Source organism: Ciconia boyciana, chromosome 1 (assembly GCF_034638445.1).
Source record: "Ciconia boyciana chromosome 1, ASM3463844v1, whole genome shotgun sequence".
Lineage (NCBI taxonomy): Eukaryota > Metazoa > Chordata > Aves > Ciconiiformes > Ciconiidae > Ciconia > Ciconia boyciana.
The window spans coordinates 85,072,740-85,197,144 of NC_132934.1; the positions used below are offsets into that span (position 1 = coordinate 85,072,740).

Consider the following 124,405-nt stretch of genomic DNA (forward strand, 5'->3'; position numbering starts at 1 on the left):
GATGTGCCATTCAGATTCATAGGGTGTTAGAGCTGCTACAAAGCCACATTCCATACTGTAATTTATTTTAACAATGCGACCTGCTCTGGGAGATCTGCTTGAGGATTCCCAGCTTGAGGTCAGGCACGACAGTGAGGAACACAGATAAAAGGAAGTCAGAAAGGCCAGAGAGAGGAAGATAAAGATTATGCCTGTTTACAATACACTTGGCTTTTATTTGCCTTGACATGATTTTACCTTCATAAAAAGAGCATGAATTTCAAGAAAGGGAAGCAGAATCATAACCTAGAAACTCTATGAAAGTTGTTAAGCTCAAGGCAGCAGAAAAATGTTTAGAGTGAAGCTGGACAGGTAGAGTACATAAAACTGAGGGATGGTGGCAAATTAAGGCTGAATACCAGGAAATCCTATTTAACAGTAAGACTTCTCAGCAATTCTGGTAAGTGCAATAAGAGAATAGGACATTAAGAAACTGCCACTTCAGTCTTTGAGAAGCAGACCCTAGCCTGAAGTTTTTTAAAGACATTTGACTCAATTTAATCCCTCACACACTTACAGCGGTGAAAACAAAGTGTGTTCCGCTCAAAAGAAATTCACATGTATTATGACAGACAGAGGTCCCCAAGCCCACATACACAGAGCAATTAAATGGGATGTTTTGCTTACAGTGTAAGCCATACACTCTGCTCTTTGCACATCTTTTTCCAATTCATCCCTCATCCTCATTTTCTCATTCTCTAATGTATTTTACCCTTAGCCTTCTCTGTATTTCCTACCTTCTCCTCTGCCTCCACTTCTTAGCAGAAGTGGAGCACTTCTGCACTCCTTAGCAGAATGCAAGCAGAACAGTGCAAGATCAATTTCAAACCCCTCACAGTCCACACATGCTCCTGGTTTGCCACACTTTTGCCAAAGGTCCATGCAAAAATATGTACAGACTAGAGCTATGCCACCGAAAAGCAATACTGAGGTTTCAAGCAGGTCATGATCACTATTGCCTTCACCACATGGCACATATTCTTGCCTCTCCTTAGAGCTGCACTGAGATGGACAAAGTTATCAACACAGGTGATGGTATGTCTAATTAGGTGAATGGATATTCCTAAAGGGTAAGTCTGGCTTTCAATAGAGCATCACTCTGATTAAGCAGAATTTACTATCTCCAGAGGATGCCTGAGTTAGAGCCTGAGCTGTTCTTAATCTTCCAGAGCAGCCAGAGGGAAGCATTTTCCCATACATAGCCTAGAGGAATATTGCAATTAACTCTAGAGATAAGCAAGAAAAGGTCCATAAATGCCCTAAGGTCCTCTTCCTGCCACATCCCTGCCATGTCCTCACAGTGTTGTACATTTCCAGACTAACATCACATGTTGTCCCTGCAACCTGCTTCCCATGTTAACAGGTCAGCTGGGGAAGTCTCAGCTTCAGTTACAGACTTCAAAAGCCAAGTCCTCCCAAACCAAAGGTGATGACTTGAAGATTATTATTATCTTCCCAACTTCCAGCTTATAGGAAGCTGTAAGGAAATACAAGACACAGCACGCTATTTGACATCGTTTTAATTTTTAGTATCAACACTCTCAAGGCAGCAGACAAATCTGACAGGCAAAAGGTGGAATGAAGTTTCTGACAAATTGGGAACCTAAGAACCTCCCCTAGAGGACTTCACGTTTAAAAGCAAGAGTTCCAGAACTACTGCAAATAAACTCTGGGAACTTGGTGATAATTTCCCAGGGTTTTCCCAGTATGTGCAGGGGTATGTGGCCCAGTGACAGACCTCTTGTCTTGCATGTTCAGTCCCCAGCATCTCCAGGTGGTCTTTGCTCTGAAACTCTGCTCACACGTACTGTAATGGCCATAGGAGAGAGTGGAAAGTGTTTGACATTTAAAAATTGGCTACTTGTGTTTAACACCTAGTCTTCACAAACTAAGACACCCAAAAAGGGGAGGAAAAATGACACACAGACCCTTCTCAAGAGAGCATTCATATACACATACCTGCCATCAGCTATAGGTAGAAGACATAGTGTATTATTACTGTCATTATATTTGTAACTGGCATCACTGTCATCCCTTGTGAGGTCTAAAAGCTGAATATTCCTAAGGACAGGTAATTTTTTTGAGTAGTTTTTCTTAATTCAGAGAATCTAAGTTCATTGCTTTTCATTCAAGACTTTGCCTGAAACTAACTATTGATAATTTTACAGTTTCATTTTTGTTAGGACTTAGTAATTACAAAGGCATACTGGGATATTGCAGACAACAGATTTGGAAGACAGACAAATCTGAAGGCAAAGCACTTCTCTGCCTCAAAGCAAAATGAGATCAGCTGCAGACAAATAATGGGTTGAGATGCTGAATCAATTAACAAGAACAAATGATGTTTTTGAAGTCAGGGAACCACATCAGATAATAAAAAGGGAGCATTTTACTACAGAAGTCTTTACTGGTCTTTTATAATCCCCTTTCTCCTTGTCTACAACCTAAGCAAAATAGCTGGCACTCCGAACTTCTGCCCAGAGCTGGCTCCACTCAAATTCTCAAATGTGGATAACCAGGAACCACTGGACTGTTTGCTCCCTGAGAAACATCTGCTTTCTGGAGTGAAGGAATGTGACTAATATAGTTGTCCCCTACAGGCAAACATGCCCTCTTTACACAAGGGCTGAGCAGTTATTGTTTCAGAAGGGATTACCTAGCAAGATCCAATAATCATGGCTGCAGTTTCTGCTTGTGAGCAAACCTGGGGTTCAGTCTGCATGTGTAGTAATCATAGGGTGTGTTTGCACACATGTAGACCATGCAAAACCTGTTCCTTAGATAGGACACTGCAGGCCAGAACTGACTTGCGAATTCAGGTAACTCTAAGCAAAACTGTAGTATGTCTTCTGAAGCTAGTTCTCCTCACTGTAACAAGCTGTTTTCAGCTGCAGTTAGCAGTTCTGGGTGACATTTTCCAGGGCATGCACTTCCTCACACCAAATTTTTTGAAAGCTGCTGCCAAAAGGTGCACGCTTTCTCAAGGATGAAGATAGGGAACTGTAATGTTGAATTTTAACATCAAAATTTTCTGGTGATCCTTCCTTACAACTCACTCACATTGGAACTGCAGCTTGGAAACAAGCACAGCCTCAATCAGCACGTGCTAGAGCTTAATAGCTTGCTGAAACCTCTCTGCTAGTGCTGACTAACCCACTATGTGTACCACCCCCATGCAGCAACTTAGTAAATTCCTTTTTAGTGCTCCAAAACTGAGGACAGATGTAGCTTCAACAGCAAGAAGCAAATGCTTGTGCTGAGCAAGGTGCTGGCCTTGTCTGCTCTGAATGCTCACCTACTTCTCTACATTACCATACAGATAGTATGTGAAAGGCAAATGTCAGACTCGCTGCAGAAGTGTCAAAAGCACCACCCTGAGGCACACGAAGGGAATTACTGGAGGACAGCCTGCAAACAGGGATTGAGAATGGCCAGACTAGGCCATAGAACTGGGTAAGAACCAGAACCAGTGGGACTGAAACTAAAGGGAAGGCAGGGAAAGAAATTATTGGCAAGTTTAGGTAGGTCCAGAAGCCAAGAAAGGGAAAACCATTCAAAGGTGGGGAACAAGGCAGGGTATGGGAGAGCTCTCTGCCTGGAAACCAGTGGGAACAGGAAAATTATCACTCTAAGAGGAATTGCCTGAATGTTCAGCTACTACTTTTTGAGCATCTGCAGATGCACAAGAGTCCCACACACGCTAGCTTGGAAAGATTTCTGCAGCTGTGTGCATCAAGGGCAACATATGTACCCAACACACTCTTGTGTTCCACTCCCAAGTAATAAGGAATAGAATAACCCCTTCTGTCTTCACTTAATTTCTTCTTTCTCTAGAATCCTAATGCTAAAATAACAGGCTGAGGAGAAGGAGAATGGGTCACGGGATTTTCACTTGCTGAAAAATAGAAAGAGATCAATGAGTCCTGGAAGTCAACAACCACCTTTTTTTCTGTAGATCCCACGTACAGTGATGAGCTAACAGCCTGATCTTGCCAGTAGACTGAGTTGGGAGTCCATCTGAATACTACCCTCCCTACAACTAGTTGGTAAAAGTTTGCAGCAGCTCTTTAAACTGCTTTGGGGGCCATGCTGTGGAAGATTCAGCTTGTTTATAGCATGGGCCACTCCAATTGGATGTGCAATCCATTTTGTTAGCCTCTGATCCAAATTTTCTGTGCTGTCAAAAGAAGGTATAATCAAGGAACCTGCTACGAGATCTTCTGTTTGAGTCTTTAGGCTTAGAATATCTATTTACATTGATGGGACAGTTTTGCTTCATTTCAGGATGATTAGGCTCATTGGGGGGGGGAACACACCACCTTAAAAGCAAAGGTATTCCTAAGTCTTGATCATCATGAAAGTCCAGCAGCATTTTTTTAGATAAATGTGGGATGATGTTTCATGGCTCTGAATTGAAGACTTTGACTGGAAAGATTGACATATATCTTGCCTTTGTAAGCTGAAATAATAGCCACTAAAAAGTCACGTTCATTGATAGATAATAGACTGAAGAAGAAAATAGTGGTTCAAACAATGGTTTTGTCAAGTGTTGAAAGACCTGAAGTCCTACAGTGATGAAATCTTCCTGACTAGACAATAAAGGTTTGGTCTGAGAAACTGGATTCATATTGTACTAGTAAGTGGCAGGTAGATACTGGTGTCGAATGTACCTCTCACCTACTGTAAAACAGGTTCTAATAATGACAAACACTCCAGAGTAACTCAAAGTGAAGACTCTCTAAGACACTTTCTTTTCCGCTTTGAAAAATATTTCCATTTAACAGCATAAGTTCTCGCACAGAAAAGCTTTGCAGTAGCATTCTCTAGGTAATCTGTAAAGCAATCTGTCGCCATAGATGTTGTTCAGATATGCTCCACACTATGAGCTGAGAATATCCATCTTGATGGAACAGTAATTCTAAATTCTGAAACACACCATCATTTGGGGTAGCAGTACTGACTTCTGGTGATTGTGTGCACAGAGAGTATAAAAACCAGAGTGACCAGGGTTAAGCTGAAAAATACCATTATCTAAGCACTGTCTTGTCTACTCTTTCCCTGAACTCCATGACTTCTGAGAGATGGTGTGTATCAGATAAGGAAACCTCTGAAGTATTTGCTATCAATATTGAGCTGTTCTGTTCCTGAGAACAAATGAAGACAATTTGCATTGTCTTTGGTCACAAGGAGGTCCACCTCAGGGATAAATACCTATGGAACATTTGGGGTACTATAGGTAGCTTTAGGATGCACTTTGAAAACCATCTGAAATTAATCTCAGGCTGTACTATTGCTGAAATTAGTAGAATCAACCTTTTCAACAGGGGGATGGGTCTTAGATAACCTTAAGATTATGATCAAAATATACCCGCAGAGATCATTTGTAGGAAACACAGGCTGGCTCTGTTGCTCAGATGGTCTGCTAATTGCTTGCCCTCCCTGCAGAGATGCATAGCCAGTGAATTTACTTGATTTACGATGTTCTGTTCTCAATACACGTTAGCTTCCCAACATAAATGGTTTCATTCCCCTTGCTTGCTTAAGGCTGTTAGATAGTCCAGGCTCCGACACAGAATGTTTCTTTTCCAAATCCAATGAAAGATTCACACAACAGCCATAACAGCTTTCGGTCCCCAAACACCTATGTGAAGTCTGAAATTTGTTTTTGGTCATACTCCATGTATCAGAAAATGATGTGACTGGGGGATCAGTAGGCTCTAGTGCTTTTTGTAGGTAAAGATTTTTCTGGTCTTTCCACTACAGAAAGGGTAAGAAAGAATTCCAGATCCTTACCAGCAGAGTGTTACTGTTAATATTCTGACTTCACTGACATCTAAAACCATCTGAAGTATGACCAAGCAAACTGTCACAAATATGCAAGCTGCTAGATATCCCAAAGGACTGTTGTTTTCATTTCTGACAAATCTGGATCAGTTTGCAAGTCCTATTATCTGAAATCTTCTGGATGGCTGAGAGAGAAGGAAGAGTCCTTATGATTCTGAAATCCAAGACCCCAATGTCTTAAAGGGACTGCCTCTACAGTCTCTTCTCCCTAGAGTGCAAGTGACAAGAAAAGTCGTATAGAGATTGCTCATTCAAGGACCTGGTTCATCTGAGGAGTAGGTACTCTTTCTGATACCACTTCCTTGTTCTTAATTCAGAACACCTATGGCTGTTTTTGCTGTTATCTCAACTAGCAATAGATGGCTTGGAGAACACCCTCTGATGGAAAAGGCAAAAGGAATCTCCCATGAGCAGTCAACCCAAAGAGCGGATCTCCATGGAGATAATTAGCAAGCATGCAGCAACAAATGGAAGATTTGTTACACCAAAGAGAGCTTAACTCTCTAACCTATTAAGGAGGACATTCTAAGAGGACTTCAGAAAAATTCAGGCCTTCACCACTCACACCAAGAAAGTATCCTCATCCTAGCATATGGAGTCAGAACTCCTCTTATTTCCTCCTTCTTTGGCTCCAAGTCTTACATTTCTTCTCTCTATGCAGTTGTAGATTCAGTAGAAAGACTTTCACAAGTTTTCCCCACCCCACTTGCCTATACCTTCATGGTGTAGACACTGTAAGAGTAAGAAATAGAGATAAAGGTTCGCAGCACCTTGAAAGGGAGTAACACCATTTCTTCTTCCTCCACCATCAGGCAATTTTGGAATGAGAGGCCATGGCTACCACACTTGGTGCTGAGTTTAGTGTTGCTGGGCCACACAAGGAACTGTCTGCAGATCTTATGCTCTAGTCCCATTGAGACAGATACCAAAGTGCTCAACACAGTGTGTTCTGTTCATAACAGAAGTTCAGGTGACAAGCATCGGCTTTCATCCCTTTCACTTCACCCCCCTGAACATCTCAGACATTAGGTATGACTCTTGCAGAGCCTACACTAAATCTAGACTCTACAATTTCATCTAAGTCATACACACACATTGAATACATCTAGCATGAAAGCTGTAAAGGCTTAAACCTGAACTGTACTTAAAACTGCTATGGTATTCCAAAAAGCTTTGAAAGAGCTTTGTACAGATTTTTGCAGTTACAAATTTCCTCTTCATGTGGAAATTACAAATTTCCTCCTCCTCAGTACAATCATGTGAAGAAAAGCAACAGGTTTTAAATTTGCATATGCAAAGCTGCTCTAAGAAATATTGCTACTATAGGCATGAAAATCTAAATAATAAGAACAAGGTATGGAAAAATATATTTTAAAACTCCTTATGAGCAACTTGAAAAAAGATTTTATGTGGCCTATCCAGACTATATAATCTAACAATTTTATATGGGGACATCATGGTTATTAACTATTGCTACTTGTAAGGAAGATCTGAAGTACGGTTTTAGCTTATACTCATGTAAACATATACACATGTGCACAAACTGCATTTGAGTTCCAGGAAATCAGTACTATTACTCACTTGCAAATCTATACCCCTCAGTTTCTAAATGACCCAAGGCCCTAATTTCAATCTTTTTTTTTTTTTAAATCTATAGCAGTTTTACAAATGGAAACTAGTAAAATGGTTAAAACAGTGCTACTTGCAATTTCATAGGTTTTTTTAATCTTAACATGCAATGCAACAAATGTTCAAATGAATTTCATACATTTCCATGTAACACAGATTAGCTAATCATATCAGACAGCAGTATGAATTTTCAAAAATATTATTAGTTTGAGGGTTACCAAAGTATTAATAATTACCCTAGATGAATAAAAATAGGAGACTTTGAAAATTGTCGTTTCACCTCTTCAGTCTAACTCCTCCCTTCCCTCCCTGTCCCCCTTCCAAAAACAACAAAAAAAAAGGTAGCATGCATGTCACACTCAGAAAACTTGGCAAGTCATTCTAGTCAAATGTCCTGCTCAAAGTAGAGCCAACTTTACACCCAGACTGGGTCACTCTGGGCCCTGTTCAGCCAAATTCGGACAGTGTCCAGGAAAGCAGATTCCACAGTCTCTTCAGACACCTGTTGCAGTGTGGTACCATTCTCATGGTGAACAATTTCTTCCCATGTCCAGTTCAAATTTTCCTAGTTGTAGCTTTAGGCTATAACCGCTTGTACCCTAAAACACTGTCTTTACATAATCTAGAAGAAAAACTCCAGATACTACTTCCTGACACTTGAAGAACACAATTAACTCTACTTCTGTTGACAGTTCCATTCTAATGGCTTTTTTAATATTTCAAGCAAATATTTTTATTCTACACTTAAAGTATTTCCAGTGCCTCTGTGTGTTTTCCCTTAGTGCTTCAAGTTTGTATTTATGTACTGTATTTAAAGATATTGCTTACAATAGACGTTTATTTCACTCAGTAGCACTGTTGCTGTTTCTTTCTTAATTTTATTTTGATTAATATGCTCTATTTGGTCACTGAAGACAAATGTTTCTTGGGATTACAAGGAAGCAGTAACTTCAGAAGCTTGGTTTTGAGAAAAAAAGTCGGCAGTATTAACTACATGCCAGCAGAGGGAAACACAGCCTCAAGAAAACTAACCCTCTTGGAGATTTTGTTGTTGTTGTTGGGGAGGGGAGGGTTAGGGGGGGTTTGGGGAGGTGGGTTGGTGTAGGTTTTTTGTTTGGTTTTTTGGTGGTTTTTTATTTTTTCACATCACATTCATTGAAACTGACTGATCTACCCAGGGATAAATTAGACCCACTGAGATGTGGTAGGATATGTTGTCTTGTTACTACATATGCTGACAGAAAAAAATAAAAAGTGATCTCTGCTTTGAGTTGCATCTGTTAATATATGACTCAGACATCTTGGGCTTGATTTTTTCCAAGGTTATAAGTGTTTCCTACTCTCGATGAAGTTAATGGGTCCAAAGTGCACTTGACAAAATATAATCCAAATCCAGCACAGTTAGAAGCGACTTCTGGATGTTGGAATTCACATCTTTCAGTTTGGAAGATGTCAGTCAAACACTAGCCACTGTGGCAGTAGGTGCTTGTGACAAAAACACTTCTGGAAAAAAGAAACAGAATGATCAGGCACTATCGGCAAGTTCTAAGAGCACCTCTCACACATCAGTTCAATGCGCCTCTGTCCTGAACACTGATGACCCACACTCTTTCTATGCAAAAGAGAAGTGCAGTATTAGGCCAGGTTTTATCAGAAGTTCAATGACGGGAGCATTGCTGCCTTAAGGAGGTGTGTTCAGACAGCATGTACCCAAAACACTGGGAGGGCTTCCAAAACTCATGGGGAAGGTAGGAACTGTAGAAAAAGCTTCCAAGAGTGGGACTGCCTAGGAGCATGAATTTCACCTCTCTGAAAGCCCTTCACCACTCTGGGCTCACAACATCTGCTTCCAAATCCCTCCAAACCAGCCTGCTTCTCATACTCACTATTCTAGGTCCTAAGGGTTACATTTGTTAAAGGACACTTATGAAAACATGTAATTAAAAGATGCTGAACTCCTCCAGGCAACCAAAGCAAACACACACACTATGACCTGCTTGCCAACTCTATACAAACACAACAATACACCACAGTGTGCTCTGCTCCAAGGGACACTGAATGCAGTGATACTAAACACCAGACATTTGGGCTAAGGGAAAGAGATGGAATTTAATTAAAAGTTGATGGCTATGACGAGTAATTTTGCAAGATTTGGCTGCCTTAAGAACGCATTCTTTTCTTTCCCTCCCCCATGTTCAAAGTTAGCTATAGCCTCATCCTAAAAGTTTTGAGCACCTTCTTTTTCCTCCAATGTCAGGAGGCACTGACAAAATTAAGCACTTTGAATCATCTCCCACAGAGCATCACAAATGCATTCCCCTGACTCTTACTGTACTCCTGCCCCCACCATGCAGAAAAGCTTGGTGCCACTGCACGCAGCGAGGTGACTGATGTGACCTTGTGAGTTTTGGTCATCAAAAGTGGGTCTGCACAGTGTCCTTAATGTTAAATTCCTGTGACTGCATCCTCACTTTTGTCACCGGCACCTTCAGCTGCATAGAGGTCACTGGGAGCTCCCTATGTGACAAAGAACACTGTGGCAACTCAGCCTGGGAAGGTGGGTCATCACTACCCTTCCTGTCAGTATGCAGGCTAGGAAATACATCAGCTGCTCAAGACCAGACATCCATAGTTTCTACCTGCAAAAGCGGTATGGCTCTGGCAGTAACGCCGTATATGAGAGTGAAAAACAGGATGCATGTGAAGTAGAGAAGTCAGCCAACATACAGAATCTGGTAGTTTTTAATCTCTCAATCCAATGGATCCTAAAGCAGAATGGGTAGCTGTCACTGCATTGCAGATGTGTGTCCTGGTTTCAGCTGAGATAGAGTTAATTTTCTTTATAGTGGCTGGTATGGGGCTATGTTTTGGATTTGTGCTGAAAACAGTGTTGATAATACAGAGATGTTTTAGTTGTTGCTGCACTAGTCAAGGACTTTTCAGCTTCCCATGCTCTGCCAGGTGCAGAAGCAGCTGGGAGGGGACACAGCCAGGATAGTTGATCCAAACTGACCAAAGGGCTATTCCATACCACATGACGTCATGCTCAGTATATAAAGCTGGGGAAGAAGGAAGGGGGGGACATTTGGAGTGATGGCGTTTGTCTTCCCAAGTAACCGTTACGCATGATGGAGCCCTGCTTTCCTGGACATGGCTGAACACCTGCCTGCCCATGGGAAGTAGTGAATGAATTCCTTGCTTTGCTTGCGTGCGCGGCTTTTGCTTTACCTATTAAACTGTCTTTATCTCAACCCACGAGTTTTCTTACTTTTGCTCTTCCGATTCTCTCCCCCATCCCACCAGGGGGGAGTGAGCAAGCGGCTGCGTGGTGCTTAGTTCCTGGCTGGGGCTAAACCATGACAATGTGTTACAACTACTAATTATTGACATGCTGTTTCCCTGTGTCCTTCCACCTTGTCATACACTTTGACTGTATGCCTTCCAGAGTAGGCTCATCTTTTTGTACAGTCTAGAATAACACACATTCAATGCCACTTTCATCTCCGTAAGTAACTAAACTTCCAAGGAAACACAGCTAACTCAGCTGGTGTAAAAACCAGCAGGAGCTCCGTACCAGTGATGACGCAAAACAGTCTTGCACAAAGGGACATTAACCATAACCCATTAAAACTGAGAATAATATAATTCAGTGTTCCCCCTACAACCTTTTAGGCAAGCTGACAATACACAAATTTTTTAAATTAATGGCCAGTCTTCTAAGAAGTGCCACAAGACCTCAGCTAAGTTGCAAAAAAAGGAACCTGCAACAGTTAAGAACTGTTGACCTTTGAAATTAAAGCAAAAAAGACACCTACCAAATCACTCTGCAAAACAGTATCTCAGTAGAGCAATTTGAGGAAGACAGTTTAGAGAAGAAAGCATCCTCTTTCCTCTTCTAAGACCCCTCTTATTCTTCTGCTACTCTGTCATCACTATGCCAAGCAGAGTCAGCTGCATCTAACCAAACACATACTCCTTTAACATCTCCCACTCCAAGCAACCCGACTTAATGTGACAGCTGATGAAATCAGAACCAGGGGTGTTGTAACAGAAAGTTACACACACCCACCTAACAAAATCTGGAAACTTACATACTGAAAATACTTTTTCTTTCCTTCCCTCTACTGGGCCTCTTCTCCCATTGCAGGGTTTGCTTGTTCCAGATTGAAGTCTCATAACTGGGCTGCAATTTTTCATTTCCATTCCCTGTTCACAAATTCAGCTGTTTTCAAAATATGTGAGCTATTACTAAGATTGGGCTAAGATGAAAGATCACCAATCCAAGCCATGAAAGGATTCAGGCTGCAGAGAACACTTCGAACGATTTTGTGGAGGAGTTCCTCCCTCTGAGTCTTACCTTGCACATAGGACAACAGAAAGCTGTGTGGTGTGATGTTATGGGGAAGACTAAGGAGATATTCTTCCCCATAACACAGCACTGGCCACAAGGCTGGAAAGAAGGGACTAAACTGTGGAGGTTGCTCCTTTATTTCTCCAAAAGCCCAAGCTCTACACCCTGCCTCTCGCCCACCACAGATGTGACCCCTGGTCCATTAGTGACCTATCACAGCTGGAAGCAATTCTGCCCTTCCTTCCCTGCATCCTCCTCTCTCAATTTCATATTCTTACAAACAAAAGCACTGTCACCACCAAGCAGCTGAACATGGATGGGTATCAGGCATGCTAGAAAGCAACATCCCATTTTTTTCTCTTGGTAGCTCACCACTATATTCTTCTGTATCTCTTCATCCTGGATCTTAAGGGCTGTAGGGAAGCAGCAGTAACACTACAGACAGCTCTGACACCTGCTGTATGCTCTCTCTAGGAAGGAAAAGATAGGCGGAACTAGAAGGAGGACTTTTTCCTTCATTAGAAATATTCAGAAGCACTGTCACAAAAAATATAAACAAATTTTAATTAAAAAGCTGAAGAAAAATATGGAGCAGTTGTAACTCCATCTCTGACATAAACTCTTCCTAGTGTGTTTCACATGATTTTGGAGCCTAGTATTATACATCTTCCTTCCATAAACTGGGATAGTAGATCCACAGCAGATCAGGGCAAACATGCAGGAGACCAAGGGACTTGCCTGAATCTCAGAACCAGGCATTTGCAAAGCAAGAAAGAGCACAGCAGTACTGACATGGTAATCACTGATCTCACCAACTGGCAGGGAGAAGTGCTGTTTATCCCAACCACTGAAGCATGCCAATGTCAAAGATAAAGTGCATAAGCCAATAAGCAGTGTAGGGCTTAGCTTATTAGCTTGTGTTTTGCTTACTAGCCTGTGCACCAACAGCTAAATTGGGGGGGGGGGAGGAATACAGAGCTACAGCCTCTCTCCCGTGGATTCCACCCTGGGGCTTTTGAGGCAACTTCGTCACTGCATTGCATGCTCTCCCTTCTTAACAATGTTACCAACTCAGCAGAGGAAGCCCTCCAAAGTAGCACCTCTCCAAAATTGTTGAAGTGATGACAGCATGGGATGAGAGAGTCACAGAGAAGATGCTGCGATGTCTAGTTCCAACATGACACCTAGATTTTGCAGACCACCTACAGGTAAACGTACAGTGATAAACCAAGTTGTTCAGACAGGGAAAGAGCAGGCTGGAGAAGCAACGAAGGTGATAAGGCAAAAAATAAGGAAAGTGATCCAGAAAAACAAAAAAGACAGTGGTCAAAACACAGCTGTCTGCTTCTATCATGCACAACTGGGAATGCAAGCCAGCCAAGTTACAGAGGTTTTCCAGATCTTACACTAAACAAAATTACAAGCTCTCTCCCAGTTTGGCCTAAATACAAATATACTCCACCCCAAGATCTCATTAGACTAAGCAAACCAGAGTTTTACAAGTACTTCATTTCTCTAGCTAGCACAAAACCACAATTCCAATTAAGAGGAAATGAAGAAGTGCAAAAGGAACTGTTCATACCAGGCTTCCCTAACCATCACAGCACAGGTCAGTATTATCACTACAGACCTATTATTACTCTGTTTTCACTGTACTGTACAAACAATAATATCAAAATATTGTATTATGAATATCCAATTACTATCTAATTATTGATACCCAGTATTCATATTTAAAGGATAAATTCAAAGGAACAAAAGAAAGATAACGAAAAGTAAAACTTAACATGTTACTAACACGTTCTTGACCACAGCTCTTGAATTGGAGCTTTTAAGTGAGGTACATGGAGATGGATTGCAAGGAGACCAATCCCTCTCATCAAAGATAGCTAAATGAGTGCAAGAGCCATGGACCTATCAATCTTTTCAGTATTGCAATTTGCTGATTCTCACTCACTTGAGACATTACAGTGAAACTAGACATTTCTATTTTCATTAACTTCTCTTAATTTCTATTTAACTTCTGATGCATTTTGGGCTGTGAAATACCAAAAGAAAACGCGTAGTTTTCTAGAAATACAGTCTAAAACCTGTATTTCTTCCCCCAGAAAAGGAAAACGCACTTTTAGGGTAATTCACACAAACATCAAGGAACGGTTATCTATAACAGACACCATGTAAGAAATACTCTTAAGCTACTCCGTGTGTGCCTGTGACAAGAAGAACAAGTAGGGCCCAGTGGTTAAGAGCAGAAACAACAGCAGGTCTTTTCCTATGACAAGCAAGCAGGAGCATTTGTTGGGGGGGGGGGGGGGGGGGCACCAAACACAAAAAAAGAAAGTCATTCTGGACTATGAACGCAGGAGGAGCAAATCTGTGAACTTTAAGCAGTAGAACAAGGAGAACATTGCTGAACATCCACAAAGAAAATTAAAGAGAACTGAAATACAGATAGGGGCTTGGAACTAACTTAGCAAGATGGGCTATATGAAACTAAGAAGGAATTTAGAAGGTTCTCAGCTGCTCTACTTTTATAACATTAAATATTAAGGACAATTACAGAAAAGCACTTATAGAAGCATTAGCATATGCATCAGCATACTCCTAAGTACTGAACCACAAGAGATAAAATGGCTACAAGTCTGCAGAGGCAACCATTTTACCTGCTTACAGAAGTATCAAGAGTGCTACCAGAGGTATGGTTTGACATACAGATTTGCAAAATGACTAACCACAAACTGCAGCTATTTGAGGAAAGGCATAGCTGCAGACAGAGTACCAGTCACACTCCTATTTTCCACTGACACGTAAATAACTGTAACAAGCATACAGAAAACAGGAATGAAAATATCCATACCACCACATGGAAACTTCTTCAGTAGCAGCCCTCACTTTGACAGATTTCAGAAAACAAGTTCCTGTACCATGTTATAATATTAGCGAATGGAGAACCTATTATCCTAGAAGATACGCCTCACTGCGAGGAATTCCATATTAAGTCTGAGCCATTAGAATTGTTTACAGCATTAGAGGTGATGTCTCAGCTCAACCTTGCACAATAGCATTGAATATCTCTCTCCCTCTTTGACCGGACTACCTCCTTAGAAACATCCGAACATTAAATAGTTTGCCTTTCTCAGTGCTACAATATATTGGTGGTTCAGTCGTCATGTAGATGACAGTCATGTAAGTGCTTATAAAAATAGAACAATTGCTAAACTCTTGGCCTAAAGAGCACCTTGAAACCAACTCCTTCATTCACCTAAGGGTACTTTCTGCACAAAGTGTATTATACTGTTTTTACCCAACCTGTGTTTGCATCACACTAGGCTGAAAGCTATCTAACTTACAAATACGTTCAAGATTTAAAGTCCAAGGGGATACTACCCTTTTATTTCCTTATACTCCCTCTTGTAATTACCAATTAGCTAAAGGTTTTACATTTGGCTCCATTTTCCACTTCAATTTCACCAATTCTTTGTTTTAAAATTTAATTTGGTCAAGCTTTATAATGCATTATCATCTCTGAAAGATTTAGCCAGGATTTCAAGGACAGAAGGAAACGATTACAAGGAAACGGAACATTCTACTCTGTCAAGAATAAGAGGTGTTTACTGATAATCTACCAACTCAGTTTCTTGCTTCACTTTTATAATACAAATCTCAAGTAGGCACATTATAGAAATAGCATCAGTATATGTCTAACTCTTTACAGTGTTTCACTAACAACAAACCAAACGAGATATGTGAAAAATCTATTCAGATCTTCAGAAACAATATATAGTAAGAATTTACATGACCATGTCTACAACAAGCCCTGCCACTGTGGCCTCAAAATCCAAAGGCACGTTATCTAATAGTTTAAAGAATCTCTGATACGTTAAAAGAGTTGCAGTTCTGTGTCTCTAGCAGTCACCAAAGCTATCAGTACAGCATGATCAGTATAGTATGATTTTTCATTTTAACACTCAAGACACTTGTATTCTCAGTGACTTAGGTGAACTCATAACATGACTGAAAACCAAAGGCCTGATACTGATGTTTCCAAGGCATTTGGGAAAATTATCCATGTCAATATAAAGCATTTTAGAACTCTTAGGAATGAAATTACTGGAGGAAAAAAAAGGCTAATATGATGAAGAATATCCAACAGGTTTTACTCTTCTGGCTTAGCTGTATCAAAGCTGCAAGATCAATGGATTTCTGAAGTTAACTAGCACTTCAAGAAAGGGGAGTAGGTGCAGAAGATACCAAAAAGAACCTCACACTCTCATGAATTAGAATTCACAACTCTTTTATTCAGTTCTCCATGTTAGTAGGACAGCGTTCATTATGACTGTTAACGCCAAGTGTGAACATCACCCCATTCCATATTGCTGCTGGTCCATCCTTTCTTCCCTTCATTGCGAAGGGGGCATTATCAAGAGATAAGTGTCCCCGTAAGAGGGAAGAGAAGACCTCCTGCTGGTGTAGAAAAACCTAGAGAAACAAACCATTGAAGAAGTTAGTCTTTTTCCCCAAAATATTAATATCAGAAATTCAAGCAGACATCATAAAAAAGATCTCTGTAACTGACATCTATCTGGCTTCCTTGATAGCTGCATTAGAGATGCACCAAGGACTGAGCCATGGGTACCAAACTCCTCTTCTGACCTTGGAAAAGGCCTTTCCAGGTCAAAGAGTGAGATGCAGTGAAGCCTGTGTTCTAAAGGTAAAATCTAGTTCCTGTTACCTTTCCTGTGGGTAGAGGAGTTCAATCTCTGCAACTGTTGATCCAGCGTCTTTCACAAGCACTACATTCCTGTGGAAATATTTCATGTGGAGGAAAAATTGTATAAAAGTTCAGCAAAGTCAAACTGCAGCCTCTTTCTGCCTAGTTCTCTCACTGATAAAGCTTCAGTATTTTCCATCCGGTAAACAAACATTTCCATTTGGGCATGGACAAACATTCCTACATCACATTACATTTGTGCTACTCCTCCCATACGCTGCTGTAAAGACAGGTGGGGAGAGTAACCGTAACATTTGTGTTATTTCTGTTGGCCTTGTGTTTGTTATAGGGATGGGAAAATACACACACAAGCATACCAAGTTTCCTCCTGAAACTTACAAAATACTCTACAAGTTTCAGGCTTAATACACAATACCACTCAACAGAGAGAATCCAGAGAATAATAAATACTAGCAGACAGTGCTTTGCACAGTAGTAGTGAGGAAGAGAAACTGCACAGGCACCCTTGGGCAAACCACACTTCCTGTAAATACCAGATATGAAATATTTACAGTTGCACAAACAGTCATTGTGACATTCCCATTCCTTACCATGGTGTAACTGAAACAGTCATCTTGACTCATGGCCTCCCACTACATTGATAAGACAGAACTGAAAGGATACCTGTGTATACAGCTACTGCTTAGTCTTCTCTCTCTGCTTCATGGCACCTTCCTGTTTAGTCCACGTAACACTGTGTACAGTTGTCACCTCTCCAGCTCCTTTCCTCCCCAAAATGTAAGTATTTTACAACACAGATAAACTAAGCATCAAGGAAGCTCAGTAGTATCACTGCTTCCACCATAAACAGGAAATCTGCGTAGAAAAAATGTGCGACTAGCCAAAGAGGTAGTAACAACTGGGTTACTGCCTAATATGATACAGGTTTTGCCTCCCTCTCTAACAACAAATGCTATTTTGTACAAGAGGGATCGTCCCAATAAATTCTGGAAATTATATAAAAATATATATATATTCTGGAAATTATATATCCCTGAAAATTTATGAATGTGATAAATTAGTTTTTTCTGATTACTTTATTGAAAAAAAATTCCAATGACCTCTAATAAAACTCCATTTCTTTTCCAATCCTGTATTAAAATACCTGAATTATATTGCAATTTGTCTAAGACAAAAATTCAGTCCTGATTTGGAAAACTGTATATATCACATTACATTAAACCACAGATTAACATAATACAGTACCTAGACTTGGGAAAATGCAAAACATATGATAAGGGAAATTTAAAAATTCTCTGTTGATCAAAAGCAACTGCACTTTCTAGTGACAGCTACACAAGATACTATTTGACAAAGACTTCTGCTACTACTGCATATGTTGCAATGAAAATATACAGACCAGCAAAATCTATGCTAAACTTTAACTTTCTGTCCTCATCTGGTCAAGGCCCAGGTTCGCACAGCTGACTGTTTTTGGTTAGAGAGCATTCCAAGCCTATTCTCCCTGTTCAACTGACCTCAGCCCTACGCACCAGAGACATTTCAGCAGCCGATACTTTTTTAATAAGATACGTGTACAGAAACACATCAGAGAGTTCTGAAAGCAAAAAGAAATGGCAACAGAAGATGTAATTCAATGTACGCAACACTTGTCTCCTCTTACTAAAAAATAGAACAAAAAGCCTTCTCCCTAGCAACATCAATGAGTACTCAACTGACACCAGACTTTGGATATAACTAGTCGTGTAGTTCCTATCCATTTTGACTGCCTTCCCTCAACCACTCTGCTTCCTATAGAAATGGACAACAGAATTACATATTTAACTCCCCAAACACATTTCTTTGATTCCAAACGAACCAAAAATACCTATTACACTAAAACAGAGTACTATATGCAGTTACATATAGCAAATTGCCTCCAAATAAAAAAGTAGACTTAGCAGACACACAGAAATTCACATAAATATTTTATGAGCCCTTCCTCCACACACACTTGGTAGAGCTTAATACGCTGACATATTACTATGCAACTCTGTATATTCTAGTAACACTTGTACTCTTTCTAAATGGAATAAGAGAGGGATGCAGAAATACCTTGAAAATGCCTTGCCTAAGTACAATGTAAATGTTAACTTTTCTATCAGCCTAATCCATAATCTGCTTTTCAGCCAGTCTAAGTATCCTTTCTTCCTTTCACATACATACCACCCCTTGCATGCCTGTGGAAGTCTATGATAAGAATGGAAAATATTCTGCCTTCTTCAAATCTCTACCACATCAAAGTTGCAGAGAACAGGATGCTTTGCTATGTCACATCTAGTAGAAAAAAAAAATACCCTTTTGTACTGACAGCCACATGTGAAAAGGTGGAGGATCTGGGAGAGTACTCTAAATCCCTGCTTGTTTTACACCCAAAAAATCTCTCCTGAACAGTTGACTCTTAAGTCACCTAGAATGGTCCCCTTGCTCATTAAAGAGGCTTACACACATTTCTATGCCTCTATCCCTTACTATGCTGAAAAGCAAAAGCTTACAGGTATATCTGGCCAAATAAGCTCATGTTCAGGACCAGATGACCACCATTATTCCCAAGTATTACTGTCATCTAAACTCAGTGCAGTAACATTTTTAATCCACATGACCATCCACTCTAGTAGGCAAGTGCTAAAGCTAGTTTCCATATCAACAGCTCTATATCGACTTTCAGCTCTCCTCCTTGACATCCAGTCCCCAAAGGCTAGCATGCCTAGCATATATTATGTACAGAAAGTCTGGTGAGATTCCTCCTTACAACAAAAGCTGGGAATGCTCAAGATCAGCAAAAGCTGTTTTACTGCCTCATCTCCCTCTCTGCTGACAGACTGACATATGCTTCAGACTCCTTTGCCTCTACTACCAGAATTCATTTTCTCTTTCACATCTCCAGTCTGACTGGATTTCAACAGCTTTCTCCATGAGCTTCATCTCACACACAGACTTTGCTCATCATTATATTTTAAAAAACTCTTTTCAAATCTCTGTCCAAAATATTTTTCACTTTGCACATTTGATGTCCTTTCACTTTGCAGTAAACTCAGTTCTGGGATTTCCAGCCTCTGGTCCACATAATACTTTTAAAGGCTGTATGAGAAGTGAGAAGCTACTCAGAAAAGCACACCAGTTGTCCACAGTCTTAAGTGGTACCTGATGTGTACTGGAGACTATTTAGTTGCCTGAATATCAAACTCTCAGATCCAGCTTAGTTCCCATATGTAAGTGTTGTTCCCGATTTTAGTGTGACTACCCCAGATAAATTCCAAATTCTGTTTCCTGTTGTTATCAACGAATACTTAGCTGAAAGTGAACTAGAAACATTTATGAAAGTACAAAAGCTACTACTGTGTTGTGCATATTGGTATATATTCTGACCACAATTATTCTTCCCAATCCACTTGGGACACATTTCTCCGCATTTTCAACTGATCCGGATTCAAACTTCCCCTATGCCAGACAGTTCATCAGTGCTTCCATATCCTGCTGTTCTCTCCTCTTTTACTTTCTTTTCAGAAAGAGAAGCCATCCTACTAGAGATCAGCATTTCAGTCTCTAGTAGGAGACTTACTTAAAATTGAGGTATAGTTATGATGGAACATACTAATGACACGTGCAACTGTAATTCTTTGATGATGTCTAGATCAGTGTTCTCCAAAGTGGAGTGCACGTTCCCCAGGGGGGTACGCAAGACAATCCATAAGGCTGCAGGAAGAAAATACTTTTTGCACCTTTAACAAATACAATAAAATATTTTTTTAAAACAGTGTTCATTTCATCTTTATCTCATCCTTTTTTAATTTCTGGTTTTGTGTATGTTTTATAATGTACCTAGTAGTACATGTATATAACATACATAAACATATATTGGGGTGCGTGCTCAAAATGGTTTTTACTGATAGGGATGTGCAATCAAAAAGTTTGAGACACCACTGGTCTAGATAACTGAAGAGGTGGCTGAAACTACTAGCTATTAGCCATTAAGTCAAAAACATTATATACTTTGCATTTCCCACTTTCAAAAAGAATTTTAACTGCTGGTGCTTTGAACATTTTTTCTATCTTGAGATATATGAAGTCTCCATAAAGAACACTGTCCTTTACTATCATGGTGTTTCTAAGGCATCCATCATTTAATCTATATGGTGCTCTACAAATACCATTACACAGTAATTAATATCTACGTAAGAGTCACAGAAGAGAATAATGGATCTAGGTTTTGGCTTTTCCTGGTTTAGAGCTTTTTTTACTTAGCATTTCCAAGTTTGGGACTGATAGCATTTAGGTGCCTGAGAACATTTTGCACTTTTGCTTTGTTCCTGTATCAACATCTTACCTCCTCCTTACATAAAAAACTTTTAACATTACGTAGAAACAAATTTTTCTTAAATGTTATGTAAAGACATTTGAGCATCTCAATAAGAAGTCCTTAAATCCTTTTCATTATATTGTAATGGACTAACGACTGGCATGAACCTAAGAAGCAATCTGTCTTCTGTACTTACCAGTTTGGATTTACTGATATGACTAGTTAAACTAATCAAAAAAAGGCCAGGATTCAGAAACAGAGGGGAAAGTCTCAAAGAGGCTTTTTATATATACAGAACTTCATACCAGATTTTTGAAAAATTCATCTAGATTCATTTGAGTAAGTGTGCACCATTGCGCCCTACCAGACAAAATCAGAGTGAATTAAGGATATGATTTAGACTTAATGCCAAACCTATTTATTTGTTACAGGTGAATCCCTGCTGTTGTCCCTAAATCTCAAGTAACCATCACATACCATGTGAAAATTCTGAGTTCTTAAAGTGTCATTACAGCATGAAGCTGGTTGCTTATTATCTGCATTTGTAAACTACACTCCTTGCACAAAAAGAATGCATGTCAACAATACTAGGATAGAAGTTCTTCACACTCAAAGGGGTACCAGGCTTTAGATTCAAAGGAACCAACATTTGATGTGAAATGTTAAATATATGTATACACACATGTAATTTCGGTTATCACCAAGCAACATTGTGATAAAATACTCAAGAACATTTCAAGAAGAGACCTATACGTACAAGAAGTAAGAGAATCACCCCAAAAGTAGCATTAGATAGCAGATGGGCAAAAAAAGAAGTAGCAAAAAGAGCAGATGGGTTCTCAGCCCACGAAGCTGACCACTGGCTGACAGTAAGGATGCTTTTTACCTTCATAAAGTAAAATTCCATAGGTAAAGACTGCAGAATCTTACTCATTTATTCCTTGGGTTTTAAACCAGGTTAAAACAAACGTGACCAATGGCATAACTATGACTGATCTTCCTGTGGGGCAGAGAAATGGACAGACTAGACAAATTCCTTCCAGCCTTATTTTCCAGTACTCTTAAGATCTGGCAATTCTGGTGAAGTTTAATTTTTTAAGGCATATACTGTGCCTTATAGAGGCAGTGGGGAAACTGGAATGTTGAATCAAAGATCAGAATTAGGCCATCAGGTAACCAAACACCAAATCAGACAGCTCAATGTGTCTACTGTACTACAGCTAGTCTTTTGATGGTTAGAATTCTGTAAATTGGACTCACCATTCAGAGGGACAGTTCAGGGACTCTGCCTCTCTCCTCCGTCCCCCTTACTTCAGTTAGTATTTTGCAATCCATTTCTCCCAGTACTGGAGGTTTTCTCAGGTCACAGTCACATGAGTTTCTTCTGCTGCTGCTGCCACCTACCAGTTTTATTACTCTGTTGCAGCAGAAGGGCATATAGAAGAAGTTCTTGTTCAGCACGCACATAATCATCATCCTTTGTCTAAGATGTCATGGCTTATTCAAGTTCTACAACATTTCCCCATACACTAGGCAAAGCACTGGGCACAACCAAGATCAATACAAGGCTTTGAAAGTCATTCCATAAAGAGGAAGGAGCATGATCTGTAAAACCACCTTTCAAGCAACATTAAATATTAAGACATTAACTTCTGCAGAATGCAGTAAATTTTTATCAACTCTCCCCACCAAAGATCATTTGCAGACACTGCAAAGAACTAGTACTGTCTGTCTTTCAAGAAAATCTTCACGCAATATATATAAAATCAGGTTAGAGATGCAAAACTGTGAGCCAACATGAATTTGTTCAACAAATTTGAGGAAAATAAATTCTTTTTTTTTTTTAGACATTATTACAAACCCACAAATCTCTCCCCCAAAGACACCCAACCACATGCCTGAAAGTGTTACACCCGTGTCCTATAGCAGATGATGCACAAAAATATACACAAATAAAGGAATAGGCCCGCCCAGTGCTGAGACGCAAGAAGTGGGTGTGTCTGAAAGGAAAAAGCATTGGAAACATAAGTATAACAGGTCTGTAAAATTATCTTGCAAGTAAAATTAAAGACACAAATTATACACTCAATTATACCAGTGAAATTGGATATCACTCCACTGACTTTTACAGAGCGATTCCAGGTTTATCTCAGCGTAATTGAGAGCAAAATTTGGCTCTAAAACTATTCCCTCCCACCTTAATGTGAAGCTGCAATTTACGGTATTGCTGATAAATTTGCTGTGTTTCAGGAAAATATAAATTGAGATTATGAAAAGTAGACTATTTTAGGATGATACAGAAGAGTTATTAATGTACACGGAAAAAAGTCTGAAACAAGTGCTAATTCTTTACAGATGTCATGGGAAATAAAATACTGCATCAGCAAACTTGAAAGCCTGTCTGAAGGCTCATATTCTTTCACTCTGAATGGTATTCCAATTGTCTGATATTTACCTCTGTGAGTAAAATACAGATTCTCCTCCTTAGACAAAGTAAAAAAATATTAAGTTCCCAGCACTTCTAAGTAGTTTGAGATTAAGGGAGGGAGTTACCAGAGAAGGATGAAGTGTATAAGTACTTAGATAAAGCAGTAAGGGCAACATAAAAGGCATCACCCCATCCTCCACAAACAGAAATAATCAGCCCCACAGTCTTTTTCTTTAGCACACATATTGTCCCATCTGTCCTCTTGACAGGATCCTGCTCTACTGAATTTTAACAGATTTAATTTAACGTTCTTAGTATTAGTTTTTCATACCTATCAACTCCTAATTGATGTAGTTATATTGTATGTTCACTTGGCAAATGGAAAGCATCATATCTTTCAAAAACCTAAGGTAAAATAGTACACTTGAAGGCAAACTACCTTGAAGTGATAAAGGGGAGGGGGAATTCACGTATTACAAAAATATCCCTCATATACTTACATGAGGGGGCTCACTTCTGTCTCACCGGAGTAAAGCAAAGGACAATGAGAGTTTTCTTAAAGGTCAACATGTATAAGGAGGGGAAATAAAGAAGAAAAGTAGGATTTTCTCTAAATACCACTGTTAAAGAAATAATTCAAGAAGTTTCACCGAACTGATGGGAAGAAAGGAAGGCAGACAAGTTAGCAAACTTATGAAGGTTACAGTAAGAGCAGAAAAGAGTCAATTTACCTGACAACAGGTCGGTTTTGGATGTCACCAAACTGCTGCGTTTACCATTTTACCCGCTTGCATTACTGGGGGGAAAAGTTTAGGAAGGAACATTCTCAAGGACTTTTCATAAGTTCTCACTCTTGCCATCGGAAAGGGGAGAAGGGAAGGTTTTCTCTGGATTGTTTGACTTTTTTGGCTCCTGAAAAGTTTTGCAAAGAACAGTAACAAAGTGTGAACTGTTAGAACACATTTCTGTAAAAGAAGGGAGAATAAGTCACACAAAATAGAGCAACAACAAATCCCACCCGAAATTCACGCATCTAATTTGTGTCATCAGTTTAAACAAATAAAGAAAACAAAAACTTTTCAACTCAAATTGGAAATATGAGAGGCTTGGAGACTTCCAACAGCAGGCCAAGATCCACCATCAGAATGCTCCAAAAGTCATCCTCAAAGGTTAAGAAAGACTTAAAGAAATAAAACAAAGGAAAAGGCAGCAAACATCTGGTTATAAATCCTGCAGTGTTCAGTTTAAAACAATTCCTAGAACAGTGAAAAAATTAAAAAGGAAAAAGACAGTAGCAACAGAAGTTACCTGTCCGAGCACCTACTATTCCATAGAGAGGACAGGAGTGGGTCGTATGTCTCACACCAGCCATAAAGCCCATAAACCTTCTCAAAAAGAGTGAGCCATGAGAAAGATACTGTACATGCAATTTGTTTTCGAAGTCTCTCTAAGCCCTTAAGGTCCCTTATGTATTTAACTGACATAATTTTGCAGTAAGGGGGAGAAAAGATTTAGCAAACGTCACTGGTTTCATTTGTTGGGTTTTGAAGTCCAGTATAACATCTGAAGAAGTATCTCCTTTGCATCTGACATACCCAGTTGTTCCAGAGGTTACTTCCTGAGTAAGTATCACACATGAAAGATACCACACGAAGTGGGAGAAAATGCTCCAAGAGTGACCATCAGCCCAGAACAGAAACGTTAACAGTCCACATATGCATCAAGCATTGACGTTGTGTTCCAGAGGAGGTGTTGTAACATTCCAGGAAAAGATTTTATAACACACATTAAAACATTAAATACAAGGCTTAAGATACAATCCATACACTGACATAGCAAGACATCAATTATAAACATGGTAAGTTGAACAGAAGAAAATCTCCAGTGTTACAAAGAACAAAATTTCATCAGATATAGCTTAAGAAACTTATTCTTGCAAACAAGAATTTCTAACTGGCTCTTTCAAACATTAAAATATACAAAAATAGTTGTATCACCATCAGCTGTATTAGCACTATTGTAATCCAGCACTACGTTGACCATTTTTTCAGCACATGCTTCCAAACCCACATACGGAGGTAGTGTTAGTGCAACTGTATGAAAGTTTAGCATGTGTTTTTCAGCATATGGAACTGAAGGAAATACAGTGTACAAAGCTGTCGTCTGTAAAGTTCACCTTCAATGAGAAACATTGCCCAGTTACCACAGGCTAGATTTGTTGGTGTTTTTTTCCTTTAATTAAAAACAAGACACCCCCCCTTGCACCCCCAGCCCATTCTATGCGTTTCACTATTTCAGGAGCAACGGATAAGTAGGGAGTAAATACATGAGACACGTGTGCCCATTTGTACCAATGAACCCTCAAGCAAGGTTTTCATGCAGTATCAATACCCAATGTCCAAACAAATGTACATGATGTTTCAAATCCTGTCTCCCTCCCTGATCACTATGCATAGACTTATCTCCAAACTAGCAGTGGAAGCATCAACCACAGAGGAGCATCTTATTCCAAGGGAGCCAAACTGTAAATCTCTCAATCCACTGTTTCTCTTTCAAAAAAATCTTATGTTTACTTCACAAATTTTACTACTGTGAGGTGTAACCTAGACATTCTGAAAGGGTGATAGAAACGTACAAGTTCCTGTGAGCCACAAAATACTATGGAGACTCAAAAAACAGTCCAGAATGTTCTGTTACCAGCTTTCCTCTAAAAGATGTTTCCTGTGATAGAAATATAGAGGTCCCACTATACCAAGCAGCACGTTTACTCCCTGCTGTTATTCCACATGTGCTCAATGTGTGCCACAGCTGAAGAGGGAAGGATTGACCCTATCAGCCTCTCAAGGAGTGCAGGCACCTACCAGTAAAAAGAAAAAGGAAAAGAAAAAGAAAACAAAACAAAAAACCACCACCGCCCAAATTCCCCTTAGATAAACAAGCAAGGGGAGAAGAGCCTCTGGAAGACACAGTTCACTGCTCAGTGACTAGAGAATTAGGTTTCTTTCATGTTCTGTGGTTCTGCAACTCTTCATGGAAGTTAAAGATCCTTATATTCTTCAGGTATAAGCTGTGCACTTGAAGGCTCAGAAAGAAATATTCAAAAATACCTTTACTGCTGAAGCTCCTTTGCTGGACCAGCTGGTCCACTCTCCTGCTTAACACCAACAGTCAACCTTTCACTTGATTTTAATAATAATAATATTTAATTCTACAAAAAAAAGCCATTTTATTACATTCCTTTTAAAATAAAAAAACCAAACTGTACAAAGAAGCATGATCAAACCTCCATAAAGCAGGTTAATACTGTTCTGTTTATTGCCTCTTGAAGACTCTCTGCATAGTGTCCGTGAGTTGTGTTTAAGGTCCAAGTGAAGATAAAACAGCAGAGCAGCAGAGAGGTGAGGAAGGGCCACAGAGGTGGGCAGTGCAGAGCCTCAGAGGGTACATGGGACATGCTCCATTAAAGTATCCAGAAAACAGCAGCATTGCACACACACAACCCCCCTCCAAACAAACCCTATTTTCACAAGATTATTTTTGAATTGTAAACGTTTTACTTTTTGTTTTTAAAAAAAGAGGCTTATCTTTATATATATATATATCTATAGTTCCAGGGCTTTATGAACCCAAGAGAATGAGAAAGGAATGAAAAGGGAGGAGGAGAAGGAGGAGGAAAAGGAGGGAGAAAGATAGGGACTGAAAAATGGACTCAATATCTGTTTGGGTTATCTGTTTTCCAAAACAGCTCAAGGCTAATGAGAAAATGCACAGCCAGAAGGACTAAGTAAAATCAGGCAGCCTGGAAAAAAATTATGAGCTAAACAGCCAAAACCCAAAAAGAAATAAAGCAAAGTAAATGCGCACACACAAACACACACAAGTGTGTGCACTCACACGAAACACACGTAACGGTCCGGGATCACTTTGTTAATTGTTTGCGGACCTAGGTTATATATTTTTTTTTAATTCTGGCTGAGCTCTCTTCCCCCCCCTTCTTTTTTCCCTTTTTTTTTTTTTTTTAAATTTTTTCTTTTTTAAATCTGCTGCATGTTTCCCAAAGCTAAAAATTGAGTATTTCTCCCCAGTTATACTCTTTGGATTTCTGCCAACATCAGCTTTTATGTTGAGTGGGGAAAAAGTAAGCCTGGTAAGTATTGTATGAACTGCAGCTTTATTCTAAAGTACCTCTAGATGTTTAATCACTTTAAACCAGCTTTTCCCTCCTCCACACCTTACCATGTTTCCCCCACAAAAAAGGCAAAAAATAAAAACAACAACAAAAAAACCCCACCCCACCAATGTACAGGCTTTAACTCAGTGTTTTCTTAACAAATAGTCTGCAGTGTTTTCACTTTGGCCACTGTTAAAGATGCAGGCATAGAGAAGGGAGTGTTGGACTAGCATGTATTAAAGAAAAAGGAACATTAACATTGCAGATCTCTCTCAAAAAGACTAAAACACTAACAAATACAAGTCGATGCACGTTTGCTTTAAACTAGTGTAATTCTTTTTCACATTGGATTAAACATTATTTTGTATACCAAACATTACAGTGCTGTTTATCTCCTCCAATCATGCAAAAAATAGTTAAAACGTGCCACTTCTGCCACAAATAGAATATGACCAATTCCCCTACATACGTTCCAAAATCAGGATTTGAAATGAGAAAAAACACAAGTACTAAAATCCTTCTTCAAAAGCTTTATAAAGAAATATAGACACAAAGCTGCCAATTAATACCAAGATGGCACAAATTACAGATTCGTACAGAAAGCTCATGTTAAGTCAACTGACACTTCTCTCAGCCTCATCATTTGAAAGACCATATCCTGCAAGGTCAGAAAGTGATGACTTTAAAAGGATCCTGATCTTACAGCTCCCATCTACAACAGCAGGAGCAGTAGGTGTCCAGGAACTTTGAAATAGCTGGTATTTAACACCTTCAACTCACATTGAGAATTTGAGGCACTCAGCAATTTACAGGATCAAGCCTTACAGAGGTAGAAGAGATTTAACTGGTGCAGTAATTCACAGAAGTTTCTAGAGAGCTGCCAGACAGCTTTCTGAAAGTCTTCAGGTGTGAATCATGCTTCAATGCTTGCCTGTGAACACACATGAACTACAATACGTCTGGGGACCAAAGCAGCATCCAAATAAAATTCCCACTTAGGTTGTGAACTGAGCATCTTCATTAGAAAACTGATGCTGAAGAATGAACACAATTTCATGTTCTACAAAAAAGTAGGGGCAGCAATCACAGCACGCGTGCCTTTTACTCTTGCTCTCTTGATTGACACACACATACCCCTTTCCTCATTCCTCTGAGCTTCTCTGATAAACAGCATTGCAAGTTGGTTTAAAAAAATTTACAAGAGAGAGTTCTGTTGGTCATCTATTTACATGTGGCATCACTCTACAAGAAGTTTGATCTCATTGGCTAATAGCTGGTTCATGTTGAATAGAGCCCCCGGGAGCTTGGTGAGCAACTCTCTCTCCGTGGTCTCAGGGTCGCTGTCGACAGAGCTGGAGCTAGCACTCATATTGTCGACAGCGGCACTAGCTGGAGGGCCCAGCTCTGGCTCGCTAGTCTCGCTTGCCGTGGACACCACAGAGAGCAAGGACATGCGCCGCGTCAAGCGACCGGGGGTAAGGAGAGAAGCGGCATAGTCCGCTATGATACCAGCTACATCTAGATTACAAGCCTTGTCAAAGGCAATGAAACCTACATTTGCATTGGCCTCGCAGACGTAGAATGAACCGTCGTCCTTCATCAGCAGGTCAATGCCGCACACATCCATCCCCAGGATGTTTGACACTTGGACTGCCAACTGCTTGCCTTGTTCACTCAGTGAGCACATCATCCCTACACCACCTGGAAAAAGTGAAAAAAACTTGCTGTCTGTAGTCTGGTCACAGGTGACTGACATCGTTCTCAACTCGTTGGTGCTTTTTGGATGGGAAGCTCCAAAGCAAGCCTGCAAGCATACTGCTGATGACTCAGAAAGCAACTTCCTTTCCACAGTGACTACTAATGAACTTGAAACCACAGCAGGATTTCAAAAGATTCTGACCTGCCAAGGCAGGTCAAGATTATGACTTGTTTAAAAAATAGTTAAGTGCTGACTGTTTAGTCAAGAAAGTTATCATACATTTTTATGATCCTGGGATATTAAAAAGATGAGGTAACACAGCACCCTTATTCCTTATAAGGTAGAGGTTTTCCACACATATTTGTAAGTTATCACAAAGAATCTTTCAGCAAAATTAAACCAAGCGTTCCTGATAAGACTACAGCTCTAACAGATATAATTGAGGGGGGACATGGGTTAAGACATTATCATCTGCTCATGTCCCTCTCAGCTTGCTATCATAGGTTACTGTCTCTAAAGCAAGAATTAGGGAACATTTGTGTCTGAACCTCAGCTGGTCCAGTTCACAGTCCATCATCTAAGTATTAAACGACTCAGACTTCATCTATCACAATACTTAAGTTAAAAAAAAGAAACCAAAACAAACAAACAAAAAAAACCCACCAAAAAACATTTAGCAGAAAAATCTTTCAGGCTATATTTCCTCAGCATCAAGTAGTAACTAAAATCTCTCAGGCATTTTGGGCATTTTGACTAACCAAAACTGTGCTACACATGAACACATTTTATCCCATCCCTGCTCAGGTTCAGTACAGTTTCAGCCAGGCAATCCCAACCCTCCTTCCTACTTCTACCCTCAGAAACCCCCCATCCTACACCCAAAGCTATGCAGAAACTCAGTTCTGAGTATGCTACAATCAATGCAGTAACCTTCCTCTTCCTCCCAGACATGGTCTTTGGGGGAAAAGGTTGCAGGGAGGAGCCTGACAGACTTAAGGCAGCACAGCAGTTGCACAATGCAATCCAACTGTTTACTGCCTTCAACGGTTTCCTCCCTTAACACTCTCTTCTACCCTCTTGCCAACTGGCCATCTCCTCCACCTCCCTCAGTCTCGAATTCTGTCTTCCTTCTTTTTCTGTTCCTCTTAACAGGATGAAATGAATGATAACATGGCATTAGCATGACACTGCCGCTACCACATCAGTTGCTCCGTTTGTGTTCCCAGAACTTCCCCCTCCTTTTCATCCATCCTATCCACCTAATACTTTGGGCAGAGATTGTCTCTCCTTCTATGTTTGCTCAACACACATCGCACTTCAACCTCACTCTTGTGTTTCTGCTGTAAACCCCCAACAGTAAGCACAATTAATACAAAATAAAACCTGCAGCTTTTTTCAGTTGGGTTTGTGATTTTTCAACCGGATTGAAAAATTCTGATCAAAACTATGAACAATGCTTTTCCTACCAAGTGAGCAGTTACTCTGCATCCTCCCATCTGTTGAGCAGCGGAGCATGGTGCCCACCACACGGCCTCCTACTACGATGACACGTACATCCTTGCCATGGGACTCTTTAACGTATTTTTGAAATAAGTAAGGGGCATCGTGACGGATCAAATGGCTTAGGTCTGCCAAATGGTGCTTGTCTCGTGCCAGGAACACAGCTTTACCTGCATGAAGAAAAGAACATCGGAAGATTGGAAGAAGCTACCGATTTGAGCTGCGTCAATGACTCAGCACATAAAAGTAAAACCTCTGACCAGTATGCTACCCATTCTCAAAGGCTCCATCTGTAGCTTATACCCATTTACAAATTCTTTTGTGGACATCAGTGTTTCACTGCTTCTAAGTGTTCAAGTACTGACAGAGTTGAGGAGCCCTACGAGGAGTAAAAAAAACCAAACAACAAAAAAACTAAAAACCACGAAAGAAAGAAAAAGACAGAAAAAGAAAAGAAAACAGCTTTAGATAAAAAGGAGGTGGTCTTGTAATTTCAACTCCTTTTGGTACAAGTCCTTAATGAGAGAAAAAAGGAAGAAATACTTAAAAGAGCAGCAGACATTTAATTAATAACAGTTTTGTACACCCAAGAAGACTGGACCTGCAGCCTACAGCTTTGACACACAAGAACCAATGTCATGAAATTGTTAAACACCAGGCAGCTCTAACAACTCTGAAGTCACTAGTGCGCCGCTGCAGAACCAACTGCTTCTCTGTTGGGAGGTCGCTGAGAGCTGTTCTTCCCAATACTTACAAGAGCTCACAACTCCAGAATGAGGCTTTGCAGTGGAACAACTACGTTCAGACGAAAACGCTACACTCCACAGTATCCAAGATAATTTAGCAGAAGAGTCCACAAGACATAAAATGAATGGAATGTACTACAATTTTGCAAAAAAACTCTTTAGAAATCACTAGCTTTTCTGCAAGCAAACAACTCAAGGACTTTTGTTTAACCTAAAACATGTCCTTTCATTCCCCAACTTTTTTGTTCTCTTCCAATTTTACTAATGCTGATGAAAGTCACTCCTGAAACACTCTACCACTTTCCATCTCATTTCTAGTCTCACTACATGACATCCCTTTCCATCTTTAGCTACATTTCTCAACTCCTCTTCCCCTTTCTTAAGGACTCTTTTGTGTCATATTAGCTTTATGTTTTGCAATAAGGCTGCACAATTTTTTTTGTGGCAAAATTGTAACTCAACTATGCTACAATGTTAACAGAGTACAAAAATCAAGTGATAAACTGCCTATCTTAAACTAAGGGAACAGAAATGCAGCAGTAGCAGAACTAGGAGAAATAATGTGTGAAGAAGAATTCCACCAAGTGCTCTAAAGCCCAACTGGAGCAGCCTATGCTTCATGAGGATTTAAGGTCTCCATAACGCAGAACACTGCTTGAGGAACATGGAATTACTCATCACAAACAGAGTATCAGAATGTAGGCTTAAAAATCACGACAAGAAAGCAAAAACCTCCATGTGCTTTCTCTTATTCCCAACTTTAGCTCTGCTACAGGCACTTAATAATCCTACTGTATTCCTAAAATGGGATAGGAATAATGATGGCTTGGAGAGGAACTACTTCTTGGGAATTATGCAGCACCATGACATCTTGGCAAAAATAAGATTGGCACATTTGCTGCAGCAGCAAACTACGCAGAAAGTGGGCCTAGAAGAGTATGACTTTTATTAATCTGCCAGTACCTATGACCATGTTTGCCTGGTTTCTAAATACAATTTGCAAATGGCTGCTCTTCAATTAATTTGAAAAAGTCTCCCCAACTCTCTTAATATGAAAGCATATGTAGTCTGCATAAATTTGCATTAAAATGCCTGGAATTTAAAGTGCTCTAAAGCAAAACTTGTAAAGAGATTTACATGAATTCTGGCTAAAAAAGGGAGAAGAAAGTCAATAGCTGCAAACTCTATAATTATTTAGTAGATCTTAACAAGAGGCAGTGTCAAGTCAAATCCACTGCCTCAGATACTCCACAGTTGTCAAATTCAGCCTGCTGCAAAGTCAAAGTCCAACTTGGCTTCATAGCTCCACAAGCACTTTAAAACCATATAAACAGGCATTACTGCCAACAGAAGTAGGTCTGATCTTACTCTGCCCCAGCCTTTTGCTCTCACTCTTCCATTACATCAACACAAGCATCTGTGCGAGTAAATGGTAATTCATATAAGGAATTAATCCAAGTAAAAATAACCCATCTAGATTCATCCAACATCAGTTCCTAAATCCATTTACTACATGGCTACAGAAACACTCATGCCAGCAGAAGAGATCCACCAGAGCAGCACAGAGGGGGAACAAACTGACGGACACTAAGACGGAAGAAGTGGTGTCTTTTTCTTATGCTTTTGTTTAAGGTAACTGCTGGTTTATGTGCTTAAACTTCAGTTTCAGTCTCTTTTTACTTCTAGTATTTATTAAATTGGTTTTAAAGTAAACCAAAACCAGTGCAACCTCCTGTGCAAATAAGCTCTGAAACTGATTTTAAACCTGGTTTCCTTTAGTAGATCACTATCTAACATTAAACGAAATTGACATATTGTTTCATACTCAACACTTAAAAGACTGAGAACAATTTAATCTGAACCTGCTGTATTATCACCAGCACCATCAGAGATACTATTCTGAAAAATAGAGATCCAGTTTGACAAACAATACATGAGATTTTATTTAAATCAGAATCCTAATTATAGGCAAAGTCAAGTAGAAAAAAGTCAAATTAAGACTGAATGAACTAAGATTTCATTTCTTATGCCTATTTAGAAACATCCCTAAAATCCATGTAGGCTTCTCTTTACTTCCCTAAGGCCAGACCTTCCATTATTCCATTTCAAAGCTTTCCTCACAGAAGTCACCAATGCACCATAATTTTGAACCCCTATCCCCCCTCCTATTGCAAGACTAGGTTCTACTAAAACTGCTTCCCAGTGTTGCAGCCTACTCAAAATTCAGAAGTCGAAGGGAGGTAGAATTTAAATGCACTGCAAAGAAGTCCAACACCTAATAGAAGACCTTCTTAACTATCATCCCTTGACAAGACAAAAATCTTAAAAAGTTCTGCTCAGAATACTCCCTGCCCTCACCCCTGACCTCACACCCACCTCGGTGACCCCGCGTGTTCTTCACCACCATAGGGAACTCCAGCACTTCCGCCTCATCAATCATTTTGGCAAAATTCTCATGACCACCTGGCAAAAAGAAAACCAACAACATTATGTGCCACCAATCTGGTGTGGCCAAATCAGGGATGTAATTGCCACACACTCCTCCCACCCTTACAGCTTAGATAATGTAGAAAAAACTATCAGTTAAGAGGAACTTGGTCATGGAGCATGATCAGACTTTGAAGGTGTTTGTAATCTGTGGGATACTAATTCCTACTTCCTTTGAAATGGAAGACAAGTTGACAAAGGCCTCTTGATCACAACCTCAAAAGGCTCAATCCAGTCTTCCAAATCTGAATGCCCCGATTCTACCATCTTGTTCCAGTTTACCCCTTTTACTGTATCAACTCCCACCTTTTCAAATGTCTAGCAGAAAAATAGCACAGATGTAACACCAGTAACAGTTCCATCCAAACTACTAACCAGGAAAGCAACATGGAATACAAAGACAAGGCATAATCCAGAGAGCAGCAACAACCCAAATCTTGTCACTCCACCTCCCCCCTTTCCAAGGCTTAAGTCTCCTGCATCTCATTCTCCCTATTTCCTGAAGTAGTACTTCAACCTTTTTGTCTCACTGCATCTGCAAGGACCTTAGCGAGTAGCTTTTAATGACCATTCACATGATTGTGGTTGATACTTCAAGGTTATTTGAGTTCAGTTTAATTCACAGAAGGCTGACCACAGTACAAGAAATACAGAAGAGAAAGTCAGCAGACAAAGGGGTAAGACTCCTCTAATAGCATGTGGAGTAAAGTGCAGAAGTCAAGCCAAGACACTGGTCACAAAGCCAGCAGCAGCCATCACTAGCCTGCCATGGATTTTAATGTGTGTCGTGGAATAACATGTCATTCAGCACATCCTGTTTTTCTTGGCAAAGCCAGCTCTCACTGATAACTTGATACTTGTGTTAAAAAAAAAAAAGGCAAAAAGAAAAAAGAAAAAAAAAAAAGGGCATGCTTCTGTCAAATTCCAGAGGCAGGCATTAAAAGAAGTGGCATGGAGTTATGAACAAACAGAGATGTTCTGCAATTACCCTATCGTTTGTGGTCTCCCCTTCCTCCCAAAAAAATTAAAAGCTCATTCCTTTCTCAAAGAGCTGGAGCAACCACATCTATAAAGAAAGGGTATGTTTCTTCTCAAATGTGTTTTCACAGTAATTGATGGAAATAGTAATTCATAGTAATTTATGGAAACCCATGTTTTTGTTTTTGTCAATTTTGTTTGTGTTTTTGACAAGTTCCCATTACAAAAGCCTATTGGTGCAACCACACAAAGGGGAGGAAAGCACTGGTATTTCCCAAGAAGGAAAGGAAGGCTGAGAGGTATCTTCAATTCTTTAATATATTGTGATTAAAAGCAGAAATAGCATCAGGGTAGCTCAGATAAATGGTTCCTCTAACCTAGCACTCTGTCAGGAACCACAGACTCCAGAGGCAGGCACAAGAAACATTAATAATTAACTGTTCTGGTGGGAAACAAACCCCAAACAACTGTTAAAAGTTGAACATGACACCCTGTACTCTTTTTGTCCTTTCACAATAACTAATATATTTGCAGATATTTTTATTCATATAGAAGTTTAACCTGCTTTCAGGTTTTATCAAAGTCTAGATGTTTATAGTATCCTATGACATTTAGTTCCCCAAGCTCTTGTCTGTTATTTCAGGTAATTGAAAAAGAGTTCAAAATGTTTTAGTAGTAACAGCCATAGTTAGTTGCTTGGGAGGCTGAGTTAAAGTACTCTTCCCAAAGCATCACAGCTGATCAACAAAGCCAAAAACAAAATCTGAGTGTTGTGACTTTAATTTCTTTTTCTGGTTACTGAACACTTATCTATGGAACTAGCCTCATGCTACTTTAATTCTATGGATTTCCAAAACTTGACCCATATCTTTTACACTGCAAAAGCATAAATTATGGTAGGCAACTATACCATCCTCTTGATCCAAAAGCCTTACCATATGAAAAAGTGTCTGGAAGAGGCACACCATGACCAGCAAGTTCTTGAAACGTCCAGAACTTGTTGACACAGTTGAGGATGGCTTGGGGACGATTCATCAATCGACAGCCCATCTTCTCTAGGTGGCGAAGGACGGTGATATCGCTGTCACTCTGGACCCAAGGTGTTGGTACACGCACAACCACCACTTGTGGGTAAGCAGTAATGAGCTCCCCATTCACCCGGAGACCTAAAGAAGGAAAAGAAAAACATCCCAATCAACTACAAGGTCTTCAGGAGAAGGTAAACAGGCAAAGAAATACTCCATTGTATGTGATCACAACAGAGATACCAGACTTCAACAGTGAGCATTAAAACAGCGCAACTCTCCCTAAAATGCATCTTGTCAGTTGTGCTGTTTCATACATGTCACTCTTAATCTTAAAACTAGGACCAGGCAAAGAACAGACTGTATTAAGGCACACAATCTTGGGCCTCCTCCCAGGGTGAAGGACTTTTTTTATCATTTGACACATCATCCTTTCTATGGGTGTTATCTGCACACTACATTCACATCAACAGTATCAATAGCTCAAGGAGGTTCCTGCCTCCCACTGCCTACAGGTTCTTGCCTACATGATACAGTTCAGACCCTTCCCAGTCCCAGCTGTATTGATCCCTCTGTGGTATCACACTACACAACATATTGCCAAAGTAACAGAGATTAGATATGACCAAAAAAAAAAAAAAAGGCAGTATTTTTAACACAGAGAATTTCAACTATCTGATTTATACTAAATAAATATTCAGAAATAACTTTAGCAGCTAACAGGGCAGCACGCCGTGACATTAAGGCAGGAACTAGAAGGAAAGCCAGCTTTGCCACCAAGACCAATAGTTTTACAGACTATGTCTCTGAAAAAGAAACACTGAAAAACAGGCTGCAGGAATGGCAACATGATAGGACTGGACAGGAAGGCATCAAGCGCGATGAAGACAGTCTGGCATCAAGGATGGGAAAAGACAAATAGGATTTGATAGTCACTTTATTTGCCTTATGTTCAAAGTAAAACTTTCTGACTTCAGCATAAAATACAGAGCTCACACTGCTGTCAGCACCTTAAGAGTTAAAAAAAATAGAAAGAAGGTGAACTGAGAAATCACAGAGCATCTGCATTTCTGTGCCTATGAAAGGCCAGCTGTAACTATTCAGATCTAGCCCAAATTAATTACCTGATCAGCTCTATTCCAAATATGTTACTTTTCAAATACTGACTTGCATGTACTCAACCTGAAGACACATATTGCCAGGCAATATATTTCATTTCAAGGTGCATTTGAATTTGGGGGAGGGGGGGGGGAAGAGGTGTCCCCCTCTCTGTACTTCCTGTTTTCTTTTCTTCTCCCAACCAGGATGTATTTTAGAGTTTGCCTTAAATACAGTGAAGCAACCACCTAACTCCCAAAATGGAAGTAGAAATATACTGCCCAATCCTCAGGAGGACACAGAACCACACTCTGGAAAGGCCAAAACAGAGCCATATCCAATACAAATCCCTTTTTCCAATCCCCATTGCCATAACTGCACAGAGATGAGAAAACATAAGCAGACGGGTGCTCTGGCGGCTCACCTCATTAGCACCAAGCACTGCCGCATTGCAGCTGACATGACTTGCGTGTTTAAGCAAGCAGGCTTCAGACACACACACACCATTTTATAGAGGCATCTCAAGCAAGATTGAAAACAAGACATTGCTAAAAACCTAAGCAGAATGTGAACATCAGGAAATGGACTACCATCTACCTTTAGCCAGAAAAGGAGTACAGATTCAGCAAGCAAAACATTTTTAACTTATTTGTCAGATTCCACCTTACACATGTATTTTCTCATTTAGGTGCATGCCCAGTTACACCCACTTTTTGCCACTGTAATTGCATGTGTGTCCTGATCCATGCGCAAGCTGTGTAACAATCATTTTAAAAAGGACTGCATTTTTTACAGAGCCCCAAAATTGCCACTGTATCATTGTTGTGAACCAAAACTACATAGTTTTCCAATTCATAATCTCTCACAGTCTATTTTGTTGTTTTGCTTTAGTCACACCACATGCTTAAGTTCTGCACCATGGAGTCTGAAAAAGAAAAACAGCAGTTTGAGGAGATGTATGTACCTCACCTGGGAATTCTCCTGCATTACACTTGACTATCAGACTGGTGTAAATTCAGCCAGGCCACCATCCCCCCTAGAGTGACTTTGGAAGTACAATGATGTTATCAACAGAACAATCTGAGTTTTTGTTCCAGATTCAGTCATTTTCTCTGGTCTGGATACCATTCTCCCCAGAACAAAAAAAAATTCTCTCCCCTCACAGAAGACAGTTTACAAACAAAGAGAAGAGCTACTCAATGAAATGTATAATTTGAGTCACTACTACTGACATGCGCCATAAAAATTAGCTGCAGTCTCCCAGCAACACAGTGCTGCGAACAGAAGCAGCTTTATTACAGTAAAAAGGAGAGCCAGATTCTGCCATTTTGGAACAAGCTTGTATTCAGCATTCCACCTGAGACCCAGCAGTTAACTATCAGGTTAATGGTCATTATTGCCGAGTGGGCTGATAAAATAATATTTATTCATTATGATGTGCTGAAAGCAGTAACACAGAATAAATTAATGCATATAGTTAATTTCTCTTCCAAAGAACCAATTCATGAATGCAAGCAGGGAGAAAGGAAAAAAAGATATGTTACAGAGATGTTACTTAAAGAGTAGTTAAGAGGTAATCAAACCTTTTTTTTTTTTTTTTTAAATGGAGATGAACTCTCTTTCCTTTGCAGTAATAGTACCATCCTGGTCCCAGAACAGTAGTAGTGAGTTACATTCACAGTTGCCTGTGGACAATGAACCGACCTCACAAACACGTAGAAGATGTTCAGATCATACAGAAGTACCTTGGCAAATAACAAGTTGGTCCATTTGTTGGCTTTCTCAGTGGACGCCCATGACGTTGCAGACACAGCAAACAGACAGCTATACAGTCCTCTGAAGTTTCAATACTAAGAGCCAGGAAAGGGAGATTTCATGCTTATCTAATACTATGAACTTTACCAACATATAACAACCATTTTACCAGTGCCTGGGGAACAATTTCTTAGGTTATAAAACATTTGGGTATTCTCTGGCCTTATGACTTAAAGACTCCTGAGCTGGAGTATCACACTATAAAAATAGATGTAAATCCTGCACTTGAACAAGACCTGTTCTTTCACTCAGTACCAGCTTCCTTTGTTCTTCCTCTGCAAGATGAAACTCTCCAAAATGAAATATGGTAGACCTTAAACATTATATGCCAAACATCACAGTATTCAGATGAAAGTGCAAAAGGAATTTTTGCAATGCAAACTGTAATCACCTGGGAAGGAACCTGACCAGTTACACCACATCCCTCAAAGCCAAAAAGCCTTAAGTTTCTCTCAAAGAGAGCTCAAAGCAGCACATGATAGAACTAAGTGGGTAAATGCATGATTCCTCACCAGTTGGCCCAACTAGTCCTGCTGCTTTTCATTCCCAAAGAACAGCAGGTGAGCTTAAAGTGCAAAGTAGCTGGTCTCTGCTAAAAAGGCTTATTTTGACTCAAACAGATTAGAAGCCATCACATGAACCTGTGAAGTCCACAGAAAATGAATGCAGCATTAAACTCTAGTAAGTCAGAAGAAAGAGGCAGAAACTTCTACTGCTGTTACCAGTGGTATCAGAAGACATGTATCTATACCCTAAGAAAGTTCTCAAGACAGTAGTAACATCTTAACATGGTTGAGACTATTTGCATAGCAAGATGCTCAGGATGACAGTTGCCTCTCTACAAACTGATTTAGTACAATTTTAGGGTGGATGCATATACTTTGGAAAGCACACAAAATTCTGGAACTTCCCAGCCCTCATTCATGCATGCAGGGTTTTTTTAGTACCTTCTGTCTTCTTCCTTAAGACAAATTTATCTCACGATCACAATTTCTCAATTAAAAAGCCTCACTCTTAAAAGAGTTATCATTTAGGTGGCACACATTCCAAATGAAATGCCTCAAAATACAGACATACAAAAAAACCTGAGTTATCCTGACTTAACAAGTTGCTGCCCATCAGCTAAGGCTCCTAAGATGACTGTGTGCTTGTTCCCACCCTACAGCAAAACACAAGGCAAAATGCCTGACCTTAAGCCTCAGTGACAGGATTCTACAATAATGAATCTCACTACACAACTGGGATAAGCTAAGCATCCAAATACAGGCATTGTAACAATATCCTGTAAAGCTTGCAAGCCAAACACGCTTCTGCAAGTCAATCACAAGCACAGCCAGAGTACATAAATTCTTAAACTGCAGCCTCACACCTTTTACAATCCGTAAGCATTGGTGCTTCATCTACCCAGTTATCCTACTTTCTTGTGCTTTAGAAACTCTAAGAAGCACTTCTACATTGATGTCATTATGGATGGCTAAAAAGGATCAAGATTTCAAGAAACTGTGCAGCTTCTGAACATCTTAATTCACACCCAAGCAGCATTTTAAGTTGCTAGACATTTTTGAAACTCATTCTATTCAGTCTGCACTCTACACAAATCCCTTCCAATCTCTACAAGCATCAGTTCATCAGCAGATTAATAGCTACGGCAAAGCAATACCTCATGTCCAGTTTCCATGTTATGAACAATTGTACTTTCAGCTGAAACAATGCAAATGTTTTCACAGAAAGAACAGAGTTTCAAGAGATAGGTCTAAAAACTCAAAGATTTGCAAGGACATAAAAAATAATTACAGAGTTTTTATAGCTCTCATTATAGCAAACATCAAGCCTTTTTAACAAAAAAATAAATCTCAATAATATCAAATAAATTTATAAAACTATTTTCATTCCAAATTATAATTTTGGAAAACAGCCAAAAAAGGGAAACTGAGTCACCAAGACCATGAAATACTTAGGATTCAAATTCAGGTCTTCAAGTAGAGCATGTGACCGTAAGAACCATAGCCAACTTCTTCAATAAAATGGTATGATGCAAAGCTAAATGCTTAAAGTATTTAATACACAAGCAGAAGGGAGAGCTGGGTAGGCTTACATGTAAATCAAATTACTGATATCAAGCTTCTACTTTTATACCATTTGAATCATCACTATTAATTGATAGACTATGACAGATGAAAAGACTAAGTAGCTGGAAATGTCAGAAGCTATGGCCTGGGGAAGAAACCGAGAGGACACTGACATAAGAGCAATGAACAAGAAACTTTCCCAGGGAGAAATACTACATTTACATTTACTTCCATATGTACATTAGAAAAACCTAAATCAGTAAACGGGTTTCCATGATGAAAAACACCAAGCCTTTCAATCTGTGCCTGATGAGAACTGATAACTGCCTTGCTACCCATGGAAGCTCATGACCTATCATATCAAGTTTCTGACCAAATGGATCAAAGAACGGAAACGATGCACAAAAGTTTGCAGAAGTTCCCTATTCAGTGCTGCCATGAATCCAGCAACATAAAGCATTCTAGTCATTAGGCCTTCTTCTTCCAAACAGAATTCCAAATGTATACATTTCACAGAATTTATCCAAGAACTGTGCGACTATGAGAAGTGCCCAAATGTGACAACAAAGTTAAATTATTCCTTGTAGAGCACGGGTAGCTATGAAAGGAATCCTCACCTCTGCGGCCACAGCTGCCACAAGCAGCCACTTCTCAGAAGAAGAATTTAACTTCAGTGACTGCTTCTGTCTTTGGCAAAATGCCTAATAAATGCCAACTGCTCTGAAATACACAAGGAAAACGAAGCAGGAAAAAAGTGTTTCAGTATTCAGGCAGACCCAGCATGTGGAATACATTCCTATGAGGCATAGCATACAAGTGGAATAATGCATGGTCATCGTGCATGCAGCATTCCAAAAAACAAAATCTGAATCAAATTTTCAAAAGCACTAAACGTACACTAACTCCCATTACATTCCCAGCAGGAGCTAACAGGGACTGAGAACTTCCAAAAATATTACCCAGATTTTTCCTCAGAGATCTGTATGCTAACCTGAAAGTCTCCAGCTCTCTCAACTTCGTTATTCCAATTTATTCATCCATCCATCCATGGAGTTGCTAACGTTTCCCAAATAAACAGTCACTCAGCAAGCAGACTATAATGAATTCAACTTACTCAGCTGGGAAAAACAGGATAGCCTTCCATCACACAAATGTTCCCTCATATTTTGAGGACATCACATTCTGCTACCTGCTTTTCCCAATTAATCAGTTGTTCTAACAAAAATCACTGAATTTTTCTACAAACTTAGACTCACTCCTGTTCTCAAAATAGTGCATTACTATTTCTGGTTCATTCATCCTCCCGATATCTGTCAGCCACAAGACGCTGCATAATATTTGTGTTAAAGTTCTAAATTGTTTAATAATTACTTACAGTTTACTTGCAGAGAATTAAATGTGTTTCATCCTAATTGCCATATAAAAGCAAACTTAAAGCTCAAAAGGGAAATACCCCAAACTTTAACAGCAGATTACTGGCAATAATAAGATATACATTCCCTCACGAAACTCAAACACAATTAGAACTCTAAAATTTTTAAAACTCAGCATACTTTGAGCATACATTCTGCAAAGAGAGTGGCAGAATTTAGGAATAATTAACAAAAGAATTAACATTAACAAAATAGTAGTCTACTATTCTCAAAAGCTTGCTGCAGTATGTTGATCTAACTTTACAGATCTATCATATAAAACAACTGTAAGCAACATAAATTCCCACAAATTGGGTGATACGTAGTAAAGTACAGCACTTTAAATGCAATTTTATTTAAACTAGAACTTAACCTTTTAAGAGCAGCTAAGCACTGAATTTTTTAGAAATCCACCGATTTGTTAACACCAAACTAAACTTCCCCCTTTGGAGTTGCACAGGCATTTTCTCCTCTGCATCACTTACCACCTGACAGCCACAATTTATTAGTTTGAACACTAAGTTGTCACAATTTCTCCAAAATTTCACTGCCATGCAAAAGGCCCTTTGATATCTAGTATTACCAAGCTATTTTTTACTCTAGTGTACACAGAAACAGATTTCTACAATAGTTCTGTGCTGGGTGTTTTAAGGTCATATTCTCTCCCTTCCTATCCTACTTACTAGTTTTTCAAACCAAATTAACAAGTGCTGGCATTTAAGCCTATGGGTTTAATATGACCTCAATCTCCTTCTCCACACAAACTTAACCAAAAAGGCTTTCTCGCCAAGATACGCTTCCATAGCTCAGCAGTTCAAATGAAATCACACATAGCAGACACAAAACTGATCTCTCTAGAACAGTACTGTGCCATTCTATTCTGAAACAGAGAACAGAGAAATAAAGAGGAGCAGCTTCAGCTTCAATTCATAAACTCCTAACGCAAGCATTGTGAAAACTTTCACAAAAGACCACTGCTGCAGCTCCAAACAGAAAGCAAGCAGGTACCCAAGTTAAACCAGCTCTACTTCATGTCCCTTCCTGGACTCAGAGGACCTCTTCCCTTCCCCAGGAAGAACACAGAATCATTCTTAGAAATGCACAGGCTATTGAAAATGGTGAAAACTTGGGAAGGACGACGATGCTCCAAGTGATTATGGCCATTCTGGATTAGCGGCTCTTTTCAGACACAAGGGGGAAACAGAATAGATGTCTATATGCATACTTCACTAAACCAATACTAAGCAGACTGATTATGGCTAGATCTGTCTTTGAGCTACATTCCTAGTCACAATACATTGTTTGCTTAAAATCCCAAACCACAAGCACTTCTTCAGTATCATGCACAAATGTGAAGTGAATTGACCCAATTATTAAAACATATGTAAAATGTATATTACAAACACAAATTAATTCTAGACCACCATCTTGCTCTGAGAATTTATTTTATAGGAGGTATATAAACATGGAAACTGTACTGAAATCATGTTAGAGCCTTAGCTACATTATATGTATATAAACACTCACACAATTAAGAAACTTGGCATCACTAACAAAAAAATACATTTCCAGAGACTACACTTCTACTCTTCCAACTCTCTCCCCCATCCCACCAGTGTGGAGTGAGTGAGCAGCTGTGTGGTGCTTAGTTGCCAGCTGGGGTTAAACCATGACATAGCCCTATTCCAAACATGGATGCTTTAGTGATGTTACTGTTAAGATGCATTTTAAATGGAGTGTTGTAAAAAAACTGTAAAGAAAAATGCCACAAAAGGGGAATCAAAGGATTCATTAAACAAAACAAAACAGTGTTGGAAAAGATGTGATTTCAAACACCTTAAAAAGTCAATATTCGCTTTTCCCACTGAGTTTACTTAAAGTTCTCATCACGCATCTGCTTTTATAATTTGCTCCTGGGCAAAGTTAGAAGAATTTTAAATATTTTCCATGACGTAAACTCAAAGAAAAAATATTCAGGATGAGATCCATTTAAATTTACTGAAATTAAAAATGAAGTGTAACTGTTGATCAAAGTTTTAAATTATTTTAATTATAACAAAGCAAAGTCTCTCACAGCTCAGGTTAACGACTCTGAGTGCAAGGGAGATGGTTTTGACTTGAATGTTGCAAAAAGGTCCCCCAATTCTTATACAAGTATATGCATGCACACATGCTAAACAGCCACTGCATAAGCAGTAAGTAGATTGTCTTTTGTCTATTAGACTTCCCATCAAAGCTCTCAATGAATATAACAATTCTTCATATTAAGAGAAAGCTCAGGCTCACTAACAGGATTTATGTATCCTGCCCTCACTCACTACGTGCCTTTAAAATTTATTTCTAGCAACTGCACTGCAAATACTTACTTTCTTGGTTTTACATGTAAAAAACAAAAAACTTTCGATTTCATGATCAGTTTAAGCTAATCTGATCTAAGACAGAGCTGACATACATGGGGACAATCTTGTCTTTTACCACACTACCAGCAATGTGCTCCCATCATCCCTCCTCCTTTGTCCAGGTGTTAGTGACCAAGAGGAAGCTGGGGGGGGGGGGGCAGTGCAGTATCGAGTTTTCAGCTTACCATACTTTTGCAGTTGTTAGTACCAACACTGTGCAAAAACAAGTAAGGCAATAAGGCATCATGAGAGGGAGAACAACTCTGCTACTTTGAATAACAGAAAGGTATTAAATTAGCCAAAAAATTAGCAAAAATTAGCATAAGCCAAAAAAAAAAAGTTGAAACTAACTTTGGGGTAAGAATTCACAAGATAGATGAAAGAACAAACTTATCACCAAAACCGGAGGAGGCAGCCTCACTGCCCTGTTAAGACCAAGCAGTTCCACTCTCCTTTGCTCCATTTCTGGCACTTGTCTCATCCTCTCACTGAGTTAGGTCAGACAGCTACATTTGCAGAGCACCAATCAGGGTTTTTTGCACTCAGTTACTTACCAGGGACATTTGTGATGCAAGACCTCAGTTAACCAGCTCCCATACTGCAAGAGGAAAGGGTGGGTACGCACAGACAAGGAGAGGTGAGGAGTAAGACAGACTGCCTTTTGGGCAGTGGAAGTTGAATCACTGCTAACATCTGACAAACCACCACACTCAGACACAAACACTATAAATCAGCACAAGTCAGCACTGCTACCAAAAGAAACAGCCCTGCTCTTTTGCTATTGCAGCTGCTGCTTCCAAATTCCACAATGCCCCTCCACTTTACCTGCAAATGTATTTGCACACCTACACGATGACCTGAATCCACAGGAAAGAGAAGGCAGGACAGAAGCAAAAGCATGTAGGTAAGAATAATAAGGAAGGCTTTCCTCTACTTCCTTCAGTGTCAGTATAATCTTAAAATTTTCTGCATCTCAGCATCTTTCAGATGACTTCTGAAGTAGACCAGGATTTTAGAGATTATTATTTGGATTAGCAACAACAGGTTCATCAGCCACTGCTACTACCAAGCTTGCTGCAGCATGCTTAAAGTTACTTCAGCTTTCTTGAAGGATTCTCAGTCAAAAACAGAAAAACACAAAACAGTCTAACCTTAGCAAGAAGTTAAAAAAAAAAAGGCATTTTATATCTTTTATTATCTTTTACCTATTAGCTTCTTCTCTCAAAGGAAGGAAAAAATTAAAAATTCTTGGTCAGAAGAGAACTACAAATCCGAAATACAAAAAGGTAACAGGGAAAAAGCAACATTTAAGAAACTCTATCTGAAAGGAAGCTCTCAAAAGGAATTTAAAAGACGTTCTAACATAGCACTTTTCCTATTTGCTTTATCAAGTTCCTCTGTTCTTCTCCTCAATGATCAATGGTGTTAAAGGCTGCAAAGTAATTCCAAATTTTAAGCTCAAAAGTTTGCTGGGAGAAAGGGTTTGCGTCATTCCTTTAATATATTAAGACTATACATTTATTAAAACAAGGAATGCCTTTTTGATGCAGGATTCCCAAGTTTGACAGTAACACAGATTGTTAACAGTAGTATCCACAATCAGGAGAAGCTTGCACATCAGTAGTAGCGAGACTGTTTCAGTGCTAACATACTGATTCAAAGTCTGACTGTGTAGACCATGGGAGTGGAAATGCTGTGCCATAGCATTATGCTTAGCTTAGCTAAGCATAGCATAGCTTCAGTAGCCTCACCTGCTCAAAAACAGTATGAAGGAATGCTGATGAATGGGGGGGGTGCCTGTCCTTTTATACCATCTATCCAGAGCCCACCAACACTGAGAGCCTTAGAAATAACAAGTTCTGGAATCTCCCCACCCCCAAATGCAGAAAGTCATAAGCATTCAACAATCCCATCCTTAAATGCAAGTCTTAAATGTTACAGAACAAAAATAGAGACTAAATATATGTAAACTAACCTTACTACAAACTCACTCCACTCTTAACAGTCAGTCAGTCTCTCCCATGTTTTAAATGTCCAATTTCTGTTCATTTTAAATAGCAGGTGAAGAAAAAAATTAAGGACATACCTGAAAAAAAATGGGTAATTGGAAAGGTCTTTCTAAAAGCAGAAAGAAATCCAGAGGAACACCTCAAGCAATCCAGAATGGCAGAGGGTTCTCCTCCCATCTGAAATGAATCTAAAATTTTCCCTGCAATGCCAAAAATCTACTAAATACCTTTCAAATGCATAATTTATGCGCCTCATCTCTCCCTGCTAGCAAACAATACCTTCTTTCATCTAAGTAATCCGCCCTTTTATTACTTAAGCAAACTGCTGATGAAGAAGCATCCCACGTGAGTTTTCAACTTGTAATGAAGACATGTATCCTTCATATCTGTCTCCCATAACAGAAAAGACATCTAGAAGCATTTCTACATTGTCAAACTTTTAATAAATAATATCCAGCTACTTGTCTTTTCCAAGTGTTCCTAAACATGTTTAACTGAGCCTGTTCTGGGGAATGGAAAGATCCCCTCAGCTTACTGTTTTGACCTGTCATTCCAGTCTAAGGACTTTCTAGTCAAAATTGCATTAAATTTATGAATCAGAGGCACTTATTATGGAGAAAAATGTGTCTGTCTTAGAGGAAAGAATTTAACCGTGACATTTCAGGAAAATTTTGGGTTAAAACTGACTCTAAAGCTTGCAGAGATAACACAGCTCCCATCTCCAGGGATATTCTGTATCTTTTTTTTTTTTTTCTGGTGTATCAGAGAAAAAATTTGATTTACTCAGATACACATTATACAAGTTTTGGGTCTCTTTATGAGTACAGTATTTTCTTACACCAAAAAAACCCAAAGTAAAAAGTTCTTCTAGACCAAAAGATATAAACCAAAATGTCTTAGTTTTGACAGACATTAACATAAAACTGTACACAAAGCAAAGCTAGAGAAGGAAGAATTCCACTTTTCCCACACCTCTGTAAACTCGCTCACTGGGCTTGCTTCCTCTTGCCAGCTTTAGAGGGTTAAAACTACACTACAGTAGCTGCACATGTGCTCCATGCCCATACTGTAATGAAAATACAAATATAATATCACAGTATTATTTCTCACCTGTTCTGGATGCAGAAGCTTCCACCTAATGCCAAAAAGATGTTCACTAATTAAGACACTCTACAGAATCTGTAACTATCTTCTTAAAAGAAAATGCTCCTCAGAATTACACAGGTCTACAGTCCTTCCAACCAGACCAGTCAAATAAAAAAAACATGCAGTGGTAGTACTGTACTCACAGACAGCAGACTAAAGCAAGCAGAAAGGACATCCCCCACTGTCAGTTTGTTTTGACCTTTGAAGGCAACACATTTAAGAGATTAGGTATCTCACCACTAATCTCTAGATTGTAAATGTAGTCCTGAGTTTACCAATCCCTACAAATTGATAAATATCTTCATGTGCATTTACTCTGCACTATAAGATCTAAAGCTCTCTTTGTCTTGTCTTTTCTCAAATAAGCATCTGCCCAATTTACAGAGAAACAAAAAAGCACTGAGGGGCTACTGATCTCATCACAAACAAATCAATGGCAGAGACGGGCAACAGAAGCTTTTTTACCACCATCAGGTATGACAAGTCTCCTTAGTTCATTTATCTCACTCCTCCATAGATTCCTCTAAGAATCTCCTTTAAATATTTCCAGATTACATTTTTCTTCAAGTTCTTCCACTTTACAGCAACACAATCATAGAAATCTCATTACCAAATGCCACTCTTGCTCCATTCTCAAGTAACGGAACTGTAATTTACATTCACTCCTAGACTCTGCCTCTAACAATTTAAGAAGATTAAAAATTCTTAGAGGAAAAGGTTTAACTGCATGCTATGCACCTTGGAAGACCTAAGCAAGAAAGGAGAAGAAATGAGCACCTCTTTAGAAATCCCCACGTTGGACAAAACACTCACATAAGGTTGTGGTTCTAAGACAGTTTAAATCACACTGTTGCTGCAACAGTTTTTACTCTCCAGCCCCATGCAATCCTACTGTGGCATGTAGTACCACCCACTCCCTATCACTCGAACTAGTGCTCATCAGACCCACTGGTGAGCAGGTAAGCTTCCTACACCAGCAGGAAACTCTTCTGTTCTTTTGTAGAATTTGACTTCTGCAGGTATCACAAGCTGAACCAGCTCACTGTAGGATCTGATCAATCCAGGCATCAACTGCAACAGAGGAGGCTGGATCAGAGCAATGACAGCAATGATCTGAACAGCTTAAATTGTCAAGATAGTGCTGTTTTGAGACTGTAGAATTGTCTATAGTGAGGGGTTTTTTTAATTCCTACATTTACAACTCTATGGTCATTATGCTAGCCTAGCTTCCAACTTTGTAAAAGCAAGCCTGCCAGACTGACTTCTCTTTCTCCAACTCTTGCTCTCCTGTCTTATGCAGATAATACATTCTCCAGTGGTTCCCACTCTGCCAGGTAAGAAAAATTTGCAGCAAAATTGCTATAAAGGCCCAGCTGCCAACCTTGTTCGAGCATGACAAACAATTACAAGCATTAAGACATGCAGTTTACACGTACAGCATCCCTTTCGCCTGCAGCCACAGACCTTATTCACCTCAAAGCATCCACAAAGGGCATGCACTTTCAGAATCCTGCCTCACCTTTAGTCCCAAGCATGTAAGGAGGAGTGCACAAAGAACCATTTCAGTCTTAGGCCAGAATGATCCTGGGAAGATTGACAGAAAAACAAAAGGAAGCAGGATATGAACATGCACATCTCAAAAACTTCCAGTCATTATTAAGTAACTTCTCTCTACCTTTCTACCTACACTTACACCATGACTCCAACCCATAATCTCTCCTCATTGGCAGCTGGATTGGCAGTTCACGTGCCTGGAGTACTGTGGTAAATGGATAAAGGCTCTTTCAGAAGGACAGGCTGTGAAAGTGAGGAGGAGGGTTTGTGCTCCACACAAAGGAGCAGATCACATACGTGCAGCTTTGCTTTGGAGTGCGCAGAGCTAGTCAAGAGACTAGCAACAGATATAACTTGCAAACACAGGTATGACCATATATTTGGATCTTTTTCCCCCTCCATGAGGGTGGTGAAACTTGGTGACAGATTGCCCTGAGAGGCTGTGGAAGCTTCATCCTTGGAGATACTCAGAACCCAACTGGATATTTGCCCCAAGCAATCTGATCTAACTTCAGAGCTGGCTCTAGCTTTCAAGTTGGCCACTTTGAGCAGAAGGTTGGTCCAGATGACTTTTAAAGGTCCCTTCCAATTTCAATTATTCTATGATTTTTTGTGGCATTCTCCTGCGGTATGTCTGGCCTCTTATGTGGTTGCAACAGTAGGATGCATGCTCCACAATGCACTATTTCACAGCTCAAACTAGATCTGTGGGTTCATTGGGAAACGTCCTTCCTTTCTTTCGCACAATCAAGATCATCTGACAAGTTTTTACAGTCATTAAAAAAATAAAAACTAAGTTCTTCATGCCAAAAGTGGTAAGTGCCTCTATAGGTTTGACAGCTGAGGGGGGAACCACAGCCTGATTCCCTGACCACAATGAAACTTGGAAAGAGATTTAAGAAATTCAGTATATGGTAAAGGCAAACCCTGTTTGGAAAGCAAAGTAATGAAGCGGGGGAAAAAAAGTTGTGAAGCTTTTATTGTTAAGCTGTAAATAAACAACTGAAAACAGGTCTTGCTCAACCACCATTCCATCCTCCTGGCAGGAGCAGTCATCCAACAATATAGTCCTTCACAGAAAGATGCAGATGTATGAAGTTGTCAGGGGCACAAAGGGTAGTCCCCTTTAGTCCCGAGTTGAGTTTGAATCTAGTTTTGTGGAACAAGTAACAGCTACCCCAAACCTTCAAAGAATTTTTAACTTACAACTACCAAAACTCTGTCTCGCTGGGAATAAGCTGAGATGGATTGCAACCCAGGCAAAGGAGAGCTAAACCTTTAATCTTAATCTACAGGATATTCACAAATATCATCTGAGCCAGGGAAACAGGGACACATAAACACTAGAAGGAGTACCTGATATGGCCTCATTTGTTATTAATAAAAACCTTCTTCATTGAGAAGCAAAAGGCATGACATAGGAATGAAAGCTACCCCTCAACAACATGAAGAGGCAAGATTTGGGTGGCTCTGCTTTCTACAACAGTGAGCTAAGATACATGTGGTTGGTGCAGAAGATCCTGGAACTCGTAAAAAATAATTTCAAGATCACAACAACTGACTGCCTCTACCATGGCAAGCTCAGTCAGGTTCACTAGTGCTCCCCTCCTGCTTCATATTAAGAAAAAACTCAAAGCATGGCATCCTGCCTGGCCACAGAACTAAGAATGTAGCTCACCCTGTGGGTCTGTTCCTCCTCCAGGAACGGAAGGTCCAATACTTCATGTTGATATGCAAAAATAATATATTACTTATATATATATATGAAGATGTTCTTAAGCATGAAAAACAGCCTGCAAGGCACCTCATAAAATATGAAAAATAAACACTGAAAGTAGTGCTGTCAAAAGAACCCAAACAAAAAGAATTCCAGGAATGGAATAAGCCATTTTCCAAAGCAGTTGAGAAGCACACTAACAATGGGGACATGCCAATTTACATATTAATGAAACAAGTATGAGGGAGAACAAGGCACAAGTGCAATCTCTCCAGCTATTTACATGGGTAAAATAATTCCTCAGTCTCACTGACAGGATACATATGTTATCTTGAATGTAAATATATCCATGGACTTCTATTCAAAGACAGAGTATTGGGTTACCCAAGTAATTGGCTATCCTTGCATCTCTCCTGTCTTTCCCTACATCTACATTTTCCACAACCTGGCTAGTAAACAGTGTTGATGCATCCAGCACAGTCCCTATGTGACTGCACATACATTATTTATAAAGAATGTGTGTATACAATATTACATTAAAAAACTACATTAAAAACTACTGAAGCCACAAAGTCAAGCACATAAAGGTTAGAAAAAGCCACAACTAAGGATATGTCTGTAGCATTGATCTGCTACCCCACCCACATACCGTCTTCAATTACACAAACAAACATTATTTTTCCCCACAGCATTTACCTAATGTGCACAGAAGGTACAGCACTCACTTAACAAGCAGCTACTCAGCACTGTATTTTTTTATATTGTTCAGTGTGTAGTCCATGGATTGGTGTACTAAAATCCTTGCTTGAAACACACCATTATTAATTTCTTCTTGAGTTTTATTTATTGTGCTTATCACAGTAACATCTAAGTGCTTCACAATCTTAATTTATTTTGTCAACACCACAGAAAAACAGTGAGTATTCTACGAATTTCCCATATGGAGAAGGGAAACCCAGAGAAAGTGTTAAAGAAGAAGTTCTAGATGCCACATTTGGGAGACCATGATTTCTCAGTTGCTGATGCTGCTCCAATTGATTTTATTTGTGGATGCAAGTATTCAGCACTTTCACAAAGCTGATTCTAGTACCCAAAGTTTGGGCACTCAAAAAATGCAAAAACATGCAATTAAAGACAATTTCTGAACAGTTCAATTCAAATCACCAGACTAACACTTTTCTTCCAGCAACGTTCTGCTGGAAGGCAGAATCCTACAAATTGCCCTCTCCTTCACTATGCTGTAAGTTACATTTCCAGAGGAGAACACCCTGTACTTTAAGGAGGCTGATGAAAAAGTAGCATGTGATCAAGTAACTTAAAATGTAGTATCTGAAAACAAATACACAATAAAGGAGTCAAAAATGCAAATTTGTTTTTTCTAATTTTGGGGTATTTGCTGTTGCTACTCATAATAGTATTTTATCTTTACATGTGCAGATAATCAAAAGCAAACTTCATCACTTGGCATCTAAGTAAAACATGCATGACCATGGTGGGGTCATGTGCATGAGGGTTAGAACAGTTTCATCTACCATACAGACCTTTGACACTTGAGCTGACAGTTAAGTGTCAGCACCACTGGGTCAGCAGCATCTATGTGGACCAGCACTTACGGTGAAGGGGCTCCACTGTCAGAAAGTATTTGTGTAACCAACTGGCAGAGGAACGTTTCTCTGCAGGAGACAAAAGCTCTGGAAGGTTTGATTCCACTCCAGGCACTGGAAGTCAGCAACTACTGCATGCAGCTTGCTTTGCCCCAGTTTCTCACTCCCCACTCACCGCCCATAGGATTCATCCCCCTAGACATAACACCTGTGCTTCCACTTGCTTTCTGTCCCACCTTCATTCTATTCTCCTTATTTTTCCAGTTAATTTCCACACCACAGATTTCTCCTACTATCAAGTAGCTTCTTTGCCTGCAATTTTGAATACCACTCTAACCACTCAGCTTCCTGCCTTGCCTCCAAGCTTGTTTTCCATTTGAGGCTCCTTGTTCAGTTTGCATCTCTTCCCAAGGAAGTTTCAACACACAACCCATGTTCCCACTGGTGTCCAGCTCTAATTTCCTTCTTGAGGGAAGCAATTTATTATCTAGCAAGAGTTTCACTGCAATCACTTCCTGTTACCATTTCTTGTTCCGGCATGTTTGCAAAGCATGCTGCCTTCACACCAGATTTTTCCCCATTGACACCACAGTCCCCAGTCCCAAACCAACTTCACTCTTCTTGTCCCCACTATGTTTAAATGGAGTGATTTACTCCACTCAGGTCTTTTTGTCAGTGAGAGGAGATATAACCAACACGAAAGAAAATCTCTATTTTAAATTGTGTGCTTAGACCAAACTGTAACCCATCCCACAGCAGACAAGGCCACAACACCAGAAGCCCTTTTATTACATAATACAGGGGTATGTTTCAAATGTTTTAGCTGTGAAGCTTAAACAAGCCTCTAAGATGCTTAACAGACTATTTTTTGAAAGGGTAATAATTTGGGACAAATTTATGTCTACTTTCACAGGTATAACAAGCAAAAGTCACTTCAGCCAAACTGAGTTCCTGTTCCAAGCTAGTTCTTCCAAAAACATCCTTACAAATTTAGGGAAAAATAGAAAAACGTATTCTTTTTTCCTTGAGGTGCCCTCCTTCCACTGAATCACTTTGCAGAAAATTTCCAAAACTCTCTCAAAAAGACATTTAAGACTTAAGAGGTGGGGGGCAGGGTGGGGGAGAGGGGTGTATACTGATAAGGAAGGACAAATTATAAGCAATAAAAATCTGTTTTATAATGGAAAGTTTTTGCCCATTGTAATGTTAAGATAGGTGATATGAGACCCATCTGCAATGTCAAAAAACACCTCATACAATGTTTCATCAGATACAGTACATTGCTCAAGAAAAGAATCAGTACTAAAACCCAAGATTTCCTCACCCAAACTAAGCAAAGTACCAGGTTTGTATCAGTGTCACCTGCCTGGCCAATAGATGAAACCATGTTTTTGTTTTGTTTCAGACATAAGAGAGAAAAGCAAGCAATATGCTCTTCTTATTGGAAAGCGGGAAATAAGGCATTACAGATTAGGACATCTCATCAATTTACCATCTTGAGTGTCTGAAATTATACTTTTAAATAAATCCTGACTTTCACAGGAAGTAAGCATAATGTCAGTACATCAGCAATTTCAGCAGTTAGATCACCCATTCAGATGTCAAAGCATAAAACGAGCAAATTAAGTTAGAAACACTAGTCTTAGTATATAGAAGTAAGCAGCTACCAATCTAGTCATAGGCATAAATCAACTCTTCTACTTACTGTGGTGCCTTAGACAAATCTCTTAACTTTCCTATACATTATTCCTGCATTGGTAAACATGGCAAACCATTGCACTTGTACTACAAGAATATTACTGAGGATTTAATCTGTGTTTTCAAAAAGCCCTAAAATTTTCAGATTAATATTATTTGGGGACTATTGAGTTACACAGTCACTACTGAGTTATACAGCTACAAAACAAAAAAAAAAAAAAAAAACCTGTGATCTCAATCTCCAAAAACTATCTACTACTGATAGATCAGACTATACTGTACTGAAACAACATATACATTTACGTTCCATCATGATATATGGTACTGTCACTTCGTAAAATAGTGTTTGAACACTGGTCCCAGTATAGCAAAAATAGACTAACAAAAGCACTAAAGGCCATGATTCCCTCGAGTGCCAAATTTAATTCATTCTAATCTATTTATGTAATGTTTCTACCAAAAATTAAATCCTCAGATGATTCTCAGGTGGGTGGTCTAAGCAGCTTCAAGAGCTAATTGAAAAATGAAGTCAGTAATTTTTATTGGGGGTGGGGGAAAGCAAGAGAATCAATTCATTAATTCAAGACCTTCACAGTACTATTTGGAGCATAAAAAGAAACTTGGAAGAAGCAGCTTGACTTTTCATACTACGTTCACAAAGGGATTTTGGCGTTTTTCACAGTAAGCATTTGGTGGTGGTAGAGATACTCTTTTACCTCATCATTCAAGGACAGTTACTTGGATATGGAATCCAAATATTGACACAGTCATTAGGCTACAGAGTCTTCCTAAGCTGGTCTCTCTCTGTTCACATGAATCTGTTTTGTGTTACATAAAGCAAGTATCTACCAGGTTAAAGATAAAAATGTTACATCTCTAAGGTCAGGGCATGAAACTGGGAAGAAACACACTTGTATTCCATTACTTCCTCCACCTAAGACAGAAGTTGTAAGAGAAGTCTCTTACACCCAGGCAAATGCCCCAAACTCTAGATTCTATACACTGCCAGCTCTTCTCTCCATGTGATGGATCAACAAACTTCTGAGAAGGCTCAGTGGAGATGGGCAAGGGTAACATGAAGCTGTGGGAAGAATGTGGGAAGTGACTGACCACGCCTGTGGCAAAGAAAGCTGACCTTATACTATGACAAAGGGGACCGGAAGACAGCTTTTTAAGATAAAGGGTTGTAACAGTTAGGGGGATTAGCTGACTCTTAGTTGAGTGTACCAACTGGTTGTGTAAACGTTTGTCCAGCAGAGCAGCAAGAGCGTGAATGTCTTCCTGAGATAACTAGACAAGCATGGGGGAGCATATACAGGGCTCAGCCCAACCCAGAGCATAAAAACTGAATGACTACCCAAAAGAGCTTTGAAGAGAGCAATGGGCTCGAGCTGGCTTAAACACCCTTGTGCCTTCCCAGTGACTGGGGATGCCCAGCATTGTAATGGTAAGCATATCAGAGAGACCTGTAATGAGAATCACATTTGTAATGTGATCCAACAGCTCTGTCTATGCTACTTACATATTTCTATTCCTAAACTACTTCTCAAACAATAAATACTTTTATATTCTGAACAACTAAAGGGAACGCTTACACAACTTTTTACAATCAACTTCCTCTTCTGTCCTTGCAAAAACTTAAATTAAAAGGAAATCCCCCCAGAAGTTCCACAGCACTGTATCAACACAACAAGACAACAGGCTAGATACCTAGAAGACACTTTCAAATCAAGTTCTTAGAACTCAAGGGAGATATTTATTGATCTTCTGACTGCTATGTTTCCCTACCAGATCTAAGTCTTCTTTAGATAGAAACTGTCAAGAAACAGGGTTTGAAAGCATGGATTTTGAGCATATTATTTCAGTGATGTTACATTACAACTATTAATTTAAACAAAATCATCTACCCTAATTACTGTGTCAGTGCAGCCCACTCCCCTTCTCAGCTAAAAAATCCAGGAGAGAACACTGGCGTATCTAGCCAGTGAAACACTGGCGTATCTATCTTTTTACCTCACCCCTTGTCAAAAATGGATCAAATCACTAGTCTGTCTCTTCCAGTATCCGTTCTTCCACTGTGCTAGTACTGGGCATGTTCAATTCTCCAATATTACTACCTATATCATGCAACATCATGTGTCTGAAACAGAGAGAACTTTCTTCATGTTAAGCACACAGTGTAAAGTATTCTATTGGACTACTTTTTTACTTTAGCTTAGAAAGGAGCACATTCTCTTCCCCTCTCCTCTCTTTCATGAAAATATATTCCTAGAGTCTGGAAGCCAAATTCTTCACTGGTACAATTTCACTGAAAGAAAAAAACAAACAAAAAAAACCTACACACAAAAACCCAAACCAACAAAAAACAGCAACAACAACAAAAGAAAACAAAACACCACACAGAAGCATGCCCTCTCAGGAAAAGAAAAAAAAAAATTCCACATTTTATTCACAGATGTGTCAAGATGAGTAACAAGCACAGCAAGCCAGTCCTCAGTTCAATACTTGCACTATATGGAAGTACAGAGCAAGAAAACCTTTCTGTATGATAGGAAAAGCCTTCTATTAGTTAAAGCAGTTAAGCAGTGTAATTCTAGCAGGATTTCTCTGACAACATGAGCAGAATACCTTTGTTCTCAGGTATTCTGCTCATGCTGTCAGAGTACATATAACACATTCTGCTTACCAAAGCTTGCTCAAACTCTTGACGATTACAAAGGCATTTTAAAACTCTATTTCTCCGTGTTTAGGAGGCATTTTACAAAGGCATTTTAAAACTCTGTATTTCTCCATGTTTAGGATTAAACACTTTTAATCCTAAAATGGACTGGACCTTTAACAGATAGAGAAATCATGTAAGCTCTTCCATTAAAAGAACAATCATTAAAAGGACACCACCACAGATTTTTGTGACATTGTAAATGTTAATTATTTACAATACAAGGAAATAAAAAATGAGTGACAGTTTCATTAGTGACACTTGGTTTTTATTCTCCTTTTCATTCCAGTCTTTTCATGCAGCAAAGGGCAGATATAAAAGGAAAGTGTAATTCTTGAAACTGGTTCTTCACCACATTTTATAGACAGAGTTTATAAGAATAAGAAAATAAAGGGACTTGTCCACGGCCACTGGCATTTCTAGAAGTCCATATCACTTAAAACACAGGTCTGCACACTGGAAGACCCATCTCAACACTGAACAAAGTTCAGCAGTACCAGTCTCTCTCATTCACAGTCACTGAGGATCAATCAACTGCCCATCATTCACAAAAGGATAACAACCAGACTTGGAAAAAAGGTGGAGAAAACTGAAGCTACTGTCACTGCTTAAAGAACAGGTAATAGAGTACTTCTCTGATCACAAATCTAGTAAAGCAAGCACAGTTGTCACTTTCATAAGCTAAGTTTTTCACATCAATACTTGTGGTATCTCCTAATCTCTCACACCGCAACACACATACTTTGCCTTCCTTATTTAAGTGTTGCAGCACGCTACTGTTTACGCAGTCATGTTGCTACCTGCCTCGGAGGACTGATGCAGCATTAAAAAAAACACCCTCCACCAAGGAGAGGCTGATTTGGTTTAAAACTACACCAGTATGCAGACCTGGTTCACAATGCAACTGCTCAGACAATTGTGCCAGCACAACTTGCTTAGGTGACACAGCACTGAACAGGGATTGTTGGAAAAGTGACACAGAAACCCCCAGCAAGTTAAACTGTCTTGTGAAATATTAGGCCGATTTTCATTTCTTGACTGTGATGTATGGAAACACCTCTTTCATCTTGCTTTTGTCTTTTTTACATTGTTTTTCCCCCCAGATGGCTATTCCTGGGAATTCTTACAATAATTAAAATACCTGGCAATGCTTGCTGGCATTTTCAGATATGATGACACGCACGTATGTTCAAGATGATATGCCCTACAAGTCTGATTTTCCTGGCTGACTGTTCTAGAATACGTGCAAATGAAAAACTTCAGTCCTTAACATAGCCCTCTGAAATTACCATAATAAAATATTTCCATGCAGAAACATTCCTACCTCTCCACCTTGCAAAGGTGGCTTTGGACTGAGCCCATATCTACCACTGATGACATACTGATGCTTACTGAAGAAACATAACAATTTTGAGAAGATCAAATTCATTGTTAGCCTTCGTTACTTAGCATCAGCTTGAGATGACAGGCGATCATTCATGCAAAAATAAAAATCCCTGACAGTAAGAAAGAAAACTGCAAGGACACCCAGGGTCACAGAGTATAAATCCTTATTTCCTATATGCATCAGAAGAAAGCTGTGTTTGGTGTCACAGTTCTGAAAGAAAACAATTCTTCCTAAAACATGTGGCAGCTGTTGAAATGCACTGTTACTAAAATGTGTTTCTGTGATAATAAAGCAAATGTTTGAATTGCTGGTTTTTCTCCTACAGATGTGTTTGTCTGAGGTATCTAATGTTGGTGTCGTCACATAGTCACCCACCTCTAAACACAGCTACCATTCCAGAATCCCCTCTACGCAGTCCATAACTGCCTACTAGTAATGCTTATGGTTCAATAAGGTTTAACATCAATCAGACTGGCAAGTGATCAGTTTCTACAGTGAAAGAACATCAGAGTTTCAAGTGGTTCTCAGCTCAGCACTTTCAACACACAAAATTCACTTCATGTCTAACCACCTTGCACTCCTTCACACACAATGCAGTTTCTTCTCCAGCTCTCACTATTGAGTTACAAGCCAATTTCCCAACTCTGCAGAAGAAGCAATGGCTGCTCTGGCTGCTGTTAGTAGCAGGAAACAAGCCAACTCTGCAGTGCTCAACAAGGCACCTTGCCAAGGCCACTTGCCTCTGCTCCATCACTCCCAGAGCCATTGCTGCACACCGCAGGAAAAGCTCTTACAGTAAGGTGCACTGCTGGACTAACAAGTGCCAGGGGACTGCTGAAACAGTCAGCAGGAAGCGGAGGTGATTATGTTCCCTATTGTGTGATAGGAGATGGTCTTAAATGATTCAAAAATATTAAGAGTTTTGATATTTTGATATAGCCCTAGGTGTAAAAGCTCTAATATTTTGATATAGCCATAGATGTAAAAGCCCTCTTAACATGGATCTAGCTGATAGAGTGCTTTTCTCACCATTACACTGAAAACACAGGAATCTTATCCAACCTTACCCTTTTTTCCCCAGCTTTCTCTACTTTACAGAAATCTTTCAACTATCCTGATTCCTCCATGTTTATTTCCAATGCTATCTAACCCAGTGTGAGAAAAAAAATAAAATCAAAGATCACAACTATTTGTTGCTAGTTCAGACCAAATTAGAAATGAAGGACAGATCATATGAAACAAAATCAGATTTTGCAAGATTAAAGACTTAAACGAAATAGTGACTAATATTGCAAATTTCAGGCCCACACAGGAAACCCAGATGCCTAAACCAGCACACGAGCAACATTTACCAAGTTAAAAGAATCTATCTTCTAAATACTTCCTCTGCAGAAAAAAATTAAGACAAGACATCAGTTCCTAGATGACATCCATCTGACTTAAGAAAAGCCAGCTGACCATGCACAAAGTATTATTGTTTAAGAACAGATGACTATTATGTCCTTTTTATTCCTCACCTAGGCTGATCACTTGCTTTTACATTTCCAAAAGAAAAGCCAAGGAAGTCTTGGGAAAAGTTCACCCTTTGTTCTATGCTTTACAACATTCCAATTCCACTCACTCCAGCACCTGTAATAGTTTAAAGTTCATGAAAGCAACTTTCCTTAAAACTATTTTCCTTCACAGGATAGTATCAGAAAATATGGAGATTCCAAAAACCTACAATAAAAGAATTGGTAAGTTGCTGGCTCAGTGATCTCCAACTTCTGCTATTCTGGTAGCAAAAAATTTCAATAAAGATATTCTTGTATATAATTTTAAAAAAGGAAAGATCCAAATTTCCCTAGCACGTTCTTCACCCACAAACAGTTCTTGAACTGTGTTTCCCTACAGGTAAGGTGTGTAGTCTGTGGGGAAGGTTACTGCTAAGTCCTAGACACAAGTGAGAAAAAGAGTGCTCTATTCAGAAACAGAAGACAATCAATGCATTATCTTTTGTCTCTTGTCCACTAAGTCTCATAACATGCTTATTCCCTACAGGTTTCCTCCACCTCCACCCCATCCCACCCCGCAGACTCCTGCTCACAAGCTTTAAATTGTCTAGTTTCAAATTTCCCATGTCTGTTGTATCACTGCGCTAGCAAACTTAGACAAATAGTTTAAAATTACACGTTTTGACTCACTGTTAAGACTTCAGATGTGTGTCTGAAAAGGTCATGCAGAGTTTTGTTAAATTACCTGCTATATATTTCAAATGAATATAGGAACTGCCAAACTAGATTAGGCAACTAGCCATTTAATTTCGTAACCCAGTGCTTTCCTTATGGCAATAAATACCAAATGCTTCAAAGAAACACACGCACAAAAAAATCCTAAAGCTGACACTATCAAGCATCCCAACCATAAGAAAATTCCTCTGTTTTAAAGTATGCCTTGAAGCTACAACTAAATCAACATAAATACGAGCCATTCCCTAAAAGAGCAATCCCATTCTCCCCTGCCCTCCTGTACTAGAGCTAGCAATTCTGTGACCACAAAATGGGTTTATGCAGCAAGCTATTCCAACAGGAAATTGTTAATTATTTGGGTGGAGTTAGTGTTCCATTGGATTAGCCAACTCAACTCACAGGAATGCCAGATCCTGCAAATGAGCAGAGAATTTGGTCAACCTTTTTTTGAATTAGATTAGCTTAGCTACAACATGAAAGCAAGCCAAGAGAGACATGAAGTCCTTATACAAGGCAAGCAGCAACAGCAAGGCTGGAAAGGGACAAGAGGAACATGGCTGCTCCATTCCGCAGTATATCATACTAGGCTGGTTTAGCTTCAAGAATTTTGCTCTTAAGAAACTTAGGCTACACCTATGCTATAGCTGAGCCAGTTTCAATCAGAATAGCTGCAATATCACCCTCCACTTTTTTCTATACATGCATTCCTGTCCATTCCTGCACACCAATGTTGTGCATGTCTGATTCAGTAACCATTTCAGCAGGTTCAGCCCACCAAAGAAGCAGAAAAGCATTCATTGTTTTATGCAGATGGACTTTTCCACTTATTTTAACTCAGCTTTTGCCTTGGAGATCTACAGAGTACTACTGCCAGTGTGCAAAGGAAACAGGAATGCATGGCTTGGGGAAACAGGTACTGACTTAAATAAAGCATAAACCATAGTTATTTTCAAAAACTATTTGTTGAACTTAAACTATTTCCAAAACAGTTTAAATACAAATCAGTTTCAGAGTCTCCTTTTAAACCTAAAGGAAAAACTTTAATTCTACATCTCTCAACTTGCATTTGCAATCATTTTTGGACTCATGCTGTGTTGAGGTACCTAATGTGGATCTTGAGCTGCATGCAGGTTTGTGTGGCCAGTAATACTGGGTCTGTGGGGGATGCTTGGGATGTTGGGTCATCCCTAGTTTCATCTGCGAAAGAAAAGGAACCAGCAGGGACTGCTGGGGCTACACTGTTGGCTTGCCTAGGAATCCAGCCACGCTTCCCATCCAGCCCTGCAGTACAGCAGAATAATGCCTTGAGGAGTCGCTACTGCTGTGTCGACTGACTGAAATAACCCTACCTCTCCCTCTCCCTTTGGCCGTGTCAGGTACACAGCAAATCTTATCATTCTCTGACACAGAGATATTGTAAGAGTCTCAGCATCGCAGAAGCTTTCCACATCTGTCTTTGGCTCTGGGCTTCAGTGATATTTACAGCAACATACTCCAATTTCAAGGTATACACCACATAACTTGTGGAAGGGCAAATTTTCAATTTTGGTATATATCCCACTGTTCTGCTCAATTTTCCTAAGTTTAGAAGTGTCTTTTTCACCCTACTTTACCTCTGTGAGGTACATAATTTCAACCTTTTTGATGTCCTATGCTGAATTTTTGGACTCTGACGTCTTCAGCAATGTTCCTGACAGTCAGCAAGTCCACAAAGAAGTATCATTCATTATATCATCTACAAAAATACCACATTTTTAAAGTTTTAAATAGCATCCTGTAATTTCCAACTTGACTTTGTGAAGTTAACATTCTTTTAACAGTTTACTTAAGAAATCGCCTAGGTTTTAAAGGACAAAAAAAACTCTAATCACAAGTGTGAGGATATGAAAGCCTAACTATTACTTCCTCCAGTACCATGTATTATCATCAGAGTTTGAGCCTTCTATTGCTAAGCTTTCAACACAAATAATGGTATAACTGGAAGCAAAAGCAGGTTATTATCCACTGAAGATACATTCTCTTTTTCAACTCCTCTATGTTATACAAAATTTTACTCAATCTGGACCCCTCACACAACAGTAGATAACAGAAAGGGTACAGAATGCATTACCTCCTGGATTTTGCTCCAGGACACCTTTTTCTAGGCCAACTGAGGACTTTAACAAGGAAGATGAAACACAAAACTTTTCCTTGTGTCCTCCACCAGAAATCTGTATCAAAACATGTGGGCAAAGGAAAAAGAAAACTGGAAAATTAATAGGGGAGACGTTTCATCTCTCTCCAAGAGAAAGAATTGTTTGATATAAGACAACTCATACACACACCAAAAAAAAAAAAAAAAAAATCACAATTAGCCAGTCCAGATTATTTATAGGGAAATTTCTATCTGGAATCTTTCACCATTTTTATCTTACTCCCTTTCAAAAGGTCAGTTATTTACATAGTTTTTGAATGAACACTTTGTATGAAAATAAATTCCTTTTTTTGTATTCTCTTCCTAGTCATTTCCTTAATTTTTCTCATTCTTGTACCACACATTCCTCAGTATTAGCTTTCCAACTTGCGTACTTTATCTTTTCTTCTTGCAATACATGCAGCATTAGGAGACATTAAATGGAAGAGAGTAGAAAGGCCCACAATTCATGCTTGCCATATTTAATTCCCCAAAAACAGGAAGAAGACCAGAACGAAGAAAACATCAAGAAATAAAGACAAAACTGAAATGCTGAAGGACCATTATGCATCTTACAGGCTGCAGCTACAGTCCAGGATGGCTGCCTTCGCATAACACACTGTCCAAAGGACAGCACGGTCAGAGTGATAAGGTGTTCAGACTTTCTGACAAGAAGTTGCCTTGATCTGAAGACATCTTACAGAATTTCAAGTCTCTGATAAAAATCAGACACCTCAGAATAAAAGACAAAACATGTAAATAAAAGTTTAGTAATATCAGAATCAAAAATCCTGTTTTGCCATGCATTTGTTTTATGCTTGATTGATTCATGCTACAATAAGGTACAAATTCTGACCAGCGTTCTTCCCCAGAGTCACTTTTAAGATCTCCCTCCTATACAGATTCCCCAATAACGAACAAGGTATAAGATCACATGGCAGCCTCTTCTTCAGGGCTGAGGGTACTTTTATATTTTCTTCCCACACAGAATTATTCTAATACAACTTTCAGAAATGTAATTCTTCCCTGGATCTCCAGTGATAATTTTTTTTGACTGATATATGGGGAAGAGAAATGGAAGAGGAAAAGGTACAAAACAACACTGCAGTCTCCTTCCTTCAGGAAATCCAAATTTAAAAGTTGAAAAAAAAAATTGTAATAGTAAATGTTACACAGCTTGACATTGGTGGTATTAATATTCTTCCAATAACATAAGCTTACTATCTACAGAATCATTTTACTTAACATTTCTAACACACCTTAACATCTTGCTTTTCCTTTTTAATCACCATAGAAAAAAAAAGCTAATAGGAAAACAGAACAGAAATCTTACAATTTAGTTTAAAACACTAAGTTGTAGTAATAGTTCAAATTACTCTGATGCACATACTTTGTTTTTCAGCCCCATTCTTTTTTGGCATATACGTAATTACACATCTGTACAGCAGCATGCTTTAGTTATGTCACATTATTACCTCTAGCTCCATGACAATTTGTACTGTCCATTGAAAATCCCTTTTAGTTTATTTCAAATGTGTTTGCTATCTTGGAGTCAGAGCACAAAGAGAAGAAAAAAGTTGCCCTGAAACTCTTAAACATGACCCATAAACTTCAAGTACCTATGCAAAAATGAAACTCCGTAATTTCTTCTTAATTCAGAGGTCCTGTAGTCCTTACCCTGGAATCAACTAACTAAAGCAACCCTCCTCTCTGTTCTACAGAAGGAAGGCAAATATCGTTCTAATGCAAATCAGCAAAGTTAAGAATTATATTTGATTATGACAATAAATGCTAGAGAACATGATATCATATACATCTACATGATTTAGATGAGGTATGGTACTCTGGCACACATGGAATTCATTATTAAAGAGTACAGATGCTCCATTTTACAATCTTTTTCCAAGTACCCTTTCAGCACATTCACAGCCTTAGCTCATTCTCACCAAGATTTCCATCCTCAATGGTCAGCACCACTTCATCCATCACCAAGGCCCGGAAATCTAGCTCCTCTTCACAGCACTTGGCCTTCAGTGCTCTCAGGATCTCCTGCTGAGGGTAATCTTCTCTGATGCGACGGTCTGTTAAGAACCACAGCCTGGGAGCAACTGAACTGCACATCTTGGACTTGTCTTGCAACCTTCAAGGTTTCCTTGCAATGGAACTTCTAGATGGTGGAGAAGATGAGACTCAGTTAAAGTACATAGGCTCCTATCTTCATGTTCCCCACTGTACCAAGTCCTACTCCCTCTGCACAAGTCAGTCGTTTTTAATGGAGTACAACTTCCAACCTCCAAGCGGGAAAATAACGTCTATGCCTAATCTGCAACAGAAGTAACAATAACAGAAACAAATCCATTTACATTCAATGGAATGTAAATGCTAAAAATCAGGGCTTAGTCCTCATCCTAGTTTCATGCACAAGAAGTACACACTTGACATAACTACTGGTACTGGTAGCATCCCCCTTTCTTGACAGTACTAAGAGGCATGCCAAGGACTGAAAACATTTTGAATGGCCATCTCTGAAGGCCAGAATTTCAACTTCACGATTGGGGTAATTCCTTACAATTGGAAATAACTCAGCCCCTCTTCTAGGTACCGCTAAAACATTGGTGACAAGACTTGAGGTATCCCTTTCCACCATATATGGAAGACAACAGAGTGTGCCAAATTCTTTATGTTAAAAAAGCAGTCCAGAAGAAAGGAATAAATCCATTAAAACAGAATTTTCCACATAAGTATTTCAAGACTGATTTGCTCCCACAAATACTTCACGTCTGCTGTGCTATTTAGCACATTATTTAGCTATTTGTGCTATTTAGTATTACCCAGAACATATTAATGGAAAAACCAACAGAACAAGGAGCATCAACAAAATGTTAACAACACCGAACGTTAATACATGTAACGTAAAGCAAAATCAAGGTTTGAATGTCAGTGCTAGACCTTTCTTGCTGCAATTTTTTTTTAAATCACCTTTATACATAAACAGCACTAATGAATTCAGCACCAAAAACAGAAAAAACAGTTCAAATTGAAGAATTTCAGTGGTGTTAGAAGTGGTAACAGCAAGGTACTGCTCCTTTTGCTTTGAATATAGAGGTCTTGGACTATTTCTGACTATATACTAAAATATTTTAAAGCTGTAAAACAATTACAGGTATGTTAATGGAGTACTCATTTACACTCAGGAAAAACAAGAAGCAGTATGGTGTAGGGAAAAAGAATTCTGGAGAAAAACAGAGCTGTTTTCTGTGACATATTTTAAACTTTCATATTAAAATAAAGAGGTAGAAATCATTGTTTTCACCAGTATAGCTTACATGAGTTTCCAACAGAATTGAACTCTGCAACAGAAACAGGAGTTTTGCCTGGTAGTGCTAATGACAGGACCTGGTGTCAGCAGAAAATGTAAATGCAGAAAGACCATAGGTATACAACTGCTTTCATTTAATATTACAAAGAATTTTAGTTTCTGCAGCAGGTCTTGGGACAAAAGGATTGTTTTGCTACAATCACAAGAACAAGATGATTTTTTTTTAATTAAAAACCAAGTTTTTTCTACTAGTACACCTTTTTCCTAACAAGAAGATAAAATTTTAAGTGGCCATTTTTATCTCTGGTACTGAGAAGCATAATGACAACAAGCAAAGACTGTGACTTTTTTTCCATTGCTTTGGTAAATGAGGAGCAACAATAAAGCCAAGGACTACAGTTCTTCACACTAACAGACTGAAAGAAAGCAGAAGCTAGGGAAAGGCAATCACAGATGCAGACCAGCCCTTGACAGCAGTCAAAATGCTCAAGGTAAAGCAGGAAAACGAGTGTTTGCTCCCTGAGGGAAAATGGGTATGGGAGGTGGTAAAGAATATCTTTCAGTATCTCAGAAGAACCCCTTTTTTCTTCAAACCAGCTGAAAGTGAGAAGGGCAAGATGAGGCTTGGGCTTGCAATGGCTGACAACTGTCAGATCCTGCCCCACTTCTGGCTCTCTCAACAATGGATTTCTCTACATGGTAGTTTATAGAAAACTTCCTGGGACAACATCCTCAGCTAACAATTGGGACAAGCTATATTTTTCAAAAATGGCACTGCTATGGCACAGTTCAGGCGGCTTCTTGTCAATTTACCTTTATTTCTCCTATTTGCATGAATAACTGGGGAGACCAAACAGCCCCACCTACCGCCTCTCTTTTGAAAAGCAGCTCTACCTAACAGGCTAGCCTATCTCATTTTAAAAAACAGCTATAGAACACTGAGTACATAAAAAAAAATACTAAGACAGACTTTGTCATAATTAAAACAAACAAACAAAAAATATCACAAGCCATTGCAGATTTTCAGCCTGTCTGGGGTTTTTTGTTTGTTTGGGGTTTTTTCAGAAAAATAAACAAGTATTTTCTCTCCGGCAGCCTTCTCCCCATTTTTGCTTGCTACTAACCCTTGATTTCTTTGCCAACAGGGATCTGCTCCCATTTTTCTCAAATCTCTTTTCTATGTGGCCCCACCTCCACCCCCTTAAATCTGCAGAGACTGTGCCATCTCATCTCTCCCTGATTGCCATTTCAGCACTTTCTAAAAAATCAGCAAAGGGTCGAAGAAGAAACAAAAAAGGGTATATCCTTTTCTTTCCTCCATCTTTCTTCTATTTTTGAAAGGAGCTACAGCATCATCAAGAATAGCCATCCAGATATGTCAATTAGCACATTAAACCAGCAGGCATATAAAAATGCCTTGGGTATGGGTATTCATCTCCCTCCTAATACTATGTCTCATGTCCTCTAAATCTTAAAAGTTTTATAAATGTATATACAAAGGCTCGCATCTCATCATGAGGCAGGCGGGTAACAACCTCAAGTCTGGAGGTAAAGATTGACAAATTCACTTTAGATCAAGCTACAAGCCAGCAGCAGAGGCAGAAACTAGTAATCCTATCAGTTCCTTGACCTCCAACCCAATACCGCATTTTTTTCCACCTGAAGAAATATCCTTTTCACACTAACATTCTGCTCCTAAAACTAGAATCTACTCAACAGTTTCATTCTCTCCTTATAATCTCTATTTTGATTGTGTAAGAAGTCTCACAGAACACAAAACCTGCAATTTACCCTATTAACCCAAACAGCTTAACAATCCCTCCCACATCCTCAAGAAAATGGCCTGTAGGAGGAAAGCTTGCCTTGCAGTCAGATGCACGAGAGCATTAAGCTCTCAAGTTGGATACGATTTCCAGAATTTTTCCCCAAAAACCAACTCCACCCATTTCAATCTAAAAGACTCAGCCTCAGACAATGCTGGGTGTGCATGGAATACTTTTCCTAATCCATGAGAGCATCTATTGCAAAATAAGTATAGTACATATAAGGGGAAGAGCAGATATTCAAATGTCTTCAAGATGACCAGTTGAAATGCAGTTTTCACTCAAAGCTACTACGGTCAATGTAAGTACAATCTTTCAATAACTATATAATAGATTTATGAAATGAAAAGGAAAAGAATCATCATAAACTTAACTGCATAAAACAGACTGGGAGAGGTAAAAGGGTGGCATCAAAGTAAAAGCTCTATAATAACTGTGTGTCATGCCAGCCAAGCAGATACTGCTGCATCTGCTTCAGAAAGACACTGTGTGGAACAGATTCTTAGCAATTTATAGAGGGAATGGAACGCTCACCTCAACTTTGAGGTGTGGCATCCCTCTATTGATTAAGCTAGGCTTTATTCTGCCATTCACTCAGCAGCTTCCTCCCCTCCCCATCACATGCAAACGTATTTCCTCCTGCAGTCCTTGAATCTGTAATACACCTTCGCAGCTGTTCTAATAAAAGCATTCACTGTGCTACTTTTCTACTTTACATCATATGCGAATGTTTTATTGACATAACGGAGAATTCAGACAATCAGATCAGCTGTCTAGAGAGATCTGGAAATCTTCTCTGAAGACCACTCTTTTTCCCTTGAAGGGGTCTTCTCTTCACAGAGAGAGCCTTAGAGACCTGCCTCCAGGAATGGGAGATTGGTCTCCATTGTCTATTTACTCCTTGTCCTGTCTTCAGCACCCAAAAGCAGGAGAAAAATGGACTAGTCTCTTTTTCATCATGATGTATTTTCCTCTAAGCTGAAACAAGAAACCAGTTATTAGGAGATACTAATTCATTTATGTATTATTGATAAATGTGTAACATAAAAGGTATCTAGTACACAAAAAGATTGTTCCACATCCTTTCTATTCAAAATGCAACTACTCAATGCCTTTGTAAATTAAAAAGGTTAGGTTATTTCTTCCCTATGGGAATGACAAATGGAATCCCGGATGTTTTGTAGCATTAGGAATCAAAGTGATCTAGCCATCTCAGCTGCTCAACCTGTGATGTGATGTTGTAGCCCACTCCCATTGCCCATAGTGTGATCTGGGAAACAAGTCAGCGGAACAATTATTACCATCAGCCCCCCCAGAATCACCTCTTTTTTGGACCTTGGCTCAGACTCTCGGCCTCAGTTACAGCACTATGCAGCTAACACAACTCCATGGGTTTCAGCAGTTAATAGAGAGGTAAAATCTAACCTTAGTTTTAGCATACCTCTAGGCATGTTTAATCCCTACAGCTCAGGTAACGATAATAAAAATCTCATGGAAGTGAGAAGGAAAGAGCAAAGAGACTGACAGCCATGATTGCCATGGGAAAAATGGAGAACTAGGAAAAATATAGCTCCAAGCACTCACCTCACTACGAAATAACACTGCACCTTCGCATTTATCGCTAATGCATATCCCTTAATACTTTTTTGCAGCCAGTGTTATTCAAGTTGGAAAAGGTATTTTGCTTCCCTTTTAATCATAAATTATCTAAGGCTTGAAACTGAGTACACACTTCCAATAAACCAATTGTCTCTACCATTACAGCAGTTTCTAGAATGCTATTTTGGAGGCCACACCTCAAGACGCTGAAGACCTAAGAACAGTTGGCAGATGCTTGTAAGTCTCCTTTAGGAGATACCTCGAGGCAGATCTGAATTGTAAAGTCAATCTTAGGTAGTAGACCAGTTAAACAGCTAATGAAGGGTCGGCCAGCATATGACCCAGCATATGATCCATCATATGCTGTCACAGAAGTCTCTCATCTTAACGAGGAGAGTGCAGTATTTCAGACATCCCAGAAATATGACTTTCTATGTCATAAGAAGAGTAGGTCTGAGAACAGTTCACAGCTGTTTCAAGTATAAAGCACAATTAATTTTTTTCCACACAAAGATACTAGAATGATGATCATCTAAAGAAAACCTGAAGGAAATACATATGGATGATGAATATAACCCATGCTGATACATACAGAGATAAAAACTGACATCTTCAACCACTTGTTAAAATTGCTTTAGAAAAATAAATTCAAGATAAATCAACTCATTCCTGACACTGCTGCTTCATGGTGATGCTTAAGGACAACCTCAAGAAAAATTCCTCCCTTACCTACCAGAGATCAGTTTTCCTAAGACTATCACATAACTGTTTAAGAATCTTTGGAAAGAACACATTTTTTAAAATTGAAGAATCTGAAAAATTAAAATATTTATTTAAATGCATTTTATATAATATATTGAGCAGCTGCAGCACAATCTGTCCAGTACTGCTGCATTATCATCCGCCCTCTACAAATGCATCATAGAATTTAAAGTCACTGCAGGCAGGTGAACCCCAAGCACACCTCTTTGAAAGCATATCACGGTATTCACCTCCTTTTCCCTGTGAGATTTGTAGACTGCAACAGTCAAAGGATATGGGAATATATTAATCGTTCCCATTCATTCCCAGTACAACCCCCCACCCCCGCAGATGGGCAACTGCACTCCCTGCGATGGCTTTCATCTGCTTGTCCCCACCTTTGCACTGAGTAACGTTAAAGATACTAGCAGCAATACTTCCAGGCACAATTGCTTCTAAAAGGCAGACATCCACACACCCCCACCCCCGTCTTTCCTCCTCTATGTTCATGCTTGCAAGTAGGTGATAACATTCCTCATTCACACATCCCAGTTCCTGATCTCCAGTGAATAATCCATTCTCTTCCCCCTCTGCAACAGTAGCCTGATACTGGTCAGCATCAGCTATCCTTCTACTTCGGTCTTAGTATTTTTTTCCTACAACAGGCTCTCAGCTTTTTCACCCCCCTCCACTCTGCCTGTGTGTTCACACATGCCCGTGCAAATAAAACATCCATTTCCTCCCACACCAGCTGCTTTTCTGGAGAGAGGTTCTTCCACCTCTGCACAGGTTCCCCTGCAATGTGGTACAATACCCCCCTCTCCTCCCCGATCCGTGTGTACGCAGCCAGTTTTCCCTCCTCCCTTCCCCCACCCCAGTCTGTCTCTGTGCATGCTTCTCCCAGCGCCTGGAGTGGGGGAAGGGAAACATATGAATGAATGGGCTGAAGAGACTTACCAGAAATTTGGTGAGGAAGGACTGGAAGACGAAAAAAGATACTGAAGATGGGTGCTTCCTTCAGTGTGCCAAGTGCTGCTTCAGTCCTGGCTCCCTTAACGAGGTCACGTGTCGTGCTAGGTACCCCTTTTCCTGGGTCCTCTATTAACCAAAAAGGGTGGCAAGGAAGTCTTCTGGATGCCTCTCTGCACTGCACTCCAAAGGAGGGGAAGGTACTACCGAAGCTCCCAAAGCAAAAAAGGGATGATGATGGTAACGTTCTCCTGGTACTATAACGGGCAATGTCTAGCGGATGCCTCGGGGACCAAGATGGATTTCTGAGGGGGGGGAAAGGGGGCGTAAATGACTGTTAGAGTAATTCCCAAATTGTCCTCCGCTACGGGGGAAGAGGGATGGGAAGGAGGAAAAAGAGTACTGGTGAAGAGCTGTAGCTTTCTATGTAAAATAGACTCAATCCTCGTGTCTCTGCTTCCTCAGAACTAAACCCCTAAATGACTCTGAAGTCACCAACACCTAAGGAGAAAAAAAGGAGAAACATCCCTATTAGACATAAGCAAACATATAAAGGTATCTAATAAACATAAACTAAATCCCAACGGAAGAAAAGGTACCATACAAGACAGTAAGCAAAGCCAAAATAAAAAGATGGGATGAACACTATTAGGGGTTATGTGCAACTTTAAATAATTTACAGAAATATACTACCACAGAAACCCATTTCAAGGAAAAAAAAAAACAGAAGGTTAAGCAGCTTGTTCCTTTACTGAAGAATGTGCGTTCAAAGGAAAGATAAATCTGTATCTACACGTGAACATAAGAAGAAATTAAGTTTTAAAACCTACGAAAACTATTCCTATTTATTTGTGTGAGTCTTTAAACCCCTCCCCCAGAATACCATTTAGAATTCAGATGAGGAGACTGGAAAAAAGTATGTTTCAGGCCAGAAGCATATATTCTTATGCATTAGACCCCACTCTGCCACAGAAAATAAACAGTCGTTTATAAACGGTGACCAAAAGAAAGACCAAAATAGCATGTCTAGAGGATGCTTGTTTAAACGATGGAGTTAAAAATTAACAGCCGCACACTTTGAAAACGGAGCCTCTGGTAGATCCTAAACAGTTAAGTCACCCATGTGCAATTAGCTTTTTAAACATCAGAAAACAAAAGAGAAGAAACCTAGTTGTAAAGATTTCGTTGTAAGACTCAACGACAGACACACACCCCCCTACATCACGTGAAAAACTGCCCCCAACAAGCGCAGATTTTCACATTCACGCGCACGGGAGCCGTTTTTCACCCCGTTTCGGCGGCTGCTTGGACGCACGAACGCGTGTTCGCACGCATACGGCATGCAAGCCCGGGTGTGCGCAAGGCGAGAAGCAAAGAGGCGACCTCCCTCACCACGCACACGCAGCACTACACCCGAGCGCGACCCGCCCGCGGAACGCGCTGGGCGAGGCGGGAGCACCGCGACCCGGCAGCCGCGGCGCGGAGCGCCCACCCCCCCCCCCGCCCCGCGCACACCGAGCGGCCGCCGCTTCCCCCGCCCGAAGCGGCCCCGCACACCACCCACCTGGGCGCCCCGGCTGGCCGGCCCGCGCGGGCGCGGCGGGAAGGCGCCGGCAGCTCGGAGCGCTGCTGCCCCGCTCCGCGCGCAGAGATGCACAATCACCATGGGCGCAGCGCGGCGGCAGCGGCGGGGCGGGACGGCTGAGGGGACGGTCCCAACCCCCCCCCTCCGCCCCCTCCCCGGGCACGGCGGACCCCACCCCCGGGCTCGCACCCGTTCAGCCCGACATCTCACCCGCCCCGGGCACCGCCGAGCCCGAGCCTGAGGGGACCCGCGGGGGTCCGCCGGCGCCCCCCCCCTCCGGCACCGGGCCCAGAAGGGAAGCCGCGGGGCGAAGAGGGCTCCGGGGAGGACTCGCCCCTTCCTCCCCGCCAGCAGCGGTCGCTCGGCGGCGCGGTCCTAAAGGGGAGCGGACGACGCGACGCTCGCCCACCCCCCGCTTCCCCCTCCTCGGTGTCCCTCCTCCCCGCGGCTGGGGTGAGGAGGCCGGCTGTTCCCTGCACCGACACCCCCGCCCCCCGCGCCGCCGCTCCAGCCACAACGCGGGCGGCGCCGGCACCGCCGCCGCCTCCTCCCGCGCTCGCTCCCGCCGCCTGACTGAAGCGGCGACGGCGCTAACGGCCGAGCGGGGCTGGCACGCGCTGGGGGAGGGGGCGCGAGGCGGGGCGCCCGGCTCCGGGGTGGGGCGGGCGCGGGGAAGCGCGCGAGGGCGGCGGCGCGCTCCCGCCTGGCGCCGCGCGCGCCGCCGGGGGGGGGCGCGAAGGCGGCGGGGGAGGGGCGGCCGAACCGCACCGCACCGCACCGCACCGCACCGCACCGCTGGCCGTGCCCCGCCGGGCCCTCGGCGCCCCGGGGCTGGGCGGCGGCACCACACGCACGCTGAGGCCGCCTCTGCCTCGGGGCCGAGACCTCCTGCCCGCTCCTGCCCTCCTCCACCTGCCCCAGCCAGAGGTCGCCGTGGCAGGCCCCGGCCCGGGCCCGGAACGAGAGACGGCTCAAGCCGCAGCAGCGTGGCCCTGGCGTGCCCGCCCGGCTCCTCCTGCAGCCCAGCCAGGCACCGTGCAGTCATGCCGGGCTGTGCAGGGGCGCGCACCCAACCTTCCATCCCTGGCTGCCTGCTCGTGGGTGTGGGCGTGGTCCCACTGCCACGGGTGACCGGCTACAACATAGCGCAGGTAGCCGGCAGCCGTGCCGTCAGGTGGTACGGCAAAACGTATGATGCCTGTTGTGCTCGTTTGTACTGCTGTTGGTACATGGCGCGCAAAGCCAAAACCTTTTGTCCTTCGTGTGACAGATGAACGTGTGACTTGTCCCACACACCACCTGCCACACGCCATCACATGTCTGACACCCAGTGTGCAGCCCAGGCTGCATCATCCCTCACTGCTATCATTTCTCTAAAATAATACTGTTGGCAACTAACGACCATGACACATCCCATGCATTAACAAACACACCTTGTTTATCGGTTTCTGTGGCACACCTACTCGCTTTCCTCCGTATCACACCCTTTTTATTCACTACATCGGATGAGCTGTATATTCCATGTTGACAGCACGTTGCCCCCAAAACACACGCCAGGCATACTCTGGACACAAAACACACAATGCATCAGCAGTCCTCCCTCTTTCCCATCTCCTGTATTCCCATGAACGGTTGAACTGGCACTTGCAGCATACGACTACTTGCAAAGCAGTGCACGTTGAAAATCCCCTAGCTTCTACCTTACATCTGGTAATTGCCTTATTTGCTTCACCTGAGTGGTATAAACAAAATGCTGCCTGTACGAAACTGTCACGCGTCTGGCAGTCCCGATACAACCGACTGCCTAGTTCAACATGACGGTTAGCAGGATACTCCCAAGAATTCCCAGATATGCGCTGGTATCGATCTGTTTAACATCTGCCATGTGCATAGCAAACCCACACTATGGCCCCATAGGCACCGAGGGGCACATATACGAACCGCACGTATACGAATCGTCATTCATGTACGTGGTACGCTGAGCTCTGTTCCATCCGTTGCCACAGGATCACAGAGTAGTTGAGGTTGGGGGGCATCTCTGGAGACTGCCTAGTCCAGCCCTGGGTCAGACAGAGCAGGTTGCCCAGACTTGTGTCCAGTCAGGGTTTGAGTATCTCCACAATCTCTCTGGGCAACCTGCTACGGTGTTTGACCACCCTCACAGTAAAAAAAAAAAAATGTTTTCTCATGTTTAAATGGAATTTCTTTGTATTTCAGTTTGTGCCCATTGAATAGACAAGACTGTTCGCTGGGCATGACCGAGCAAAGCCTGCCTGCACTTCCTTCACTCCCCCTGACAAGTATTTATACACGTTGATAAGATCTCCCTGAGCCTTCTCTTCTCCACACTTAACAAACCCAGCTCTCTCAGCCTTTCCTCATATGAGAAGATACTCCAAGTCCCTAATCATCTTCATGGCCCTTTCTTTGCTGGACTCATCCAGTATGTCCATGCCTCTCGTACTGGGGAGCCCAGAACTGGGCACGGTACTCCAGGTGTGATCTCACCAGGCTTCACCACACCCACCAAACGTATTCAACTTACTGTCCTGATTCTGTTCCATGTAAATTTCCCCTTCACCAGCCTCCGTAACCTCTAGATAGAGCACACACAGCCTGTGCCCCGGGAGAACAACGTGTATGTTGCTCAACCATCTGTGTCGTACTCCCAACTTTGCAAAGACAGGACATACCCACTTGGACATGTCTGATACTCCCAAACACCCATCCTATCATTAATGTAATCAGCTCAACCTGCTTTCTTCTGCCTCTTAAGCATGTGGTGGTTACGTCCTAACTATCTTAATTCTCCCACCTGAACGACAGACACTTTACATACCCTTTTGCCTCCCCAGTGTAGTTCATCTACACGACACATCCAGAACCATTTCAGACAGGCCCTAAAACCTGCGATTGCAGGATAAAGATGTGCCATCCACACCTTTCATGCCGTACCCCCGATACTTAACTGACACGATAGGACTGATTGTGTAGTAACCTATGTATTACAAGACAGAATGCCCTAAAATCTGCTGCAATCTTTATTCATTCATACTGCAGAATGAGGTACCATAGTATAATATGCTGCACCTTTGGTATACCTTCTGCAAAACTGTAGCTGATAGTTAAAATAATACTCATAATGCAAACATCATTGGGCATTTCTGAGACTGACTTTACTGAAGGGTATGTATGTTTGTCCAATTGGTTCTGCCAACATCTGGGTCCTACTCCCCAAACCTCAGGTGTGATTCAGGCAGCTCTTCTCAAAACTATTTGCCTCATGAATATGCTATAGAAAAGGCTACGTCACAGATGATGTCAGTGGCCAAAATCCATGTTTACCCAGACATCATCTGATGCTCTCCTGTCTGCTTAGGTTGCTCGCCAAGACTTCTGGCTTCTCGTTAGTCCACGGCTGCAAGCCAGAGACCACTTCTGCATTCCAGGCCCCCATCCACCTGACTCTGTACAACAGCATAGGGAAAAATACACTATTGCTCGCTTAAATGGCAACTGAAAGTACAACTTGAGAGCAGAAGGCAATCATAGGCAAGTCCCAGCAGGGTAAGTAAGTAAGTAAGTAAATAAATAAATAACACCAAAATGCTGGACAGTATTTTTGTTACTTTGACAGTAACAATACCTTCTTTGACAGAATTACTACATTCTACACCTTCTGGAATACAGTTCCCACATGCATCAAGTTCACACTTCTGAAAGTTGTAATTTCAGGTTGTGAGGTGCACGGGTTTGTTTACACGGGGAATTTACTAACAGAAAACTACTGTGGTAACACTACTCTGCTGAAGATGTGTGCAACCGCTGCACAGCATCTAGTACGCACATGTATTTCAGAGTAAGAATTCTTCTGGATTCGTGTATGCTGTTTTTAAGATAGTATAAAGCAAAGAGGAATGAAAAGGTCCACATTAGGATTTATATAGCTATAACTACAGAGATATAATAATAGCAGATTTTTTTTCTTTTATATTTCCATAAGCAGCCAAGCTGTAAGGCAGGTGCCTCCACATCCCAAACATGGTTAGCAGTTTGTGGAAAGAAGAGAACTGCACAGCTGGGAAATTCTGTAATGTGGATTTTTGGCCATACAACTATGCATTTGGTTATAAGACATCTGAGAGAAAGTCATTCTACAAGTATAGGAAAGACACTCAGCATGGTGATAGTAAGACATTTGATCTATATCTCAAACCGTTTGGGATATTTCAGCTGGGTCTTATGATTATCAGTGGAATCAATTTATTCCACCAACTACTGTTTGCCTTCCTAGCTCTCTTGCATGCAAACTGTAGCCTTGTATCCCTTTCATTACCGTTTGTTGAGCTGCTGGAGTTGTAGTGTGTTGAACCTAGGCACAAACAAACTTTGAGTATTGAAGTGAGAGCAATGATGGGAGTCAGCTGAAAGAGCAGGTTGGACAACCTGTATCTCTAGAACAATTTCCCACCATCTAGAAACTTAAGTCAGTTTGGAGAGAGTACTGAAAGTCTTTTGCTATTTCTTAGAAAGGTGGAGCAGGAGAAAGTGTCAATTTATTGCTCAGGACATGCCCACTGCTGCAGAAGCTTTTGACTTCTTTTTAAAGAGTTGTCACTGCAGCTGAGTTGGATGTAGATGTTATACTTCCCTAGAATTAGGCAAGACTTTTTTTTCTTTTTTTTTTTTTTTCCTGTTCTTCTTTGCCAGTGAAGGTGAGGTCTCTCCTGTCACCTATAAATCTATTCTCAGGACAAAATTCTCACTATTTGATAGTGCAAGGAGAATATTGGCTAGTGCCCTCAGTGTCAATGGCCCAGAGTACCAAGTTTCACCCTTTAGGAAAGAAATATAATGGTAGTATCAGCGAAGAATGGATGCCTCTGAACACTAAACATTCCTGGCACCTTTCTTTTGAGGTTTTTCCCATGCACTCTGAAATGCATAATGTAAGGACTGGTCCAAAGCCGTAACGTATGCAAAATCTGATTTCACGGTTGATTCCATGAAACATCTTTTGTCACCGAGTTCACTAAAAATGCAAACCAGCCGTTTAGTCCTGAAGCCAAAGTCTGCAGGACATTATTCCGTCATTCACATCAGAAAGTTTCATATACTGCCTCTGGTTGGTTCTATGAGCTTGTGATGGAAAAATGGTGGAAAGTCCAGTCTGCAAATGTTGCTAACCTTAATTATTTATACCAATTTGCTGAAGCCTGCGCACTGCCTGTGTCTGCAGTAACTACTCATTTGGTCAGCTAAGTCTCGTAGCGATGTTTCTGCTTCCTACTTGGATGACTGAGTAATAAAAAATATAAGGCAAGGGAAATGCCCTTGTTCACACATGAACGCTTGGGTTCACATATGAACACAGATGGTCCCACAGAGGGAAACAATTTCTGGATTGTCTTTCAATGAAAAAACGGCCGTATCATTCTTGTTTCACACTATGTAAAATGAGGACTATGCAAAATGGTGCAAAATCATCTTTAATTTCATGCAACCTCAGTTTCTCACTGTTTCTGACTGCTACACTAATTCCTGTTCTGAATAGACTACCGTAAGATAGCAGAAAATGGGGAGAAACTACTGCCAACACAACGGACTCCCAGCTAAGGTGGTCTGCAGTTAAGTTCCAGGTTTCACTGACTCAACCCCGACAGTATTTCGACCCAGCACCACGCATGTCTCCAAACTCCTCAGCCAGCTGCTCCAGGCTCATCTCCCGGAGACTGTAACAGACTAAGTCACCGTACGTCCCCTCTCCAGAACACGGCACCCGAGCCTGCACACGGGTCTGTCGCACACGTAACCCACCCGGCTCCAAGCGCTTCGTCACAACGGACCCATCGCTGCCTTCGAATAAACCCCGTCCATTGCCCCCCACACGTGGGCTTCCCGTGCATGGGACTACCCTGCTCCCCACGTACAGCTCCGCGCCCTGCTGCGCGTGGCGCCAACTGCCGCGCTGCTCCGCTGCCCTGCCCCCAGCGCTCCCACGCGCGTTTAGGTGGAGACCGGCCGCCCGCTGCCGGGATCGGGCCGGCCGCCGGGGACCGCCCGCCGCTGCCGGCACAGACGGACCGAGGGACAGCAGAGGGCTCAGGGCGGAGCGGCTGAGGCGCGGGAGGGCGCACCCCGGCCTCGCCCCCGCCGCCCAGCCGCACGTGCAGCGTGGGCACAGGCCGCCCCGCACCCGGCTGCGGAGCGCGCACGCGCATCCTGGCCCGTGCGCGAGCGCGTGGAGGCGCGCGGCTGCCGGCAGGCAGGCGGGTGGGGCGCTGCGGGCAGCGCGCGCGGCCTGGCGGGGCGCGGCGGGGCCGTGGCGCTGAGCCCTGCCGGCGGCGGCCCGCGCCCAGCGGCAGCCGGCTGGAACCGGCGGCAGCAGCGAGCTCTCCGCAGTCAGCCCGGGTGCCCGCTCCCGCGCCGCCATCTCTCCCTCCCTCCCTCCCGCGGCAGGGCCGGCCGGGCTCGGGCAGTGCCCCCGGGCGGGGGACCCGGGACGGGGGGAGGGGAGCTGGAGGGGGTGCTGCTAGCTCGTCTCGGTGTAAGGAGGTTTGCGCCCCACCCTGGGACGGAGAGCGGCCCTGCTGTGGGGGTGCGGCGGGTGCCTACCGCACTGGCAGGGGGAGGGCATGGCCGTCCATTTCGTATGCCGGGCGGTGGGAAGGGAGCGAGCAGGCTGCTAGGGCGGAAAATAGTTATTTTGGTGTAAATACTGGGACAAAATAAAAGAAGGGAGGTCTGTGCAGGTGGTGGAATAGAAGGAGTGGGAACCCCCTTGTTCCCAAGATTTGAAACGCGGACTGCAAAGGCTCAGGGCACGATCGTGCCAGAAGGAAGGGTCTCGCAGGGCCACTGCAGGACTTTTCCTGCCAGACAGCAGCCGTTTGGGGACATCAGGGAGGAGAGCACGCATCTCATTGAATAGGTAACTTTGGAGAAGGTCAGAGGCTTCTGCTATCCTTATTCTGGGCACAGTTTGAGAACTGAGAGACACAAAGAAGCTCACGCGGGCAGAGTTACAAACAGAAACAAAGGGATGGATGAATAGCAGCTGGTAGGCTTCAAAGGCTGGTATATAACCAGCAGCTCCCAGTTCCAGAAGACAGGAGTGCATTTCTCCCGGCTAAGTTGCAGTTATGCTGCAGGGAAACAGGGAACAGTACTGAGGAGCTGGACAAAGGGAAAAATGTGCTTTTGATGGGCACAGTAATTTGGAAGGAAAGCGCTTCCTTCTCTCTGTCTCCCTTCTGCCTCTCGTTTTCATCTGCCTGGCCCCTTCTCTTTTCTAGCTGTTTTTCTCTGCGTTTTTCCTTTACCATCTTGAGAAAGTTGCTTTCTCTTTTCTTGTCTGCCTGCTTTTGTTTCCTGTTCCTTTCCCTCTTTTTGACTCCTGTTCTGCCCTTTTCTGTCTCTTTCTCCATTGTCTTTTGATGAATGCTGTTGCAGTGATGACTTAGGATTTCAGTGCCTGTTGGGAAGGATCTGATGCAACCACAGGGTGGCTATACCTTGCAGGCACTTTGCTGCATTAAGATTGATAAACATCTGCCCTGCGAGCTAAAGAGCTTCAGGCGGCAGGTTAAATGTCCCTGAGTTTCTCCCAGTTGTGGTGTTTTCCTCCTGTGTCCGGCAATTCTGTGCCCAGAGCTGATGAGAGGGTGTTGCAGGGAGTCTGTTTTTAAGGCTTCTTTCATTTGTGGGGAGCGGTTTTTTCATCTAACTGATGCTCCCTCTCGCCACCAGCAAGTGTGGTTATACACCCAGCGCCCGCTTGCCTGCCGTAAACCGATGGAGGAGATTAAGGGGTGGGTGTGTGTATCTGAAATTCGGATCTCCGATGGCAGGGTCCAGCGCCATTATGGGAGCCGCGCTCAGGGGGCTCCCAGCGGTGCGAAGGGACCCCGCCCCCTCCCTCCTCCTGCGGCCAGGTGCTAGAGAAGGAGGGGGATGGAGGTGCCTTGCAGGGAGGCCAGAAGTAGGTCAGCGTAGCTGGAAACTGCAGCTGGTGCAGTGCGATGGGGGGGGTGGAGAGCCGGCGATAGCCAGAGGGGGGTGAGTGAGAGGAGCCGTGCTGGATGGAGGCGGGGGGAAGAGTCTCCGAGAAGTTGCAGGGGCGGGACAGCCTCCTGCAGGCTGATGGCACGGCTGCCAGCGCACCCCCCTGCACGGCTCCCCATCCTCCCGCAGCTCCGCACCCCCTGCACCCGCCGCCGGAGCCCGCCGCCCGCCGAGCCCCTTCCCCGCCGCACCGCCCTGCCCTGCCGTGCTCTGCCCTGGGCCCCGAGCGTGCGGGGCGCTGGGCTGGCATCGCCTTTAGCCAGGGGGAAGTAAGCCTGGGGGTGGGCAGGAGGAGGTCTGCAAAAAGGGAGAGGAAGGGAGGGTGGAAGATAATGCTGGAAGGTGGATTGAGAGAAGGATGTTAATAGTGCAGAAAGGAGGGTGGATGGAGACGGAGAAATGGAGGAAAATCTGGACAATGAATAAGGAACAGATGGAGACATATATATTAAAAAAAGGAAGAAGAGAAGCGTGAAAGGCAACAAACAATGACAAGTGATGTTTCAGCACTTGTAATTGGTGCAGCAGGGAGGAGGTCATCTGCATTCCTCACAGTGCCCAGGCAAAAGGACACATCCCCCTTGCCAAAATCCACAAGGCAATAAAGCTGCTGCAGCCAGACGCTGCCAACATGCTTACCATCACCAGTAGCTTCAGCAGTACAGATGTACCTCGCTACTGTCCAGAGGTCATACTGTTGGCACCCTTGGGAGCGCAATGAAAGCACATTTCAGTACGGTTTGCAGTATGCCTTGTTTGACCTTTTGAGTGTTTCTACGTCTCCGACATTGCCTCCCCTGTTACCGCTCCAAAGAAATTCAGGTTGCAAGAGTTGTTCTTTTGTCGTTGCTGTACGACCTAAGCCTCACTTTCTCTCGCTCTCTCTGACTTGCTCTCCCTGCTCCCTTTCCCCATTGCTTTTCCATTTTCCCTGCCTCCTTCCCCGCTGCCCAGTGACAGCCTTGCCCACACGGCCTTGTGCCGTCCCCGGCTCGGTCTCCCTCAGATCTGGGCTCCCCAGTCCGCTCGGAACGGTGCAGCCTGCAGAAACGCACGCCCTCCCAGCCATGCCCTGCCCTCCCCTCCCCTCCCCTTCCCCATTTTCCACTCCCCCCTCCTCTCCTCTCCTCAGCCCCACTACATCCTTCCTGTCCTGACGCTGGCTGCCTGTCCCCTCCCTCCCTTCCTCCCTCCCTCCCGCCCTTCCTCATCCCTCCCTCCCGCCCTTCCTCATCCCTCCCTCCCTTCCCCATCCCTCCCCCTCTTCTCCCCGCAGTGCTCCCAGCCCTCACTGCAGTGCAATCCATCACTCCCAGCCAAGGTCCTCACGCCAGGGGAGGGGGAAGCCTGGCTCCCTGTGAGGCTGGGGGTGGGCAGGGAGTGCAACTATCTCCTCCTTTGCTAAGAAGTGAGAAAAGCTCTCAGAATACAGACCCTTCTGGAACTGAAACCTCCTGTCTGCTTCCAGCTATTTTATTTATTAATTTACTTATTTAGTCTCTTTGTTTGCAAAGAAAAAAGTGTTTCTGCCAACGTTCCAGTGAAGGTGACTGGAAGGAAACCAGGGAGACAGAGAGAAAGCCAGAGTCAGAAAAGCTTGTGCAGAGAGAGAAACCAGGAGAAAGACCACTGGGGGGGGGGGGCAGGGGGAGAAAGAAAGAAAGAAAGAAAGAAAGAAAGCAAAAAAGACATACACAGAAGAGGAGAGAAACAGAGGAAGAAATACAGAAATAAAGAGGGGGAGAAAAAATATTAGATCCAGAAAAAATAAAATGTAGGACAAAACCCAAGAATTAGATTGAAGAGAAACCCGAGATGGCAGGCATGGCAGGAGAACTCAAGGAGGATACAGTAAATAGCCAAAGAAATCTTGCTAAAGAGGCTACATTGATACAATGAAATAACGTTTAGGTGTTTTAAAAAGCAAACCCAGCGTGCTTTGATTTGAATGCAAATATTCTATACAGCTGCATGCAAATGAAATTCCAGTGTGTTTTGTTCTAAGAACAATTACAAATGAGGAAATAATGGGTGAATAGTTGCAGTCTTTTATCATAAAAAGATACGTATCAGGGCAGCTGCATTGATGGACAGAGGCAAGAAATGATTAGAATAATATCAAATTAGGTTTTTCAGCTACCAGTGTTGTTGCCCTTTTACAGGCATATTTTAAAGGTGGTGTTTATCTTGATGCAGAATGGTCTACATTTGGTGCTTTTTTCATCTGTTTAAGAGGTGAGCTAAATCAGTGCAGGCCCTTTACATGTATACATACCACATTAGGACAGAGTTTCATTAACATCACTTGCCTTGGTTTCAGTCTGCCATCAAGTCAGAATAGCAACTATACATGGGGAAGGTCAGAAGAAAATTCAAGTGATCTGGTTGAAGTCAGCTGTACCTACAGGAGAGACTGATTTATATCAATGCAGTTGCAGTAATGCCCAAAATATTTGTTTGTTCAAATTCCTCTAATGTCAACTATAGAATAAAACATAAGTGAGTATTTAAAAGATAAGTCAGCCTTTACAGTCCCTGTGAAGGTATAGGAAGTAGAGGGATAAAAATCTGAAAGGTAGTGCTTCCTAATTTTCGCCACAATATAAACTCTTATCAATTTGTCTGCTGACATATATTATTTGCATTTCTTCTACTCAGTGCAATTGCTGTTCTCCTTTCCTACATTTTCAGAAGCAGGGTAAGTGCTGTCAATGCTGACACTGAGAAGGCCTTCAACAGTTTGCGTATTTTGGATGTGGCCAGTTTAAAAAAATGCCTTGACAATAGAACTTTTTCTAAATGTTACAGAATTTAAAGCAAATCGCATTTGCCCCCTTCCCTGATTATGTTTAAAAGCTTATAGGGTATCTTATTTTATAATATAATATTTTTGATTTTATTTTATTTCATTTCATTTTATTTTACTTTTAATTGCTATTCCTGCCCCCCAGTCTTTCTATGTACACATGAAACATCCTCTCTATGTATGCACCTGTACACCTACCTCTTTTTTAACTTGTTGCCATTTTTAACTGAAAGGGCAGGTCTGATTCAGGCACTGCGAGCTGTCCTGATTTCATCACATTTTGTAATATCCAGTACTCTCTGTAGCCCCGCTACTGGACTCATGAGGTTGTGTGGGGATCTCAAAGCGATGTACACCTCAGCACTGCAACATTTGAACATCAGAGTAGCCCCTTCAGGGTGTGATTTTTGAAGCTGATCTGCTCAAGGGGGAGGTCTGGGGGGGTACACCACTCATGGTTTTGGACTGTTAGGGTAGGCAAAAGTACCAAAATCTGTTCCACCTTGGAGGACTATTAAAAGACAATAAAATGGTACAAAAGGCTGGACCTCAAGTGAGACAGATACCGTAGCGATGGGAAAGCTCAGCTGTGACTTGATCTCTGCCGCACCAGCTCTGGTGAACCTCTCTGCGCAGGTGTAAGACACCCCTCTGCTTCCCAGCAGTGACTTCTTTAGCCAGCGCTGGTTACTGCTCCAGTGCATGATCGCTGTGCTGCGATGGGAGGATTAATCCTGCTGACTTTGCTCCAGGGTTTGTGATGTCCAGAAGAGAAGGGAGAAGGGGAGGAGGAATCCATCATGTCTTTACTGGCATTTAACTCGTGGCCACAGCCTCGTCCGTATGGAAAACTTGCACCAGTTTAATTAAATATGGTGTTTCTACGTGGTCCAGAGTCTATATGGACACACATAACTGGCCTCACAGGAGGGATTTATATATTTGTTAAGCTTAGAGTGTTACCTGTCTCCCTGAGAGCGGTCTTGGAAAAAGTGCCCTGAGAGAAGCTGTATTTGAGCTCAGCTGCTTGGAGAAAGGGGAGTGCCAAAGGACACATGAACCAGCCAGGAATAATCAGCCCTGAGACAGTACAAGGGACCAGAAAGGAAGGATGTTTGTGATAGTAGAATCTACAGAAAGAACAGAGAAGGAAAGCCCGAAGCACAGCAAGGGAAGAAGGAAGGTCCTGACAACTTCTCACTGTAGGCTTCTTGGCCATGAGAAGCCTGAAGCACGTAGCCAAATCACTGACCAAACAGCAAAGAGCTCACTGACTGCCTCTTCTCATGCTCAGTTCTTCACAAATGTTGAACTAATTTCACCTGAGCATGTATTAATTAGAGTTTCATGGACTCCCTTAGGGTGTTTTGACTGCCTGCCCTGTAAGCACTGCCTTGTTGATTTGGAAATAAAGGGGTGAAGAATTCTTTATTCTTGTAGATGGGACAACAGAAAGCACGACTGTCAGTCAAAAAGAGGTGGATCATGTGCAGGCTCCTGTACTTTGCAGTGTTCCCACTTCTACAAAGTCAGACGTGAACCTCACAAGACTGGGGACAGATGGAGCAGGCCTTGATCTCATGTCGCTTCCCACTGATGACCTCAGCAACACCTGAGGAACAACTGCAGGATAGTGTCAGACCTCAGCTATTAATGGAGCCCATCAGCACTGAGAAGTCATCAGTGTGGGACCCAAGAAAATTCATTTCAGCCTCAATTCACATGGACAGTAGTGCTGCATTATTGACCTGATACATTCAAACATCTTACAGCAGTTCATTAATTTCTCATCACTCAGATGTAACTTAATGCTTGGTTACTGTGAGGATATGTGAAGGCCAGGGAGACTGAGACAGGGAAAGAAATCAGCTGGCATTTAAATGCCTCTCCAAGACCTTTACAAATAGTATGCCCCAGGATTACTTACCTGTCTGCTGAGATGCAGTAATCTCTGGGGTGAAATGCACCAGGAGATTTTAATTTCTAGGAAGGCTGATTTTGTGTCTCATCCAAAATACCACGTTACCATTGCTATAGCATCCTTGGTAACTTAATGGGATCAGTACCAACTTGGAAGAGAACTGTTTGCTGAATCACTGTCAATGCTTCTGACCTTAGGTAAACACCTACAGGCACTGGGGTCGGCGCAGCTTAAGGGAATATATGTATGGAAGTTCCTTTATGAGTCACTCCTGCTATTTACTGCGGCACAGTTCCCCCTCACACCATACTGTGGCACCGATACCTGACTTTTTAGAGAGAAGAATGCTTCACCTTGACTCAGCTGTTGTAGATTTCCCTAAGTTACCCTCTGCTGGAGAAGGATGGCTGCCTGCAAAACAGAAGACAGCAACGTGTATGAGAAGAGAAGGTGCAGAAGGATGCTAATTATTTATATCTGCCAGCCATGAGGGCCGTCCAACTATCTTTGTCAATGTCATGGGGCAAGGATGGGGGAAAAAATAACAAGATTCTTTTCTGTCCCAAAAAGCAAAACAGTTAAACAGTTGTGGATCCAGTGCACTGACAAACAGGAGAGCTAAGAGGAGAGCCTTCATTCCAGATCGGGGCCTGCAGACAGCCACATCTCTTGAAGAATGTGCTTGGACTGCAAGAGGAAAAATAGGGCTTCGCATGCCGATGTGCTGCAGCTCCCTCCCGTGTCCACAACGAGCAAGAGCAGCGGTTATTTCACTGCGGTTTGCCTGGTACCTAAAATACTGAACTGCTTCCCAGCCAGCGATTCCATCACCGGGAGCATCCCCCCCCATCCGCACCAAGCTCTCCAAATGGAGGGGTGCTGCTAGCACAAGTGGTCTACCCGCACTGAGCAGCTGGGGGAGGACACAGTGTTCCAGTTTGAAAAAAGGATTTAAAGCTCAAAAGCAATCAGAAGAAGCCTTGTCCAGGACTAGAGGTGAATCCTGTGCTCTGTGGGAGATGGTGATACATCACCGCATTGCTAGACCAAAACATATGGCATAAATGAAAGTTTCCAAATAAATGTATTCAGAACTCACAAGGTCTTCAAGATATTTTAGTTATCCAGTTAAGTGTAACAGAGGCTTGAATAACAACACAAGAGGCACAGAGAAAAACAGAAACCAAACCAAGCTGTGTGGAAAGGTGTAGTCCAAACATACTGCTATGTGGACTTCCAGAAAAAGCCAAGGATCTGAGAGGATTCCCCAAACTGGGGTGCGGTTTTCCATCACTTTCTTTTGGTTAACCACCTTTTGAGCATCTCTGGTGCACAGTGTTTTAGCCAGTCCCTGAAAGTGGGAATGGTGATGTCTTGCTCCAGCGAAACTGAGTGATGGTGCTTCAGTCCAGAAGGCTGCCCTGGTGAGCAGGGAAATGCCTAGCTTTCCCCATCCCCTCTACCCCTCTTCTGGTACTCCCACCACCAGTCCTTCCCCCATGAGTCTTGGGAGGACCAGAAATAAGAAGGAGCAGTTGTTCTGTCTTTTCTCTTGAGCACTGCCACAACCAATGCTCAGCCACTGTTAGGTAGGAAGTTGTGGCTTCAGGTATGTCACACGCGGGTAACACGCTTCTGGGTCTCTCGTGGCAGCGAAGACATAGTGAGGATTTCCTTAGTAACTGTGTACAAGGCATTATAGCATTTTATTCCTAGTCTGCAATTTGTTGAGAACAAATGAGGGTTACCTAGGTAAGCCTTAGGGGATACAGCTTTGCCCTACAAAGTGTCTGTCTTGCGTTGCTGTATGAGGGAGGGAGCTCGGGTCATTTCCTAGCTTTCTCCTTCAACATCCTTGGCTTCAGGACTGAGATTGTGCCTTGAAGCTCATACAAGGGGCACCGTCCAGCCAGTGCCTCCTCAGACCCAGAGGAGTAATTCCAGGAGCAGCAAAGGGAAAAGAAATCTCTGAGAAAGCAACAGGAGATGGGGGATCCCAGGGCTGTTGGAGGAAGGGTTAGAGGAGAGCAGCTATTCCAGTGGGGCTGATTCATAAGACACAGCGTGCTTGGAGGCAAAGCAGCCCAAGGGAGTCTGAAGGATGGCACAGCGAGGGGCAGATCTAATTCTTCCTCTTCCTTTTTCAGTATACGTCTCTCCCATTTTCCTACTTTTTAACCTTTTTTTTTCTTCTTCTTCTTCCTTTTGCACACGCTTTCCCTATTCCCCACCTTTCTCAGACTGCCCAGAACGGCCACGGCAGTTCTCCGCCCCCCCTGCACACGAGCCCGGGTCCTGGGGGGACCCCCATCCCCATCTTCATCTTCATCATCTCCATCATCTCCATCTCCATCTCCATCCAGCCGTGAGGCGCCGGTCCCCGCCCCGCCCCGGCGCGGGGCAGCGGGATGATGTCATCACTGTCGCTGCCAGCTGATTGGCTGCCTGCCAGCCCGCCATCTGCCCGCGGCCGGCGGGGCGCCGGTCCTGCCCGTCCCCGCTGCCCGTCCCGCTGCCCGTCCCCGCTGCCCGTCCCCGCTGCCCGCGCTCGGCTCCTGCAGCAGGCCGGGCCGCCTGCACCCCCGCCCGGCCGGAGCGCCACGCCCGGCGCGGAGAGACCCCGCGATCGTGGCGGCTGGCGGAGCATCGCTTGCAGGGCGTGCCGGGTGGGCCGTGTGTCCGGAGCGTGGCAGTGCGCGGGAGTACCGTGGCAAGCCGAGCATGTACTTTAGGCAAAGAGGGATGCGGGCTCTGCAGTGTCCGTGTGCGGGAGACAGGCAGGAAAACAGTAAGAAAAGAGGACCGAAGGGCTGGGGTGGAAAGAAGCAGCAGCCGAGTGGGGAAACAGGCGAGATGTAAGAAGGAGAAGAGGGACTGCGTAGGAGGGCAAAACGAAACGGGACACAAACGTGTAACATAGAGACAAGAATCCGTCCCTGGTGCCGGACCATCCTGGGGGAATGGGAGGAGCGGGCTCCCTTCGGAGGATAATAAACTCTGGAATGCGGGTGTGGGCTGCTGCTCCTCGCTCCCCCCTCATTCCAGATGCATGATGACACCACGTCCCACCATCTCGCTGGCTTCTCCTTTTTCTTTCTTTCTTTTTTTTTTTTTCTTTTCCCCAAAATCGTATTTTGAAGACAACCAAAAGTAGAACGTGTTCTGGGTGTGGCTGCATGTGATTTACCCAATAGCCAAAGTGGGGGGGACCGCTGAAGGGGAAAGACAGAGCGTCTGCTGCTGAAGGGAGCGGAGACGGAGGGCTGCAGTAAGTGATGGGGACCCTATCTATTCTCTCAGTGCTCCTCAAGATAATTTAAAAGTAGACGAGAGTGGTGGGAGATAACAAGGGGAAACTTTTCTTTGCATACTGGGGGTGTGTGTGGAGGGGGGCTTAGCCACCTGGATGAGAAAAGAGATGGAGGCTGGAGAAAGGAGGCGGATGGAGAGAGAAAGAAAGCGGATGGAGTTACATGTTCAGACCAAAATGTTTCAGAAACACCTGGAAAACTGGCCAGATTAGGAGGGAGACAGGTGGGAGGGAGGCTGGGAAGACCAAATGGTCTTGAGAGGGAAATGGAGGCAGGAAGCAAAGAGTTTCTGTGCTATAGGGCAGGGTATCCCTGTTCCTGCCTCTGACTCCTCTCTCCTCCACTCCACAGGGATGAAGACCTCTGGAGCCTGTATACTGTTGTGTCTCTTAGCACTCTCCTTGTCCCCAGCTGGTGAGTCTTTACGCCAGGGGGAGGATTTCTTCTCCACCCCGGCCCCACAGAGTTTCCTACGCAGGCTAGTGTGCAATGACCTAAGGAGAAAAACAGAGACATGTAGATGGACAGTGAAAGGGGAAGGACTGAACAGGAAAGGCATGGTGGATATAGGGTTGTAAGGAAAAATTTAGGAAAAAATTTCCCACATATGGGGACTTGTTCCCATATGTGTACACTCTCCAGTAAGTACTGGGAGTTGCAAGAGACAGAGGTCCACAGCCTCCCCTGCACAGATGTTTAGGTAGCAAAACAGCTAGGTCGAGTTGAGAAAGAGGGTTATCTGTGCTTTGTGCTTACTACAGACTGCTGTACCACCTGTGTTTGCATCATCTGCAGAGCATTTCCCAGTGCTCCACAAAACTTCTGTCATAGTTGTGAAACATTTGCTGTCACTAGTGGTTCCTGCTGGAATGGCCCCATTCCAGGCCACTCGGCTGCCAGGAGGTTTTGTGGTTTTTTGTATAGCTGTTTTGAGAAACCTAACCTCCATAGTTCAAACCACTCTCTGCTTTTGTGGTGGTTGTCGTTGTTGTTATTCTGTTTTGTTGCTCCACTTCTTTGTTTGCTTGGAGTTACTTTGGCAAAAATTTGTGTGGGATCCAATTTGTTAAAAAAAAAAACAAACACAAAAAACCCAAAACATAGGGCAGCATCAGACATTATAGTCGGAAGACTCAGGACAGACAGCAAAAGATTAATTCCAGTGAATGCAAAAAGCTTCACCCAGGAAAGACTGTATGTAGGAGACAGATGACTGCACCTATAACATTCAAATCAGGTCACTCCAATCTACCCTCCCTGGTCTTCCCCTCATGCTGAAGCCTGATTCTGCTCCCAATAGCACTTTTTCCTGTAAAGGTGCACAGTACAGGATGTCATGTGTGTGACTGTGAAGCAGGGAGGTGAGCCATCCAAGAGATGAGCTTGTAGGTGGCCTACAAAGTTAGAGGCAGGAAAAAAAGGTGGTTTTTATGATGCATGAAGGAGGCCTGAAAGGAATATTTCTTACTTTTGTGTATTTTGGTTTAGCATCTCCGGGTTTTTTTAGTTTAACTTGGAAAACAACAGGAATCACTAGCTGGTCTCTCGTTGTCTCTTTCAGTTTTGAGTGAGCTACAGATTTGGTGAATTAGGGTTGCAGTTTTCTCAGACCTCAAGGATGAATTTATTGCAACTTGGACAATAAAGTCCAATCATTTATAAAGCATATGAATTGGGTACCATAGCAAATATAAATTGAAGTGATTGAAAATCTGATAATAAAGTCACCTCTTTTGTCTCCTCTCCTCATTTACAGAGGTTTCACTTCACTTGTGTCCTGTTGTTTTAGAATTGGACCAGTTTTCTAGTTATCTCCTAGGGAGGAAAAAGAAAAAAAAAAAAAAGCTAGTAGGAGCTGACTGTTCAATGTTAGAAAAAAGGAGGGGAGCCTCCCCCTTTTTTCCATATGACTCTTGTTTCAAGTCTGGCACCACTGGCCCCTGCAACGGTTTCAGAATTTGTGTCCTTCCTTTTGTATCAGAAACAAATGAGAAAGTGTTCAGTATAATTTTTCTCCTCTACTTGTTACCATTAAAAGATTAGCCAGTACAGGGAAAGTTTTGGTCTGCACTACATTGTGCACTTAAGTTCTTATACATGTCTGGCTTTCCCTGGGTCAGTCACCAGCAGCTGAGCCCTTGCTGGCAGCTGGGTGGGGAAGGGAATAGCAGGGTCCAGTGACTCCTGTAATGCTGCAGAGCAGGATTATATAGGAGTCCCAGGAGTCCCTCTGCAGCCTGCAAGTAACTGCTCTTGGAATGAGGAAGAACTAAGACTAAAGCTCTAGACCTGATAGTTTTTACGCATGCAGTGCTTCCATTAAGAACAGAAAGCTAAAGGCTAAGTTCATAAGACGTAGCAGGGTGTACTGTTTTTTGGGCTGGTCCTGCACACATCCCTGCAGTGCCCCAGATCACTGGGTTTTTCCTGCCAACTCCTTCCTTCTTCCCACCCCAGTTATGCAGACGTTTCCCTCTGTGGCTAGCAGGAAATATTTTCCTATTCCTGGCTGCTGTAGGAAGCAGCTCTCTCACCCTTTATATTTGGACAAATGAACAGTCTAGCTCAGTTTCAATTTCTCGTCTTCCACACAGCATGCACAGCCAAGCCTTCATCATTCTCCCTCTCCAGTGTGCGCAGGGGCTGAGAGCAGAAAGATCTTCTGCTCTGTGCTCCATACCCAGGCAGGATGATGGACCAGATAATTATTTGCCTAAGGAGCTACAATACCTGCAGTCTGTTTCTCACTGTGCCAATGACTCAATCTGTGACCCCAAGCAAATAATTTGCATGACTCGGTTTCCTCTTTTATAAAATGGAGATAGGGATTTTGACCAACCTCCAGAGTAGGGAGGCAACATGCAATTTGTTTTCACAATGCATCAAATAGGGTTTCAGAAATGCAAAGTTGAGCAGTGGATCTGGAGGTATTTACTATCTTGTCCCTGTGCCTAGCCTTTAACCCTGGTGGAAGCAGCAGGGATAAGATCAGGATCTGCTGTATCCACAAGTCTTTGAAGAACAAACCCGGCCAACAGTGCAGGCTGAGGCAGAGAGGAGATAATTTCTCCCTTCAGCAGAGGGCAGTGGTGTCTCTTGGACAGATAAACATCTCAAAAAAATTTCACAAAGCCTGCAGACTATGGAAATCCCTCTCTCTGTCCTTTCTTCACTCCCCTCTCTTCTTCTGTTGCAGACTGGTTTCCATGGGTGGTCAATGGGCAAGAACTGGAAAGTGCAACTGGTAAGTATTACAGGCATGTTATATGCTAAAGACTGCTCATGTGACCCACTTGTCCTCTGTAGTTACAGCCTGTTTAATTTTAAATGCTGTTCTTTGTTTCCTTGCCTCTGACATTGTGAGCTTGCCTTTCAGTGAAGATTAAACAAGCCCTCCAAGACAACCTGCTAAGTGTTGTGTGTTCTTTACAAATAATTCACTAGCGTTGGGGTCCTGAACACTTAGCTGAAGGGCATGAAGTTATGTTCACAGTCAAGGGTTGTGGGAGATTCATGAGAGCTGATAACTCTTCAGCCATGAGGTGCTTGGGAAAAATCCCAAGAAAAAGGGTGCACAAGCGGCACGGTGCTTTAGCAGTGAGGCCACTGAGAAAGGATATTGAGTGGTCTTCATACTGGCTGTGTTGTTGGGGGTGAATTGCTTTATCCCTCCAGACCTTTTTCCATTTCTGTGACATTATAAGGTAAAATGAACATTTGTTTGCATCATGCTTCAGCACGCAGAAGAACTACAAGGGCCTGCCTTTTCTTCAAACTTAAGCCCCTGGCTAAGCCATCAGACATCTCCCAGCTATGATCTTGTCATGTGCAATACCTGGGGCTTCCCAGAAAACTATTCAGAAGCCAATCCAAAATTTATCCACTGAGCTTCCCTTTCTTTCACACTTTATCCCTCCATCACACCCACCCCAGCTTTGCTACCAGTTGCCTTTCAAAGAAACTCATCTGCTGATGAATTTCTGCAGTCAAGGTTCTGGAGTTGCCTCCCTCCTCTGCAGTGGGTGCCTCAGCTGTCTGTCCTATTGCTGCGGGAGCCATCAGCACCTTCATTTCAGACGTCTGTCTTTCCCATAGAGATGCCCACAGTGGCCATATCTGAGAAGTCGGAATATGAATCCAGAGTTCAGTAAGGGTTGATGCAACATGCGCACTAAGAAATCCAGTCCTAGGCCAGTCACTGAAAAGGGGGATGGATACGGGTGGGATGGAGGTACTGTGTTTGTTTACGTATTTACTGGATTGGATCCCACTGTCTCATGAGCCTACCATGGTGGCCAAGGTAATTCAAGCTAGCTATGGCTAGCTATGTAAGGAACCACAAAGTAAAGACAAGCTCTCTCAAGGACGTTCTCTCTTTTCCAGGTGAAGTTAGCACCGACTCTCTTATCAGCACCTCCGGTAAGCTCCTGACTCTTGGCAACTTCAGGCTTCTTTTCCCCTTTTCACGTTTACTCCTGACTACATAGCCCCAGAAATCACCCATTATGCTCAGAACTCCTCTTCCCCACTTTTGACATCTAGCAGTGCTCTTCCAGTGTTTATGGCTATCTGGGAGTCTTTTCTGTGCTCTGTGCAGGGAGCTGAATTTGGGGTGGCTTAATGGCCTGTTCTCTGGGGAAATGCCAATGTCACCTGGTGTACCAGGGCTCTCTGAAGCTGTTTGCACTGCAGGAAGCCACGAAGTCTGAAGCTTACGCAGCCTGGGCTTCCAGAGAAGGTTGCAGGAAGGAAGAGACTAAATGATGAGGGAGAGAAATTGGTCAGGTTCACTGGGCAGTACTGGGACACAGGTTGTGTCCGTGTCTGCTGACAGCTAGCGGCCATGCTTGAGTGCTCAGGAGACAGAGGTGGCAAAAAACCCAAAAGACAGTAATAAAGCAAACTCTGAGCAGTGGTAGGATGGGGAGGTGGAAATATTTTTCTTTTAGTACTGTCTTCCCTGCCCTGCCTGTAGCTATGTCACTGGGGGGCAGCAAAATGCATGTGAAGGATGGGGTAGATGAAGGACACTTGAAGATGAGCACTTGTGGCATGCAATGTGACTCTTTAGAGAGCCAAGCCTTGCTGTGGAGTTAGCCCCAGGGGAAGGACACAGAGCTGATGGGAGTGTAGGCATTTACAACATAGGCTAATCCTGCCGGATTCACAATGGGGAATGGAGGAGAGGGCCAGAGGCTCAAGAAGGAGCCTCCCCACTTTTTCCATATGAGTCCTGTTTTGAATCCGGCACCACTGACCCCGGCGATGGTTTCTCTCTCTGCTGGGGCAGTCTCTCAAACACATCCCTCTGAGATGGGGGGGACCAGGCAGGGCAGGGAGATGGAGAACACATCTGGTCGATGATATGGTTCCAAAGACAGAGGCAGCAGCACTTGGCTGTTGCTGGGAAGTGTGCTGTGTGTGTAGGAGAGCTCATCTGAGAGTAGTGTGCCATTCTCCAGGACAGCAGTTCCATGGTCGCTCCTCTGCCCTGTGACTCTGCTCATGAGCTGGCTAGAGTATTGTGGGTCAGGCTGACCAGCTGTCATAGTACAGCACTGGAGGGGAAAGTGGAAGCACAATATTGTATACACAAGGTGCATGATCTTCCTGGTGGAGTTGGGAGGTGAAAGCAACCTGTGTCAGTCTCATGTTCAGTGTCTGAGACCTGACAGTCTGTAGGAGGGTATAGACCTGATGTCCAGACCAAACTGGCGGTGGCTAACCTACATCTAAACCTGAAAAGACTAAATATGAAGCCTTTACAGCAGGCGTTAGCTTCAAAATGGTTATTGTTGAGGGATCAAGAAGAAACTCTTCACAAAGGACGTGCCATGGGACCCATCTCTGCTCTACAGCGTCCCGTCAGCTCTAGGGCACCCAGCATATTCACAGGGAAAGCCTGCAGTTACTCTGACAAGTCAGATAACAACATCACGGTCAGCATTGTCTATGAACCAGATGTGGGATGGCTACTGGTCAGGAGTGGTGAGCCATCGGCAGAACTGTGGGAGGGGGAAAGGGGCGGAAAGCTCAAATTAAGATCTTTCAGAACATCTTCTCTTTTTCCAGTTGCAGCTGTCACACCACCTGTGCTTCTTAGTCCTGGTGAGTTTATTCTCAGTTCACAGACAAATGTTGTGGACTCCCCTTCCCTCTCCTTGCCCAGTCCCTTGCACACCCAGTATCCTGCCTTCCCTGACTGCCCCTAACTGCAGCCCCAACGCCCAAAAGACTCCTTCTCTCTGCAGCCATCTCTTTTGTCTATGCTTCTGGCTGACGGTATGGCACGTGAACAGGAGAAGTAGAAGTCTTCTATAACTGTTGATGAAAACTTGTGCCTGGCAGTCAGTCCTCTGAGTTCCTTTCCAGTTTTGTCACTGGGTGAACAATAAAATGTACTAGTTTACTGTGGTACAGGTGGGTTGCTTTATCAGAGGGAACAAGAAACCCACCTCCTTTTGATCCCTTGTCATGGACATTAAAGAACCAGCAGTCTGGGGATGCTGGTTCTTAAAGGAGTCATTGTTCCTTAGTAAGAGGTGGTCACAGGCTCCTTCGCTTCTTGCCTAGATGGACAGCAATCACAGCAACTAAAGACATTTACCCAACCTTTTGAATTATAAGTCAAGATGCCCTTACAGTGTAATTTTGAACAGTAGTGGTAATTTTGTATGATAAAGCTTGGACAGATTTTTAGCATTGTTGGTTGGGTAGCTGGCACTAGATTCACATTGGATTTGTACCTTCTCTTATGGTTTCATGTCAGTAACAATGAAATCTTTTTCCACATTAGAAGTTACAATGGAGGGCTCTTGAAAGAGCTTTCCAGTTACTTGTTTTGAGTAAGCTGATGTCTAGGAAGGAATAATGGTAAATCACACTAGCTTTGCTACCCTCTGTCTTCCAGTTCAGTCTGACAGTGAAACTACAACGGCTTCATCAGGTACGTTTAAGTTTGCTGCCTGTACCCCCTCCCAGACCCAGTTTCACCCACCCTGTTACCTCTCCAGGCAGGTGCTGGCTGAGCACTGAGCTTTGTCTCCTGGAAAATTCCCTTCACCTTGTTTCTTGAGTTAGAAGTACTGGAGAATGATGGTAGTGGAAGCTGAAGTCTTCCCCTGGGTGGCATGCCCGGGAGGGGAGGAACTGGCAGACCACCAGACCAGATACGCTGGGTCAATATTGTGTCATTGTCAGTGGCCAAGACCTGGCATTTCAGAAGGAAATGCAATAAAACCCACATAGTTAGCTATGGGGTTGATTGTCCAGAAAAGAAAGGAACCAGATTTGTGTCCTGAAGTGTGAGATTGCAGATCTATTAGAAACATGTGTCTTAAACATGCAACTACAATTTACATTTTGTTTAACTACAATTTACATTTTGTTTATTTGTGTCTGTCCTCTTTACAGCATGTGCATTCTGTATTGAGGATGCCCAGTGGGCTTGTTTTGTATTTCATTCAACTTTCCCTTACTTTTGTCTTATGAGGCAAGGGGATCAGAAATGTCTGCCTTATTTTCCTCTTCTCTAAACCATGGCCATCTCTCACAAGAGCATGGAAAATAGAAGCTAGGGGCCTTCCTTAGAAGCCTGGAGTCCCTAATACCTAGTACATCCCTAATACCTAGTACATCACTACTACCTAGTGATGAAGTTGTATGTGTGCCAGAATGAGTGCACCTGCCAATGATGCAGGATTGCACCTCTGTGTGTGTGTGTGTGTTTCCAGATTGTCGTGAAGAAAAGTTCCCTTGCACACGCCTGTACTCTGTTCACAAACCAGTAAAGCAGTGTATCAGCTACCTCTGTGTTACAAGGTAAGAAACCAGCAGTCCCTAAGAAAAGCCCTAAAAACTCTCTAGAAACGGCATGTGCAGTTCAGCAATTATTTCCTTTGAAGACTAGAGGTTCCCTCAGGGAACCAGTTGGTGAGATGAATCGTATCCTCAGAGTGTCCTTTTAGGGTGATTAATTAAAACAGCACAATAACTATTGTCTGTGCAGCACTAAGGAGCCATAATGTGCCCTATATTGTAATCCCTATTTAAGGTATTTGGTTATTTCATGAAGTCTTGACAAAGATTACTTTCCTCTTGGCAACAGCCTTATTCTAGACTAACTAATCCTAAAAATTTAGGATTTGCCTCCTCATCAGTGAATATACATGTTTATTGCCTGTATCCTTTTTTTGTTTCTTTGGGTCCCTGTGCCTTTTGCTACTGTCCTTGGCGTGTTCCTGGTGATCCTTCAGTGTGCGTCGCATGTACATAATAAACAAGGAGGTGTGCTCTCGCATTGTCTGCAAGGAGAATGAGGTCATGCAAGGTGAGTGGCAGGACAAGCTAGCCTAGAAGAATAGCTGCAGCCATCTGATAGGGTCTCCAAGCTAACTAATTACCCAACCCCAATCCATATGTAGTAGTTTCCCTGGACTTGGTCTGGGGGAGCTCTAATGCAATGCAGCCTTGCATCCAGTACACATGCCATGAAAAGCAGATATCGTACTACACTGGGAAGCAGATATCATACTACCAAGAAGTATGAGAGCTCTGCCTTCTTCGGTCTTGATCACGCTCTACTAGCCCCAGACACACCCTTACTCAAAGTTGCATTCCTTTGAGGTTAAAGAGTAACTCTCAGTATTTCTATTCATGAATAGAAACAGGATCCAGTCTAGATTTCTTATGCAGTCTTTGTTGCAGCAAAATATGAGTGATTTTAATATGTATTGTACATGAATAAAGCCAGAAGGAAATGAATAAAAGCCTAAGGACTTGTTCACTTGCCTCATGTATATGAGGATTCAGCAGTTCCAACAGTTTCTGTAGATGTAGTGAAGGATGTACCTCTAACTATGCTGGTGGTGAAGAATTTGAAGGAAGCTTTGATTATCTGTCAACCTGTGTGTGTCTGCTATGTCTTCAGATGAGATCTGTCGCCAGCTGGCTGGCCTTCCTTCTCGACGTCTCCGCCGATCTGGGCAACCCCTGCATCTCCCTTGCAGACAACTCCTGGAGCAGCAGCGCAGGATGCCTGATGCTCTGTGAGCTACCAACAGTAGGAGAGAAAAAGGAAGGGAGAGAAGAGAAATCATCATCCACTACCTACAACCCAAGACAAGTCCTTCTCGTTTGTGATTTCCCCACCATTTCCTTGCTTCTCTGCCTTCCCCCACATCCTCTTCTTCAGGTGCTGCAGTACACAGAGTCCCCTCTCTGCTAGTCTGTCATGGTGGCTGTTGTCATCTTCTAAATCTGTTGCTGAGGATGTGGGATGCTCCCCTCTTTTCTCTCAAAGTCTGTTTGACAGGCCATGAACTGCTTATTTCCCAGAGGTCCTTATAAATGTGCTGCATCTTCTCTTGCTTTGCCCCTGCAGAGAGACATACATGGGGACAAGATGTAGTCCTCTCCAATGGTACAGATGCCCTAAGCTGCATCTCATGTGGAGGACTGCAAACCTTTATGCCCTAGGATTCCTGTCCTGGGTTTCTTGCATAGCATCAGTGTGAGTTCGGATATGGTTGGTCAGCCTGAGCCTCTCCGGTCCGCCTGAGCCACTGAGTTTGCTGTGTGATAGCACAGCCTCCTCCTGTGTCTGCTGGCCTCAGAGAAGTGACAGAACTGGGAGATGAGCTGTCCTTAACCCAAGGCAAACCTCATTGTCCCTGTATGGTGGCAGATCATTTATAACTACCTCTGGGAAGTTCTTTGTCTCAAGCCCACTGCCTCCCTCACACACAATTGCTACGAAAAGGAAGAATTCTGGGTTTAGTATGGCATTCTATTTTTCTCAAGAAGATTATGTTGGAACAGAGTGCTGCCTCTTTCTCTCCCTCCTCTCCTCTCCTCTCTCCCCTTCTGTCCCTCCCTTCCCGTTGAAGAAATCTCTTGAAGCCCATTCCAGGCAAGTTCCAGGGAGCAGTAAGTATGGCTGCCTCCAATCCTAAGCACAAGAGAGCCCATGAAGAACCTGTGTGTCCTTGCAGTACTGGGAACTTGCAATGAATTAGCTTGTCCTGGTGACTTGTCTTGGTCTGGCTACCTCCACACTCTCCAGTTGCTGAGCCTGCTTTCAATCTTTCCACTTGAGTTCCTACCTCCTGACCTGGGAGCTCCTGCACAAAGCAGAAAGGAGTCACAAATTGGAATGGGATGTGGGAGAAGAATCGTTATCTGGGATCCCTGGGTTTTCCTGCAGGTTCTCTGGATGTCCTGACCGGCACAGAGCCAAGTGCTGGTCAGGAGGTAAATGTATCTGCAGGTATAAGCACTTATAGAGGTAGGCCAACCCGGGGAAAAGAATTCACTCTGGTAGCACTGGATGTCTGTGGTCTGCTCGAGAATTTTGTTTTCCAGATATATGGAGAACATTTGCAGGTATATGGGCAGTTTTCACTATAAGACTGGGTAGGGTAAGTGGGGAAGAGCTGTGTGAAGTGTATTAATCACTCTATGTGACTCTTAGTGGCATGGTTCTGTGGGGCACCAGAGCTGAGCAGCTTAGCTCACTGCAGCAGATCAGCAAGACCCTGTCTCTAGGATCTCTAAGCATTGCTCCCAACTAACAGAAAGCCAGTTTGCTAGAGTAGGCATTCACCCCTGTCACATAATATACTCTGCTGCTGAACTGAGTACCGTTCAGCCTTGCAGGAGCACTGGTCTGCTGCACAGAGCCAGGGTCACACAATATAGAGGACAGTTAGCTGCAGAAAGGCAGGCTCTGCCTTTCTCTGATAAAAAGAGCAAAACAATTAAGTTAAGACCCTCTCCCTGGGACTTGGATTTCTGCTGTATGCAGCAAGAAGCTGGTTACATTCTCTGTGTAGGGGAAGACACCCTGTGCAGATACAGGTTTCTTCTGTATAAGATCATAATCGGCCATAGATGGGATAAATCTCTCTATATTAATCCAGTATACAGGAGAAAGAATTCCAAGTTATGCGGTGACTGGAATTCCACCCTATATATAGGGTCATCGCACCCTTACACAGAGGATGATGCTCCTCTTGAGTACTCGAGGCTCGTGAGACTAGGGATGGAGGAGGAATTTCTCTGTACTGAGAGTGTGCATGTTTCTGTAGAGAGGAGGGCACTGAGAGCTTGATCTCAAAGACGTTCAAGCCACTGGCAGCCACTGACTTCTATGCTGGGATACCTGTGGAATTTGCCTGTGTGGAGGAAGGTAGGATGGAGATGAGATGTTAGAGGGAGCTCTTGGAAATACGACTAGGCCAAGTCTCCACTCTGTATTTAGAGTTGAATGTAAGCTGATATAGATATAGATATATAACTGTATAACATAGCTACTGTACAGTATATAGAAATTTAACATTCATACAGTTTGAGGAATGGTTAGAAGCCTTTCTGTTGCTTGCTTTCAGCAGGGACAGGAAGAGGTGCTCCTCTCCAGGAGAACACTGTTTTAATGCTAGAGTCTATATAATGCACACAAAAATATTAAAAGAAAATTTATTTCCTGTTATTCTTGGCAACTCTCATGTGTTTGGGTTTATTTGTCTCTAGCTGTATTTCCTCCAGATTTGTGGGCAGACTTGACTCCAGCCCAAATCTGTCATTTGGACCTCTCTACTCCCTGCGAGCCCAGTCCTCTGCTGCCACCCTCCCTTCACTCCTGAACCACTCGTGAATGACCTGCCTTCCTGGGAGGTCATTATTTTTTCTAGATACAGAAAATTATCTTTACCTTTTTTTTCCCATGGATAGCTGTGCTAGATTTTCCTGACAGTTGATAGCTGCTGAGCACAGGGATAATTCCTCCAAGCCCATGAGATTTGTGCTGAGAACACATCTTTTCACTGTGCGAGTGCCATGACTTACTGGTGGAGAATTACCATTGCCAAGTAAAATGGTAAGATGGCTGAAATAAGAGAAGAGCTGTGATAAATCATTTCATAAGCAAAGAAGAATTTGTTCACTAAAGCCATTTAACTCAGTAATGGGAATAACTGAAAGGCTACATTAAAAATTACACATTTAGGTCAAAAGGATTAGGAAAATTTCTCTTTCATTGAATTTCGGACTTTTGCATAGGTTCATCAGGCACTGACTGTACATCATATTTTGGTCAAAAAGATGGAGCGCTCAGAGCATGGGGGACTCTAGGCAGTGTCTTCATGTGCAAGCAGTCAAGTCTGCATTTAGATGGTATTTCTAGAACAAAAGTGGCTGTGGCCCAAATTACCCATTAAACTGCCTCTAACAGTGTCCCATAGTTCTTCAGAACTAAACCACACAATGCAGGTTATTGCACAACACTATCCCCTAGAATCAATGCTCCTTCCTGGCTAACGCTGTGGTGTCCCCATCTCAGACTGTTCTAATGGAAACAGTCTCGGCCTGAGTGACTGTAGGTGTTGCTCCCATCTACACAGGCCTGACCCTGCTCTGACTCATGAGCTCTTGGCCTTTGCATTGTCCCTCTATCAGCATGTTCCACCGGCTGTGTGAGCACAGTACAACATATGCCATCGACTTTTTGTAAGTCAGTTTATTCTTCCTTTTCCTTACAGTAGTGGCGTCTGCAGGCAGGCTTCCCCATCTTCATTAGCACTTATCCCATACACAGATTTATCTCCCCTGCCATTCCAACCTGAATTGTCATGGTGCTGCGTTGCTGATCTCTGGACATTGCCTTCTCTTGTAAGCTGGGGAAATGGTTTTAAATATAGCTCCAGCTAGGTCTGTTTCTCATGAAGTTGGACTAGCCACAAAGAAAGCTGCCAGAGTCCCATTTTAGAAGCATGATCTAGAGTTTGTGGCTGATTTTCATAAACTCTTCTGACCCGGAGCAGGAGTTAGATGGCCTGCAGTCACTTCCCACACAATGGTTGTTCTTGCTCATTTTGCTGTCATGGCTCCTGAGTACCGATCAGTGTTGCCAGTTTGAAGGCTGCTGTTTCAAGGCCAGTGCTCTGATGCCTGGTCCCCAGTTCGAAGCGGTACCTCACTTTGCTGGGCATATGGAGCTGGAGCTCCCCACAAGGGAACCTGGCCACACTGAGGGCTTTCTGCTGCACTTGGAAAGCAAGGGTTGTTCCACCTTCCCATCTCTCCTTCTGCTCCTTGTTCTCTGCCTCTATTTTCCTCACCTCTTCTCTTTCTTCTCTGTTCATATGTTCATCTCAGAGCAAGAAACATGGTGAGGAGGACAGTGGGGCTGAAGTGGGGCAGCAGGAAGGGTGCTCAATGAGGTGACACATGGCATTGCCAAGTGGGGCTGGGGGCAGTGCTTGACCCATGCCAGCTCTCCTTTTCTCTTGCCCTCTGGTTCTCACACGCTGTGGCTCCCTCAGCTGCCAAGCTCAGGATTTTCTGACAGGAAGGACATGCCAGTCAGAGCAGGGAGGGGAGAATGGCACCTCAGGTCAACTTTTGCACTGTGGGAACAGCAACCGCATGTCTTGAGGTGGTGGCCCCTGGTTGCAGAAACAAGGCAAGGAGGAAAGGGAGTGCTGCAGGAAAGCACGGGGAGGCTGTTGCAAGCAGCTGCCATCTCACTTGGAAGCTCCATGTTGCCTGGATCTTGTCCACAAGAACCTGCAGCATGAACAAAATATGTTGTCATCAGGCCTCTCAGCTTGGAGGGACCCCTCAAGAGCATACTGCTGGCTGGGGTGTGAGCTTGTCCTTCACAGAGTGGAGTGGTGCTTGCAACCCATCCAAAAAGAGCACCTCTATTACATAAAGAATAGCTGGGTTGAAACCAAAAGGGATTTTAGTTTAAAATAGAAAAAAGGTTTGTTTTTTTTAAAAAAAAAGATTTTAAAGGTGGATGATCCCATGACATTTACTCCTGGACCACATGGTCTGACGTTTGACAGCGTACATTTGTCCAGTTGTGAACAGCCCCTTGACTGGGGCACAGAAAATCTGAATTCCATTTCTGGATCTCCTCTTCACCCCCTGCTCTCTGATCTTCAGCATATTGCTTCATTTCTCTCTGTTCCCTGCCATTCTTAGCCCTTGTAGTGTAGCAAGCTGGAATAAACTCCCACAAAATAGAGCACTGGATTTTAGTCCATTAAAAAAAAAAAACTATAAAAAAAATGTGTGAAACATCATGAATGAATTTGATTGTCTACTTTTGCTATTAATGTAAATTGTTTTTTCAAATAAAAATGTTTTCAGTAATGTAAATTATATCAGTTAAAATACAAGCTGCATGTACTTCCTGCTACTATGTTGAAGTACATAAAAAAACTGAATGGGTGAAAGTCATCAGCAGAGCAAAGCTTCATTTAATGAATAAATTCTCTTTCAGGATGATGTTTTGGGCATTTTACTAAGATTGCAATTTCCATACAAATGCAGCTTGTCACAAACTAGACATTAACAAAAATATGTAATAAATAAAGATATGTAATTCAATGTGTCTAAATAAGTAATATGTGAGAACTCACCTGCTTGAATATAAGAATAAATGTAGATGAAGCTGTGCATTTTTTTAAATAAATGTCCTTATTGAGATAGTATACCTTCCCGGTTAAGATAATAGATAAAATTATGTTAAAAGTTAGCAAGCAGAGCTAACTTCAAAGCTAATCAGATTGCTCAGAGCCTTGCCCAGCTGAATTCTGAAAAAGTCGGCAAGGATGAAGAGTCCACAAACTGTTCCAGTGCTGCACCACACTTAAGATGGAGAATATTTTCCTGATGTCAGATCAGAAATTCCTTTGTTGCAGCTTTCGTCTGTTGCCTCTATTCTTTTTGCTGGGCACCTCTGAGCAGAGTCTGCCTCCATCTCCCCTACAATAGTGCTGCAGACAATTGAAGAAAATAGCAAGAAGAAACATTTAATTCATACAAAGCCTGAGTTTTATTGCAAAACAGGGATTTTTAACTATTACAATTAATTATCTTCCTTTGGGGAAACTGTGTTAAAAATGCAAAACATGATGAAAATCAGTGGTTCAATTAAAGGATTTACACTCTGTGTCCTGAAGCAAGACACTTTGTCTGTGCTTATACAGCATCTACTTCTTGTGCTCTGCCCTCTCAGCCTCAGGCCACTTTCAATTTCTCTGCCTTGGGTTTGGCAGCCATAGCTTTCACTGTTTTGCCCTCAGCTGGATCTTTGCCTTTTTTGGTCTGTCAGCTTTCATATTCTCTAAGCTCTTGGTTGCTTTCTTGGCCACGGTGGCTGCTAGATTCTTGGCTTTCCTTGGGATTTCCTTCACAGCCACAGCTAATCTGGGTTTCTCAGCAGTGCCAGTTAAGGGTCAGGTGGTTCTTGGCCTTTGCTGCCTTCTTGGCACCTTCCTTTTGGCTTGTTGTTGAGTTTAAAGGAGCTAGAAGCACCAAGTCCTCTTGTGCTGCCCTTGTCCATGCTCCTGAGCCCCAGCCTGGTGCAGCTGTTGTCTTTCTGTACTGCATAGACTTCAGTTCCCTTTCAGAGTGGTGAGAGAAAGTTTTTCTGTGCTTCTTGGAGACAGTCATCACCCTCATAATCAGCCCCCCTGGAGACTGGGGGCTTGCAGGATTTGGATCCTCCTGCCACCTTCTCTGGCTTCTTAGCCAATGCCTTAGAGGCTGGGGCGGCAGTGGCACGTGCAGCAGCAGCAGCTGCTTCAAACATGATTGCCAGCACAGCCTACCAACGTGACATCTTGACCAAGGTTTTGGCTTCACACTGATGCACACGTCAGCATGCCACCTCTTGTATTGGGTGGCTTGTACCTACAAAGCCTTTCCATGCTGAAGGCATTCCTGTGGGGCTTACTGCTCTGCCTGTTCCCTTGTAGCACCAAAGTCAGACGGTATTAGAAAACACACCCACTAGAAAATGCTTACACCTCACTATGTCTCTTGTCTGGTACCCAAATAGCACAGATCAGCTGGAGCAAGCTGTGTTGGCCATTATTATGGATTAACAAATAAAACCTGTTTTCTTCCACGGCCTAGACTTACCCTCCAGCCTGGTCCTTGTTGTAGAGGAAGGGTTCAAAAGAGTTTCTTTTCTGCCTGGTGCAGTGTGAATGCACTCTCCTGAGACTCTGCACACCGCGGTCACAAGTAACGTTCTCATCAGCTCTGCTTGAGCCCAGCACCATCATTACACCATTTCTCCTGTCTCCATTGTCCATCAGCTGGTACTTTTGTAGTTTCCCTTTGGTTTACTTTAGGAAAGGCATCTGAACTCTTCATAGTCTCTGCAAGCCCCTTTGCCATTTCTGTTCCCTGAGAGTCCCCAGGGGCACTGCTTCAGGGTAGATTTTTGCCTCTCCAATCTGTGAGTTTTTTGGTCTTGCCACCAGTTTTCCAAATCAGGATGGGACCAAGCTAGCCACCTTAAAGTAAAGGTGCCTTTGCTCTGCCCTACCTGTACCTGCACAGAAATGATAGAAGAGATGAGTGGACATGGCATCCCCTCCTTGAGTAGAGTCTGGGCAAAGGGAAATTAACTGGTTGTGCATGTGAATGCAAGAGCTGTATATTATAGTGAGATATAGCTGTTTTGGGGCCACATCTGAGTGGGAAGCAGAAGCAATGCTACAAGCATTGTCTAAACCCAATGGGCACCAGTGAATTAAAATTTCTAATAATAATAATTCATAATCAGTAGTTTCCCAGGGTCTTTGTTTCCCCTTCAGATTCTTCCTCTTCTTTCTCTCCTCTACTTTCTAGGAGCTTCTACCAGCCTTTTCATCCAAGCAGAACCCATGTTTTTGGCTGGAACATGAAAGGGTATTTTTAAACTCTATGAAATTAACTGGGAAGTTCTCAGACTCTTGGATACCCTCCTGTGCCTGAGCAGCTAGCTCAAGCATGTCACAACTCTGCCCTCACTTCTTAGAGCAGAAACTTGGGACCCACCCATGTGGTCATGGCTAAAGAAATAACTGATGCTAACAGTCAGCACAGCCAGGCATGCCAGTGCACTAGCAAGGAAGGAAGACAGCAGAGATATCACAGCAAAGGAGGAGATCCTCATCATGCAATGAGAATTGCTTTTCACCTCCTTCTCCCTCTCTTCATTGGCCTCAAGATGGATCTCCCATTCCACGCCCATTGCCAAGAGCACTGGGCCCGCTGGAAGAGGCTGAGGGTGTTGGGGGCAGACCCTAATTCTACTGTCTGACACTTTGGCATTAGGGAGTAGAGGTTAGTGGTGGCATCCCACAAACCTTCTGGATGTAGCCAGTGATGAGAGCATAGGAGCAGCTCTGAACTCTGGGGGGAGGAAGACAAGAAGTAGCAAGACTATCTTGAATCTTCTGAAAATGCTTGCTTTGTTGATAAGAAAACTCTGTAAGATGCAAGAACACTTCTCAGAGGACCTCCACCCAAAGAAAGCTTGTACAACTGCAGAGAACTCAACACATGACTGCAAGCCAAGGAACATGCAACATGCTGCTCTATAGTGAGCTCCCAAGCACTTCTGTCCCAGCGTCTCCAGCAAAGGACTTCTCCAAAGACAACAGGGAAATTAAAATCAGGATTTACCATCCAGGCCCCAGGTGCAAGCTCTTTTTGCACTGAGTAGCATGAGCTGCAGCAACTGCACAAACAGGAGCTAATAACAGGCAACTTTGCTCTGTGAAACCATAACCACAGCTAGAAGGTAAGTCTCATTGTGAAAAACTGCGGTGCAAAACTGAGTTTCTCCCCATGACTAGCAGATGATTGCAGAGATACGGAGCCAGTGACTTCCATTAAGGAGGGGGAAGATGTGATTGGGAGCAGGGCCTGGGGTGCCCAGACCAGGGGGCTGAGCTGTAGGAAAACAGAGTAAGACTGGAACACAGCCTGCAGCTCCCTGTGCAAAAAGAGGGTGTTCTCTGGGTCTGTGCAGCACGGAGCCAGAAGCCAAGTCAGATGGGCAGGGCATGCTGGAGGCTGGAGCTGCATGCACTGCTATGGGAAGTAGCAAGGTGCAAGCAGCTCTGGTGGGTACTTCCCCACCCCCAGCTCTCAGCATGGGGAAGGCACATTCTGCTTTGATCGAAGACTCTGTGTTTTTCTTAGTGTAAATGAGATAAGCTGCCAACCATGTCACGGCCTCAAGCTAGAGAAGACACTTGAGGACATTCAGTGCAAGTACTTGGACTTTGGTCACATTTCTTACCTGCATTCATGGCGAAGCCATTCACTAGGTCTCAAACTCTTTAACCCAACCCAGCCCCTTTCCTCCCTTCCTGCTGGTGATCCCAGCAGGTGTCAGTCACTGGTAGCAAGGGATGGAACTGCTGCTGCCTAGAGACATGGTGGGGAGGAATTAATACAGGCAGGGAGAGAAAAAATTGTGGGGTCACAGAGGCAGGATTAAAGGCCATTAGTTCCTATAAGGAGCCCCAGGCTGGGCTAGCAGAGAGCTGCAGGGCAGGAATGAGAGGCACTCATAGGACTGCGGTTGAAAAATATGTACTCAATTCAATACTTTCACCCTAATTTGCCTTATCCCCCAGTACCAAAACAAGCTCAACAGTGGAACAAAAATAAACCACAAGTCAAGTCTCCAGGTAAAAGTTTTGCAGTGCAAGCCTGGAAAGCCAAATTACTAGTAAAATGCATAATAACATATAATCTTGGTGCACACCCAGCAACAAGATGCCCTCAATTCCGCATCAGTGGCATCATCTACAATCCTGCAGCCTGCAGCAGTGCACAGCGCAGGGGTCCAGGTTTCATAAACCCACTCTCCCAGTGACATCCCCACACATTCTGAACTCCTGTCTTCTCTTCTTCCCACTTCCATCTCATGACCTGGGATCCCTGCTCTTGTCTAACATAGGTGCAGCCTCAGTGACAGTCACCCCACAGTGCTTTATATCTGTGTTTGCAACCCCCCCTCCATACCCCCACCAGGCAGACCTCATACACATCCTCACAGCTTTCATATATCTCCGTGGTGCTGCATATTCTGCACCAAGAAAGGCAGTGCTTTGTCATGCAACTGCTGAAACCTTCTCCCCAGGCATGGCATCCGCAGCTGCATCACAAGATGAGTTGGCAGCTCTAGGGACAAGGCCCTTTGCACCATGTCCTAGACAGCAAGCTGTCTCTACATCTAGTGCAGATTTTTTTTACACACAGAATTGGACTAATGGGAGTGGTCTGCCTGTCAGAGGTGCCTGAGCAACTGCGTTACCTATGTGTTGGGTCTGTCGATCAAAATAGGGTGATGAATCTTTGTGGAATGAACACAGAATATAATGTAATGTGAGTATAATAAATAAGCACTTTAATATATGCTTATGCTTAATATATGCTTATGCTTAATATATGCTTATATTAAATAAGCATATTACATTCTATGTGCTTATAATAAATAAGCACATCAGCTTATTTATTTGCCTGTGTCTAACGGCAAGGAACTCTACCGTTCCCCTGCTCGAGGTCTCTGTGCAAGTCAGTGTCTGTGGTGCATCAGCACTTGTTGAGCAGAGAAAGTTTTTCTGCTTGAGGTTTTCGCTTGAGGCGAGGGGAAGCAGGTGTCTGCGTTTCTTGTACTCAGCGTAAGAACCAACCAACTGGTGATGTCGGCGCTTGTTTCAAAATGCAATTTCTGAGCAAAGGGTGAATGGAAAAAATAAATATGTATTTATATCGGTACACACCAACACATGACTTCCTGTTGACTAAACAAGCAATCTCTCCTCTGCATTGGGGCTAGGTAATTACTTTTAGTTATTCACCACATTTTTGCTCTCTGATTTCTTAGCAGTTTGCTTTCCGAATCTTTAGTAACAGTAATGGTGATATTCCTCCTCCCCCCTTACACCTGACCACTGCTCTTCAGCCTGCTGTTATTTCTCTGTTGTTCTGACTTCAAGACAGGGAATAGAGTCCCAAGCACAAGAAACCTGAAGGGATGCTAGGACATCCTTCTGTGATCCTGATAAGCTGGAGCAGTGTCTCTTGCTAGATAACACTCCAAACATACCAGCACAGGGACCCTTTCTAGCCTTCCCCACTAGCCTTTAACTGACTTGGGCTTTGATCAGAAACAGAGATGGAGTCATCTTCAGTAAAATTGTTTTTCTCTCCCACCCCCAGTCTCCTCTCCAAATAAGTTTGCACTGAGCAGAAAGGAAGGAAAACCAGAGTGGTCAGCATCTCTCTGTGTGTATTAGAAAGGAAGGAAAACCAGAGTGGTCAGCATCTCTCCACGTGTATTAGCTCCCAGCCAAAAGGGTCCCACCATATGTTAAAGATTTGGCAATTTACAGCCAAAGGAAGCTGGACTAGCAGCTAGATCAGGGATCAGCAACCTTTCCATGGTTTTCCAAACTATTTATTTTTAACCAGAGCAAAGATGACATCTGCTAATGAGCAAGATCTTGCCTTGGCAAGAGACTGCGGCTCCTACTTTAGGCAGAACTGCATAGGAGCTGAGGGTCCCTCTCAAAATGCTGCCCTAGACTTGCTGTGAGACACTAAAAATGCATCCACACCAACACATTTCTGCTCTGGGGATTAGAGCTAGAGGCAGAGAATCACTGCCACTATCTTTGTGTACTCACACCTCCAGTGTGAGGGAAGTTACCAGTCTAAATGAAGGGCATTAGAAAGCCTATATCAGTATTTAGACTTGAGAGCCCTGCCAAAGAGTGACATATAGTTCATCTGTTCATGCATTCGTTCTTTCTTTTTTAGCTCTGTGGAGAGCAAAGAGGCTCTCAACATTTAAGGAAAAGAGCTGATGTTTTAAACATGGAAGAATGAATTCCGCCAACAGGCAGGACCAGAGAAAGGATCTAGTTAAATGTTTCATGAGACCTGACATGTTAAACCTTTGAGAAAATCATTATGCACAAATTTAATTTATGGGAAAGACCAGGCTGGCCATGAAGATATTTCTTGACTCCGTTCAGAGCAGAAAATGTTATGTAAAATTTTCTGCAAGCTTTTGGCTATGGAAATTAGGAACCAGACAAGAATAAAGCTGAAGCTACCTCAATTTATCTGATGAAACACAAACAGTTGTGATCTCCAAGAAGCAGATTTCCCAGGGTGTGTTGCTTCTTTTTTCTTTTTTTAATGTCCAGTGCAACAAACATCCTCCTTGCATTATTAAAAGAAAAAACCTAGTATGAAAGGGGGACAAAATTACTCTTGGTCTGACCTAGGAGATTTGTCGCAAGGTGCTGCTAGGGCAAAGGCTGAAAGGTGACAGCTGTTTCATTAGCAGGAGTGTCCTCTTTGACTCTGTTAAGTAGGACAGGGATTCGCAAGGATCGCAGGCTCTTCCAGCTTTGGTCAAACACTAGGAGCCAGATCCTCAAAAAGGATAATTGCCACAACTCTTGAGACCAATGCAGCTGACAAAATGTGGATTTGTTGAGCGTGTGCCCTACCCAGACATTTCCCCTAAGAGTAGGACAGCCCAGCCCTGGACCTTCCAGGAGTGCTTCTCCTTTTCCTGAAGTGTGCCATGCCAGCCACTCTCAAAGACAAGTACTGTCAAAGTGCTAGGCTAGAGAGTCATCTACTCTGTTCTGGCAACTCATCTCTCCTTTTCATGTTTTTGCATATACTAGTTTCACACAGTCTTAGCATGCTGAAAGCCAGTAAAATTAATAAGGAAAGTAAATGAAGCAGAGAAAAAACGAAGAACTACCCTAGCGTGAGGTAAACAAAAGCCTTGTTTCTCAGCCATAGCACTGACCGTGCCCCGCTTGAGGAAGAAACGGAGCAGAATATCCCCTGGCTGCCTCTTCAGCACCCTGCCTGGCCAAAGCCACTGCCCCATCCCTTGGCTGTCCTTCAGCCCTGCAGAGGGGATGGGTGCCCGGGCAGGTGCTGCGGGGCCATGGTGGAGCAGAGCCCGGGTGGCAGAGAGCGGTGTCGGCAGAGCAAAGCGTTTGCATGCTGAGCGTGAGCCCGGGCATGACGGCGTATAACTGCACGCCTGCTGGGCACAGCCGTCAGACGGAGGGTCCCGGCAGCCACCCTGCTGCCGGCAGATCGCAGTGCTGGTGCCAGCTGGAACAGCAGGATCGGGCCCTGAGCCATGCCACACTGGTCCTTTGCGTACAGCTTTGCAATGCAGGTTCACCACCGCTCCTGGCATGTTGACACGGCTCAGGCGCCTATGGCCATGTTCAGGTGCCCAAGTGGGGCCAGGTGCTCCTTGTCAAACCCTGGGCTCTCTCCGGAGCTGGGTCCTTCTCACTGTCCTCTTCAGCTTTGGTGTTGCCCCACGCTGCCAAGCAGCTGCTGGGCCCTACAGGGGGACACGGAGGAGGGGGGGAAGCCTGCCAACAATTTGGTGTTCCCTGAGCTCCTTCCAGCTGGGCGGCTGTGCGGCGCTGTGCAGAGCTCCCTCTGCAGTGGAGCAGGGCAGGGCCACCATCTTCACTGCACAGCTGCGTGACCCGAGGCCCGGAGGGATAGTGTGGTTTTGCCCACATTCACGTTAGCGGTACACAAGCTCCCAGGCCCCCTTCTAACCACTAGACAATGCTTCCTGCCTCGTTATGTTATTGATATTAATTCAGAATAATTTTGCAGGCGGGGAGGGCCCAATGGGGAGTGCAGCGGGGGGAGGCAACCAATGGGTGCCGAGCATCTTTCAGAACTGATGCCCCTTCACATCTCTACCCTGTGCTCTTCAGCTCCTGCAGCTCCAGAGACCTTTCTAACTCCTCCCTCAACCACACCCCGATGAAACCTGGCAGGGGGTAGATAGGGGTGAATGGGGAGGGGACACACGGGGCAGTCCACATTTCTGTACATCAAGTCAGAGGGCTGCACAGACAGAGCCTGCGAGACAACCTCCCTGCAATCCCATCACCTGAGAGAGACCCCGGCAGTCATGGACAGGTAAAATGAGTGCCTCCGGTTTCTTGCTCATATAAGAAACGAGGGTCTTTCTCTTAGAGTTAACCTGCTCTCCATTTGGTGCTCACCATCCTTTTCCCTTTCCCCGTCTGACTCAGTGATTTAACTCCCCGCCTCGTCCTGCTCTTGCACCTTGCATCTCTGTGTCTCTGTCATTCTTTCTCTTTGACTGTCTGCCACCCTGTATTCTTTTCCCTTTCTGTCATTTCTCTTTCTCGTGACTATTCTCTGTTCTTTTTCATTCTTTTTCTTTTCTAGAAACAAAAAAAGATAACAGAAAGATGAACATTCAGATACTATCTGCCGCTTAAGCACCTCAATCCTTGCCCACTCTTCTCTCCTTATCCCCCTATTCTTTCACTTGCACCAGATTTCTCTCTTACTGTTTCTGCTGCTCACACCCCTGTGCTCATAAGCACAGACTGTTGCAGCATTGGATTCCTCTACTTGCACTGCAATTACTCTGTGAGCTGATTATCACTAATCAGTCTCCACGATTGCGTGTCATTCACACACTCAGGGGCCTTCACTCTGATTTGAGGATTGGCTTCATGAATCTTTATTTGAGGAGAAGGTCTCTGTTCAGTCTACTTCTTCAGTGCCTGGGTATAATCACAGCTCCTGTGTCCTTGCTGCTTTCCCTTGAGCTATGCTATAGCTATAGGAGTTGCACATATATCCAGCAGTTTGTACCTAAATGCACATCTGCTCAGTCGCTCGCCGCAACATCTGTTCATTCATTACTCTTCTTCTTGTACCAGCCACGTTCTGAAATCCTCCCTAGCAAAAGAATCCTGGGACTGTGAACTCCAGAGAGAAAGGAAAACAGGAACTGATGTTAATGAACATTTGTAGTTGCACAAATGGCTTCTGTGATTCAAAATTTGCTTCACTTTGTTCTGACACTGAAAAATAACCCAAGTGATCATAATTTTATTTTTCTGGGTTCTGGGGTAATTTCTTGTTCTTCACCCTTATTTGCATGCACATGCTGCTCCACAGAGGCAAAACCACTGAACAGAGAACAATGGGAAGAAGTGAGAAAAAGGACAGTTAGAAGAAGAATCAGAAACATTTTGAAAGCAAATGTTTTTGCCCAAAAATTCACAAAAAGAGAAAAGGGAAAGCCTGTTTTTCCTAAAGTTTTTGATGTGTTGAAAAGCATTTTTCCATGTGGGCTTTGATGAAACGTCCCCATAATTGTCATTGTTTTTCACCTGGCTTATATGGTTCTTCAACAAGCGATTGCATTTTTCACAATTCCTCTGCTCTGTTTTCTGCTGTTGTGGCACACCCCAGGTAAAAGCTTTGCAAGCCTCTGGCCTATCATACCTGCTCATTTCCCACACGATTGTCTGGACAGCCTGAGGATCTGTCACAAATAGAAGGGGTGTCCCATCTCCAGGACTGCTGTTATGGTGGAGATTCTTCCCCATATCCCTGCAATAACACACATCTAAGAGGGAGAAGCCTGAGGTGAACCACTGGTTGACAGTTTTGTGAGGGGACCAACACGTGTGTGTGTGTGTGTGTGTTAGGGAATATACACACATGTTCATAAGCGTTTGTACAAAGGCAGGGAAATAGGGTGAATCTAAGGTGGTAGGGAGTGAGGCAGCTCTAAGTGTGAGAAATAAATCAAAAGTGATGATGAAGAACATAGAGTGGGTATGGGAAACATGTACTCAACATGAACTGCCAGGGAAAGGGGTGATGAAATACAGTGGGATCAGTTTGTGCTCTACTCCTGCAAGCACTGCAGCAGTGCTTACAGGACAGACCTCCAAGAACTGCCTGAGGCTGCTCTTGGGCTGAATAAAATGCTTAGTAGGGATGCTTTGCCCTCTGAGTGTGTGCAGGACTCTGCAGAGCCTTGTCTTCTCTATGGACTTTCTCCTAGCAGGATACATGCCACAACTCCCATGTGATCTACTTCTCTAGGAGCATGTCTGTATAAAGAGTGGCATAACTGAGTATGTGTGTTCTTGCTCTTTCTGTGTGAGCAGGACAGGTATTTTTGCACTGCAGGCTGAGGTTAACATGGCAGGAAGGAGGATGTGTGCAGGTGGCTTGCCTATCTGTGGGACAATCAGGGTAGCAAGGATGCTTGAGGGAAGAATGTGCCTCTCTGGCGATGTGGTCTGAGGTGCAATAGGGAGTGCTACAGGACAGCAAAGCACGTGCACTATGTAACAAAAGGCAAGAGGATGTGCATCACTCTATGAATGAATACCTGTGGTGCAGTGGCCATGTGTGAGGGTGCACAATGGACAGAAGCTCCTGGAGGAGCAGAGAGGATGCCACTGTTAGCTGGAGATTGAGTGCTCTGCAGTGCTTAGTCAGGCTTTATGGTGACCCTGGCAAACAGATGAAGGGTGTTTGTATAAGAAACTTTTCCTTGCTTAGACTCTCAGATTTACATTCCTAACAAACCCAAATTCCCCTTTCCTACACCCCACTGGAGACCCCCCAGAAAACCCAGCTCGTTATCACTTAAACTGACCCCATCTCCCTGCTGAACATCAGTCTATCAGAGGGAAAAGATGACAAAGGACATGATTATTTTTAACCCATTCACTTCTGTTTTGCATTGCTGTGGGGGAGGTGAGTATCTCACCTCAATGAACACAGCTGTTCTCAGCTGCCTATGTACCTCCACTTGGTGCGGCTGTTAGATATGGCTCATGACTAACTGACCCTCCCCGTGCTCCTGCTGCCTCTCCCCAGCGGGATCCCTGGGCATGGGAGCAGGCCCCTGCCAGTCTCGATGTTTGCCTAATGTGGGAATGGTACTTGTGTCTGGAGAGGTGTCAGCATGCCTACCGCATTACGTATTCTGTCAGCTAGTGTATGGCACCTTACCCAAGCCCCTAGCCCTGCACACTTTCAACCGTGCTCTTCTTTTGGGCAATGCTGGGAAGAAACTCTGTCCAGTCCTCTCTAAAGAGGCTCTAATTTGATCCATCCCTTGCCCCAGTGGCTTTTCAGGGTTTCATACAGCAAAAATAATATTTCTTGATGACTGAACTCCAGACCCTCTCATCTTCCCAGGTCTTCTCAGACACCTTCATCCTTCTCCCTCATTGGTGTCCATCTTTTGGATATTTGCAGATATTTTCGCACTCTACCCAGCCATAGTTGCTGTTTGACTAATCACTACTAATTCACTTACTGTTTCCACTCACAAGGTCACCTGCTTCATCCCCACAGTCACGTCTGCACCCTCTCCCTAACACATTGCATGCAAATTACTGATGCTCTTCTTGTACTGAGAGGCCTGGACATGAGGATGATATTTTTGGTGCTGAGCCCTCAACAAAGACATGGCCAACTGCTGGCTCCAGTGTGTGGCTAATGTAAATTCTTTCTTGTCTTCTCCTGCAGCCTCCTGATGAAGAGGAAACTCTTCCTCTACAACTTCAAGAACCTGCGCTGGGCCAAGGGCCGGCGTGAAACCTACCTCTGCTATGTTGTAAAGCGCCGTGACAGTGCTACATCGTGCTCCCTGGACTTTGGATACCTGCGCAATAAGGTACGGGGAACACCTTGGCGTCCTGTTCTTATATCCATGCTGAGATGCATGCAGCTCCAGTTCGCCTGGGGCCACAGGGAAAGGAAGACTGTGACAGCAACGCAGGCACTGGCACACGTGTCCATGAGCATGGACACTGCACTGGTACATACTATTTGGGGGATGCAGCCTCCAGGTAAACCTGTACTTTATGCTACCCCCAAGTGTGTCACCAGCAGGACACCCATCCTCCCTGCTGCTTTACCAGTCTACTTACTTTTCTGCTTAGCTTCCCCCCATTCCTCTTGTATGTTCCTACACATCAGTGCGCTCCTGTGCTTTTCTAGCCAGTCTTCCACTTAGGTACCACTGTGCCTTCTCCCTCTGTGCGCTGACCCTAGGACCTACCCCCACCTTGTTCCTCCTCCCCTCACACCCCATCCAGCTCACACCTCCCTCCTCACCCCTCTTACACCCTGCTTCCCCCCCCGCCTCACGCCTTGCCCTCTCCCTCTTTCATGAAGATGGGCTGTCACGTGGAGGTGCTCTTCCTGCGCTACATCTCAGCCTGGGACCTGGACCCCGGCCGCTGCTACCGTATCACCTGGTTCACCTCCTGGAGCCCCTGTTACGACTGCGCCCGACATGTGGCCGACTTCCTGCGCGCCTACCCCAACCTGACGCTCCGCATCTTCACGGCACGCCTCTACTTCTGCGAGGACCGCAAGGCAGAGCCTGAGGGGCTGAGGCGCCTGCACAGGGCAGGGGCCCAGATTGCCATCATGACCTTCAAAGGTGAGATGTGCAGGCGAGAAAGAGATGACAGAAAGCTATGGGGAGTTAGGGAGGCCCAGGAGGGTGGGGGAAGCTAGGACAAGGAGCCAGAGAAGATGATGGCAGGATGTGATGATTTGGTGATCCTAGGAGAGGTCAGTGTCCTCTCTGGGGCAGTCTTGAGCACTCTGTAACTCCCCTGTGCCTTGCACAGATTACTTCTACTGCTGGAACACATTTGTGGAGAACAGGGAAAAGACGTTCAAAGCCTGGGAAGGGCTGCATGAAAACGCTGTCCATCTGTCCAGGAAACTTCGACGGATCCTCCTGGTGAGGGCCAATTCTCCTTCTCCTTCCAGTACCTCTTCCCCTCAGCTTCTTCCTCACTATAGTTCCTCTCTGCTCTTGCTGCCCATCTCTGCCCTTGCTGCCCATCTCTGCCATCTGCCATTCCATTCATTCCTGTGTCTTCACCTTCCATGTCCCTCATGCCTCTCTCCCCCAGCTTCCTTCATATCTCCTCTCCTCATTATCTTCCCCTTCTTCCACCTCTCATCCCATCTCCTACCGTTCCTTCCTCCTTCCCCATCTTCATAGGTTCCTGCTCACTGGACAACTGACCTACCATTTATATTTTGTTCTGCAGCCACTGTATGAAGTAGATGATTTACGAGATGCCTTTAAAACTCTGGGACTTTGAAGCGAAAGTAATCAGCAATCAGAAGACTTGACAAACACTTGTTCTTTGATTTCCAACTCTCTCCCTTACAACAGACCTTTCTCTTCTTCCCTCTTTACATCTCTCTTCCTTCCAGCCCTGTGTCTAGAGATAAGACTATCCTTACGTTTTAATTTCCAAGGAGAATTAGGCTGATCTTCTGAAGACACATTCCCCAGACTCACACCTCATCCATTGCTAGCTGGGAATAGCCAGGACTGCACTGACATTGCCAGAGAGCAATTTGCCCTCCATCGGTCCCTGCAGAGCTAATTCAGGTGGTCCACTAAATGGAGTTCTGGGTTTCACCTTGCACAGGTGGGAACAGACAGCCTGCAAAGCTGTTTGTGTGACTGTGTTCTCATTGGCACTGCACTGATCTGCACATTTCATGAGGGCTTCTGCACATTTCATGAGGACTGCAGGGAGCACATCTCTTGGCTCTTAGAGCTGCACTACACTGAGCTGCTCTGTGTCCTCCCCTGTGAAACGGTGTATTTGTCCTTCTGGATGTGGGTAGGAAGTTGAAAACCATCACCATTTAAGTGGTATAGCCTGTGTCCTAACAGCAAAATTGGCCAGTTATTGGAAAGCTCGACTGAGAGTATTGAAGTAAGTCCCGGACAGCCCAGGTAGCTTAGCTTGAAAACTTCACTTGAAGCCAGCAGGTCTTCTAAATGGATTGTGTGCAGGCCCAGGCCCTGTAGTGCCTCCTGCCCAGAAAGGAGGGAGCTTCGGTAGCTGTGGGACCAGTTTTTGTGCCCTAGGAGAGGCTGAAACTAGACAATAAAAGCCTAAAATTAAAGCAGAAGACTCCCTGGCCAACATTTTCAAGTGCAAACTGCAATTCTGGGTGTCCAGCAAGATATTTGCCATGCAGAAATAGGAAGTCCACTCAACTCCTGTTAACTATGTTGAGAGCCATGGCAGCTCGAGGTCAGTACTGATCAGTGTGTGGGCCTCCCACCCAGCCAGGAAAGGAGCGACCAAGGCATTTCACCACGGCAATGTTTTTCCAGCATACATCTACTGGAAAACACACTTCATTTCCACATTATATTGTCCCTCAGACTTAATTTCTCATTCATGTAGGTTGAGGTTGTGTCTTTTTAGATGGTGTGTTGGCATCCACATCAGTCACCATCTGTTTCTTGACATACTTCAGGGAGGAGCACCACAGCTCTCACTACTGGAGTACTTTTCATCCACTGAGCACTTCTCCCTAGATCAGTCCTGCAATACACTCCCTCCCTAGCCAACTTCCTCTGCTGGAGGCACCTTAACAGTCCCACAGTCTTCTGGTTTTTCAGGCCTTTTACTGCCCGTAATATGGCTAGATATGGCTACTTGGTGAATGGACTGAGAGCTGACCAGAAGAAACACCTGGCATGAGCAAAGCTATACAGACTGCAGATAGCTATCGTTTGTAGGGGGCAAAATCAAAGCATCCTCCTGCCTGGCAATCACTGTGTTTCCACTAGGGGACCCCATCAGCACCTGGTTTTGCAGACACAGTCTTTATCAAGTTGAAGACATGGGTTCATACTACATGCCTGCTCACCACCACCTTCCTACTGCCTAAATTACAGATGGATTGTCCTCTGCAGTCTAACCTCTTGAGGCTTTGCCAAGACTGTGTCCCACATTCTGGGGGGTGCTCTGTCATTTCTTTTATGATGGCTGTGAGTTCTCTGCTCCATCCTGTTCCTCTTGCTGGGTAAGGCTGGAGGCACCTGTGTCACTCCTCAAAACATCTCCTCTGGTGATAGGCCAGCCACAGGAGGACAGCAGAGAGCCCTGCTCCCACAGTGCCTCCTCCTGCTAGGAGAGGTCACAACTGGGTGCATCACAAGCTTCCTACAACTTCAGGCTCCTGAGGCACTCTCAGCTCAAGGAATTTCGACCAGGAATAGCAATGAGAGTTTTTTGCAAAGCATTAATTTGCAAGCATGGTGCTGTATATTTTTTTGATACAGTGCATATTATTTATGTAAATAAAGGTCTTACAAATGAGCATCTGGTTTTGTCATTATTTTGTTACCACATGGGTGAGGGAAGTAGAAGTTGACAGAAAGGATTGATGTATCATCTTATCCTTTCTGATTTCTGGAGAGACAACCTGGCATTATCCCATTAAACTGTCTTTATCCTTTTCCCTTGTAACTCTGAAGTTGTTGACAGTGTCACCCAGCAGATCAAGGCGGATAAAGTGTTCAGGCAATAGATACTTTGGAAATACTATCAAAAATCTGGGATGTAAATGCTAAAGTTGTTCAAGATGCTTCCCTCATTGATTGCAAGCCTATCGTTCCCAGTCATGACTTGTAATTGACCGAAGTGGACACTCGGTCAGAACTCAACATACTTCACAAAACAAGAAGAGAAGCAGAGATGGAAAAAGGATCTCTGTCTTCCAATTTTTGGTATTGGCCTGTACAACACTGTTGTCCTTCTGAGTGGAATTGTTGGAGAGCTACTAGAAAAAGTAGCATTTTCTAAAAAAGCAGTTGAGACACTGGCTTTTGCTTTAAATGCTGTCAAACATTGAGTTGAAGATACTTGTTGAAATATGACAATTGGTGACATTATATGATAGGAGAATGAATGCAATGAGTAAATGCAAAAAAACATGCACTGGATTCAGAATACATGCCAGGTTGCTTCTTCTGAATCTAAAGCAGATTAAATTCAGAGCGGACTGATTAGCTAATCCATGTGTTTAGCTATAGGAATTTAGCTCTCCTGCTATAGAGATCCTTTTTAACTGCACTTTTTCTGTTCTCAAGTACCAATTCATATTATTTCTTACAAGGTATTCTTTGAATTGGCATTATTAATTAATTCAACCTCAAATGCATTAGGTGTGTCTGCCAAGAATAACTCCCTGGAGGATGACTGTTACGTAGTAACATTACTTTTTCAACCTAAGATTTTTTTTACTTGCCCTGTGGGCTGTGCATATAGGGAACATTTCACTACTGCTTATATACTCTTGGGTACCACTGATGTTTACAGTCTATCCCTTATGGAGATGGGCCTGTGGTGCCAGCTGAAAACCCCAGTCTCGCTTGGTCCAACATCCCAGGGCTTGCAGCCATGAACAAGGCAGAGGCGCATCTGAACAGCTGTACAGCTGCTGCCCTGAGCCGTGCTTTCCACGAGTGTGCCTGCCTCCCTGTTGTCTTGTTACTTGCACCCTAAGGACTACAGCCACGATTTAATGACAGGATACAAAAGATTCCCAGCAAACCTGGCACAAACGTGAGCTCTCACCAGGCCTGCCCCCGTGAGCAGGTGTGTAATGTTTTGGGTGCTTTTTGCACGCTCAAGCTTTATACACCGTTACTGTAAGCACACCCTCACGAGGCCTAGGGGGCTGCTGAAAACTGTCCTGCCCATGGGCTGGGGGTAGCTCCTTCATCCTCACTGAACGTCATCCCGCGTGTCTCTGCACACAGCCACCTGCGTGACCTTTTGACAATCGGACCCTCGGGACGCATCCAGTCTTATGACAACTGACACGCGCTTTATCACCCTGGAGGGCTGGGATACAGAGACCACCTGCTCTGTGAAAGCTCCAACTCTGCAGCAGAGCAAGGTACAGGATCGGTCTTTGATAACGGGGGAAACAGGATAAACAGGGCATGGGATGGTTATTGGTAGTGTGGAAAACCAGGCATGGCTGCCATCTCCTGGTGCACGGGGGTGTTTGGCACCCTTCACGAGGGTGTTGGCTGGAGGGATGTTGTTCCTTGCTGCAAATGGCTCCCGGAGTCCGGCTCTCAACAACCCCCAGAACGTGCCCATTGAAGAGCAGGACGCTGACATCATTCCCACAGCTGCACACAGCAATAGTTCAGGTCAGTACACAGCGTCCTTGGACATCACATTGCAATAATAAGAAACAGATCACCATTAAACAATGCAAAGACACGCTCCAGGCCCTTACAAATACAAGGGGGATTTTCAAAGCATGTCTCCCCCCTGCTTGCTCTCTCTCCCTCTCCCACATGCTGGTACTTGGAAACCAGGACAGAAAGGGGCTTCAGGGTCATGGAGTCCAGTCCCCTGCTACTTGCCCCTTCAGGGGTTTTTAACCTATATGTATTTGCATCCAACATTGTCCTCTAGCTTGAGTAGTTTTTTCTTCCCTCTCTGGTGCTGACCCTTTGGTGTTTCTACGAGGAGTAATTTCATTATTTAATCACATATGTATTAAATACTCTTGGCGATGGAAATCAGATTTGGTTTGCAGAAGAAACGTGGAGGGGTTTGGCACAGAAAAGACTATTTGTTCTGACAACACCAGCAGGGATAAGCAGAGCCTCTGAAGGGGAAGGAGAAAGCGGGTTGCTGCAAGAGTAGAGGTCAGAGCAGAAGGGTAGGTGCCAAAGTATGGCAAGTATTTTGAAGCTTTTGGCTTTTAAATCTCTCATACGCTTTTGTGATAGGCAGGTTTCCCTTCAGGCTTCCAAACCCACATAAGATACAGCTAAAACACCATTGTTGCTGCTATTGTTGTCATCATTATTATAAGCATACCAATTGAAGGACTGATGTGACTTTTGAAGGTGCGGGGCTAATATTGAGAGAGGTAATCTTCCTACCTACAAGGGGCCTGTCTCCTCACATGGGTGAGTGCAGGTGGCTCCCAAGTTCCAGGGCAGGGAGGATGTTGATGTCTCCATGCTACAATCTTGTGATTAATCACAGTTAAGAACTAGCCTACTTTACAAGCTGGAACAATGTTTTTAGCAGTCCAGAGGGAGACAAGAAGATGAGAGTAGACCAGCTCTCTTCTGGGGTTACCTCTATAGGCTAGCAGTGTGGTAGACCCACCTCTAGGCCCTTACACACCAGTAGGAGCACAGCAGGGATACAGCAGATTGCAAGTTCACTCTGGCAGCTGCTAAAACTGGTGTAAAAAAAACTTAACTGGGCTGACTTTGAACTGGAAAGCTTCTAAATGGACCAGAGAAAGTTTGTCCTCCTGCCTTCAGTGGGAAAGGGCTAAGCCTTCCATGAAGAACCATGCACTCTGGCTAATTCATAAGAATTAGTCCAGGCATTTCTGTACAGCTGAATGACTTGGTAATGCTCAGAGCTGACACTAGCGGTAGCAGAACTGTGGCCCATGACAGGGATGGGGGTGCCAGAGATCTTGGCCTCATTATGCCCTGGTGCCCAGCTGTAGCAAGAGACTATCCCCAGCCAGATGTGACTGGGGGAGGCAGGGGCACCAGCCTGGGACACTGTTCGCTTCAGAGTCCAGGCTCCACTAGGAGTGGAGCAGCTCACAGTGCCCTGTTCATCATTTCTGCTTTATCACATGTCCTCTTGCTCCCTTAGTGATAGTCCTGTGCATTACAGGACCATCACCTCTGCAAAGTTCTTGCCTGATGGACTGGGATTGCTGCTGAGCAAATGTGCGCATGTCTGGTTCACCCCTCTGACCCAGACTCACTTGTACTGGGGCAGGGCCACAGTACCCTGATCACACTCCAGCTGGAGTTGTTACAGCCTTCATAAAATGCTGTCTCTGCTTTTAGCTGCCTCCAAGATCCTGCTTCATTTCATCTCTCAGAATAGCAGTGTAGCTACTTACGCTTCGGAAAGGGCTATTGAATACTCAGAAACCACATTTGGCCTGGGAAGAGCTGAAGAGTGCTGGAGTCTGGGAGTGTGTCAGGCGAGCAGTATTACATCTTCTCACTTTCTTCTTCTCTTCCTTAGTATTTCACTTTCAGGGACCCGTTGTTGCTATGTTTCTCTTTTGGGACTTCTAGCAAGACTGATTAGCCCTTCTGAGAAGGAGGAACAAACAAACAAGAAGTTGGACAGAAACCCAGATAATTACAGGGGACAACAAATGAAAAAATTTATTTTGGGAGTAAGAGTCAGAGAGTCGAAACTGTAACTATAGGGAGCTGAAAAGGGACATAAAACAGCACATCCCTGTGCAGGCGCCCACTGCTCCCTGAGGAGCCAGTGGCCACTTGCCAATATTGCTTTGAGATAGGATGATGGAACAGGAGTAGGCCCAACAGCTTCCAGGATGTGTGTCCAAAAATAATCAGGTTGCACAGCCATCTCATGTTCTTGCTAGTGCTGACTTACTGTTATTAATCCCCAAGGCATTCCTTACAACCCGAAGAGAATCACACCTACTGTACCACCTGTCTGAGAGAAGCTGCACTGGATAATGCTGCAGAGACCCATGTTAAATGAAACTGAGGAGCCTCATGGGATCTCATTTTATTCCTCCTTCATCAATCATTTTGTCCTCTGTTGTTCTGCTCTATATCCTGATATCTCCCTTGCTTTTCTCCCTTGGCCACCACCCCACCCTCATCCAAAGCTCTCTGGCCTGGGGCTAAACAGATGAGTGTTAGCTGAAGTTTAAAGCAAGAATAGGGTTCCTCTTGGTGTGCCAGGAATAACCCCTCTGTCCTGCAGTAAAGGCACTGTCCTCTGCCTTGCCTGCAGGAAAACTATTTTGTGGTAATAGTTCACTGAGATGAGCCTTGGACTGTCAGGAAAAAAGTTGGAGGATTCACAGCAGGGTCTGTACTCACCCAGATCCACCTACTCCTGCAGATGATACTGCAGGAAAAAGCAATTAATTTGGAGCAGGTCACCATATTGCTGTTATGGGATTAAGATCAACTTTGGGCTGGTATATATTATTCCTTACTGGACTACTGGTCCTTTCTCATGTAGAACAATGTGGTTGACACAGCCCTAGCTTCTGGACCATCTAATCATCTTCCCCTAGCACTACTTACAGAATGCTCCTGTTCTCTTTCTTGGGTCTTCTCAAACAAATTCTCTCTCATCAACCCACCTTTCTCCTCCTAATTCAAATTTACATCTCATTTAACCTTCAGGCAATGTCATCATGCTACTCCAAAGACCTGGGCCATCCAACCTGCCATCTTCCTCCAGAGAGTTGGAGTTTTAGGTACACTGAGCTCCCACCTTTACAAGGTCAAAGTCTGACTGCATATTTATTCTAAGGTACAGAAACACAGCAACACCTGCCAGCATTTTCAGATTATTTCATGTGAACTAGCAATGTGTCAGTAATTTCCACACTGCTATGGGTAAAGCCTTCTCTGTGCAATGCTAAGCTGTGAGCAAGATTTTATGATGCTTAAGTATTTATGGCAAGAGACATGGATAGGTCTTCAGGTCTTGCAGATTTTCTTAACACTTAGGGTTTCCGTTTTGTGCTGGCCATGGACGCTACACCTTGTCATATAGCTTTGTGCTGTTGTACTTTCTAGATTCTCAGATGGGACTCAGCTAACTTCTGTAGCATAATTAAGTTTCAAAGCAAGACACAAATGAAGATGTTTGAAGATATATATGTTGACCAGGCTCAAATCCAGTTGCCACATTCCACAGCAGACCAGTAACACACAAGTTATGTTGCTGAGTGGTTACAGACCCTGGTGTC

The 124,405-nt window shown here is 43.2% G+C and overlaps 3 protein-coding genes and 1 long non-coding RNA gene across 7 annotated transcripts; 2 read left to right on the forward strand and 2 right to left on the reverse strand.

Annotated features, from left to right (window-relative positions):
• Nucleotides 1-16,146: 16,146 nt before the first annotated feature.
• LOC140659044 (uncharacterized) lies at nt 16,147-24,087 on the reverse strand. The gene is made up of 3 exons (XR_012044966.1): nt 22,195-24,087; nt 16,596-16,664; nt 16,147-16,342 (listed from the first exon to the last, which is right to left on the reverse strand). It is a non-coding gene; the product is annotated as an uncharacterized lncRNA (long non-coding RNA).
• A 3,956-nt stretch (nt 24,088-28,043) lies between these two features.
• On the reverse strand, nt 28,044-73,579 carry RIMKLB (ribosomal modification protein rimK like family member B). Of its 3 annotated transcripts, none has more exons than XM_072878239.1 (7): nt 73,243-73,579; nt 71,436-71,752; nt 64,943-65,163; nt 35,879-36,109; nt 33,855-33,941; nt 30,699-30,902; nt 28,044-29,234 (listed from the first exon to the last, which is right to left on the reverse strand). In XM_072878239.1, exons 3-7 carry the CDS (start codon nt 65,115-65,117, stop codon nt 28,771-28,773), a joined length of 1,161 nt encoding a protein of 386 aa, XP_072734340.1. In that variant the 5' UTR covers nt 65,118-65,163; nt 71,436-71,752; nt 73,243-73,579; the 3' UTR covers nt 28,044-28,770. The 3 variants fall into 3 exon arrangements, with proteins under 3 accessions (XP_072734340.1, XP_072734329.1, XP_072734322.1); XM_072878228.1 differs by having other exon boundaries at nt 71,436-71,948; XM_072878221.1 differs by lacking the exon at nt 73,243-73,579 and adding an exon at nt 73,012-73,180 and having other exon boundaries at nt 71,436-71,948.
• Nucleotides 73,580-88,368: 14,789 nt separating this feature from the next.
• Nucleotides 88,369-103,480, forward strand: MFAP5 (microfibril associated protein 5). Of its 2 annotated transcripts, none has more exons than XM_072878257.1 (10): nt 88,369-88,678; nt 88,964-89,091; nt 89,486-89,548; nt 92,331-92,378; nt 93,518-93,553; nt 95,207-95,242; nt 96,045-96,080; nt 96,868-96,955; nt 97,390-97,463; nt 98,064-103,480. In XM_072878257.1, the coding sequence occupies exons 3-10, from the start codon at nt 89,488-89,490 to the stop codon at nt 98,183-98,185; spliced, it is 501 nt and encodes a 166-aa protein (XP_072734358.1). In that variant the 5' UTR covers nt 88,369-88,678; nt 88,964-89,091; nt 89,486-89,487; the 3' UTR covers nt 98,186-103,480. The 2 variants fall into 2 exon arrangements, with proteins under 2 accessions (XP_072734358.1, XP_072734365.1); XM_072878264.1 differs by having other exon boundaries at nt 88,369-88,611.
• An 11,830-nt stretch (nt 103,481-115,310) lies between these two features.
• AICDA (activation induced cytidine deaminase) lies at nt 115,311-116,928 on the forward strand (the record flags this gene model as incomplete). Its single annotated transcript, XM_072849999.1, has 4 exons — nt 115,311-115,475; nt 115,979-116,249; nt 116,443-116,558; nt 116,875-116,928. Coding segments are annotated over 4 exons (606 nt in total), but the record flags the coding sequence as incomplete, so codon positions are not given.
• Between the last annotated feature and the right edge of the window lie 7,477 nt (nt 116,929-124,405).

Coding starts and splice junctions, on each gene's coding strand:
- RIMKLB (XM_072878239.1), bottom strand. CDS start 65,117: ATGTGCAGTTCAGTTGCTCCCAGGCTGTGGTTCTTAACAGACCGTCGC. Junction 30,903..33,854: donor GAACACGCGGGGTCACCGAG/GTGGGTGTGAGG, acceptor TTCTTCATGCAG/GTAAAGCTGTGTTCCTGGCA. Junction 29,235..30,698: donor GCAGAGTAACTGCTCACTTG/GTAGGAAAAGCA, acceptor CACTTTTTCCAG/GTGGTGTAGGGATGATGTGC.
- MFAP5 (XM_072878257.1), top strand. CDS start 89,488: ATGAAGACCTCTGGAGCCTGTATACTGTTGTGTCTCTTAGCACTCTCC. Junction 89,549..92,330: donor ACTCTCCTTGTCCCCAGCTG/GTGAGTCTTTAC, acceptor CTTCTGTTGCAG/ACTGGTTTCCATGGGTGGTC. Junction 92,379..93,517: donor AGAACTGGAAAGTGCAACTG/GTAAGTATTACA, acceptor TCTCTTTTCCAG/GTGAAGTTAGCACCGACTCT.